The sequence below is a fragment of the Cyprinus carpio genome, chromosome A2 (assembly GCF_018340385.1).
Source record: "Cyprinus carpio isolate SPL01 chromosome A2, ASM1834038v1, whole genome shotgun sequence".
Lineage (NCBI taxonomy): Eukaryota > Metazoa > Chordata > Actinopteri > Cypriniformes > Cyprinidae > Cyprinus > Cyprinus carpio.
In genome coordinates, this window is record NC_056573.1 from 1,083,277 (window position 1) to 1,191,460 (window position 108,184).

At 37.0% G+C, this 108,184-nt stretch overlaps 2 pseudogenes; one reads left to right on the forward strand and one right to left on the reverse strand.

Moving 5' to 3' along the window:
- Window positions 1-5,576: 5,576 nt before the first annotated feature.
- LOC122135221 lies at window positions 5,577-9,080 on the reverse strand (annotated as a pseudogene).
- Window positions 9,081-12,425: 3,345 nt separating this feature from the next.
- On the forward strand, window positions 12,426-72,292 carry LOC122135225 (annotated as a pseudogene).
- The last annotated feature ends 35,892 nt before the right edge of the window (window positions 72,293-108,184 follow it).

A 108,184-nucleotide genomic window follows, 5' to 3' on the forward strand; every position in this document is an offset into this window, starting at 1 on the left:
TTTCAGTCAACTCACGAAGTCTCAGCGAAACAATAACTCCACAACATCTCGGCAACATCTTCTTGCTTGGTTTTAAATTCTGACAGCTTCCTGCTGTACGTCATGAATGCATTCCTTACATTTTTGCAATAAATGTTCGTTTTGAGAAATAATCGGATGGTTTTTGGTTGTAAAAACACACAAGAGTGTCAATGGCAGTTATTATCACACGTTACGGACGACCAGTAGTCCTAACATATACAGAGTCCAGTTCATCTTACGCTGATTGTAGCGAGTATTTAAAAGAACAAGATGATGTACAGGACGAAGCCGTATTGAGCATAAAGAAATCCTCTCGAAGTGCTTTGAAATATGAAAGCACACACGCGCACAACACATAAATTGGTAAAACAATTGCGATTCCATATCCATAACTCTTGATGCATATGTAAGTCTGAAACTTGTGGCCAAGAACATCTTTATCTCACAATCCACATTCTCCTGCGGTGGGATACTGTCTTCGAGCATGAACGAATTTTCACAAAGGGCTTAAAAAAATATTCATGCATATCGAAAACATTTATAAACCACTGCTCCAAATCCAAACGAGATCGCGTCAGCAGCTATCATCAAAAAAAAAAAAAAAAACACCCTTTAACAGGCCACTTTGTGATTATGCATGAATAGTCAGGAAATATAGGTCTGTTTTTAAAGACACCAAAATTTATTTGCACATTATACGACATGCTCTGAAATGGCAATTATGGTTTAAGTCTCCTCTGTGAACCGCTGTTACTCCAGATCTCCAGACGTCGAGGCCATACAGAAAGGACGTATGCTATATGCCAATCACCACCACCAACCACTTCCAAGATGTCCTCAGTGGTCACGACACTGACCTGATCGTCCGGCAACTTGCACCCACTCATCTGCCCGAAAAGAGAGAAAAAATTCAACCTCGCTAGAAAGATAAAACACTCCATAGCATGGGTGTACAAAAAACAAGTTGAAGTGGTTTGAAAATGTGGGACAAGCTGAAAACATTCCAGAAAATGTTTACCACGGGTTTTTTAGCTTTGTCCACTGTGATTGGATCAACAACCACAGATCTTAATCCCACGATGTAAACAGAGCTAAAAGGTGTGAGAGGCCACGGCCAGCTGAGCGCAGAATGCAAAAGTACTAATTATTATAATGCAGTATTTCAAAAAATAACTTACTGTAAATTCTAGTAATTTAAGATTTACTGATATTTAAAAAAATCCTAGATAACTCAATGCATTTACAGTTACCAAGGCAAACAACTAATGCATTTTACAAATTATAACATTCAAAGCTTGCTGTTATTTAAAGCGATGGTTCCCTTAGTTGCCGGTCCCCTTTGACTTCCCATAGTATGAGGGAAAAACACCCTATGCAAGTCAATGGGGACCATTCAACTGAAGATGTAACTATATTTGATGCATGAGGCCCATATGAAACAATAGACACATACTGACAATACTTTGACTTCTTCCCGTTTAAAACCCAGCTACATAGTGTCCAATGGAACGGGATCGCTTCATGAGCTTCAGAACCAGCTGGCAGGTCGTGTACCACTGTTGTTGGAGCCCCAAGTCTGTAGAGAAGAAAGAGTTTATGAGTTCATAAATCCCCCTGCAGGGCAAACTTTCAGAACCACGACTGAAATGGAAAAGAGCTTTGCAGCAGCGAGAACTTACCTTCAGAGAACAAAAGGCTCGTATTTTGTTTCCTTTGGAGCCCCAACCCTTCAATTCTCCGTTACATGAGAAATAAAATGATTTACAGGCGGTGTTTCCCTAACAGCGTGAAGCATTCAGTTTGACACACAGGGCACTCACTTTCGCTGCTGCTGCCATCCTCCGTTCTGTCTTTCAACCACCACCTTGAACGTTTGACCTCACAGAAACCATCTTCCCTCATGCAGTTCAGCAAGTGCCAGCTCATACCCTTCCAGCCTAAGAGAAATTTGAACAGTCCTAAAACGCAGCAAAATTAATAAACAAATCAATACAAAATCACACGTTATATGCTTACTCACTCCAGAGCGAATAGACCTACCCTTGAGGCCTTGGCGTTCCCGACCTTGTTCTTTGTAAAAGAACCGGCCATCTGAACCGTGAGGTACGCCGGGAGGCGGCTGATTTTGGACTGTAAATGCAGTAACATAACAAGTGACTGTTCATTTCATTGTTTCATGAAAGAGAAAACACCTTGAACAAAGAGCATTTTCTGCAAAGACGCTACAACAAAAGTCAGAAGATAAAGCATACCGATTTGATATAGAGGGGCATTTCTTTCACGGAGGGGGAAACTTTGTAATTCATCCTGTAGCCTCTAGATACATAGTAAAAGCTACGATGAACAGGGCTGTGAGCACTGTGGTACTGTCCTCGACCGATGTATTGGAACGAATCCACTCACCATCGGAGTCCAGGCGTATATTTGACTTCCTGATTGATGAAGCAGCGCAGCTGAGCTGGCTATCCGTGCCTTTAGTTGGATCCCATCCTCTGCTTCAGTGCATTCAACTGCACACAGGGCAAGGTGTAAGCCTTAAATATGACACCGTTCATATGGAACTGGAGAAAAAATCCGTATCAGCTGCATGAATATGCAAACCTCTCACACACCGCAAGTGTTCCAATCCAAATGCAGTGAGAAAAGTAAACAAAACAGTCAGATGCACTGTCAAAACGTAACACGTCCTATCCTGTGACAACGAATTTAATGCAAACCGGCATCTCACTTTCTCGGAATGCAAAATAGTCACTTTACAAGCCACTTATTTAACAGGTACCAGCTTTAAAGTTATCAAGACAGCACCAGAAGTACTATCAGAGAGAGCACATACTGGAAGAATTTGCACAACAAAGGATACGCGTTTCAAATTCAACACCAAATACTGCTCGAATGAAATTCCTTCTTTTTGTGAGGCAGTCGAGCTCCAAGTATCACGGTCAGTCTGTTAATCAATGAAACACAAAGACAAAATTAACAATCATTTGTACCCCTAAAAAAAAAAACAAACATTTCTAGTTTCCAAATAAATATGATAAAGTCCTTCAATACTTAATGAATAGTCTATGAAACGAATATTATAATATGAATATCTTGCCTCCAGCGGGGTTTTCTTCTTTCTGTTCTTGCGTTTCTAATTCTGCTGCGGCCCCGCTAATCTGAAACCCAGCACCGTTGCATCCGGGTGACCAGAACTGATAAAATAACACATTTTTATAATTTTCCTTTGCTATGATGTAAAAGGAAGACATCATCTTTGGTGAACGAAAAGGACCAAACTCGATTAATGCTGGAGCTTCCTCTATATTTGACAATCCTAGTTTTGTCTTATAGATGATTGTAATGATAAATCACTGCGAAGATTAAAAAATCCCTGTGCTGTGAATGAAGTGTCTTACTGGAAAACCATGTTGTGAGATAGTACCAGCACTTCCAAGGAACCTCCGTGCACATCCAGTTTCAGTTATAGGCCTATTAAATCCTATGTCAATTTATTTTAGACTTGATTAGATATTGATAAGATGCTTCATAATCCAGACTGATTGCATTAAAACACTTCGCTTTTGTTAAGTAAATAAATACAATGCATTTAATGGAAATTCACACATTATTTTTGAAAGTTGCTGACTTGTGGTTTGTCGGGTTTCTTGCTTTCTGCCATTTTTTTGTGTTTTGTTTTGTTTTGCCGGAGTTAGGAAGATGGATTCAATGGCAGAACCACCGGCAAAAACTCGTCCCCGGCAGATGAATTGACTGATTATTTTAAAATATATATAAATAAAACATTTTTGAGACCGTCTGACTTGTGTTGGTCTTGTTTCCTTTCCTTTCATTCCTTAATTTGCTAATCTGTATGATACTGCGGTATAGAATACTGAATTGATAGTTTATGTCATTTAAATATATATTATTCTTAAAAAATTTAGATGAGTACAGCTCTCCATTACCAGGTTTGTAATGTATTATTGAATTATGTATATATCATCAATACGGTCTTACTACCAATAAATAAACTACTTGAGAGGAAAGTCATGAATCATGAATAGTTTCTTGTTACCTTCACTCGACCCCTGAGCTTTATAGAGACTTTAAAGTACCAAGAACTTACACCTTTTTAATATCCCTTTATGTTCAAGGAACCATTTCTCACTTTTAACTAGTTGCTTAGGTACATGCATATTACGGCATATGGCTGTTTATTTGGTACTTATAAAGCACATTTGTAATAAAAGTCCACTGGAGGCGGGTATTGTTAGAACCCATTTGCAGTTTTGGTTGCTTAACAAAAACGGCAGTTATACTACTCTTTAGTACATATTTAGGCTACAAACCCTTTAAATGAATAGTTAATTCAGTTCAAAGTCAAGTTGAGCTTAATTTGTTCATCCACAAATTGTGGACAACAGTGGACGAAATGTCTGCCTCAAAGTACCACACAGTGCTACAAAAATAAGACATACACCAATGAAGTAAAATAGTATAAACCTATAACAACTAACCTACTGACAGTTTTGCTTTAATGCTTAAAGAAATGTTTAAAAACAAACAACTCAAACTATACTATCAAATCACCATAAACACTGTACGGCAGGCAAGGCAAGGCAAGTTTATTATATAGCACATTGCGTACCATGGTAATTCAAAGTGCTTTACATAAAAGAAAGTCAATAATCATGAAGAAAAATAATTACAAACCAAAAAAACCAAGCAATTTTAAAACTTTGAAATGATTTAAAAATTGACATTTAAAATGAATTGTAAAACAGTTAAAAATAGAAAAGATTTTTTACATAAAATACAGTGAAAAGTAAATACAGTGCAATCAGTTCGTGAATCGCACAGTGCTCATGCAATAAATGCACAGCTAACGATGAGTTTTGAGTCTAGATTGAAATGTGCTAAGGTATTTAGCACATCTGATCTCGTCTGGAGCTGAATTTCCCCACTGCCGACGGCATAGTTACTAAATGGGCGCTCCCCTGGTTTTTGTGTGAACCCGGTATTTTCTAACTGACTCGATCCTAAGATCTATTGGTCATTTAGGGTTATATTCAGTGGAACATATCTGCTATATTTTGGTCCTTAGATCATTGAGGGATTATAAACGGTAAGTACTGTTAAAATGCAATCCTAAAATGTACTGGAAGCCAGTGTAAGGACCGGAGGACTGGTGGATAGCGCAGATTTTCTGGTTCTGGTCATAATCCTGGCAGCAGTGTTCGGGATGAGCTGGCAGCTGTCTAATGGTCTTCGTGGGAAGGCCGGTGAGAGACCATTACACAGTCCACCCTGCTGTGATAAATGAATGAACAAGTTTCTCCAAGTCTTTGACTGGAAACAAACATCTAAGTCTGGAAATGTTTTTTAGATGATAGTTTTGCTGATTTAGTTCCTGCTTTGAACGTGACTAACGAAACTAGGTCGTCCTCCAGAATCCACAAATTCCTGACTTGATTTTTAGTTGTTTGAATCCCTAGAGTCAGGTATGCATTCACCCTAAGAAAACTGCATCTTTGTGTTCCAATGCAATGACCAAACAAGATAACTATTTTTGATCATGGGGCCCCATGAACAGAGACACATTGACAATAATTGACCTTCTTTCCTTTTAACCCAGGGACATAGTGTCCAGATGAACTGGATAGCCCCTGATGTATCAGAACGCTTGCAGGTGTAGTAACCACTGTTGTTGGAGCCCAAGTCTGTAGAGAAGAAGAGTTATGAGTTCATAAATCCACCTGCAGGGCAAACTTTCAGAACCACGATGAAATGGAAAAGAGCTTTGCAGCGAGAACTTACCTTCAGAGAAACAGAAAGGCTCGTTATTTTGTTTCCTTTGGAGCCCAACCTTCAGATTCCCCTGTTAAATGAGAAATAAATGATTTTACAGGCGGTTTTCTAAAAGCGTGAAGCGTTCAGGATGACATCACAGGGCACTCACTTTCGGCTGCTGCTGCATCTCCAGTTTCTTGTCTTCAACCACCTTGAACTTTGACCTCACAGAAACCATCTTCTCCTGCAGTTCAGCAGTGCACAGCTCATACACGTCCAGCATAAGAGGAAATTTGACATCCTAAACGCAGCAAAAATAAAATAACAAATCTATACAACAAATCTCTCTTTATATTCTGACTCACTCCAGAGCGAATGACCTACCTTGAGGACTTTGGCATTCACAGACTCTTTTTCTTTGTAAAAGAACCGGACCATCTGAACCGTGAGGTACGCCGGGAGGCGGCTGATTTTGGACTTAAATGCAGTAACATAACAAGTGACTGTTCATTTCATTGTTGCACGAAAGAGAAAACACTTGAACAAAAGAGCATTTCTCCAAAGACGCCACAAAAGTCAGAAGATAAAGCATACCGATTTGATATAGAGGGCATTTCTTTTCAAGGATGGGGAGAACTTTGTAATGTCCTCCTGTAGCCTCTAGATACAATGAGGAAAAGATAAAGATGAACAGGGGCTGTGAGCACTGATGGTACTTCTGACTGTATGTATGGGACGTCCCACTCACCAATCGGAGTCCAGTGGCGAGATATTTGACTTCTGATTGATGAAGCCGCTAAGCTGCAGCTGGCTCTCCGTGCCTTTAGTTGGATCCTCATCCTCTGATTCAGTGCACTTCATACTGCACACATGCAGGTTAAGGACCTTAAAATATTACACACGTTCATATGGAACTGGAGAAAACTCCGGTTCAGCTGCATGAAGTATTGCAAACCTCTCACAGACCGCAGTGTATCCAATCCAAACAATGCAGTGAGAAAAGTAAACAAATAGTCAGATGCACTGTAGAACTTAACACGTCATATCCTGTAACAACTATAATTTAATGCACCGCATCTCACTTTCTGGAAGTGCAAAATATCACTTTAAATCACTTTAACAGGTAACAGCTTATAAAGTATCAAGACAGCACACAGAAGTACTATCAAGAGAGCACATACTGGAATAAATTTGCACAACAAAGGATACCAAGTCAAATTCAACACCAAAATACTGATCGATGAAATTTTTTGAGGCAGCTGCCCAGTATCACTGTCAGTCTGTTAATCAATCAAAACACACAGAACAAATTACAATCATTTCAAATCAATTATAAAAAACATTTTCTAGTTTCCAAATAAATATGATAAAGTCATTCAATACTGTTAATGAAATAGTTATGAAACAGAATATTATAATATGAATTAGCCTGCCTCCAGCCGGTTTCCCTTGGTTCTTGATTTTTCGTTCTAATTTCTGCTGAAGCACCCAGACATAATCTGAACCCAGCACTCGTTGGCATCCTGGGTGAACCAGAAAATGATAAAAATAACACATTTTATAATTTTCCTCTTTAACGGAAGATATTCAGATTAAATTCCCCTTACAGTTCAAATAAAGTGTGACCTGCTGGAGGTACTGGCCCTGGTCTCCTTTCTCGGCTAACTGTGGAAGGCCAAGTGCAGGAACTGCAGCAGGATGATGGGAGGAACATATACCGACTGAGGTCTCCATCCATGGACTCTGCATAAATCACGAGATAGCTAAGGGAAGAATTGACTTGATCAAATATAGCAAAATGTGATTCAATATGACTATCCAGCCTAAGGACACACGGATCCTCATCAATACGAAGCCAGAGAGTCAAGTATTTAGTAACCTCAAGACACAGTGAAAGTCTGTCACCTGCTGTGATACTGGGAAGCGCATTGGCTCCAGAAGACCGCAAGGCACCAGAGTACCTATATAATCACAAAACACATTAATGCATTATAAAAAACCTTGACTCTAATATGAAGGACATGCCTAAACTGTGTACCCCCTCCTGAGCGCTCTTTGAGCTTCCAGGCACCGAAAGGAGACACTGCAACTGCTAAGGCTTCATGTAACACGCAGCTGCTCCAGGTTTATCAAGCCGCATCGCAACTCCATCCTAAACGCAGATGCCAGTGCAGGAGCCGTCTTGTTTCTGTGATTCCTAGTAGATTTAATGTGATCCAAATTGTGTTGGTTATTGAAGCGCCCACCGCAGATGCAAGCTGCTCCTCCGGCCATGTCCTCCACAAACATAGCTCAGCATGCCAGGCTCCCTCAGGTAAGAGCCGATCGCAGAGCCCATCATCAGAAGAAGAGTCATCCCCCCTGCAGCCATCAAAACACAGCCTTCATCACTTTAGAGAGGCAACCGCAGTAACAGCGCATTTGCAACCCACCGATGCGTGATGGTGTGGGCTGAACCATCAGAAAGAAAATGTACTGGATTACTGAAAATTAGTGTTCAGAAACAGATTAGAGCCAGTTAGCAGTGGATTAAAAGTACATTTCAATGCTGCGCTTGTTGTTTTTTTTTTTCTATAATTAATAAATGTTTTTTTTTTAAAAAAAGAGTCTATTTGTTGACTTTATTATATAGTCCGGGGTTTTCTTTGTTTCAATGCATACACTTAAGTATATATGAAGATCTTGTTTAAATGCATATATTCTGTGCCTAATTACTCTTTTTGAGTGAAGCATCTCGACTTCCAGTGCAAGCTTTTGCTTTCTTTCTTTTTATACCAAACCTGAATTGTAGTAATAAGAGTTTTAATATTAGGCGTCCCTAGATATAATTACGAAGTTTGGAGCCATGTGTTTCAAGTTGAATGGCGTATAATAAGACCAGGAACAAGTATTTATTTTATGGTGTACCATCGGATAACTTTACGTTTTGGATCATATCCTTAAATGTTTACCTATCAACAGCTGAATTCTGATTACAGAGAATAAAAACTTAATTTTCAGAACTTTTAGATTTTTTATAGTACATACTTACATTTTTCAGCGATGTTGCCCTACTCGTCATCCTTGAGGAACAAAAGTAGAGATTAAGTCAAATAGAGGACTGGAAAATGCTACTGCTCTTAATTACAGCTCACAGGGAATTTGCCTTCAAGCGTTCCTCCCTTCACCATGACTCCCTTTCTGTCTCTCTCACTAGAACGCCTGTGAACTGGTGAAGCTGGGCTTTGAACACCATGGGAGGCTCCTCTGTATTCAGCTCCACGCGTCAAACTTCCTCCTTTCCCCATTTCATTCACTTCAAGATTGTAAAAACAAATGAGAAAATGTGAGAAAGGTCCGTAAAAAGGAAACATCGCGTGCGCAGGTGAGACTCAGGGACAGCTTTAAAAGTGCCATCCGGAAAGTGAAAACTCAATAGCTTTCACTCCCGCAAAATAAAACAAAAAATAATTTTTTGTTCTGTTTGGATGACACAAATATTAATAGTCCAACGAAAATGGAAATGCACATCCATACTTCAACACCTGTGCATCATTATATGTCATGTGGGACTGTATTTAAGTGTCGACAAAGCTTGCAAGCCAGAAAGAAAAGAAACGGGAAAAAAAACTAACTTTTATGCTGTTATTCACATTAAACTAACAATAAGTTGATTATGTGTCATTTCTCCCAATTTTTGCCTGTTCTTTACAAATACGCAGCTTTAACATTCTGCAAAACATCTCATTTTGTGTTCTAAGGATGAATGAAAACTAGGGTGAGTAAATAATGACAAAATTGACATTTTGGGTTGAACTGATCCTCTGGTTTACAAAAATGACACAAATGAATACATCTTCAACAGGTTTTTCACTGGAAACACATTAAAATGATCGAGTGCATGTGACATGTAGTTCCCCAGACACAAGTTCTACAGTCAATTCTGCATTAATGAGGGCGTGAAGTCTGTATACAGTACACTATTCAATAAAACTGAAAAGTGCTGTAAGTTTAAAAGGCATTTTAATCAAGCGTCAGCCGCCTGAAGCCATAACATGCTGCATCACTCTTATAACGCTTTTATAATAAACATGCATAGAAAATAAACACTTCTCCTAAATAAAGAGCACACTAGAGAAGGCTTTGCTATTGGATTCTGCTTTCTTGTTTAGCTTTGTCCTTTTTTTTAAACCAGAACTATCTCTTGAGGCCTGAAGCTCATGTTTAAATGCTAACGGCGTCTGCCTCTTTTCAACGCACTCCTCCTCGTTTAAAAAACACGATGATTATATGTGAAATCCATCGTGTACACAGACCTGTAAATACTGGCATCTTGCGGGGCTCTTGACTTGTCCTTTATCTCAGGCTCAGACTCCAAAGGCCGGTGTTTAAGTCGTGGGTGCGCGAAGTTTTAAGTGTCCTCTTAACTTTCAATTCAACCCGCAGCCCACAATGACGCTGCAAACTGCATGATGACGCGATCGATGAGCCTCCGCGCTCGGCCTATGTAGACCTCACGCGAAATTACTATGGCGAAGTTTGGGGTTATACATATTAATAATAGAGGTCTCGAAGGACGTATGCTTTGTGCCCGGTGAAAGGCGTTATTCACGAATATTAATTACATAATGTTGACACTGCTGGTACCTTCCATTGGCACAGGCTTGATAAAGATATTGAAAACCAAGCCATTTAACCCTTTAAAACTGTCACCCCCCATTTTTTAAAAATAGGCATTAAAGTGCACTATCCAAACTGAAATTGTTGTATTTATGAACACTTTGGAATATAGACCTAAGGTTGGTCTCTTTTTAAAAAAGGAAAAATTAGCAGATTTTGGCAAAGGTGGATTTTATTTATTTATTTTTTTTCAAGAACTTAAAGTATCAAAAAGTTATAGAGTTTAAATGTACTGTAAATAAAATGCACTAGATTTTCTTTTATTTTATTTATTATAAATATTTTACATACAAGGTTTTACTCTAAAATTGGTATAAATGATTACAGCCTTGTGTCTAAATAATATGTTCCCAAATTTGAAGTTGATATGAAAAAAATGAGGTTCCTGTGAGAGTATTTTATTTAGGGCCTTCATACCACAAACAGCCAACTGGAGCCATCAAAAACTCCTCTGAATTGTTGTTTAATGAATTTTTCTCTAAGATTTCTCTGTCAATTTTACTGCTATCTCAAATTAACCACCAAAATTTCTACGTGTTATTTAGCTTTGTTTTGAAATAAACATAACAATCTAATCGCCTGTACTGGCCATACGGTGATTTCGGTCCGAGATAGACGGATAAAGAATCCTCACGTTTTTTTGGTAGTAGTTAACCAATACCGGTGTGCTGTAATTAGCCCGTTTGTTTTTTTCTTGTCTGAGATAAAGGTTTTGGACCCCAGAAAAGTCTGACGCTGGTTGGCTGGTTTGCTGCTCTTCAGACCTGGTCCGCGCTGGTTTTAGTGAGGTTTTCACCACTTCTTTAGCTAAAAACCACTAACTAGTTGGCCCGGCTGGGAGACTATAAAACCAGCGAGCGAGCTTCAACCAGCCTGACCACCTTGGTCAGGTTTTAGTTTATTTTTCAGTACCAGATGTTCACTTAGTTTTAAGACCAGAAACTGTTTATTTTGAATTTGATAGATTAAATGCGTTCAATTTGAATTGAACCCCTTATCGGTGTCTTCAAGTCCAACATGACTGAAGGAAATATTATCACATAACACACTCAAATGTGGGACACAGTTTTGGGTTATCCCTGACACTGGTTAAAATTAATATCAATACGCACTGTTTTATAGCATTTGTTAACTCTTGGTTAATAACATTTTAAACATTTAAAGGGGGTTAATAATGCTACAATGTATAATGCTGCATGTATTTGCCTACTGAATTATTCCATTTCTCATTGGCCCAAGCAATATGAAAATCTACACTCTATTTCTATTTCTGTTTTATCTACTTGTTTTCTTTTTCACTCTATATTCCATTTCTATTCTTACTACTGGTTTTATTCTTATTTCTGTAAAAAAATACCCTCTAACATAGCATTCTCTATTCTTTTTCTATTCTATTTACTTGTTTTATTTTTATTTATTACAAAAAATGACCTTCTAACACTAGCGTTTTTATTCTTTTTCTATTCTTTTTGACCTTTCTTAGAAAACTTGCTGTTTACTTGCTTTAGACTAACCGAGAATTGTCAGCACTCACATATTTTGATTTTTGATTGCTTCTATTGTCCCTCATTTGTAAGTATTTTGGATTTTAAGCGTCTGGCCAAATGACTCAATGTAAATTTATGTAATAATATCTCTACTGTCTGTAAACTGCTGGCTTTAAAGACACATTCAGTAGTGTCCGCCATTGAGAGAGAGAGAGAGAGAGAGAGCCGCGCGCGCGGCGAGAGAGAGAGAAGAGAGCGCGCGCTTCTGCGCATGCGCTTGTGGAGAAGTTTGAAGTTGACTCTGGGGTGTTTCAACAGGAAGGCGACATGTTTTGGTCAGGCAGTGGAGAAAATCGGGCACCCAGTATTTTTTTTTTTTTAATTTTAATTTTTTTTGTGTGTGAATAGTAGCATCGTTCAGGCTTGATTCGTCTGCACACCCGCAGCATCGTGGATTACATACTTGCTGGAAAAGTGAAAGCCGGCATGCGGACTAAGAGAGATTTATCGCGCGAGGATTTGTAAGGATCGTTTTAACCAGGATCGTGTTTTAACTCATCGAAATTTGCACGGCGAAGTTTGTTTTGCGCCACTTCTCGCTGTGCAGCTGTCAGACTCGTCTGGCCTGGCCAGCTTTTATAAACAGAGGCCTGGAGAAAGTTAATTTTCATGTGGCCGCATGCTAACTCTGCAGAATTGTTTTTATCACTTCTTTGCGCGTGATTGCGATCAGTTTGTGTGTTTTAGAAGAGCCCATTCCCTTCATATCTCCCGAAGCTAGAGTTAGCTTAGCGCGGTGTAATCTGTAACGTTACTTTCTGTGTTTGCCAAGTTGTCATGAACTGATCCGACACCTCGTCCTGCTGTCGTTTTGTTTCGAAAATGTGGCTTTTTGTCATCTCTCGGTGTTGTAGACGATTCAACGAGAGCGATATTAAGGCAGTAAGACACAAAACGGTGCTTTGCTCGAACTAGTGCTCGTTGTTTAGTGAGGGCAGAGGAAGTTAGCGAGTTATTTGCTAATCTGAGCCAGTAACTCGCACACGTCTGAATCAAATCAGTTAGGGTGAACAGGTCTGCTGGAGAAAGTTTGACAGCTCGATTCGAGAAGATCGATGCCATGCTGAAGGACCCCAGATCAGAGATCAACACGGACTGTCTGCTGGTGAGTGCGTGTGGTTTATTGTGCAGATATTATTGTGTTTTGTAAACTGCATCCTCTAAGGTCCGCACAAACTACTATAAACTAATTTAAACATGAGTTGCATGCGGTACAGTGCAGTTACAGTAGTGCAGTATGTTCTGTGGATCGTATATATCAGTGATGCTGCATGAGTTTGGCCATGCGATGCATGCCAGCTTCTAATCACTTTGTGAGTGTTGCAGGATTTAAACTTCTTACTGATTTCTAGGAATTTGCTTGAAATGGTGACCTTTTTTTTTTTTTTTAGTGATAGCATTTTTGCCATGAATTTATTAATTGCAATTAAAAAAAAATGTTTTAAATTGTGCAGTACATGCATTACAGCTTTATAAATGTCTTGAACAGGTCTTGATAGTTCGTTGCAGGGTTGACCTACAACTATTTGGTAACCAGCAGGGTCTTTAACCACTAGGCCACATCACCCATGCTCAGATTTTTCAATAAACTTGCTTTTAATTTGCATTTGTACTCTGTGTGTGTGTGTGTGTGTGTGTGTGTGTGTGAAATGTGCAATTTCTGAAATTGATTTGATGAATTATTTTAGCGTTTTCATACATTTGAGCATTGTTTAATCAAGAATTTGAGCTCGTTGGAGTTCTGAGTGAATTGTTGTGTGCACACAGATTGTGTGCATTGATTTTTTTATTTATAATTTTTTGAGCAGTTATAGTGTTAAATCTCACTTTTGCGTTAACATAGTCTCACTGAGATCTTTAGTTATTAATAGTGGCACCATGACACTTCCTGTAAAGTCTTTTTATATAGTCTTCAGTCTCACAGGCTTTGACAGCATCTGTAGTAGTAAGTACAGGTCACGGGATTTCACAGTAATGGCGCTGAATTAGAGTGTATTCTGTGTATGCTATAGATATTTATAGGCCTAATTGGCTATGCCATTCTACCCCTTATGGTTGTGGGTATGTAACATTAAACGATGTTCTGGTCCTGGTTTTGAATCTTCATACAGCGTTCCGATACATGCCTTTATTATCTTTATTTACATGTCCCTTTATGATTCTATGAATTTTGCAACACTTTGGTGACTTGCGGTACATATCAGTTCATGCTACAGGAAGGCCTATTAGTTTGTTGCGTATCCAATAGCTCGTGTTGAATCTTTCTCGAGGAGAGGAGTGGTTGTCATAGTGATTTAGGGAGGTGGTCATACTGATCTCTCAGGGACAAAGGGCACACAAAAGCTGTCACTGGCGGTGGTATACTTTCAAACGATGCTAGGCTAGTGTGTTTACCATGTATGGGACCAGGGATGTTACACTGTTGGGTGCATAAAAAGGTTACTAAGGTACTACCCCAGCTGACAGCTTTTTGACCCCTTTTCTGAGAATTTATATGTCATACCATTGAAGGTGATTATAAGTCACATAGATACACCAGTAACCTATACTATGCACTATAATTTGAAAGCATACCAAATAGGACGGTTATTACACATAAGGGCTGGAAATACACTTCACGACTTTTGCTCTGAGGTTCAGAACTGCCTGAATTGACACTCTGGAAGAAGACGATGATTAGGTGCCAAAAGCATAGCGCAGTCTCACTCTGGCGACTAATGATGTCTCACATTAGCCATTTGCTAGTAATTCTTTGGGTAATTTTGGTTTGGACAGATTATTTCACTCGACTGCATCACTATTTCACAGCAATTAGGCTATTTTTACATTTTTCTCAATTGTTGCCCTGTAAACCAAGGCGCCGCTCCTGACTCTTTACCTGAGAGCAGACTTTTGCACACCCCCGACGAAAGAAGGAGAGGAGAGCGGCGAGTCCCTGATCTGATTACTACGTTGCGGTTCTTTTTAAAAAGGTGTTTTAAAATGAAAACGATCCTCATCTACACTGGCGTTTTCACTGCCTTTTTCAGAAACGGTCTTCGTCCACACACTACACAAGCGAAATGTCGCAGGTCACATGACCATTCATGCAGGTACAACAATGAGCATGATGTTATTGTTTACACAGTCATCAAGAGCAAATGTGGGCAGCCACGCCATTGTTTTCAAAAGTCTCAGTTTTGGTCCGTTTACACTGAAACGCAAACCCTGGATTTTCAAACTAAAGCCCCCGTTCACACCGCCAGCGAATTTTTCGATGCTTGTCGCTTGTGGCTGGCAATCCACTAAGGTCACTACTGGGTGTTCCCACTACTGGTTGCCTAGTTCCCCCGTAACACTCCACTACAGCAGAGATGAATCACGTGCTCCTCCACCTGACCATTCACTCCCATTGGTTGTCGCTCATGAAATTCGCTGCTTATTTGCATAAAGTTGAAGAATTCTGAACTTTTTTTCGCTTGACTCACATCGCTTGCACGCCCACATTCCTTCGCCAATGGTCACTTTCACTCGTGTCGCCGGAATTCGCTGGAATCGCCAGCTCTCCATTGTAAATGAATGGGATTATGTCGTTTTGTTGCTGTGTGTCACTGGTGGTGTGAACAGGGCTTAAAGGGATACTCCACCCCAAAATGAAAATTTTGTCATGAATCACTTACCCCATGTCGTTCCAAACCCGTAAAAGGCTTCGTTCGGTCTTCGGGGACACAATTTAAGATATTTTGGATGAAAACCGGAGGCTTGTGACTGTCCCATAGACTGCCAAATAAATAACAGTGTCACGGTCCAGAAAAATATGAAAATCATCTTCAGAATACTCCATCTGCCATCAGACGTACATCTCTGGTTATATGAAGCGACGGGAACACTTTTTTGTAAGTAAAGAAACAAAAATAATGACTTTATTCAATAATTCCTTTGTCAACGGTCTCCTCTGGTGTCTCTCCATATCACATAAGTCATTATTTATTGTTTTCTTTGCTTACAAAACAGTATTTTTGTTGCTTCATATCATTACGGATAATTCACTGGGGCAGCTGGAGTTTCTGACGATGTTTTCATACTTTCTGGCCCGTGACACTGTTATTTATTTGGCTCTATTGACCGTCCAAGCCTCCTTTTTCTCCAAAAATCTTAAATGTGTGCGAAGAGAACAACGGCTGTTTATGGGTGTGGAACCAGGGGGGTAAGTGAATTATGACAAAACATTTTCATTTTGGGATGGAATATCCCTTTAAGACTGGGTATGCAGCGTTTTCGAAAGTATCCGTTTTGATTTACAAAAAAAATCATCACATCTTTCTGAGTTTTATTTCAGGAGCATCATGCAGTACTGTACTACAAAATGATAATTTTTAAAACCCTGCACTTCACTGCATATAAAACCAGTGGTAAAAACCAGTTCATATAAAAAAAAACAATTGAAATTAAGTGTTACATTAAGCTGTTCCTACTCATCAAGCTAGTGCCATAAGAAAACAGTAAATAAAATAATACCACATATTACCACAATTTGCATACCACAAAAGTTTGCATACTGATTTAGACATGTCTAGCTTTGCATGTCCTGTGAATTATGATGCACCAAAATAAAAATAAAGATTAATTAATAGGTTAATTAAAATGTTAATTCTGCAATTGAAGCCCTGATTGACGGATTACATGAGATCTACATTGTATTGTATTGCATACAAGTTGTACTGTATCTTTCAGCATACCTTTCTGATGTCCAGTCATGTTTATTTCTGTGCTATAACTCCAGTAGTAAATAGGAAGAGGTGGATACGGCGGTCTGTCATGACACATTAAAGAGCGTCAAAACCACATTTTATTGTTTGAGAAAAGGTAGCGATAAAAAAACAGGATCACTTGAAATAAATAAAAAAATAAATGTACTAGACGTCTACTGAGTTTTCCAAATGTTGCTTCCTCCATGGATGTCATTTACTGAATTTTAAAAAACATTTACTTTCCACTTGGATTGTCAGTTGTTTTTTTTTTTTTTTTTTTTTTTTTTTTTAAATATGTTGTAGAATGTCTCAATCTTAAAACATTGATAAATAATTTCAAAGGCACACCATACCCTTTCATACACAAACAACTAGAAAGAAAATCTTTTTGGAGCATGAGATCTTCAATCTTCACATGACTCTTTTATGTGCAACATCATGAGATTGTTTGTGCATGAGAGAGACAATGTGTGGAATAACTTGCATGTAGAATACCACACCTAATCTTGAGCAAATATCTGCACCTCTGGCAACTATGTGATCAGGATATTATAAAAACTATTTAATTTAATTTGTTTAGCCACATGGAATCATTCGGCAAGCATTCTGAGAAACCTGTCGTTTACACTTATTTTGTAAAAAAAATAATGTTTGATTCTTCAGATGAATCTGACAGATGGACTTACTGAAAAAAGTAGGCGATGAATGTCATGCTACACACAGGCAGAGTTTTTTGAGGGAAATGAATGCACGCCCATGCAAAATATGGCAGGCAGCTATATGCTGTTGTGATGTGAAGTTGCTTACATATACTGTGTATGTTTTGCTCCATAAGGTTTAATCGCATCTATTTGTTCGGGCAAAAGGCAAATCATTTTCTGTGCCTATTTTTCTGCGTTATTTTTGTACAAGCCAATTGTTCTGGTATGGGCTAATACATAGAGCCCTTCGCACCTTCAGAGTGATTTGGTATATTTGGGTGCATTGCTTATATTTTTAAAACTGATTTGTACAAGCATCATAAAATTGCACACACGGCGTTTTTTTTTATGTAAACATTTTTTAATAACAGAATTAGTGTTTATACTTCAGTGTCCTATGAACTAAACATTAAGTTGTTGGCGGAATAAAAACCTTTTTCATGACTGTTTTTTAGACACTTAAAGAATGACTGGTACAATAAAAATCTAATACAAAGCCCATATAGTTGCATATATTTAGCAAAATGCCCCTTCCTAACTATCAAGTTTTATGGCCATTTTAGAAGAACAGAATCACGGAATTCGTCATAAAAATGGTATTTGGTATATAACGCCAAATTTTGGATGAATTCATCAGAAAATAAGTCAATAAACTTTAATCAGAACGTAATCTGGACGACTGCTTGTGAATATTAAGCTTCAAAAACACTATTTAAATAAGAATCCTGCATGTTCGGCCTGTGTCTGTGTGAATGAATGGCTCAGATATGCGGTTACGTTTACGGTTTCGTTTCGCCTCTGCTGCCTTAATATATGAATACATTAGGGCTGGACGATATGGCCAAAATTTATATCACGATATATTTCTTAATTTCGGTCGATACGATATAATTCCGAGATCGATATGAACACTATAAAAGCATCGTAAAAACTGCCAAGAACGCCCACAACAGATGTCTGTGTATATAAATTTATGAAAAATGAAATTTGCCAAGTCTGACACCTCATTTAAAACCATTTAATATTTTGGAAAAAAAAAAACATTATTTTTTGTATTTAGCCTTCATACAAACAATAAATGTGAAATCACTGTCAAAAAATCATTTCAGACTCACCTAATTAAAATTAATATCTTTAACTTCAAACTATAGGGCTAATATATACTATCAGTCAAAAGTTTTTGAACAGTAAGATTTTTAATGTTTTTTAAAGAAGTCTCTTTTGCTCACCAAGCCTCCATTTATTTGAATCCAAAATACAGCAAGAAAAGTAACATTTTGAAATATTTTTACTATTTAAAATAACTGTTTTATATTTGGAAAATATTTTAAAATCTAATTGTATTCCTGTGATTTCAAAGCTATATTTTTAGCATCATTACTCTGATTACATGAGCCTCTTCAGAAATCATTCTTTATATTCTGATTTGCTGCTCAAAAAAATAATTTGTTGAAATCAGCTGAGTAGAATATTTTTTTCAGGTTTTCTTGATGAATAGAAAGTTCAGAAGAAGAACATTTATTTGAAATAGAACTATTTGTAACTTTATAAATGTCTTTACATCACTTTGATCAATTTAAAGCACTCTGCTAAATAAAAATTTCTATAATTTCTGTCCAAAGAAGAAAGAAATCATAGCTACTTCAAAAGGCTTTCACTGATGGATAGTGTAATCACACATCAAATGTACAAACATGTAATGTTACAAAAGCTTTAATGTTTCAGATAACTTGCTGATCTTTGATCTTCTAATTCCTCAAAAATACCGGAAAAAACAGTACTCTCTTAATTCTTGATAATCATCAAATCAGCAGTAATAGAATGATGTCTGAGCATTAAATGTCAAGACTGAAGACTGGGTAAGGTTCTTGAAAACCAGCTTTGGACCCTAGGAACTATAACACTAACCATTTTAAAATAAAAAGTTATTTTAAATTGGAAAAATATTATCAAAATTACACTGTTGTTTGCAGTACCTGGGATATAGATTGTCAACCACATGTGCTTTAGTCAGTTATAAAGAGTCTGAAAGAGTGCCTCTTGAGTTGCTTGCAGGAAAAAATAAGACATGGTGCTGGCGCCGGGCTTCATTGACAAAACTGAGTGTCCTGCCAGCAGGAGGCGCTGGGAGAGTGGTAGACCCAGCGCGTTCTCCAGTAACGGCGATTAATTAACGCAGCTCTCCGCCTATGAAACGCCTCTTTCTCAGATAAAATTACAATGCCATCGAAACTTTTCTGAAAACAGTCGGTTCCCTTCAGAGGATACATTCATCTATAACACGCCGAGAACGTGATTTTCTTGATTTTGAACGTACAGTGCTTCATATTTATTCAACGAAGTCAAACAGCCACATATAAATCAAGGTATGGGGAAAACATGGTTATATTCGCAATATCGGAAATGGGTGTAAAAAAAACCATATCAAACCGTGTTATGGACATTTGTTTTGATTTATCGCTAGGTCATGATTTGATATTGAATTATTGGTCCAGCCCTAGACTTCACTATGACCATATTTCCTACAGAACTCCACTAACGTCCTGAGCACTTTTGTTTCTTTTTTGAGAAAAATCTACTCGTCATATACAGGTGCATCTCAATCAATTAGAATGTTTGTGGTAAAAGTTTAGATTTATTTCAGTAATTTGCAACTCAAAGTGTGAAACTTCGTGCATTAACTAAATTCAGTGCACCACAGACTGAAGTAGTTTAAGTCTTTGGTTCTTTTAACTGTGGTGATTTTGGCTCAACATTTAACAAAAACCCATCAATTCACAACAAATTAGAATATGGTGACAATCAGCCAATCAGCTTATCAACTCAAAACACCTGCAAAGGTTTCCTGATGCCTTCAGAATGGTCAGTTTTGGTTCACTAGGCTACACAATCATGGGGCTGATCTGACAGTCATTGTCCAAGAAGAAAATTCATTGCAAGAAGAAGCTGGCTGTTTCCCAGAGTGCTGTATCAAAACATGTTAACAAGGGAGGGAAGGAAAAAGGTTGTGAAGCCACAAAACCGGAGAGAACCGCAGTCATGAGGATTGCCAAAGATTCAGAATTCTGGCTGTTCACAGGAGTGCTGTACAAAGCATGTGAAATGAATTTGGCTGTTATATCGGCCCCAAAATTTCGGCCGAAAATGTGCCCAAAAGTGCATTTGGCTACAGTGTTCGGCCGGAAAGAGGGTCAATGTCCTCTTTGCAGATTTAAACAAGTCTTCGAGTATGGGGAAGGGTGGAAGAAGCTCAAGCCCAAGTCTTGAGTACAGTATTAAGTTTCCACAGACTGTGAGATTTGGCGGTGCAGTGTCATTCTGCTGGTGTTGGTCATTGTGTTTTTCATTGTGTTTGGTCAAATACGGTTTTATTCGGCCGAAATATGAGAAAAAATACGGCGACCGTGATGACGGCAAACAGAAACCGCGACCTGCACGTGTACCTGCATAGCGCAGACAGCGAGCTCTCCGCGACATTCACTTCTAAAAACAGTGGGTCTTAATAGAGAACATTGTCTCTCTTCTTGCCCCCTTTGAACTCCTCTGATGCATCTGTAGCGGACGTTATTCCTTTAAATGCAGCACTAAAGCGTCTCCCAAGCAAAGAGGTTGAGACAGACCACGGAGTGAAAACAAAGAAACGTACACTCTTTAAGTCTGTCAGCACACGTTTCAATAAGATCTATTCGGATCCTCTGCACTTCGTCGTGACTGTACTTTATCCGCCTTTTAAAGACCATTACTTGGATGCGGAAATAAAGCAGCGTGCACGAGAAATGATCCAGGCTGCGATGGATGCGGAGAACCCGCGTGGAGACGGAGCAGCGCACGGAGCGCACGGAGAAGGAGATCAGAGCGCAGAAAAAAAAGACTTGTCTCTCTGCACCCTCGTTGTCTGTTATGTTCAGTGAAATCCTGCAAGAAAGTGCCTCAAATAATAATAATACGTAGGCTATTATGTTCTTAGGCTACTATATATGTGAATATCAGATTGTAGCCATATTTCTGCTATATATATATATTTTTTTTTTTAATTTGATATAAATGTTTATTTATGCCCTGGCCCTATTTAAATACACTCTCTCAAATCTTTCTCAAATGTCAGGCAGATGACAAGCTCAACCGCTCAACAGGTAGACAGTTATCTGTCTGAAGCCCTCATCCCCAGAAGTGATAACCCTCTTGCCTACTGGAGAAGTAATGCACTTTCTTGTAGTAGTCCTACAGATGAAAATTTCAAATGCACTTGACCTAAATGCACTTTGTTTTTATGAGAGAACATTTAATTTTAAAAACCTTTCTGCAGGCCAGTAGGCCTGTACATTATTTTTCAATGTACACATGAGTGGGGTCAAGTTAAACATTTTTAGTTTGAATTTTATTTTATACTGTGCATTGTTACAATGTGCTAAATAAATATTTGCATAATTTGTAATTAATTTATTCTTTGAAACTTTAATATTAATTTATGCAATTGCAATGCCTTGATTTTAGTAAAGTTAGTACACAGTCATAGCCATAAATGCAATGGTAATAATAATTGGCATAATTTCTTTCGGTTTTTCGGTTTTCGGCCTTGGTTTCCTCTTTTTTGGTTTTCGGTTTCGGCCAAGAATTTTCATTTCGGTGCATCCCTAACTTCATGCTTCCTTCTGCTGACCAGCTTTTTGAAGATGCTGATTTCATTTTCCAGCAGGATTTGGCACCTGCCCACACTGCCAAAAACACCAAAATAATCAAGAGACCAAAAAATGCAGATGAGCTGAAGGCCACTGTCAAAGAAAAAAACTGGGCTTCCATACCACCTCAGCAGTGCCACAAACTGATCACCTCCATGCCACGCCGAATTGAGGCAGTAATTAAAGCAAAAGGAACCCCTAACAAATATTGAGTACATGTTCAGTAAAATGAACATACTTTCCACAAGACCAACAATTCACTAAAATGTTTTTTTTTTTTTTTTTTTATTGGTCTTATGAAGTATTCTAATTTGTTGAGTGAATTGGTAGGTTTTTGTTAAATGTGAGCCAAAATCATCACAATTAAAATAACCAAAGACTTAAACTACTTCAGCCTGTGTGCATTGAATTTATTTACTTTATTTGAGTTGAATTACTGAAATAAATGAACTTTTTCCACAACATTCTAATTTATTGAGAAGCACCTGTATACAAACTGGAAACTTAGAAACTTCAAAAAATGGTCAAAATAGAAACTTAAAGGTCTTCACAGCAACTCGTCAAAATAAAAGTTCGGTTTAACTTGAAGAAACTGTGACAGAAATTAATTAATGTAATGATAGCACTACTAGTACAAACATTATTTTTAAAAGAATATTTACCAGAAAAAACATTGAGTGGCTTTCCTGAGGTAAATGTAACATTGCTTGACATCTTGTTAAGCTGTTTCATTGATGTCTTTCAACACTGATTGAGACATTTCAGTAAGTTTCTTTCAGCACACTTTCTGATGTAACTAGAAGTAAAGATGAAGAGATCCGTTCACGTGCCACTTGAAGTGATGTGGCTACTGCTATCTGTCACGACGCATTAAAGAGGGTAAAAACACATCTATTGTTTGTATTTCATGATAAAGTTGACATAATTTGGAAGCTCAAAGCTTATTGCTATTATTGGCTCTCAATAATGCTTAATGAAGTTTAAGCATCAACAGAAAACGGCATATACGACAAGACTGATCTTAAGATTTAAGAATTAAGATTAAAAATGAGAAATTTATATTGTTTAATCCAGCACTGGCTTCCACACATCTGACATGTTTACCTGTTGTAGCTTATCAACACTGTGTGAACGTAAGACAAAGACGCAGTCAAAACGAGCCATCGCTAATCATATGTCAGGGATTCCGGCCCTCCAGAACAGTTTCGGCCAAAATTGAAAATCGCTTCCTAAATTTTGGTGCATCAATAAAAATACACAATAAAAAAAAAATCTTTATTAAAGGGATGGATAAAAATACTATGGAATTCAATGGCTACCAGCAACTGTTTGGGTTACCAGCATTCTTCAAAATATCTTCTGTTGTGTTACAGGTTTGGAACAGCTTAAGGCTGAGTAAATGATGACAGAATTTTCATTTTGAGTGAACTATGCCTTTAATTATAAATTATGGATAGTATTCCAAACACAAACTCCTAAACAGTGAATAAATGTTAATGCAGTATCTATGGCTTTATAAAAAGATCTCTTTTTACATGCCTTTCAGTTACACACAGCATTTGTAGAGGCCTGAGCATTGTGTTTGCTTTCACAAAGAACAAATAGAAAGAGTAGTGGTTCTTTTTTGTTTTATTAATCTGAAGCTTTCACCTCTGGCCTGCTCTTACCCATCTTTTCCTCACCTGTCCCCGTATCCGCCTCTTATACTTTCCTGTTACAGCGATAGTTCCAGATATGGACATGTCTAGTAAAGCTGCAGTGTTCAGGGGGTCTAGAACTGCATGCTCCTGGGGACAACTGGCCCATCAAAACCCACTTTGTGCTTGGGAAGCTCATGACAGTTTCTTGTGGTGCGCTGGGGCTGATTCTTCCCCTGACTGGCCTTCTCTGTCATGGGGCTGCTCTGAGCGACCGGCAATCAGTGTTTCCAGCTTAAGTTATATTTTCCTCTGACTTTACATTCCTGGAGGAATGTGTCAGAAATGATATTTTCAACACAACATTTCTCACCGCAAAACTGACCTAATTCTGATTTTGTGGCACTGAACCTACTTTTGAAAATGTAATTTCAGATGTTGGTGAATTTAAACCTATTTCAAAGAATTGGACCTATGTGAGTCATTCTGTAATTTAGGGTACATTTCACGTCTGGAAAGAAGTGTAAAATCAAAATGCTTTCACAGTAAAACAACTGTTGGTTTCAGTTTCAATCATTAAACGTCATTTTGATATTCTAAAGAAAAATATGTTTTTCATGGCGAGTTTGTTAACTGTGTTACAGATAAACTATATGGGTTTAACATAATTGACAATTTCACCATTTTGACTCATCATTTCAATGGCAGGCCAACCAAATGTTATTTTCTCAATCAGCTTAACCTCAAACTTTAAAATTAAAAAAATATTGCAAACCATTACAATGTACCTAGATGAGAAATTAATATATTCATTGGACAGTTAACAGAATTTTGTGGACATGAGTTTTCTTATTTGAATGAAGAATACATTTAAAACTCAATGTTTTTCAAATGTATTTAGTTTGTAGAAGTACATATAATACAGATAATCTTGACTAGCATTTATTTGAACTCGATTAAAAAATCGCAAAAACTGTAATTTAAAGGACATGAAGGCAATTTTAAACAAACTGAAAAACGGTGCAAAAAAATGTGTTTGAGATTTATAGAATGTATTCGCATAATGCATAACGCACTGTTCCTATTGATATCAACAGATGAGTAGTGTAAGCTCTAGATGCCACACTCACCATCGCTTGGCTGAGAGTAATCTGTTGTTTTTTCCCCTCACACACGCAAAGTGAGAAACGAGACCACATAGAACTGACGCTTTACAAAATTACTAAATTAGTGTGGAATTATTCATTCAAAAGTTGTTAGAATAACATTAAAGAAATAGTTGAGATTTGTCATCATTTACTCAGCCTCATGTCATTTCAACCCACAAGACTACAGTTCTAATGAAACCTCTAGGTCCAGGTAACCAAAATGTAAAAGGTCCAAAAAGGTCATAAAGGCATTGTTAAATGAATTCCCATGAATTGAATGTCCCCACTGACTTTCATTTTAACAAAAATATAAAAATCAAATGATAAAAGCAACTAAAGGTGAAGTTCACCTTCAGTTAATGGTCCCCACTGACTTGCATTTTTTCCATACTATAGAAATCAATGGGGACCAGCAACTAAAGGTGAACTATCCCTTTAATTTAGGCTTCATTTGCATCTATACACTGATCAACATGCATACATATTACGCATCGCATATGGTAAACACAGAAGCCTATGTGTGTGCGTTGTGTGAATTCATATGGATTTATTTAAAAATCTAATGCATAAATCCAGTTCATTGTTTCCGCCACACCCTAATAGGAGCGTCCATCTGGAGGCTAATCAAGGTTTTCCTTTGCTGCCTGTCTGTTAGTTTTACCAGGTTTGTACTGAGTACTAGCATATTAAGATAATGATATTAAAAGAACAAATTCATTAAATACTTAATTGATGATGCATACTATACACAGGAGAACAAATGTGCCTGAAATATGAACGCAGTGCTGCGCTCACTTGCGTGTTAAGAATTTTCCCATAGAAAACACAAAAGAAGATATTTTGAAGAATTCTGGAAACCAAACGACAGACAGGTAGCCATTGACTTCCATAGTTTTTATTCCATACTGTGGAAGTCAATGGCCCACCTTCAGTTTGTTCACATATCTTTGTTTTTCTCCTTTTGAGAGGCGATCTATATTCTTGGCTTGAAACAGATTTGTGGCTGCAGTTTTTTATGGTTGTTTTGACCCGTGCCAGTAACGTGACCTGAAGACTGTGAATATATATTAACAGGCGTCCTGACACGTGTTTAGGTTGAGGTTGAATACTAATGATCACTGGAGACGAGCTCTCAGGCCTCTGAACACGGGAGTGTTGTTTTGCTCTTCAGAAGCTGGTGCTGATCAGTGAATGAAGTCCTTTGCTCACCCCTCCCTCCTGCGGCAGCCCTACCCACCTCTTATTAAAATGTCCTGCTAATCAAAAAACCTCTTGTTTTGGACCCACAGGGGGCCCCCGAGTGTATGTGTGTAACAGAGCAGTGCTTTATGGCCCATGCATATTCTTGTGGTTTGAGGTACAGATTTGCAGTTTGAAAAAAAAAATAAGTTAGTGAATTAAGAATAGCAGGACTTGATCCCAGACTTGAGCAAAGTTGAATCATTGTTTTTTGCAGTAGCCTTGCAATCCCACATGAAACTGAAAATCAAGGCAATACTTTTTGTATTTATTATTATTTTATGAAAATATCCAAGAAATGTTTAGTGTGTTAAAAAAAAAGGTACAATGACTGCATCACTACTGACGTGGACCAGAACAGGGACTGTGAATAAAACACACCCGTTTTTTTTTTTGTTGATGTTGTTTTTGTAAGGAGCACTTGTGTGCGTGAGTGATATCATAAGGTCATGTAATGTTTGCAAACATTTTGAAATACTCTGTATTTGACTTAATACAATGACGTTTCTCTTTGAGCATAATGAATGATGAGCATCTGCATCATTTAAGGGGCAGTACAAAACTACCTATTTGTGTATTGTACTACATCCCTAGTAGGGATGCACTGATAGGATTTTTTGGGGCAGATACCGATTTTAACAACCCTTATTGGCCGATACCGATATTTGTCACTTCCTCTCTTATTTGGAATTTTTGCATCAAAATAGATAGTATTTTGATCATGTTTTAAATCAGCAAAGTTCAAAAACACCTGCATTAAATTATACTATTACATCACATTATACTAATAAAACATCAGTAAAGTTTTAGTCATCATTCAGATGAGGTCCGCTACACTTATGAAAGTTACAAAAGTTATTTAGTCAAGAACAGTGTGCGATCCTATGTTAATCATGTCTTTAGTTTTTTGTTATTTGATTAGCATTAAAGTGCAGACAGCAGCTCTTGGATTATGCAACAAACATCATACAGCTCAGTGCCTTCACGCAGTTAATTAATAAAACACCGATTTATTGTATCGGCCTTTTTCTTTTATAGCCGATATGCCGATGGTTGTAAATTGGGGAAAAAAATTGGCCGACGAAAATATCGGCGGCCGATTACATTGGTGCATGTAAATGATGACAGAATTAAAGACACCAGTCGTAACAAAATGGACTATGTTTATGCAACCTCCTGTAACAGAGAAGGTTGGTTATAATCAGGTTGTAATACTAATCTAAAACCGTTTGTATATCGAAATGGATTGAAATGACAATGGGTGGCACTTCCTTTACACCTCTCACTAGCAGATTTGTTTCCTCGCCCTGAGGTTGTGTTAACTGAACAAAGACTTCCGGGCTTTCTCATGCTTTATGTCACGTAATTACTAGAGAAACTCCCTTCTGTGGTTTTGTTGGTTCTTGCTCAAGTAGTAGGTGATAAGGAGGTGAGTGAGGCTGTTTCTTAATTTCAAGAATTGGATTAGAATTGATCTTTCTGTGAATGTTGATGATGTTGAATGAGTAGACAGGGATGCAAGATTGCATAAGAATGCATGTTTGTTCTCAGCTGTGATGCTGTCTCCAGCTCGTGTGCAGCGAAGCACAGCTAATGCATGGAATCTATCTGAGATGATGAAGTGGTTTAGGTGTGATTTTGATGGCAGGTAGGTGAAGCGAAATAGTTTCTTTCTATTCTTAAGAGAAGATTGTTTCAAAATCTTTTATCATCCACTTTCAGACAGTTTCTTGTGAGTGCTTCTTGTCATTACGAAACTGCCAGTTTCTCTTCCATGGCATTTAGCTTCCTGTGTGAACATCCCATAATGCAACAGTATCTCACATAATACAGTCGTAAACAGCACTTCACAATGTAATTTGAATGTGTACAAGGTTATGGCCAAAAAAGAATATTCACGTAAATTTTTTTTCAAATCATTCGATATTGATAATTTTAATGGAAAATTTCAAATCTCTATTTCTTTCCAGTTTAAAGGCAGATTTTTTCACCTAAGTGAAAGTTGTAGAAACTAGACTGTTAATTGTGGTTTTAAACTACTCTTTTATGGTCAGAACATGACAAGCACATCACATTTTTGAATTGCTTTTTTGCAATCATGTGATTCTGATGACGTGCAAAATTCAGATGCTGATATCTTGGATAGCAGGGGGGCCTTTTTTATATATATATTTAAGAAATTTGAAATAATTTCATACTGGATTAAAAAATAAATGTGTAAAATAAATATACTTATACTTTAGATCACAAAGTATTTATTTAACAAAAATATAATTAAAAAGGAAGTAAACACTGAAACCAACAGGGCACTCAGTATTCTGGGAAGTTTGTGTGCATTGGGAATCATATTCATATCATATTTTTATTTTTCAAATAAAGCCAGGGTAATACTCATTTTGCATACAGCACACAGAGAAAATGACATGAATGTGACAGTGGGCAAATGCATAAAGCGCAGCATAATTTGAAATCACAAGTTTAAAGTTTAAAGCATTCAATTCACACGGACCGACCGTCACGCAGAGAACACACGATCATGTTGGATAAAAATGCACACTTCACAAGATCTCACAGCTGGATTCGACTAAGTTTGCAAGGTTTGTGAAATTAAAAGTTCACTAGCCATTGAAAGATTTGTTTAAATGATATAAATGCGTATTTTATGCATAATTGGCTTAATGCTGATGGCAAACGAGAAAGCATTATAATGTTTGCCATTTCTAATATAAAAGCAATAGTTATAATACTTTTTGTATACATTAATTCCTTTGTTTAACCGTACTATCTGATTATTAGACAGACTTTTATCCGTATTAGACAGAACTGTTAACAACGACAGCGAACAAGAGGGAGAATGTGAGCACTGTGTGTTCAGGCGCTGCTGCTCTCAGCGCTGTCAAAATAAAAGTCCAACCTCGAACACATGGGCCAAGCAGAAAAACTCAGCCTATGCCGATATTTGAAAAATGCCAAATATCGGCCGATATATCAGACTTTTTTTTTACATTTTAACATCTCAGTCATACTGTAATGTGATGTCTGATCTTTTCTTGAGTTTATCAGCATTTTAATCCATCTTGTCGATGACCTGGGAACTAAGGTTCACTTAAAGTGGGAACTAAATGTATTTTCCAACTTGAAATATACAGTCACAGAGAATTGTTCATTACACAGAATCTGTACCAATATCGTGGGCCATAAGCATCGCTTGGCCACTGAGTGTAGCTTGGGCTCCTCCTCATTGCATCCTGTAAATGTTGTCATACACTTAAAAATAAAGGTGCTTCACGATGACATAGAACAAGAACCTTTTTTGTCTAAATGGTTTCATAAAGAACCTTTAACATCTGAAGAACCTTTACGTTTCACAAAAGGTTCTTTGTGGCAAAAGAAGGTTCTTCAGATTATAAAAAAAGTTTGAGAAAGAGACGGTTCTTTATAGTGTTCGACCGATATATCGCAAAGGGCAATATATCGGCCGATATTTGCCATTTTTCAAATATCGGCATTGGCCGATAAGTTTTTCTGCTTGGTCGATGTGTTCGAGGTGGGACTTTTATTTTGACGACGCAAAGATCAAACAAACTAAAAAAACAATGCTCACACTCTCCCTCTTGTTTACTGTCGTTGTTAACAGTTCTGTCTAATACAGATAGAAGTCTGTCAAATAATTATAAATAAACATAAAACAAAACAAAAAAAACACTGGGTTTCATAATTGGTATGAGAGTTTTATTTATTAGTGGGGGGGGGGGGGGGGCTGAGGGGGTATTTTTTAAGACTTAAAAAAGAGAGAGAAATTAATTTTATTCATCATGCACGAAGTGAAGACATTTAAAACAATTAAAATAAAATAAATTCAATAAAAAAATTAACAAATATAACAAACATCTTTGATAAACACAAATAAATGCTGTTCATTAAACTTTATATTTATTAAAAAAATCCTGAAAAATAAAGTGCATCATCATTTCCACACAAAATATGAAGCAGCAAAATTGTTTTCAACATTGATAATAATCAGAAATGTAATAAATTGTAATAGTTTCTAAAAGATCATGTGACACTGAAAACTGGAGTAATAATGAAAAAACTTCTGCTGTGCATCACAGGAATAACATTACATTTTATAATATATTAAAATTGAAAAAGAAAATGTATTTGTAATATTTCACAACATTTCTTTTTTCTTTTTTTTTTTTTTTACTTTATTTTGATCAAATACATTCAGCCGTGATGAGCAGAAGATAGTTATTTCAGAAACATTAATAATTGTAATGTTTCCAAACTTTTGGCAGGTAATAATAATAACAATTCTATATACTTTACTATAATATATTATAGTACTTTATTATAATATATTTTTAAATTGTTGTCATGATTATTAAATGCTGCTTTTTTATTTTATTTTTTTATAGGACAATATGTGTTATTCCAATATAAGATATGTCTTTTAATGTGCACAAATATATATTTTTAATAATGAGTGCTGGGGCGTTACTTGTGGGCGTGGCTTGGGCCGTGGTCAGATTTTCCTTCTTTTTTGTCTGTAGCTGATCACATGCCTGCTAAATTCCCTTTATCTTTTGAGATATAAGAGGTCACTGTATTATAAAAACATCCTGTAAGAAAATTCAGTTCCAGAAGCCAGTGTCCCTTTTTTTTCTCCATGTATTTTAACGATAACCTACAAGCTTTTAGTATCTGCCGCTTTTAATTTATCATTTGCATGGAACTTGGAATTCTTGCCTTACAAATTAAAGTTTGTAATGTAATAATTAATAAAATCAAATCACAGTTTGAATAGGTTTATTTTTCTTGTTCCAAAACAACACACTACAAAGTTTCGTATCGGTTTGAGGCAGGTAATATTCAGTCATTTATTAGATGCTTTTATGCAAGGGACTTACAAATGAAGAGCATCACACGCATTTTTATCATCGAGGAGCTGAGAAATATTTATAGTACTTCTAGTTAAGGGTAAGCTAGCACAGTGGTTCTGCAGACAAAGTATCGCTCACAAACCACATAATCACCAGATCTCTTTAGACGCAAGCAAGCACATACATCAACACAGCCATACACCTCATTCAATGATCAAATTAATATCAGTAATAACCCAGTACTTCAGATAAATAATGCTTCCAACACACATACACAATAATAACATTTTGAAATTTCCTAATCCAAAATGCATTATTGTGCAAACCATTTTTCTTAAAAAATAAATAAATTAATTAATTAAAAAGTGGCCCAATCACAGCTATATTTTTTGGAGAGGTGTGCCCTGTAGCTACATCGAGGTGTAAATTGCCCTTTAATGTCTAGATTCTGTGATCTCTCGTGGTTTCCTCACCTGAAGCTAATGCTGAATCTTTAATATTTGCTTCATGTTTTTGTCACTGATTGAACAGAGAGTTCATTGATGGAGATCCAACATCTGTTTCTCACAGACAGGCCCCTTTGAGAGGTCATTTAGGATTCTTGAGGTGTTAACAGAACCATACTGATATTTCTTACCTTATTTTACCTTATTTTTTACCTATAGTCACCAAACCCTTGCCATGGCCAACATGTGAGGAGATATGAAAAATTAATTCACATTTTAGCATCTTCAATGTCTTTTCATGATGTTCACCAAGTTTGGTGACTAAGAGGAGGAGGTTTTTGTTTTGTTTTTAAATACTCCTCCCTAGGAAGTTCAGCACATGCACTTTTTAACATCTTAAATGGCTGACTTCCTGTTGACTGGATGGGAGCTTGTTTTTGGATTTTTCTGTTTTTTGTGTTTTCTGGATTTTCTGCATATATGTGCAAGTCAGGTCACCTTTATTTATAAAGCGCTTTTGTACAAAAACATATTGTTTTAAGCAGCTTCTCAATGATAAAAAGGAAAATAACAGAATCAGTGATGCAAACTTCAAATTAACTTTCTGCATAGAAAGCTTGCATAATGTAAGTAAATAAAGAGTAATTTGCATGTAAAATAGACCTTCCTGAAAACTCTCATCTGGATTCACGAATACAACGTAAACCTCAGATCTGATAATGAATCACAGTCATTCATAAATAGGGTGTGCATGTTCATTTACAATGAACATAATCCCAGTCCTTTAATTATAAACTACATGAATTATGTTTACAAGAATGTCATGGGATCTTTGGACTTCCTTTCCTAGGGTTGTCTGCAGTATATTGCATAAATGCAAAAGAGACTAATTGGCCATATGCCTAAAAAAATTATTTGATGAAAGTGTTGAAATGAAATATTACTTGTGCTTATAATAGGCTAATACTAATCCATAATCAAAAAGAAAGCGGCCTTTACGGCTCTTGATTTTGTTTATATATGACTTTTTTTTTTTTTTTTACATTTAACTCATTGATTTTGTTATTTTTATTGAAATTCCTAAACGCAATCTCGGTGGAGTGAAACCATCTAATCTTTTAATGAACTGCAGAAGCACATAAGAAGCACAGACTGCAAGCCAGATGAGTTTAACCTCAATATCTTAAAGATTACCAAGCTATATGGGCAAGTTAGCTTTTGAAATATTATGATATTACATATTGTGTTATCAAAATGTAGTGTCATCAGTTTTACAAACCATGTAGCTACACGTGGTTGAGAGCAGGTGTACATTTTTTGTGTACCAACTAACATTTTGAACACATTTTGAAAATGTATGAGACAGCTTTGGGTTTGAGACTTTGGGGATCTTATCTATTCACGAACAGCTTGTAACACTCCATAGAGAAAAACTTTAAATTGCATCATATGACCCCTTTAAATAAGATCAATATGAACAATAATAAGGCTTCTACAATATATAATTTCAGGTGTTCAAGGGAGTGCTGCAGACTCTGTGCTTGGGCCATGAATTTTAATAAACGCCACAAAAGTATATAAACAATACTTTAATAACACTTCATGGGAAGCCTGCTGGGAACTACAGATCCACTGGTCAGTTAACTCAACAAAAATGATTCATGTATTCCCAACATAAAATGATTAGGCTACCTTTTTATTTATTTATTTATTTTTTTTTTTTTTACTAAATTATTTTACCAATTAAAGTTGATTGAAAATAATGCAGTTAGGTTGAGAGAAATCATAAAGATATGTTGCATTAGTTAATTTTAACAAAATAAATTGAACAAGCTGCACAAGCTGTCTTTGAGCTTGATTCATTGCTCTCTCTCTCTCTCTCTCTCTCTCTCTCCCTCTCTCTCTCTCTGTAAGCTGTGTGTGACGGAAGTGCACTCTCACATGTGTCTAAACATAAACTAATGGGAACAGGTTAAATAAACACTGGCTGTGTAAATGGCGTCACACAGTGTCTGCGCTACAGGTGAGCTGCAGAGCATTAGTTTGTGTGTAGAGAGAGTGAAGCTGTGTTCACTGTCAGGAGAGCCCACTCACACTAAAAACACTTCACTTCAGAATACAACAGATGCTCAGAGATCAAAAGGGAAAACTAAGAAGGCCTTCATCTCCTAATACAGCACCTGTCAGATTTTTTATATCTCTGATATACTGGAATTGTATCTCTGACTGCATGTATATACACTTTTTTTCTTTCTCGTTTTTATGCATTTTGTTTGTCTATAAGTAGGACACATTTGGACATCGATTCTGATTTTGCTGAAAGGTGAGCGTTGAAACTCTTTAATGCACTAGTAGTTCCAGTGAGTTAAATCGCAGATTCACACATTTACAGAGAGTCCCACACACACAGAGAACATCATCCAGGAACACAGGAACAAATAAATAAATAATGTGCATGGATAAATCCTTTAATAACACCCCAATATCCCATAAAAAAAAGAATTGCCAAATTTGATTTCATGGTGGCTTTAATTGTGCTTCTTTGGCAAATCTGATGCTGTGCCATGGTCCGGATTAAACTATGAGATGAAAAATTAAAAATTTTTTCATGCTCTGAGAGAATCAGATATATGTTTGTGAGGAAATATCATCATCATCATGTAAATGACGACGCATGAGAACAGGTCCTAGTCTGTGTTTTTATTAGAGCTCCATCAGATGAGCCATGTTACATTTTCTGTTGCTGTTTATTTTATTTATTTTTTGGTAGTGGAAGAATGGTATTTAAAGGGAAAGTCCACCTAGAAATTGAAATTATATCATTAACTCATCCAAATGTAATTGCAAAGCTATATGACTGAGTATCTTCTGTGGAAAATCAAAGAATATATCATTTTGAATAATGTTGGTAACAAAACGGTTTTGGTACCCATTGCTGTCCAGTGTATTTCTTGTCCATACACTGGAAGTCAGTGGGAACCGGAACTGTTTGGTTACCATCATTCTTCAGAATATCTTCTTTTGTGTTCTGCAGAACAAAGAATTGCAGTACAGGTTTGGAACCTGAAGGTGAGTTAATTATGACAGACTTGTAATTTTTGGGTGAACTGTCCCTTTAAAGGATTAGTTCACTTCCAGAATACAGACTTCCTGATCATTTACTAACCCCCATGTCATCAAAGATCTTTCTGTCTTCAGTCAAAAAGAAATTAAGGTTTTTGAGGAAAACATTCCAGGATTTTTCTCCATATAATGGACTTCAGTGGGGATCAGTGGGTTGATATGCCAACTCAACGGGTTGAAGGTCTAAATTGGGGTTTCAATGCAGCTTCAAAGGGCTCCACACGACTCCAGCCGAGGAATAAGAGTCTTATCAAACTCTACACTGAATAATGAATCTTTTATTCACCTTCTGTCTACATTTTTTGGTTATAAAGCAGGATGCATGAAAGTGCGACTCAATCAGTGAGCTCATGCTGAACAAAACCATTTTGAGCAGATTCTTGTGCTCAGTGCTATATTGTAAGCGATGGGAGTAAATATAAATAAATATGCTGCTGAAATCAGCACTTTCCAAGATGTTATCTTGATTACACATGGGACGGCCACATTTAATTGGGTACTGAATTGAGTCAGTTGTATTACCGGTATACTGTAATAACAATTTCAGTATTTTGGTAATTTTGACAACACTAGTTAAATCTGTAATTGCTTGAGGTTATCTAGAGGACATGTGTTAAAAAAAAGAATGTTTTCACTCTCTGTTTTATGGCCTTGGGCTGTTTTTAGAAACTGTTCACGCTTTTTCTTCTGATATTCTTATTAAAGACTGTTTTCTGTTCCTTTTTTTCAGACTTGAAGCAATGTTTAAATCACTGCTCAAGGGTTGTTAATTAGAAATAAGGCCCTCTTCACTTTCTGACTGTGCTCTTGGCTGTTTTTTCCTCCAGTTTCTCGGGAGCTTGTTTGGCCCACATTCTTTAAAATAGCTCTCTGACGTGTACAGTCCTGCTGCGGAATGCGACTGTGGCAGGATGTTATGCAAACCATACATTACTGAATGGGGACGTTTGTTATTATCTCAGAGTTCGTACAGAGTTTGGAAAGTTGGGAAAATGGGATGATTGCTTTTAGCAGTTACAATTTCAAGGCTTAAAATGTGCTTGCATTTTAAATATTGTCCTTGAAAAGGGTTGATTTATTATTATTATTATTATTATTATTATTACACCTAGTGAAAAGAAAAATAATCACATTGTGATACATTACCGATCCAAAAAATCTATAGGCACATCCAGTTTCATCAACAGCTTAATGAAGCGTTGAATTGTTCATGTCACCATTTTAACGACAGCTGCAAATAAAAGGAGATTATAAGTAGTGGTCGACCGATATATCGCCAAGGCCGATATATCGGCCGATATTTGGCATTTTTTAAATATCTCGGCGATTTAGAATAAGTTTTTCCTGCTTGGCCGGTGTGTTCGAGGCGGGACTTTTATTTTGACGCCGCTGAGAATGGCAGCGCCTGAGTGCACAGAGCTTACATTCATCCTTTTGTTCACTGTTGTTGTTAAACAGTTAAATAAAAGTCTGTCTAAATCAGATAGAACGTTAAACAAAAGGAAATTATGTATACAAAAAGCAGTTTTAAGGATTGCTTTTACATTCCAACATTATATACTTTCTCGATTGCGGTGTTTAAGCAAATACGCATTTATATATAATTTTTTTTTTTTTTCCACTTTATTTATGATTTTTGACAGCTTACAACAAAGCACTAGCACAATGAAATTTCTCTATGCTGGGTTGCCTTTTTTTTCAAAAACCACCCCTAACAACATAGAAGACAACGTAATTAGACATTTAAGGTTAGAAAAACTAAGCAGTTTAAATACCATTAAACCAAACCAGCAAAAGACCAAAAAAAATAATATATAATGAGTTTAACAAATAAGATCAGATTTTCAGCAGTTTAAGCCATCACATTTAAGACGTGGCGTGATTTTCCATGACATGGTATAGTGCACATTTTAAAAGTTTCCATATATTTTAAGAATGGCTGCTCATACTTTATTAAATTTAGACAATGAACCAGTTTTAGAGTACATATCATCTTCTCCATGTTAAAAAACCTCATAATGTCAGCGATCCATTGGTCATGTGTTTTTAGGGGGATGTTCTTGTTTCCACCTTAAGAGTATGAGACGCCGTGCAAGCAAAGACGGCAAAAGCAACTATAGCGTTTGAATAGTGTTTTAGTTAAAGAAATGCTAGAGGGTACCACCCCAAAAAGTGCAGTCAAAACAGAGGGAGTAAAATTAACTCTATACACCTCAGAAAAAGTATTGAATATAGATGTCCAACATTTATATAATTTAAACAAATATTTTAATGACTAATGAACATTTAATATCACAAACCTTGCAAACTTAGTCGAATCCAGCTGTGAGATCTTGTGAAGTGTGCATGTGTATCCCGCATGATCGCTGTGTTCTCTGTGTGGACGGTCGGTCCCGTGTGAATGAATGCTTTAATATTTTAAATTCGTGATTTCAAATTATGCTGCGCTTTATGCATTTGCCCACTGTCATATTCATGTCATTTTCTCTGTGTGTTTTAGATAGATAGATAGATGCTTTATTTGTCATTTCTATATGTTGCATAGAAACGAAATTATTTCACACGTCCACAGCTTGCAGTTCAGTGCATTATAAAAACAGAGATATTCTAGTAAAAAAGTAGACTGCTTGCACTGTGTGCTGTATGTAAAATGAGTGTTACCTTGGCTTTATTTGAAAAAATGTGATTCCTATGCACACAAACTTCCCAGAATACTGAGTGCCCTGTTGGTTACAGTGTTTACTTTTTTTAATTAAATTTTTATTTGAAATATTTATTTATTTGCGCAAAAATACTTTGTCATCTAAAGTAAAAGTATGTTTATTTTACACATTTATTTTTTAATCCATTGTCAAATGATTTCAGATTTTTAAATATTAATAAAAATTAAAAAAAAAAATATTGGCTTTATATCGGCTATCGGCCCGCCTGCTTTCCAAGATATCGGCATCGACTGTCAAAAAACCAATATCGGTCAACCACTAATTATAAGCTATAGCTGTCGAGGAGGAACAACACAGAATCTACGGCTTAGAATGCAAAAAAAAGAGATTAATCAAGGATTAACAGGATAATTGAAATAAAACCAAAAATCGCATATGGTTTAGTGTTATCATCAAATCAAAAAGGCTGCGATTTATTTAAAAAAACATGTGCTTTTTGTGAAGCACTGCCCTGTTCATACACGTTATCAGGTGTTTGCTGCCCACAGTAAATGCTGCTCCACACAAACTTGTCATTACCTCACCCTCAAGTTGTTACAGACATGTATGACTCCTGTAGCTCAAGTTGTGGTTAGAGCATTGCGTTACAAAAGCGCAAGGTTGGGGTTTGATTCCCCGGGAACACATGATAGGTAAAAATTGATCAGCCTGAAAAGCACTGTAAGTCGCTTTGATAAAAGCGTTGCTAATGCATAAATTGTAATTTAATTTTAATTTCAATGTATGACTTACTTCCAGCGTTGACCATGAAAAGATGATGTTGGTTTGAAGATTGTTGGTAACCAAACCGTTGATGGTAGATCTTGACTTTACGCATTGCATGGGGGAAAATACTAGGAAGTCAGTTTCTTCCTAAGCAACATTCTTCAAAATATTGTGTTTTGTGTTCAGCAGAAGAAAGAAACTCAAGCAGGTTTGGAACAACTTGAGGATGAGTTTCATTTTTCAGAATTATACATTTTTGGTGAACCATCCTTTAAGGCCTTCCTGCAGTTTGAAATTAATTCGGCAAAAAATAATGTAATTTAAAATACAGCTTATTATTATTATTATTACAGTATCTATTTTCCTCATTTGTTTTTATTTAATTGTTCTTTTAGATTTTTAATAGTAATAATTTATTATTTATTCTCTTTTTGTTTTTTTATTTAGCCATATTAATATAAAATCACAAAATGTCGGGCACATTGTTTAGCTCTACAACAAACCTGGAATTTTTTTTCTTCCATCCATTTGCAATTTTTATCAGAAAAGCTCTACATTGAGTCCTACAGTCTGAGAAACTGAATGAATAAATGTGGGGTTGGTGGGGTGGTGGGTCGTCTTTTGCAATTTCTCAAACATGTTGGGGGGGGCGACACATGCGGTTGGTCCTATAAGTTTTATGAAAACTGTTACAAAATTTATCTTTAAAATACAGTATTCTGAAAAGGGGGCGAAATTCGGCTTTGCATCAGTAAATAAGTGGCTTTTTAAAGTGTATTAAAATAGAATAACAGTTATTTTAAATTGTAAACCTAGTAGCTTCTCCAGTGTCACTGTTTTTTACTGTATTTCTAATCAGATAAATGCAGCCTTGGTGACCATAAAATTAAAATAAAAAACAGTTTCATAATTATTCTAGACTTTTGACTGCTTGTGTATATAACACGCCCATCAAGTTGTTCAAGGTTAAGAAAATGCAGACCGGTGTAACCAGGTTAGCAGTGGCATAAGTGACATCAACCAGGCGTAATCTTCAGCTAATCTACTGTAATCCTGGATGTCTAAATCAAGCGTGCCGTGTGGTCAGTCAAGCCCTCAGCCTCACAATTCAGACCAGCCTTCCTCAGGCTTCAGGTTCCTCCGTTAAAGGGGAAGCGACATGCCTTTTTATAGTTTTAATTATATTCCTTCAGGTTCACTTATAATGTTTGTGAAGTCAATAATGATTCATTTGTTTTTTTACGAAGTGAGTGACATACTCATCATTGTCAGCATTTGAAAAACAGTGATGCGTTGCACATTTCAGTTCCCGTCTCCGTTCTTTTTAATAAATTTGCATTCGCAATCGATTACAAATCTGTTTTTTGCTTTGTAGGTTTAGAGTGGAGATGGATGCAAAAAAAAAAAAAAAAAAAAAATAATGATTCAATGCATTTTAGCATGAGGCCTGCAACATAAAATGATCCTATACACGTTGTTGTGTTTTTACACGATCGGTTTAGCGAATAATTGTGGGCAAAATGTTGCTTTTTTCAAACAATAGCAATTTTTTGTTGGTGCATAGGTGTACTGACTTGCAAGTAGATTTTTAGCTTTAATATTTTTTAGTGTCTGCTTTGAACATGAAAAATTTATAGACTAGTTTTTAACATGCTTACAATATAGAGCATATTGCATGCATGTTAAAAACTAGTCTTGAAATTTTTCATGTTAACAGACTGAAAGCAGCAACACTGGATTTTAACACATTAGGACATGGCAAATTCATTAATTTCAGTGCGGTTCGTTGCAGTAAAATTGAACACTTCTTGCTGATTATGCAGAACTATTTGTTTCCTAGTTTGCAAAAGTGATGACTAATGAATATATGTAGCACAACTACTGGTCAGAGCAAACAAAATACACATTTCATTGAAGTAATATTTGTGTTTTTTCTTGTTTCCAGCGACAGTCTGGATGCTCTGGTTTATGACCTTGATTTTCCAGCCTGAGGAAAAAAAACAAAAGCATCGATAACTTCTTAAATAGATGTAAGTATTTTGTCTGGAATTCATTCAGAATTACATGATGAAGAGTTTCAAGCTGCTTTGCTGTGAAGGGGGACTGGTTTTGGGTCAGTACTTTCAGTCAGATAACATTTTGTCAGTCCAAGTATTCACTCACACAAAAGGGCTTTTGGCACTGCAAGGTGGAGATGCACGTCATATTCTTTCTCTCTCTCTCAGCGGAGGCCGTATCATTGTATAATTGTGTGATTTTCACTTAGTAGTAAACTTTGGATTGCTACAGACATGAACAACATTGCCAGTTGTGCTATTACTATTAGAAGAGACCTGTCAGATGATAAAACATGCAAAATATACCATAGTATTAAACTAAAGTAGGGACCATTCTAGATCCTGAGGTTTTTTTGACATTTCCAGGTTTCCATACAAGGGTCAACTTCTATAGAGATAAATAGGAGACCATAAGAAATAGCATTTTTATTTTTTATTTAAAAAGCATCAAAAAATGCTTTGGAACTAGGGCTGAGCAATTTATATAACAGTCATATTTTTCATAAATAAATGGTATAAAAGTGTATACTGTATATAGTCAAGTAATTTGCAATTAATAGTCACTAGAACAAAAAAACACTTTACAAGCAATAAACATATTGCTTTCAGTATCTGAAAGTTTTCCAGAAAGTAAAGCAAGCAAGCTTCTTTCACATGCATAGATTTGTTTTGATATATCAGATGCTTGTCTCCTCTGTTTACAAGCCATAACCCACTGTTTACAGTAATTCTGCAAATGCATATAATAGCACACGTGCAGTCATGCACATCCGTGCACACATGCAAGTGTGCAACTATTTGCTGTAATATTTGCAAACTTAAAATGAATCATTAAAAAAGAATAGTGATGCATCTGAGAATCAAATCTTTTTTTGTTTGATTATTAAAATTAATGTTCCTCTGATTGCTATTTCAGAGCAAATACTTAAATATCAAGTTATTTATCAGCAAAAGGCTAAAGAAATATTGAGATGACTGACATGCGTCTAGGCACTAGTGTAGTTCCCCGTGACATGAAATGCAACCGTTTTCTTCCCCCTGAAAAGTTTTTCTAACTGTCCAGCATGACAAAAATCACAAATCATTTCTCTAATGTTTCTGCAAATGCTGTGGGATTTCTTCTGCCCCTTCTCATAACTTAGATTCACTTCAGTTGCTGGCTTCTCTTTACTGAATGAATATGATCCAAATTCGTATTGTTTCTCTGCTGTGTTTTTAAATCTGTTGAACTTAGATGCCACTCCGCCTCATCCATTCATAGTTCAAGTAAGAAAAGAATCCCTGTTGCTCAGCGAAGAACAAATCTGGCTGAATGTTATCTGTTCCCTCGGGAAGCAGAGCTGGATGTTAGATAAAGCCTCCAGGGCCCCTCAGCGGCACACCCATTCACCTAAACAGGTGCCCCGTCCGGCAGCGAGGTTTTCTAAGGCTATGTTAACACAGGCAGTTTTTGAGATTGACACTTGCATTTAGTTACAGGTGTGTGTCTCAAAGTGGCAAATCTTCAACCTTCAACCATATTCTGCTGCCCAGTGGATTCTTAACAGTATGCAGATGTTTGTCTGATATTGGTGGCATGTGTTTTTATTTCTAGATAAGGACACAATCAGCAAAATTCGGGAGCTTCGTATGAAAGCAGTGGACTATGAAGTGGTAAAGGTCATAGGACGAGGTGCATTTGGAGAAGTACAGCTGGTAAGTGCATTGAGTATTGTTCTCATTTGTGCTGCTGTTACTTCCACTTTTAGAATATATACCATCACCTAGATTTTTTTGTTTTTAGTGTGGTGACCAATTCTCACTATTAACTAACTATTAACTCTGATTTCTGCCTCAATAATAAACTCCTAATTTGCTGCTTATTAATAGTTAGTAAGGTAGTTGTTAAGTTTAGGTATGAGGTAGTGAATATGGTCATGCAGAAAAAGACATTCAAAATAATAAATAAAAAAGAAAAAAACTCACAAAACAAATTAAAATATAACATTTAAAATAAAAAAAGCCAACTTAACTAAAATCAAAACTGCAAAACTCAATTGTTTCTCGTTAGTCTAAAAACATCTTTTATTGAATCCAAGCTCAGGAAACGACTCGTTTTGGTTTGTGCTACTTTATGATGTAATAGTGTGGCTAAGCCCCGCCTCTGCAGGAGATCAACGCCTGCTTCTACATCACTGCCTCTTTTGCCCCGCCCACTGATATGCACTTGTAGTAGGGCTGGGCGATATATCGAATCTTACCGATAATATCAGAATAATTAGAAGAAACAATTTAAAATTTGAAAATATCGGGAATATAGAATATTTCAAATTCAAGCATACTTTCCCAAAATAACTATTTGTGCAAAATATGCTTTGAATTGTGATCCTAACACCATATCTAGACCGGATGTGAGCGCAGAGGAAACAGAGCGGGACATTAGTTTACTGTCAGAGATTTGTTGTGTCAGTCCGTGTAGACAGAATCACAGATTATAGCGGGTTCTGTTGTCTCTAGTCACGTTGCGTCGCTCACGTCCGGTGTAAGCACTGTTTGTTTGTTTGCTTTGCTTTACTACGGATTCATTTTTAAACAAGACAGTATGATGCAGGCTTTTCAGAGAGACTGAAAGTAAACTATGATGCAGTGCTAAGTCTGACTAAAACAGAGCGTTCTGCAGGAAGGTTGAAAACAGGATAGAAAATAGCCTATTACTTCTAAATTATGTGTTTTTGACGTAAAATCACACTAACTTTATAAGTGAACCTCAGAGAACTTTATAAAATATTAATAATAAAAAAAATCATGCAGTTCATGACTTTAAGATGTGCTTTGTAAGTACTAATAAACAGCCAGTATGCTAGTAATATGCATGCTAATACGCAATTAGTTAAAAGTGAGGATAGATCTCCAAACTAAAGTTTTATATTTTTACCTTTACTTGTAACCTCCTTGCAACATTTTACCATTACAATCCGCCAACAACAAGCGGCAACCTCCCGCTCTCTCTCGTGAAACCAACACGGAAGTGACTAAAACTGCAGTTCATCAGCTGGCCTCGTTTACACTGAAGGTCTTGATGCCCAATTCAGATTTGTGCCTATATCCGATTTTTTGGCTGCTTCTTTTCATGTGTAAAAAATTCTCCATTAAAAAAGACCTTCAAAATGATTTATGATTTTTTGCTGGAATCAGACAAAAAAATGACAGTCACCCAAGTGAAGTCCTCCGTCTTTTCTTATTATTAATTACTATATTTAAATAATCACAATACAGCTTTTTTTTTTTTATTTTATCTTTGCTATTATAAATAAGAACAGACAAAAAAAATCAAACAAAAAAACAGTACAAGTAGCTTAGAAAGAAACAAAAAATGCATCACCTTTATCATTTTATATCTAAACTAAAGCATTCATGTGCAAAAAAAAACAATCAAATGTAAAAATAACTTGTGTGTTCATTACAAATAAATCGATTATTAAAACTACAAAAGCAGATACAGATGTCCTATACTGTAATGCACAGATCTAATATAATGTTACACATCAGATGTTTTCCCCCAACAGTTCCATAAGCGTTCACTTAAGACAGAGCAGATGATGTTTGCGTGAATTCTGAAATACTGTAATTCTGTATATGTGTGTAGGCTATTTTTCGGTATCGTGCACCGTCAAAAGCGCCGTTATACGCACGCACTTTGGATGACAGTCAGCGCGAGAAGCGAGCGGAGAAAAAAAGTTAACCTTTTTTTTTTTTTTTTTTTTTTTTTTTTTTTTTTTTTTTACCTGAAGCTCAAAATAGCCCGTGAGAGAATTTACACTAATTTTGCCAGCAAGGGTCACATATGACGTCGTTAAACCGTGCAGAAGTACCAAATTGTCGCAGTTTTAATGACGTACAGAATGCAGTGCCTCAGAAAATCTGATCTGTCTGTTTACATGACAGTTGCATTGGCACGTATCTGATTTATATCTGATTTATTTCCACATATAAATGAGGCCTGAAACCGATCTCGAAATATCCGAATGCATGCGCTTTTTTCCTGTTTACACTGTCATAGAACAGATCCGATCTGTGTCACATACGAGCAAAAAAACGGAATTGGGTCACATTTAACTGGCAGTGTAAACGAGGCCATAGACTCCCCAAGTTTAAATTGCCCAAATTTACAGCAGAAAAAGCATGTTTACAGACTGGTACAAAAAGTAGTTTTGGTCTATATAGCTAATTTTTGCCCTTCATGACAACTGTGACGGGGTGTGAATTTTTTATTTTTTTATAACCATCACCCGTTTAAATTATATTAAGCCTTAAAGTTCTGCATAATTAAGGGCGTGGCCATTTGAGTGACAGGTGGATTGCCGCTGATGTAAACCACCATCGAGCTAGGGTGGGCGTGGTTTCAGCAACCAGCTCCCGCCTCTCTTTGCCCAATGACGCGCTGCCAAGATGGCTGGCTCCGCCCACTTTAAGCTTCAAAAACGGTCTTTGGAAACCTATGGGTGACATGACGGACACTACGTCCATGTTTTTATACAGTCTGTGGTCAACAAAAGCTCGCAACGCATCTTAAAAACATGGCACTCGTGTGTAAGAGGCTGCAAAAGATGCAAAGATGTGACACATCCGTCTAGCACGTTTACATAGAAAAACAATGGAAGATAAGCACATTGGAATGCAAAAACACGTTCTATGTCTAACTGTACTTACCTGATTTTAAATATAACATAGTATATTAGTGCTAGATGGTATATCAGTTGATCCGGCATACTGGTTTCAATTTATGCATTGTTTAAATATAACCATGATAAAACTACGTGACCCTGTTCACCACGTATAGAGTGTATTGAGAAGGAACGCTATTCCCAAGACATTCTTATTAACTGTGTATCATTACGTGTCTCAGATTTTTAGGACTCTAGCTTTAATATTTGTCCACTATTTATCATCAAATCTGTTACAGTGACAGCTATTTGCTCATTTCTATTAGGAGTGCAAAATCAGTTTATATTTCGAATAGAGCAACGAGACGCATGCATATTCAATCGTGTATGCTCAGGGTTTATTTGTGATCACAGGGCTTCACTAGACATTTAAAGCATTTAGTCCAAAAGTGTGCAGATTTGGAGATATAATGCTGCTTTCACATACAGTATGTTCACTTTATATTTCTTTTAGATTGAATCATCATTTCTATTCAGTTTCTGCTAAACAATGCCCTTGCCTTTCTTAGTGTGAATAGAGTAGTGGTTATATGAGTGTTATATTCTGTACTGTTTACTTTATTTGAATGTCATAGTCCAGTGAAGGTAAAGTAAATAACAAGCCCTGTTCGTGTTCAATCTCTCTCTGTTCGGTAGGTGAGGCACAAAGACACACGCAAAGTCTACGCCATGAAGCTGCTCAGCAAGTTTGAGATGATCAAGAGGTCGGACTCTGCTTTCTTCTGGGAAGAGAGGGATATTATGGCCTTTGCCAACAGTAACTGGGTAGTAACAGGTATGAATCATCTCCCTCCTAGAGCTTTAAAGCTACAAACACCAAACTCGGGTCAGACCTTCAGACTGTTCTGACTCAAGGATGGAATGCACTACACAGTTCTGAGTTGAACAGTTTCATAGAATAGTGTATGATGGTCACAAACTATGATTTTTTTTTAGCTTCAGACTTGGATTGCATCCAGTCAAGTTCAATGTTTTGAGACGATTTGTTATATGTCTCCTAGCAACGAGTTGCATGCTTCTGTGTGAGTTTGCTGTGATCTGAACAACTGTGCGATATTGACAATTTTTTTTTTCTTTTTTTTTTTTTGTCGATAACAATAATATTTTGCTGAGTGTGTGTTTGAGCTGGTACCTTGGCTGGTTTAGGCCTGGCAAAAACAGATTAATTCAGGAAATGACTGTCTTTACGAAAAGATCATTGAAAAACTGACTCAAATGATTTGTTCAAAAACAGAAAAATTCACATTCATTCATTCTTTATGATTGGATCATTCAATCATTGACTCGAAAGATTCAAAAACGGTTTAATTCAGTGAACAAAACACTTCAGTTTGGCACGAATGTTCACTTCTGGTTTTGTTTTGGATCTATTTTTTTCTAAAACCAGATACTGTTGTTACTAATATGTAGTTCACTCAATATTAACTCCTTGTTGTTTGTTGAAATGTTGGATAAAAAAGTAATATCACATTCGTGAACATGCTCATATGGTCATATTTGGGAAAACAGCATTCTTGCTTGTGCAAGACCAAAGTTGTGCAAGTTGCTCTTAATAAACTTTTATCTTGTTATGATTATTAATTATTATCAGCTGTGTGATTTGTCTTGAGTGGCTGTGAATGTCTAGTTGTCTTCAATATAAAACCACATTTAAAAACTAAAAACATCCTTTTGCTTTTGTGGCCATTTATCATGTCTTTAGTTTATGTATTTTTTTAAATATGTTTTCTTGAAACATTTTGCTGTATTCTTGAGTATGATGTAATTTTTTTTTTTTTTTTTTTTTTTTTTTTTTTTTGTCGTCCAGCTGTTTTATGCATTCCAGGACGACCGCTACCTCTACATGGTGATGGAGTATATGCCAGGTGGAGACCTGGTTAACCTGATGAGCAACTATGATGTGCCTGAGAAGTGGGCTCGTTTCTACACTGCTGAGGTTGTGCTGGCACTGGACTGCATCCACTCCATGGGCTTCATTCACAGGTCTCATTCATACATTAAACAACTCTTTCATCGTTTCTACTGATGTGTGAAATTTTGAAAATAACCTGTGTGTTTATGTGTGTGTGTGTGTTTTTGCTTAACATTTGTCTCAGGGATGTAAAGCCTGACAACATGTTGCTAGACAAGGCAGGCCACTTGAAGCTGGCAGACTTTGGGACCTGCATGAAAATGAACAAGGTACTAAAACTACACATTTTCATAAAAGTCACTGGATGACTTGTTGGTCTCGAGTAAGTCCTGTAAATGTACAGGTATGAAGCATAATGTAACGTGGAGGTCTCAAGATTCTTTTTTAGAAGCATAAAAGCGTATTTGAACTTGACTCGTTGTATTAAATTACAGTTCTGACTATGAATTATGGAAAGAAGCTAAACCTGACACCTGGCACAAAAATGCATACAATTATACTCATTCAATAATAGAAACCAAACATGTACAAATTTAACTTAATTATGGGAATAATACTCATGGTAAGTGATTTGAAACCTTTCTAAAAATCTCTTGAGATTTGATAGTCCGATTAATCATCTGATTGTGGTTATTTGATTTCATCACAATTATTTGAGATAACTATAATAATTGTGCAATTTGCATCACATTTTGTCATTCAAATAAGGGAAATGTAAGCATGTAAAGAAGTGCAACACATTCACGTTGGTGTGTACTTTCCAGTGTGCAAATATTTGACGACGTAACAATAATCGTCATTCTTCAATCTTCTTCAAAAATCTACGTCATCTAGAGCTATTCAGTCTCACTAATCAACAAGGAAACATTCACAAGCAAAGTGCAAATAAATGTAATTTATTAGAATACAAAAAAGTACACTGAGTTTTTAAATATTTTGCATCAGACTGTTTTTAATAATTATGTAATTATTTATAGTACTACTTCCAACTGTATAAACTATAAATAGATTATTGTGCTGATACCAGTTAAAACTATATATTGAATAATATGTGTTAAATAATGTTCTTAGTCTTTCCTTCCTGTGATATGGCAGCCTAGACAAAAACTACAAAAATTTACTTTCAGTTAAATGCCAGAGACGGTTTATATTAATATACCAATAATAACTAGGAAAAAAAGCGTTATGCTTAACACAGGACTTTTAATTATAAACAAGTCTAAAAACACTGGGACGATGATCTGATCTGTAATAGAAAACTGAATTGCTCATGACGTCATAAAAGTGAAGCCACCGCGCCGCCATATTGGTTGTTATTCCCATACACTCTGTTGAAATAATAGCATGGGGAAAAAAATAAAAATAGTTGTTGTTATCATTGTTTTTTGACCAATGTTAGCTTGTATTCTAATAAATATGCTACCCAAAGATACATTTTCCAATTTTGATACCACAGCAAAAACTAACTAGACTAACAAATAGAAAGTTTAAACATTATTAAAGACAAGTGAACAATAAGAACAAATGAACAAACTACAAGCAATAGCATAATTAAATATATAGAACAATAGAAAGATACAAACGAAATAATGCTTTTTATGTTTGTGGGTGTTCAGGTATTGAATATTCATGTGTAAAATAACATGCACTAATCTTGCTTTTTCATAGCCATTTGAAATAAGAGCCAACCACTGCATTTTAATCATGAATCGATCCAAAAAAGAAGCTACACACTTGTAACACGTGCAAAGTTTGATTTAAAGGGATATTTCGCTCTAAAATGAAAATAAGCCCATGATTCACTCACCCTCAACACGCCATCCTAGGTGTATATGACTTTCTTCTTTCAGATGCATCCAATCGGAGTTACATAAAAAATATTGTGGCTCTTCCAAGCTTTATAATAGCAGTAAATGGGTGTTGTTTTTTCAATAGTCCAAAAAGAAGTCCAATAAAGTGCATCCATCCATAATAAAAAGTGTCCCACATGGTTCCAGGGGTTGAATAAAGGCCTCCTGAAGCAGATTAATGCATTTTTGTAAGAAAAATATCTATATTTAGAACTTTATAAACAGTAATCTCTAGCTTCCGGTAACTGTCGTAAGCGCCCTTCACAAAAAGAACACCTCTCTGGCGGATGACGTAGGACGTCTGCGTTTTGTAGACTTTTGTATACTTTTTTTTTTGCACGTGTGCTCTTAAATACATTTTACAGTTCACTATTTTTTGTTTTGCAAATATGAGAAACACTTGCACCGTTAAAGCCAACAAACTGGCACATTTAGTGTTCTTTCAGTTCTGCTTTAGACTCTATTCTTTTGTTTTTCCCGCTCTCAGGATGGAATGGTACGTTGTGACACAGCAGTAGGAACTCCTGACTATATTTCTCCCCGAGGTACTGAAGTCGCAGGGAGGGAGACGGTTACTATGGCCGAGAGTGTGACTGGTGGTCTGTGGGGGTCTTCCTGTATGAGATGCTCGTCGGTGAGTTTCAACATCAGTGCAACCAGAGTGCTTTCTGTTCCTGCTTACAAACAGTCAGACGGTTGCCAGTAAATCACCACACTTTTTCGCTATGTGATTATTAAAGAAACATGCATTTCTCCTCATTCATGCAGTGAAAAATTCATCAGACTGAATTAAACTGGTAACTTGAGTGATCCATTAAAATAACCTGCTAATAAGCCATCAATCACAGTGCACAGTGTGTGTGCAAGAACAACACATTAGAAAATCGTGTTGTCTTGGCATTGTTTTGTGGTGAGCACTGCACAGTCTTTTTATCCTCACATTTCAAACCCCCAGAGTGCTCTTGTTTATTAAAAGCTACACTTCAGAGCATGGGATCCTACAACCAGTGTGCATTTTGGCTCCAGTTTAAATTCTCAGAAACTAAACTGCAACTAGAACTGCATAAAGGCAAAGACATGAATGGGAGCTTTCCCAACAGATGTGCGATCACAAAGCTAGGAACAGAGGAGGCCTTCAGAAGAATAAGGGTCTGTGTTGTTTAATGTATCCTCAGGTGACACGCCGTTTTATGCTGACTCTCTGGTGGGCACCTACAGCAAGATCATGAATCACAAGAATGCCTTGACCTTCCCCGATGACAGCGACATCTCAAAGGATGCAAAAAGCCTCATCTGTGCTTTCCTCACCGACAGGTTTGCATACAAAAAAAATACATTAAACTTCAGAAGATTAATATATCAGCCACTGAAAAACTTCGTAGAATGACCGGTTTATAGTTTTTGACAGCTGACGCAATCATCTATACTACTGTTGCCTCACACTAGAGGTTAGGGAATTAAACAAACAAACTTGTGTAGCCTGCCCTTTACATTTGTGCTGCAGACATGAACAATACCCCGGATCTTCCTAACAATTAGGCTTATTGTGAGCACTTCTAAGTGATTCTTAATACTTACAGTACCTCTCGGTTTGTTTCAGTTTCATTGCCTTGTGGAAATGACACCTTCATTTAATTACTAATTTCTGCATTTTCACTAAACTTAAAGAAGGAATATTAATAGCTACAAAGCCTTGATTTGGATTAGGTCAAGCATAAAGATTACAATTAAGATCAGTGCTTTCATATCCTTCCTGAAAACGTTAGATGATAATTTGATAAGGTGTTGATAAATGGCACCTCTCTGTTAACTATTCTTTTTCAGGAGCTTATGAGTATAAAACTCACCCTGGATCTGTTTGCAGAAGTACATTGTTTTCATCACTGTTCTGTTGCATATCAAGAAGTGAACAAAAGCTTGTTTACTCAAAATACATTATGCTAATCTCATCTCCTCTCACTAGGGAGGTGCGGTTAGGACGCAATGGAGTCGACGAAATCAAGCGACATAGTTTTTTCAAGATGACAGTGGGCATGGGAGAGAACATCAGAGAGAGTGAGCTGAGTTTCTGAACCTCAAATGTGGCAGCTTAATTATGAAATCAAATTTTTAATTCATGTCTTTTGTTTTTGAAAACATCTGTATACTAGTATACTGGTAAAATATGCAATTATCAAAGCCTTTCATGAGGCCCTTAAAAAGGTATTTTAAAAAACTGTTTTTGTCCATACAAAACAACACCAGACCCCTCTGACTTTATATTCAGTTTGATGTGCTGTCAAAAGTCTTTGAAGAGCTTTACAGTACCGTGTTAGTTTGGCGAATTTCATTACTGTTGTGAAATAATAAATTAAGTTGCAAACATGCTCTTTGAATTACTCATACTTTTTGAATCGTCATTTACAAATGTATAAATACAAAGTGATTTGCTGTAATTTTGCAGTCTGTCCATCTATTTCTGAGCAGAGGCACCAATATACCAACAAGAACTAAAATCGTACCTGCCTTGAAATTTTTGTGCTTGTGGCATTATTTGTTCATTCTCATTAAAATGCATTACTGTATTGTTGCATGTAGCGGCTGCTCCAGTGGTGCCGGAGCTAAGCAGTGACGTAGACACAAGCAACTTTGACGACATTGAGGAGGATCGAGGGGAGGAGGAGACATTCCCCATTCCTAAAGCATTTGTAGGCAATCAGCTTCCGTTTGTGGGCTTTACCTACTACCAGTGAGTATTGAGATTTAGAACAGGCAGTCGGTTCTAAGAGCCCAATGTTTGTGTTAAATTAATCAATTATTGACTCTCTGCCAGGTTTCATCGGGAAGCAGCTATAAAGACAAGTGACAACCACAGCTCGACAAAGGAAGATAAGAGTCATGTAAGCTCCAAAAAAGACTTTAAAATAGATTTTCATAGCGTCATTATAGTGAGTATCTTTCTTAAACTGCAAGGATGACCGATTGTGTTTCTCTGATCTCTCAGTTGGAGAATCTTAAGAAGAGAATTTATCAGCTAGAAGAACAACTTCACAGTGAGATGCAGCTGAGAGATGAGATGGAGCAGAAGTGCAGGTGTTTATCTGTCTGTTTGCACATCTACCCAAACACCTTATCTATCCATCCATCTGTCCTTCAAACCAGTCAAGCACATCAACCATTCAGATCTAACACAAACACCTCATCCATTCATCCAGAATGAGTCAAACACCTCATCCATCCATCAGTCCTTTACCAAACACCCTACCAAAACCAATCAAACAATTCATCCATACATCCGTCCATCCATCATCTTACACCCTATCCAAACCAAACACCTCATCCTTCCATCCATCAAGTCCATTACCAAAAACTGTATCCGAAACCAATCAAACACCTCAACCATCCATCCAAAACCAATCAAACACCTCATCCGTTCACCCAAAACCAGTCAAACACCTCATCCGTCCATCCAAAACCAATCAAACACCTCATCCATCCATCCATAATCAACCAAACACCTCATCCATCCATCCAAAACCAATCAAACACCTCATCCGTCCATCCAAAACCAATCACCTCACCCTCAGCCATACATCCAAAAACAATCAAACACCTCATCCATCCAGCCATCCATCCATCCATCCAAAACCAATCAAAACACATCAACCATCCATCCAAAACCAATCCATCCAAAACCAAACACCTCAACCATTCATTCAAAAAACCAATAAAACTCCTAATTCATCCATCCAAAACCAATCAAACACCTCAACCATCCATCCAAAACCAATCAAACACCTCATCCATCCATCCAAAACCAAACCACCTCATCCATCCATCCATCCATCCAAAACCAATCAAACACCTCATCCGTTCATCCAAAACCAATCAAACACCTCATCCATCCATCCAAAACCAATCAAACACCTCATCCATCCATCCATCCATCCAAAACCAATCAAACACCTCATCCGTTCATCCAAAACCAATCAAACACCTCATCCATCATCCATCCAAAACCAATCAAACACCTCAACCATCCATCCAAAACCAATAAAACACCTCAACCATCCATCCAAAACCAATCAAACACCTCAACCATCCATCCATCCAAAACCAATCAAACACCTCAACCATCCATCCAAAACCAAACACCTCATCCATCCATCCATCCATCCAAAACCAAACACCTCAACCGTTCACCCAAAACCAGTCAAACACCTCATCCATCCATCCAAAACAATCAAACACCTCAACCATCCATCCAAAACCAATCCATCCAAAACCAAACACCTCAACCATTCATCCAAAACCAATAAAACTCCTCATCCATCCATCCAAAACCAATCAAACACCTCATCCGTCCATCCAAAACCAATCAAACACCTCAAACATCCATCCAAAACCAAACACCTCAACCATTCATCCAAAACCAATAAAACTCCTCATTCATCCATCCAAAACCAATAAAACTCCTAATTCATCCATCCAAAACCAATCAAACACCTCAACCATCCATCCAAAACCAAAAACCTCATCCGTCCATCCCATCCAAAACCAATCAAACACCTCATCCATCCATCCATCCAAAACCAATCAGACTCCTCACCCGTCCATCCAAAACCAATCAGACTCCTCACCCGTCCATCCAAAACCAATCAGACTCCTCATCCGTCATCCAAAACCAATCAGACTCCTCATCCATCCATCCAAACCAATCAGACTCCTCACCCGTCCATCCATCCAAAACCAATCAGACTCCTCACCCGTCCATCCAAAACCAATCAGACTCCTCACCCGTCCATCCAAAAGCAATCAGACTCCTCATCCAAAGCCAATCAAACTCCTCATCCATCCATCCTAAAGCAATTCCACTCCTCATTAGATTAGATTAGATAAGATTCAACTTTATTGTCATTGCACATGTAATGTACAAGGCAACAAAAAATGCAGTTAGCAATCCATCCAGAACCAATCAAACACCTCATCCATCCATCCAAACCCTTCACCCCACCCAGCCACAATACAACAGTCTATCAAAAATCCATCCATCATCCATCTCAAATCAAACTCTTCATTCAGCCATCCATATGTACTGTAGATCCATCCATCTTCAATAATCCATCCACCTTTTCTCATTTAAGCTCCTCATCCCTATTCGGTTGTTAAGTGATGACGTAAGAAGCGCTGTTTCCGGGTCCAAGCCTGGCTTCACTGGAGAAATACGACCTCAGCAGCCGTTTATGAGCACTGTTTATTCATATTAATCACTTAAGCTAAACGCTTTCAAACTTACAGTGTCATGTACACTACAGTCTCCATGCTCACAGCATCCCAAACACAAATAATTTTTATATTTATTTATTTATATATATATTTTCATTATCTGGCTATCTGGGACTTCGGTATGGAGTTAAAAAGGTTAGGATTATAACTTTCTTGGTATTATTATATCACATTGTGAGTTTATATTAGCACCTTTTGTTGTTTTCTCGTCGTGGTATCTGATTTTAAAGCTGTTTGGACACGGAAAGCGGTTTTGGTTAGACATGTGACGTCAGACTTAAAAAACCAAAATCCAAAACCTAAAGTCAATTTTTCTCACTATAAAATCAGGCCTTTGAAATCTGTTATTTGATTAATTTCCCCCTCAGGGCATCCAATACAAAGCTAGACAAGATAATGAAAGAGTTAGACGAGGAGGTGAGTGAAATCATTTCATCTCTAAAGCATGAATGTAAATAATTACTGAGAGTATGTATTTTGTATACAAGACTTTAATAGATACAGTAATTAAAGTTAAATATCTGTTAAAATTTGAGTTGTTTTTAGTATGTTGATTCTCGATTTCTTGATATTCTGTTTTCCTGACGTGATTCAGAGTAACCTAAGGAAGAGTATGGAGACCAACATGTCTTTACTGGAGAAAGACAAGATCATGATCCAGCACCGAACAACAGAACATCAGAGAAAGGCGGAACAGGAGGCTGAAAAACGAAGAAATCTGGAGAATGAGGGTGAGGATTCAGTGTCTCATTCCAGTATACAGTACAGACCAAAAGTTTGGAAAAACATTACTATTTTTAATGTTTTTGAAAGAAGTTTCTTCTGCTCATCAACCCTGCATTTATTTGATCAAAAAAAACAGAAAAAAACAGTAATATTGTGAAATATTATTACAACTTAAAATAATAGTTTTCTATTTGAATATACTTTAAAAAAAATAATTTATTCCTGTGATGCAAAGCTGAATTTTCAGCATCATTACTCCAGCCTTCAGGTGTCACATGTAACATCCAGTCTATCACATGATCATTTAGAAATCATTCTAATATTCTGATTTATTATGAGTGTTGGAAACAGTTCTGCTGTCTAATATATTTGATGAACTAAAAGGTTAAAAAGAACTGCATTTATTCAAAATAAAAACACATTCTAATAATATATTCTCTATAAATATTTTCTTTACTATCACGTTTTTATCAATTTAACACATCCTTGCTGAATAAAAGTATTGATTTTATTTAAAAAAAAAAAGGAAAAAAAAATTACTGACCCCAAATTACTGACCAGTAGTGTATATTGTTATTACAAAATATTTATATTTTAAAAACATAGATTCTTTTTTTTTTTTTTTTACTTTTTATTCATCAAAGTATCCTAAAAAAGTATCACATGTTCTGAAAAATATTAAGCAGCAGAACTGTTTCCAACTTTGATAAATGAATCATCATATTAGAATGATTTTCTAAAGGATCATGTGATAATGATCCTAAAAATTCAGCTTTGCATCACAGAAATAAAATGATAATTTAAAAGTATAATAAATTTAAAAACAATTATTTTAAATTGTAATAATATATCACAATATTACATTTTTTTCTGTATTTTCGATCAAATAAATGCAGGCTTGATGAGCAGAAGAAACTTCTTTCAAAAACATTAAAAATAGCAATGTTTCCAAACTTTTGGTCTGTACTGTATATTTTAAAAAAAAGGAGGCAATGAAACTTTGCTCAGAGTCACCGTCAGAACAGACATATTACAGACAATATTATCGATCTGACAATACTGACACTCTCAGATGAGAACACAGTGAGATCCGAGGAAACCAGTACCAGCAAAGAGCAGCCAGACCAGTATGTCCAATTTATGTCTGTCTGTAAATCAGCTAATGGAAACATGAATATCATTAAGCCAAGTGCTGTGTCGGTCATTATAATACACATTTTAAAGCTCTGATCACATGTTATAAGGAAAGAGTGAAGCATCCCCCATATTAAATCTTTTTATTTCCTAAAAAAAAAAACAACTTCAAAAAAGTGTTTTCCTTTTTTCTAAGTGTCATACTTTGAAGGAGCAGCTGGAAGACTCGAGGAAAATGAGTCAAAAACAATGAAAAGCCCAGCTGCAGAACCAAGTAAGTTTATCAAGAACACTTCAGGAATGTGAAAATATTTTAGGAATTAGACAAGGAGGTGATGTATAGCCGTTCTTGGATTTCCTTAAACTCAAATACTGTGGCTGCTGTGGGAAATATTGTGCCACATGACAATTAAGAAACCCCATCTCGCACAACCTTGTCCTCACAGCTGAGGGAAGCCAACGGATCTTCCTGCGGGCCGAGTCTGACACGTTGGTGCGTTTGAGGAAAGAGCCACACAGATCCCAACCTGGGCGTACAGTCCATGAGCCAGAGCTGGAGAGCGTGTGAATCGCGAGCTGCAGGAAAAGGGGATGCCGTGCCGCGGAGAACGTTCAAACACCAGCTGGAAAAGAGCTGCTCCAGCTGCAGACCATACTAGACACGAGACAGAGACGGACCTGCAGCCAGGGCTCAGAGGAGATCAGAGAGAACTGCAAGGTAAAGAGAGGGCTTTCCCTGATCTGACCTGATTTGAGCAGAGAAGCTTCCATGTGGCCGGACATAAAGCCTGATCGTGAAAAGAATTGCAGTGATGGTTGTCCTGGAAATTTTGTGCATCTCCACTGATGGTCTTTCCAAATGCCATTCTCCTCTGTTTGCTCAGTTGGCTGGACGGCCTGCTGCTCTAGGAAGAGCCTTATTTAAGAGACTTAGTGAAGGCCATTGTGCTCTCAGGACTCTCTTTTTCCTTTAGTAAGCCTTCCTCAGATCTGAAACCTTAGATCGATACAGTCCGTTTTCTGAGCCATGCATGCTTGATTTGGCTCGTTTTTTACTCCTATGCGTTTTTAGCGTTAGACCTTACATAAACAGGTTATGTGCATTTTCCAAAGTCATGTCCAATCATTAAAATTTACCACAGATCTACTCCCAACAAAGTGTAGAAACATCTCAAAAATGATCCAGAGAGTAGGGATGTACCTGAGCTCAATTTCAAATACCGTAGCAAAGGCTCTGAATACTTGTCAAGCTTTGTATCCTTAAAAATGCAAATCGGCAAAGTATGTCAAAAATCAGTTTTTTGCTTTGTTTGTTTTGGGGAATGGAAGTGAGATTGAGGTTAAACAAAGTTAAGGGGCTGTTCAAAGTTGTAAAAAAAAAAGAAAAAAAGAAAAAAGAAAAATATATATTTTGACCCCTAGACCGCAAAACCAGTCTTAAGTGTCAATTTTTTGTAATTGAGATTTATAGACATCATCTGAAAGCTGAATAAAATAAGCTTTCCCCACTGATGTATGGTTTGTTAGGAGGACAGTATTTGGTCGAGATACAACTATTTTGAAAATCTGGAAGCTGAGGGTGCAAAAAAATCAAATCATATTCTGAAAAAATCACCTTTAAAGTTGGGTCCAATATGAAATTCTTAACAATGCATATTACTAAATCAAAATTAAGTTTTTGATATAATTTATGGTAGGAAAGGTACAAAATAAAATCTTCATTGAACATTGATTTTTACGTTAATATCCTAATGATTTTTGGCATAAAATAAAAATTTATAATTTGACCCATACACTGTTTTTTTGGCTATTGCGCTATATATAGGATATATATATATATATATATATATATTATATATATAGATATACCATATCTATTATATATATTCGTTTTTTGTTCATTTAAATTTTTTGTTGTTTTTCAATATATTGCTTTAGTTCGCCAGGAAATAACTAAATTTTTTAAATTTCCAAACATTCCCTTTGCAAATAGTGTGATAATCCAGTGTATGTGTAATTGTCTGTTGTTTGTCTCTTTTCTAAAGCTCGTATCACTGTGTGCAGGAGGACAACAAACTTTGCAGCACAGTCCGTGTCTAAAGCAGAGCTGAACAGGAAACAAATGCAGGACAGATGTAATGTTCTGGAGAACGGTACTATTTGTATTGTTATATTTAAAAAATGTGCATACATTTTTGTATAGTGTACATAATTGCACGTCGATTGTGTACCAGTAGGAAGTTAAGCTTAGTCCAGTTTTACAAGACATAAATTACATTTATGCCAATTTAGGTAGATACGGTACAAGGTCGCTGGTAACCTGGTAAAGGTAGCCCGTAGTTTACTTTGTTTTTTGTTTCATTTCCGATGTTTTCTCACAGTGTAAGAAAGTTAATGCAATGTTAAAAAAAACACACATACAGTTTTGTGCATTCCGAGCATTTCAGGAAACTGAACTATTAAATTTACAGCAATGGCATCACTTGAATGGAAATCTGGGCAGCACGGTAGCATGTAAACATTTCCTCACTGTGGCAAAGGTATGATCTATAATTCCTAAATATAAAACAGTGAAACTGGGATAGTGTTTTACATTAGTGAGGTACAATTCGTATATCGTCACTTCCAACCTGAGTTATTATTCCAAGCTAGTCTCCTGTTATGAGGCACCTGTGTTTTATAAAGTGATGTGTTTGATGTGTAACCAGTGTTTCGATGGCTCCTGCGTTTTAGGAGAAGAAACGTCTGGAAATCGTGACCTGAACGACGAAGCTTGAAGACTCTGCAGCAGCGGCTGGATCAGGAGTTGAACAGAGCATCGCATCACTAAGGCTCAGCTCACAGACAAATATGAGTCTTATCGAAGAGATCCAAGTCAGCTGCCTATGCACAGTAAGTTCTGCGTGCGAATACGTGCCGCGACCATCGTTACTCTGCGTGCCCCGACACACACAACCAGCGTCTCGTTTCACTGCGAGCCAAGACACCACCTCTAAGTTTTCACACTAATGCATATTGGAACAATCATAATTTATTTTAATAGCACCATTGTGATGCTATTTAAATAAGTTTCAGAGCAAGTACGCCCTGTGGTGTAATCAGACGGTAAAATTCTTGTGAGCTGATATCGTATTAAAGATAGTTTCAACCAATATGAACACTGGCTTAAAATGTGCTCACTCTACCATCCAAGATTAGATGAGTTGTTTTCTTCTTCTTCTGTTTCTTTCTTCATCAGCTTTGGAGAAATGTACACTGCACAGTGTCTCAGGCAATGGATCTCTGCAGTGAAGGGTGCCGTCAGAAAAGAGTCCAAACAGCTGATAAAAACATCACAATAATCCACACCACGCCGTCCATCACTTGTGAATGTGGATAAGGCGCACGTTTATAAGAAACAAATCCATTATTAAGGCATTGTAAATTTAATCCATCACTTCTGGGCTTCCATAATAATGCTTCCTCCTCCGTGAAAAGAATCTTTTCTTTTCTGAATCGGGAAATATGGCACAAAATCAAGTGCTGTTTGACAAAATATAGTATTATAGCAGGGATTTTCTCAAATTAGATAGAGGCGACGGGAAACTAATGGGAAAGGGGGAAACTAAAAGTACTTAAAATTTAATTCTCCAGCAAGACTCTCAGCGACCATCCAAATAAACGTCCTTGCTTCTGCCACTTTATAGTGACTTTCATCCGCAATTTTCAGTTCCATTCAAATGTATTTTTAGTGGCTTCCTGGATCCAGGTGATTGATTCTTCAAGCACACCAGAAATTAGAAAAGTGCATAATGTGGTTAAGAAGAAGTTTGCTACACCCCAAACACACATTACCACTACGGCGCAATCTCATAACAGGAAGTCCAGGCTACAAAGAAAAGGAGAGCGTGTCCAAATGAGCCACACCTCTCTATTGAAAAGAAGTGAAGTACATTAACATTCCAATTCTCTATTTGTACCAAAATAATTAAAGAACAATTACCTGTGACAAAAATGACATCACACTCTTTTAGGAACGTTGGCCTGGAGAGCAAAACTACACTTCCCTCCACTGACCGCTTCAACTAATGCAGAGTCAGTGTTATTTAAAGACCAAATTCAGTATAAACCTTATTGATGATGCATTCTATATACAAGTGAACAGATTAATCGAAATATGAACGGAACAATACAAGTGCATGTTTCCCCATAGAAAGCCATTATATAGAAAATGCTAAATATGGTTAATGCATTGAATGCATTCATATTCTGGACTTGTCTGCTTGCCTATATATCAAAAATATATCATAAATGTCTTAATTTGTGTTTGAAGATGAACGAAGGTCTTATGGCTTTGGGAACGACATGATGAGTCATTACTGGAGCAGGCGGAATTGTTCATTTTTGGGTGAAGTATCATTTAATACGTTGTTAATTGTTTTCCGAACATGAAGCAGTGTTAGAATGTCCTCGGGGTTTTTAGTGATTGAAGGAAACTGAAGTTCTGTATTGCGCTTCTATGGAGTTTTTCACCTCTAAATCTCTGTGACAGTTGCATGACTTAAAACTATGATTAACCTTGACCAAACTGTGACATTATATAATTATAACACTGCGACAAAATATTTAATTAAATTATTACCTGTGCCAAAACACAAAGAGCAACAAAATGGCTCCAATACCTTAATTTAGGCAAACGTAAGTTCTCGGTTAAGATGATATGGTGTTCATTCTTTCTCTGAAAATAAGTCTTTCTGGAAAAATAACAAATACGTCTCCTCTTGTCCAGCGTGTGGAGTCAGAAGTTGTCGGCTGAGAACACTCTGCGGATGCGCAGCGGAGAGCAGTGTGGTGTTATGTGGAGAAGCAGTGCTACCATCTTTTAGTTCGAGACCTCAAGCAGTCTGTACAAAGAAGATGGAGCAGCTGAAATGAAGGCAGAAGCGAGAGAGGCTGGAGGAGGAGTGGAGGGTTAAACTCACACACCTCAGATAGAGCCGGAAAACTTGCCTCGACAAGAGTTAACAGACTGCTGAAGGGGTTTTTACAAGCATACAAGGTTCAATATCTTTCTTCTGTGTTGTCTCCAACTCCCAGGTGAAGGAGCTGGGGCGGGTGCAGTTGGAGCAGGAGCCCGGAAGCTGCAAAGGGCTCCAGAACGAGCTGAAGAATGGACTATGGAGGCCGAAAGGGCGAAGTGATCAGAGAGCAGCTCAAACAGGAAATCAACGCTGCCCTCGGTGAACAAGTGCCAGCCTGCTGAGTTCCAGCTGGCACAGCTCAACAAGTACGCGCTTTCTCTGTCCTGCCCTCAGAAGGGTCATGAATATACTCTGTGAATAGTAGTACGAATTTCTTCCATTATTTTATTTTTTAATACCAATACAAATTGTCTAGTTTCTAAACAGGTTGCATTTAATCATCCCTTAACTTTTTTTCTATATTGAAGGCTGTCAAGGGATTCAAATTACATAATGTGCCGAATTAATTAATTTAATTAAATGCAAATCAACACCAATTTGGTTTAGATTTTTTGTCTTTATTTTGAAAAGCTTGTTGATTTTTGCTGAACACCAGAATCTCTAACTGGAAAGCACCCAAAGACCCCCGGGGTTACCAGTAAAACTAGTTTTGTCACAAAGTTATGTACCGATATGAACTTTTACTCATTGTGACATCATTAGCAGTCACGTCATTTATTACAAGCCGTTTTTCTTGTTTTCAGACACTCTATAAAACTCAGGTGAAGGAGCTAAAGGAGGAGATAGAGGAGAAGAATCGACAAACTCAAGAGGCTCTCAGAAAAGTCCAAGACCTGTACTCCGAGAAGTAAAAAGTCCTTTTCATCATCCAGTAGCATTTGCAAAGGGGCTGCTTTAAAAAAAAATGAATAAAGAAACTGTAGAGAATCTTGTAGCATTTATATTGAATGTCATCTTGTGAACCGCGCCTTTTTTTTTTGTAGGAGTCGCTTTCCTCTCGCTCAGCTGGACCTGACCCGCGACGGCTAATGAGTCGGAGCAGCTGATGCCACAAGGCTGCAGGAGGAGCAGTACTTTGAACTCTCTCAGGAGCACAAGAAAAGCTGCTTCACGGTACAAACAGGAGATCTCAGAGAAGGACTCGACCATCGCACAGGTCTGTGCCTCACCTGAGCCCTTATTAGTGAAGGACAGGCATCCTTCTCTGAATCAGACATGCCTTTTATTTATTACGCCTGGCCTTTAAATATTAGGGGTTATTACTTTTCCATTTTTTGTTCAAATCTTATAACTTCTTCACAACGATAAATGATGCCATAAAAACGCATAAAATTTAATCGATTACAAAAATTTTTTTTTTTTTAAATTTTTGGCAAATAAAATTACTTTTACTGTAGAGGTAAAATTTAAACATGGAATAAAAGTAGCATGATTACTCCTTAAAAAGCAGTTTTTAATAATAATTTCATTGAGCAGTAGTAAAGCCATCGTGGCTCGCCTGGGTGTTCAAGTTAAGCGAGCTTTTTGTTTTGACCTTGTAGACTTAACGGTAGTAGAATATTATATGACGATAGTTATTCTGAAATGAAGCGGTCAGAATGCTCACGAAGTGTTTCTCAGAGCAGAAGTTCTGGAGATGTTGTTCATGTATTTATGTCCTCATTTAAAAAGAGACCAGACTGAAAACATCAAGAGTACAACTGTAGGTGAAACTGTGCGTCTGCGCCATTCATTGACGCAGAGACACGCAGAACATGCAGCATTCATATTTTTGTAGTTTAATATTCACAGACACTAGTCCATATTGACCTACTTTCATTCTACTAATTAAAAATGTAACAAATTCCATGACATTCCACGTTATACAGAAAATGTTGTTTGTATGACTGGATTTCCGTCTGTGTTTTCCACGGAAATCATACGGCCCTAACAATGTATATTAGTCTATTTGTGTTTCATCACATTTTCAGTATCAGATCTTTATGTACTGTGCAAGCCATCTGTTGTTTTATTTCTGGTCGTTATTTGTAACTCTGTGGTTATATCAGTGGCTAATTAGATTATAATGCGTTTTCACTTAGCTTGAAGAATCCAATAAAACCCTTACCAAAGATGTGGAGATCCTCAGCAAGGAGAAGACAGAACTGAACGAGAGACTCCGAGCTCAAGAAGAAGGTAATATTATTGCCAGTTGGTTAACCTGCACTTTATCTCCATGCATTATCATAACTTTTCTAATGTCTTCCTGTAAGTTTACTGGCTGTAACAGGAAGGAGGAGCTGGCAAACCACCGTAAAAGGCCCATTACGAGAATGCCCTGAATATAGAAAAGAACTCTGAAAGGCCCGATATAACCAGGTTTGGTTTTGCTTGTCCTTAAAAGTGAAAAGCTAATGTGAACCTGAGTGTTTTGTCTTAATGAAAGAAAATAAGATATGAGAAATATAGGCATGCTTCTGAGAGTGCAGGCCTACGCGGACTAATGTGAGCCACACACTGAGGGCTTGTTTTGGGGGTCAGGTTGTCCATTTTGCTGATTTGCTTAAACTTTTCTATTTCTGATTTCATGTTAATTTTATTTAAAGTTTTGTGATTTTGTTTTGTATTTTAGTGTTTGTCACTTAGCAGTTAGGTTTTAGTTATTTTAGTACATGTTAAGCTCAAAGAAAAAAGAAATGTTGCCAAGAATTAAAGGCAGAAATATGAGTAATCAATGTTACTGAAGTGGGATTTATACACTAAATGAAAGCTGGGTCAAATAAGCTTTTCGTTGGTGTATGGTTTTATTAGGACAATGTTTGGCTGAAGAGATACAGCTATACAAAAGAAAAATCCTGGAATCTGAGGAGTGCAAAAAAATCTAAATATTAAGAAAAATCATCTTCAAAGTTGTCAAAATGAAGTTCTTAGCAATGCATATTACTAATCAAGAAAATCAGTTTTGATATATTTTTCAGTAGGAAATTTACACAAAATATCTTCTTGGAAGCATGATCTTTACTTAATATCCTAATGATTTTTTTGGCGTAAAGAAAGATGGGTAATTTGGGCTCATACAGTATTTATTTTGAAATGGCAGCCACGATACTGCAGAGACTTTAAGACTGCTTTTTTGCGCATAAGGGGTCCAATGCCTTTGAGTTCTTTTTCTTTGTGGTAGCATTTGTTTTCATATCATGTAATGGAAATGTTTTTTATGGTTTTAGTTAATTATAATAACCCTGTGACAAGCTCAGTTAACAAAGGGGTGATATTGAAGCTTGAATTTCAAAACTATTTTTTTTTTCAAATCTAGTTTTACATACTACTATATATGCTATTTTGTATTTTCATGCTTAATAGAACATCTAGTTTGTAACAGCAAAGTCAATTACAAGTCTTGTCTCTTGAGGTATCTTATGTGGCTGAAACCTATGAGGGCCAAAACATTATCATTTGGTGTTTAAATCAGGTCAAAATCTTGTGCTCTCTAAGCAAAGGCAATTGTAGTCAATCTGCATCTTAGCAGCCTCGACATGTGACTGCAGGCGGTGAATAATAAACTGGCTGAGATCGCCGAACGGGAAGGACATGAAGTTGGACTCCAGAAGAAGAAGGCAGCTCCACTGACCTGCGCCAAGAAAGAAGAAGGGGAGAACATAAGCTGCAGCTGGAGCTCCAAGCGCAGGAGAAGGAGAAGTTCAACCACATGGCCATCAAGTACCAGAAGGAGATGAACAGAGATGCAAGCGAGCAAGTCTATGTTTATTAGCCTTTTCCCCACAGTCACAAAGGGTTACTCGCTTGGTTTTTCAGTTTTTATCTGACTGATGCAATGGGATTGATTATCAAAGTCAGTTTCAACAAAGACTGGTCTGCTGCGGTGAAGGCTTGTCACCGTGAAAACTTGTGATCGAGTTGCATGACTAGACGCAGCCTCAGAATAATGTCGATATTCATGAGCCATGCATTTGCATGTTGTGTTCAGATCTGTTTGGGAGTTTCTTTTCACTATTACCAGTTAGTTTAAATCTCATTGGATTAAAATTTACTGACTTTGCTCACATGATAAAACAACTTCCCCCAAAAAAAGCAGGGCGGTTTACGTACTTTTTGGGTAAAACCTGCGCCTTACGGGTGTTCTGGTCAGGTGGCTACAAAAATGAACTTTTAAAGAGTGATGCAAAAATAATGCTTTTTCACTCATAAATTGAGATGCATACACTCAGATCTGTGAGGCTTATAGATAAGTCAGTTCCAAAATGAATACTAAACCTGTGCTATTTAAAAAGAAAATAACAATACTACAACATAGTGAAGCATTATACAAGCAATTTTAAAAAAGTCCTGGTCATTTTTTGACTTAGGACACGCCAGATTAGGTAAAAGAGTTTCAGCACAGAAGACAGGTGTTAATCACTTTGTGGTTAATATTTATTTACCTGCCGTTTGCAGCAGGTGGCAGAGGAGTGCATTATGCTTGTGAGTTTGGGGAATACGGCCCCTGGGCAGTAAGGGAGAGTGACATTAGAGCAGCAGGAAAGCCGAGCGACATGCAGCTCCAGCGTGGACAGCTCCAAGCGTGCCAAAACACTGCAGCCAGGCGGGGTGGACAGTGGCATGGGCTGGAAGCGGACTGCAGCTGTAATAGGCTGAGCATTTCTGTCCTATAGATCTAAATTTAGGTAAGGGGCAGAAAGGTTCAAGCCAGTTGGTAAGTCTGGTTTTTCAGTCTGAATAAACATTGGTTAGCGTTTTTGTCGATAGGAAGGACCTCTCAATAGAGGCTAATTCTAGGCTTTTAGTTACAGTAAGAGTAGGCATGTGCTGGGAACAGATTTACAAAAACATTTCTGCTGCAAAATCCATTATACAGGAGCAAAGGCAAGTACAGAAAATAAATGGATTTAATGTTTTGGCAGTTTACCACCACAATTCATAGTTTATTAGCAAGAAAGTATTACCTTCATTTTGAATACCTTTTCCATCCCGAACCACTCAATGAGAATTTGGTTCCAGTTTTCCAAATAATGTAGCAAATGGTATGGCCATGCTCTCATTAAGCAGTGTGAAGTAGAGATAAAAAAATATGAGCTTTTGGTGAGAGAGGATTCTTTTGGAATGCACATTTTTGTCATGTATATATTTAGTGTTGTCAAGAAAGCAGGTGTCATGATTAATAAAATACAAAATAAACAAAATAAAAGTTTTTAGTTTACATAATATATGTATGTGTATTGTGTGTACATTTAATTATGTTTGCCATATGAACACACATACAGTATACTATACTTAGAAAATATTTATTATATATTTATATTCTTAGATTTTTATAATTATATGCATAAATATATTTTAATATATAAAACATATTCTTAAATATATACATGCATGTGTTTGTATTTATATATCCCCACTAATATACGGTGTACCTTTATATATTAAACAAAATAATAATATGTAAAAAATGCAAATACTTTTATTTTGGATGCGATTAATCTTTGACAGCACTAATTTAAAACAAAAATTATGTTTGTATTCTGTTTATATTAGTTAGCCATTTCATTAAAAAAAATAAAATAAAAAAAATTATTGCATAAATTATTTGTGCTAATGTATGTCAGTTTGTTAGGTTGTTGTATTTTAGGTGTATATGACTTTATTCCTTCAAACCAACCCAATCATATATCAATTCATACATATTCACTAATAAAGGGATAGTTTGCCTTCAAGCCATCCTAGGTGTATATGACTTTTTTCTTTTAGACGAATCCAATCAGAGTTCCAGGCTTTTTATTCGTAGTGAATGGGTGTTCTTTTTGAAGTCCAATAAGAGTCCAACTAAGTGCATCCATCCACTTAATAAAAAAAGAGGTGTCTCTGGCGGCTCTCCTTTTGCCCCTGTAAAAAAAAAAGCGTTGGTTCTCGCAAGACTAGCATATTCTCACTGGTGTGGGACACTTTTTATGATGGATGGATGCACTTTGTGTCTTCTTTTGGACTATTGAAAAACATCACCCACAATTACTGGCATTATAAAGCTTGGAAGAGCCACAATATTCTTAACTCAAATCGAATATAAATCATCCAAAAGAAAAAAGTCAAATACACATACACCTTTATCATGAAGATAGCAGGTGAATCATGGGGGATTTTTCATTTAGGGCTGAACTATCCCTTAAACTATGAATTTTCCCTCAGTAAACTCCAATTTGCTGCTTATTGATAGTAAGTGATTTAGTTGTTGTAGTAGTTATGTTAGGATCTAAAATATGCTTATCCCAGAATAGGCATTAAATGTGCTTTATTAGTACACACAAACAGCCAGTTGTAGTAATATGCTGCTATAAGCAGCTAGTTAATAGTGAACAGTGTTCCCTAATCAAAAGTTTTACCAGATTTCTTTTATCAGCAAATAAGTTGCATTATCCTTTTATGCTGTGATGATAGGATGTTTCTGTTGCCAGGTGGTAAACGTGCTTTGGACTGCCGTTATCTGTGTTTAAAGTCCTCTCTCCTCTCTTGTTCACCCTCATATGTAGTCGGTGGTTGCTCTCCTTGTCTTTGGTATCTTCTTTTCTTTGCCCTCTGTGAGTAACTTTAAGACGGGCTCCTGTTATGCCTGAATTGTGGCATTTTGTTGCTTCACTTTCCCTTTTTGATTTTAATGAACGCATCTTGTGTTGGTGACGCCTCCGAAAGCTACTCAGAGTGTTTATAATGATAGGGAGCAATGCTGATTGATTTTAAATTGAGATTTAATACTAAAACATGAAATTAGTGGAAGATATTTTGCTAATTCAAATCTTTTTTTTACTAACCCCTACTCTGAGCCCCTTTTCAGAGGCTTTTTAGTGGGGTTTTGGGGTGTGTGTGTGTGTGTGGTGTGTGTGTGTGTGGGTTGTGGTGGGGGTGTGGTGTGTGTGTGTGTGGTTTAACTCTTTGTTTCCCGTTGGCCGGTTAGAAGATGTGATGAACCTAGTGTTGACTTCAAATTACGAATTAGGAATAGGAACATTCATTATAGCATTATTCGCCAGTTTAAATTTGATTATCAAAGTAATTATTAGTTGCAGCCTATTATCACTGTAGTGATTAGAGGATCAGTAATAACTGTAATAAAGTTGAAGTTTATTAATTGATCACCGTGTTTCCGTCTGGGGTGCGTGGAGACATGACCGGTCTGGGAGGGTTCCTGGCTTTTGGAAAGGTTGAAAAACCCAATTTAGCAGACACTTTTAACCAAAATGGGAAAAATACAAAAATTTAAAATTTTTTATAATTGAATCAGAGTTGTTGACATTGAAAATAAAAAATTCCCAAATGAAGGACTTTATATCTACACATCCGTACGGAGTGCTCTGGTCAGACGTCCAAACACAGAGAATAATTCACCATGGAGAGATTTTAGTTTTTTTAATGTTTTTTTTTTTTTTTTTGAAGTTTAAACAAAACCTTGGTAAAAATAAACTGATAATACGTGGAGATTTCCTCAACAACTAAATGCACACTGAAAAATTAGTTTTGAAGCAGCAATGTTTATTTGGTAGCCCCTTTACAATAAGGTTCCATTAGTTCCCTGTATTCACTAAAAGAGCAATACATTTATTACAGTATTTATTAATCTTTGTTAATGTTAGTTAATGAAAACACAGTCATTCACTGTTTGTCATATTATTCACAGAAAAAAACATTATAAAAACCCTTGAGGTGAACCTATGGGATTAGTCTTCGGTTTTGTCTCACTGTTGCAGCACTCTATTTTGGCTCTGGTGTATGTTGATTGTATGTACGGTTTGTTTATCTGTTGCACCAGCAGCATGTTCACTACAGAATGAATAACATTAGTAGTCACAGTTAGTCACACAGATCATGCATGATTCTTTAAACATTTCTTTTGTCACCTACCTGTATTTTTCCCCCCAAGTATGCTTTCAAACCAGAAACATTTAATTAAATTGCCACTGCAGTTTGGTTTAAGGGCAGAATTACAGGCTTGTCTTGTCACTTTTATTACAGAAAGCATGAGCCCGGGTTTTAATACTGCTGATATGCGATACGCATTCATAGTTTATTATGCCAGTTTCAATCTGCAATAATCGTTCATTGAAATATAATAAATTGCTTCACCCCCTGAAAAGACTTACGGCTGTTTGTTCAGGGTTTAAACAAGTAATTAATAATTGCTGTTGTGATGATTTGAGCGATTGGGGGAGCATCCCATTTTCATACCTTCTTGATTGATAAAATAAAGCCTGACTTTCTTCTTTGTTTCACTTGGCAACATCGGGAAGTTGAAATGAAAAATGCGAATGCTTTTGGATACGGTATTTACAGCTACAACCCGTGAGATGTGAGTGCCGGTTGTTTAAAGCGTACCCTGGTAGGCAGGTAGTAAAGCTTTTTTTGATTTTTATGGATTGTCGTCACGAACGCTTGGTTTGTTTTTCCAGATAGAACTGCATGTATTTTTTTTTCTCATTGTTTGTTCAAAGATTGGCATGGACTTATCTTAGCAGAGATTTTATTTGTCTCAGAATCAGGCTTGAAGGGGGCGCGCGCGATACGAATAGAGCAAATATTAAAAGATAGGCTGGAAAAAGCAGGTACAGATGCATGAAGAATTGTTATTAAACTGTTATGGTGCATTTGGACATGTGTGACCCTTACTTTTCAAAATGTTGTTGTTTTCCTTCAGTATGTTGTGGTGAGCAGTAAAAAATCCTCTTTTACAATGATATGAGCAAGACAAGGAGCAGTCCAACCCTTCTATGGTACTCTTAGACATTGTAGGAAGTAAGTATTCTGATGAATGACTATCCATGGATCAAACTATACATGTTATTTGATTTATTTCATTTATAAATTGTATAGAAGTGCAATGATTTTCCTTTTTGCAACTTTAAAAGCGTAATTTTTTTTTCAAAACAACAAACTTTTTCCATATACGTCCGTCACGCAAGCAATGGCGTTTATCGAGCGGGAGGCAGATGAAATCTCCCAAGAATATTCCAGGTCAGTTATTTAGATTGATTGATTGATTTTCCACAGCGATTCTATCTAGTGAAGTTTTTTTTGTATGGAATGCAGTTTGCAAGAATACACATAGTTAAGTTGTGCTGCATCATGATTGAAAAACTGCTGTAGGAAAGCTGAGCTATGCTCAGAAGAGTGCTCTGTAGTTCAGATATATGGATGTCTGGCTTTTGAAATCATTGAGAAGACAGTGTTAAGGGTGGGTGATATGACTAATGATATGAGTACATTCCATATCACAGCAATACCGGTTTGTTGTGCATCAGCTACTGGGACAATATCGAGTGAACCTAACTTGAAGAGAATGTCTCTTTTTTTTTCTTAGTGGTCAGATTTCCAGCAATTAGCATTAAACTAAGAACACTCAAATGCCATTGAGCAGTGATTTACAGTAGCCTTTTTCCAACAGGGCTTCACTGTGTTCAGAGAAAAGGTGTTTCCCCATAGATTCAGTTGCTGATGATGCAATGTCTCTTTCCCTCATAGGAACCGAGGTTACAGTTTACATCTACATTTTATGCAGAAATGAATTTCTCATGTTTCATGTACAAGGCCCAAAGTGTGTGTGTTGATGCAATTAGCATAATTCTGTATAAAAACAGCAAAAAGAACACACAAAATCCTTAAAACTGGTCAAAAAACAGTGTTTGGATAGTAACCTAGTAACATGTAATCTGGATTCGTAATCAGGTTCTAAAATTTAAGTTCTTGTAATTAGATTGTAATATTGTAAAATACTCCGAATCAGACTAGTTACTTTTTTATCAAATCAAATCAAAGTTTATTTATAGAGTACTTTTTTAAAACAACTATTGTTTTCCAAAGCTGTACAAGCATAATCAAAGTAAAAACAATTTTACATAACAAGCTTAAAACCTAAGTGCTCTCGATGGGATCGTGTGGCTGTATTAAATCAGAAAGGTAACTTGGTGCCAGACCCGTTTAATGACTTGTAAACTAAAAAACCTTAAAATCAATTCTAAAATAAATAGGAAGCCAATGGCGAGAGAAGCCAATATTGTGTAATTTGTTTGTGATTTTGTGTCCGTTAACAGGCGAGGCAGAAGCATTTTTTGTACCATGTGTAAGCGTTTGAGTTTAATATCTACGTGAGAGCCATTACAATAGTCAAGGCAGGTTGAGATAAAATCATGAATGACCCTTTCAAAATCATTAAAAGACAAAAAAACACTTGACTTTTGATTTTATTGCCTCAACTGGAAAAAAAAACAAGGTTTAATTACAGAATTAATTTGTTTATCAATTTAAAAATCACCGTCCATTATAACACCCAGGTTTTTAACATGTGGCTTCACATATGATTTTGTAACACTCAAATCTAAATCAAGGGGGTTACAGGTATTCCCAGGTCTAAAATATCATGACTTCTGTTTTCTTCATTGACCTTTAAAATGTGAAGCCATCCAGGCCCTAATCTCCTCAAGACAGTCCAACAATGGTGCTATAGAGTTTGCATCTTCAAAGGAAGGTAAAAAGTTGTGTATGTGTCTGCATACACGGAAACGAGAGACTCCGTATTTCCTAAAAATGGACCCCTAATGAAGTACATATAATGAAAATAAGATAGGACCAAGAATGGAGCCCTGAGGACACCACTACGAGAGAGATGCAAGAGGATGACATAAAATCCCCAAGACAGACCAAAAAACTTCCATCAGATAAATAAGATCTAAACCACTCTAACGCAGTTCCCCCAACTGCAACCCAATGCTCCAACTGAGAAACCAGGATGTTATGGTCTAAAGTGTCAGAAATGCAGCTGTAAGATCCAAGCCGGAGGACGCATAGTCACCTGAAAGTCTAAAGTAACAGTCATTAGTGATTAGTGGATTCATTTATTTATTGATTCCATCAATATGCACATGATCACATGCATGCGGGTAAATGGTATCTAATTCAAATATTTTTCTTAAGTGTTTTTATATTGATTGTACGTTTACTATTTTAATTTTACACTTATTGAATTAATACATTTTTTTAGTTTTTTCATTTAGCTCACAACCCTACTATAATTTTTTAATGCAGTTCATGCTGTTTAAACCATAATTGGAATTTTACTTTTTTCTTTCTTTCTGTTATTTTTATATCAATAGGGTACAAGATTGTCCTATTTAAAGCAATGTGACTAACCAGTTAGGTCACACGTAAGCAAAAAGTAGTTTGAGTCTATTGCCCTAATGGGGTAATGCTATGGATTAGCGTTACTACCTAATTTTGTTGTCCATGTTATTTTGAATCAGTAACGGACTATAATTTGTAATATATCTAACATATTGTGCGTTATGTATGTAATATTAAAGATCCTGACCCTTTTAAAAACCGTTTCCTGCAGATTTACAAATTGAAATCTGTTTTTGTTCTTTAGATCCTGTATGCTAATGAAGGTGATCGTGCAGGAAGGAGGCTGGACATTGAGAGCGTTCCTCAGGGTACTAAGACCAACCTGTTTGCCCCAACAAGTGCCATGAGTTTCATATCCCCACACCCCTCTATCTCATTTGCCCCTCTAACTGCGAAGGCTTGCTCCAAACCACTCGGTGGCACGTCTTCAAGCCTCCTCCGGCCTGGAGTGCCGGCCGATCGCCCCGGGTCAGTGACAGAAAATAAAAGAGGGGAATTTAAGTTGAAGTCCTAAAGAAAAAAAAAAAAAAAAAAAAAAAAAAAAAAAAAAAAAAAAAAAAAAAAAAAAAAAAAAAAAAAAAAACAAGGACCATCTGACATGAGAAGATGTTATCGCCCATGAGCCTAAATGCAAAGGTGAGCCAACCAGCAGGAAAATATCTCTAAGAATATTATAAAATGGTGGATATTTTACATTTAGAACTTGGACTGGAATGTACGTACAATGAAATTTTTTTATTGTCATAAAGAGTGCTAAAACTTATTGCAATTTTCTCTACAAGTTTTGTGCTGAAATCATTTGTAATAAGTGGCAACATTTAATTAAATCACTTTAGTAAGCAATAGTTGTCCACCTCCGAGTTTCCTCTGTTTTCAAAATTTTTGGCTCATTTCGAGTCGGAGTGACAGGTCAGATCATCTAAAAGTGAAGATCGTGGCGTTTTTCAGCAAACTGTTTCAGGACGATGTCAGTTCGATCCCACAAAAACCATTTGGTTATAAAACACAAAGAATGTTTTGGCTAAGCGGGACATCGCTTACTCCTCTGCATCAGGCCAAGTCGACTCCTGGATTCCTTTTCATGACTTTCAAAAAATCTACAAGCTAAAGCCTGTATGTGTGAGAAATGGCTACTGCGAGAGCATATCACAGATAACGCTCTAGCGTGATCATTTTGTTCTGTGGCCTCTCGCACTCAGTAATTATGAATGTGACGTCAGCTATATACATTCTGCTACCTGTCCTTGTCCCAAGATGAGGCAGAAGAAATGGCTCGTCATTCTCTTGGCCACCTTAAGATTCCCAATGTAAAAATCATTGCCGCTCCCGTCTGGCGCCCTTCTCACAACCTTCGCAAGAGCTCTCCTCGCACCATGTCCCACATAAAGGATCGCTTCCCTGTATCCGAAACGGTCGATCTTGCATCCGGCAAGAACCACGCACAAAACATTCCTTGGTCTTGAACCAAGGTAATCTACAGCCATACATGACTCAAGCTGCTAGCCTCGATCACCTTCATGCATTCAGATCAGAGTGGGTGGTTAATAGTGCTTGATTTTTCATAGAACCTATCTCGTCTCAGTGTGTTGCACAGATATAGTATCTTTCGTAGATACAAAATATTGGCAATTTTTCGATTTGTTAGGGATGAAATGGCGGATGACCAGTGGCATGTTTGTAATGATATTTCGAACCTCTAGTCAGGCTCACAGATCTATTACATCGCATAATATGAGATACTGGATGCCATACATCTGTGGCCTCTATGTCCGCGAGGGCCGCACTAAAGTGTGGTCCTCGTTTAGCTGGACTTGCAACTTGTTTTGCTGTTGTCTCATAGCATTGCGGCAGTCCTTTCTCTAAGCTGCCAGTACAACAACATCCAGTACTTGTCTGACTGCATTCACGCAGCCATCTCCAGACCAGTTAGATTTTCTAATGGTGTAGTTGACTACCGTCGCTTGTTTTTTACGTTTTTGTTTAAACGTTTGGTTGAAGTGTGTCTTTGGAAGGGTGGTAGCTTTTCTGTTTACTATAGAGAAAGGCAGATCATTCTTTCCTTTACAAACGAACCCAGTTCTGGGCAGACTCTAAAGGTTAATTTCCTTCAACTGGAACGAGGATGCTCTCTAGTGGCTTGGCTTTAAACCTTTCAAATCTCCCTTTCTTTTTAAATTCTGTTAGAAACACACCTTCTGAAAGGCGTCCCCCTGATTAATTGAAGTGTCCATTCAAAATTCAAACGGCTCCAAAGTCACTGCATTATATGTACTCGTTTATAGCAATCATAATAACCGATTTAAAATGGGCCAGTATGTGACTAAACAAAGCAAAGGCAAACAAAAAAAAGAACCCAAACAAACCCAAAAACCCGCCGGGGGAGTTGGAAGTTTCTGTCATGAGTGTATTCTATCTGAGCAGATGCACGTTAACGAGACACAGGACAGTATCATGTGTCATATTGGCAGCAAATAGCAGTTTAGCATTACGACTAGCAAGAATGATTACAATACTCCTTACAGATTCATGTCAATTTCTTAATTCGGGGCAACAACAAATGGTGATTCTTTAATCGAACGCATGCTCGTTTTTGGAGCACTTATAAAATGAGCGATGCATATGACCAGTTAACTTACTTATACTTCAACCATCTAGCTAAAAGTGCATGGCTTGCATGCTAACTTAACCTTACATATTACTCTCTATCTGGATATGTTATTTTGCCTCCCGTCTGTCTCAACGTAGGTAACCTTCTACAGTTATTTGCACACAGTAGAAGGTCATAATAGGTGCTCGCGTCGCCAACATAATAGCCTGATCTCCGTGCGCAGTCGATTTAGCCTTCTTCATCATCTTACTTCTCCTAACTAGCGGAAATCTTTCCGAGTGCGTTTCTAGTTAATTAGACACGGAACGAAACAGATGTGGTTTGCAGCATCCAGTTATGCCAAGCTGTCTAGTAATAGATCTATGAACCTTAATTCTTGTAGAGTGAACCTGCAAAACGATGTGACTTTTTGCATTAGGATACATGCCACTACGAGTCAGTCAATCCGTGATTGTAATATTTAAGTCCTTGAGCTTGCGTGAGTAATACAGTGTTGTTTTTTTACCTGCCGACTCTTATCTTGTGATGGTGACCAAACATGAATCTTGCAGGAAATCGGAAAAGTCTGCAAAATTAATAACCATGAGCTATAGTTTTGGCATTTTTTTTTGCTGTCTGGGCGCATATTAACAGTAGTTCTGTTGTTATTATTACATATCTCCCATTATCTTGTCCTTGTCCAACGACGCTAGTATTCTTCTATGGGTCTGCCCGATTCTTTACTATAAATCCAATTTGTCTGAATTAGTTAATCTCTGAAATTTGTCAATGCGTAGTATAAATTACGATTAATCGACAATTTACGAATTGAATGAATTTTATACACAATCGTTTTGTGCTCATTCTGCTAATGCCGCATTTATCATAATATGACATTAAACAATCTTAACACGCTCTTTAGTTCTCATTTCGTAGTATTATTAAGCGTCACTGTTATACTACCCACTAATATTAAATATAATGTATAAACCTATACATATACATGTAAATAGAACAAAAAACCTCGCCCCCAAGGCAGCTTTAATTTTAGTTATTGGCAGAATTAACATAGAGTGGTACCTTAAAATCGATTATATGTTTCGGCCTCTTCTGGACACTATTACATACTCTCGTGGTCGTTCCGTATCATCTGGTAATCGTCGATTAGAAATTTGGATTAATTCGTGCAGACCCTAAGTACAGCTGATTCTTGTAGCTAGTTGAGGCAGTTACTTCATTTGAATAACACGCATGATTGAATTAATTGTAAAAAGTGGCATAGAATATTCATAGAAGTATAAATATTTTAGTACTAGATCATTTTATCTGGTCTTCTGGTAAACATTCACTCTTAATTTATTTGTAAGTATTGTGCATTAGAACTGGCGTTAGTAGACTTGTATAGAAGTGTTCATAACTCAGGCAGTTTATAATATGCTCAGGTGGATATTCCTGTGTAAGATTCACATTTATTTATTACACTTCCAAGCTGCATTTTGTGGTAACCCGAAAATATCCTGATTTCTAGTGTAAAGTGTCATATGCATACAATATCTAATAAAGTTCGCTAGCTATGTGCTTCACTTCCTTCTTATGTACAATATGCATTTTAATGCGTTACTGGACTCTCCTATTTTTTTCATCGGATTATTTGTTTTCTTTCCTGCCCAGTTCTTACGTGATGAGCTGGTAGCCATTAGCTTTCCCTTGTATTTATCACTATCCTACATTACACATAACTTGATATGGGTGACCCTTGTATCATATTCAATGAATATAATGTTTAGCTAGTTGGCGGTGCATGGACCTCATCCTTAGTGACACAGTGCGAGTCTTCTTGGAGGGGCACGTATACCCCCTATAGTTAATCTAGTGTCGTGCTGCACCGCCTCGCGCAGGTGTCCACCCTGACTACCGGCCTATGATGGTTGAACTAGTATTGCAGAGTCGCAAATCCAAAATATTGGAGAGGGTTTTTTTTTTTTCACCAGGGCCCCTCCTCCTCAGAACTTGACGCTGCACAGTTGCCAAAATGATTTGGGCACGAAACCAGGAGACGAGCGCCCGTTGACAATGGAACCGACAATATATATACAGCGTGTGTTTCCGCCAACTCTGACAATTGGTGTGCCGAAATACTTCTGGTGGGCAGGCGTGGCCGGGTTCTACACGAACCAAAACAACCAACACCGATATTCCTTGGCAAGAACGCACATGTTCCAAAGGCGAATACTCTTCTGACTCTAAGCACTTTGTTTTTCTCAGATTATGCTTTAGTTAAAAACATCAGACGTTTTCGCTGTTGTCCATAACTATTCTGAATCATGGCCTATCCATGGTCAAAGCCACAGATAGTAGGTTAGTTTATTCTTGTTAGGTGCGATATCTAATCTTCGCATACAGCACCTTAAATCTTACCTTACAAAATACTAGGGACTGTTTTCTTTTGCCCTTCTTCCTCATCCAGCTAACTCAATATGCTTGTAGCTACCGGACCGGGATGACAATTATGGATATGTACTTCCTCACTCCTAACACACCCCTCTACGAAAAGAACAATCTTTGACACAATGCCCTGGGAATGTAACCTCGTTTAAGTTGCATTTCACCAATTGAATAAAATCTATAAACGAAACAGACAGTAAGTGGGTGCTTCGGAGTTCACCCAATCAAAAGGCAATCATGACACTTTCCACATTTTTGGCATCATTCCTTGGGTTCTCCCGACCCTAACCCTGGGATTCGCTCTCAGCACTCCTGCATGTCTCAGCCATGGTAAAAGCTATCTTGCAGCACTTGGGAAGGGACTAGTATGTGGGCGCCGTTTCCTCATTTGGACCTCTGAAGCCTGTGGGATGGGGACTAAAGCTTGACATCAAATTGGTCAAGGGAGATATTTGGGGAATTAATCTATTGGGACCATTTTTTTTAGAGGTTTGCAAACTGTTTCTACTTAAATCCACTGCGCTGCCGTCCTTACCTATGTACTCTGGTTTGCCTTATTCAATCCCTCAAAGAAGTCTAAATGGAAATGAATTGGGTTTGGGGGCAAAGGGTTTGGCACTGATGAGTTTTGGAAGGGTTTTTTTTTTTTTTAAGCCGTGGCGAATAATTAACAGTCTAGTGCATAATATATCATAAAATGGTCTTTATCATTCATCATCATTTGTATTTGGATGGCTCCAAGCCTAGGGATATATCAATCATCATAATTGCATCATGAGACATGAAATTGCATGTTTCTTCGTGTCTCCTGTATGCTCGCTGTTCATTGGGTAGCATTGTTCTGTTTAATATCCTTTTGTTTATCATTTTTTTGTTTGTTTAATGTGTTGCCGTACCGTTGGAACTCATAGATAAAATGTTTCAAAAAGGAACACACGTTAAGTTAACGAAATGTACTGCACTGTTTTGAATTTAATTTATTTGTAGAGAGCTAAACGGCGTTACCGTCTCCACCTAGATTGCCTTTTGGATAACAATTTTACTGCCACTTATCTGTTTCTTACCAACAAGTCTTTTTACTAATTGTGATACTTTGTCAAACCAACATCTCTACTAACGGTGTGACTTTCATTTTCGTTTTTCTCCCGAAACCTAAATGGTCAATAGTAACAACCAGAGCCCGGACCATCTATGGCATGTCTTAAATGTTGATCAACCAAAAGTTCAGAAGTTCTGCATGGAAAGCGCCAATATATAACAGAACCATCACAATCCCCAGCCTTTTAAATGATTTTCATTCAGTGTACGTATATTCAGATGAAATCGAGATAGTAAGATACCTCCTAGGTAATCCGACATGCATGTTCAGTAAAATAAGCACTGGAGAAATACGATCCGTTTAATGCGTGGCTGTATTGCTTGATCGGTGGAAGTGGAGGCCGCACTGATGGATATGTGTCAATAAAACATATCTTTACATCTATCACCTAAGACTGTCGCTCTGTTTGTGTTTTTACCCGCTATAAAAATAAGGAGATACATTTCACTTATTAATATTAGAGATATAAGAGTAACAGATTTTTTACTCCTTTGTAAGCTGGCAGGAAGCTAGAATGCAAATTCAGCTAGCACTTGTGAAGCCTTTGAATGTGAAGTGTTTTAATACATTAATTATGCTTTGCAATGCACCTTATAATGCACTGTTGTGATATCATGAATGGGTATAGAATAGGCCTGAAGCATTAAACAGTTTGTTGTACCAACTGAAGACATTGCAAAATATACAGTACAGGTCAAAAGTTTGGAAACATTACTTTTTTTAACGTTTTTGAAATAAGTTTCTTCTGCTCAACAAGGTAATATTGTGGATATATTATTACACTTTAAAATAATTGTTTTTTCAATTTATTATACTTTTAAATTATCATTTATTTCTGTGATGCAAAGTTGAATTTTTAGGATCATTATCACATGATCCTTTAGAAATCATTCTAATATGTTGATTCATTATCAAAGTTGGAAACAGTTCTGCTGCTTAATATTTTTTCAGAACATGTGATACTTTTTAGGATACTTTGATGAATAAAAAAGTAAAAAAAAAAAAAAAAAAAAAGCTATGTTTTTTAAAATATAAATATTTTGTAATAACAATATACACTACTGGTCAGTAATTTGGGGTCAGTAATTTTTTTCTTTCTTTTTTTTAAATAAAAATCGAAATCAATGCTTTTTATTCAATTCATCAAATATATTGAACAGCAGAACTGTTTCCAACACTCATAATAAAATCAGAGACTCGTAGAATGATTTCTAAATGATCATGTGATAGACTGGATGTTACATGAGCACTGAAGGCTGGAGTAATGATGCTGAAAATTCAGCTTTGCATCATAGGAATAAATTTTTTTTTTTAGGTATATTCAAATAGAAAACTATTATTTTTAGTTGTAGTACGCCTTCTAATATTACAGTTTTTCTGTATTTTTGATCAAATAAATGCAGCCTTGGTGAGCAGAAGAGACTTCTTTCAAAAACATTAAAAAAAAGTAATGTTTCCAAACTTTTGACCTGTACTGTATATATATATATATATATATATATATAGTAGGGATGAGCGAATGTTAAGTGCAGCTCTTTACTGCACTAGTGCATCAGCAATTTCCTTTTAAAGTGTAATGTTCTTCCCCATCACTATATGCTAATATAAATCAGGTGTAAGGGTATCATAAATGTGGTGATTCAGGACTGTTGAATCAACATTTATCTCATTTGAGCTCAATAATGGCAATGCTCTTCTGTAAAGCTGCTTCAAATCATTCCATAACTGATGAATTTAGCAACACTGTTGACTTCCCGTTTATTTCTGCTTTGGGAAATATCGTATTATCATATAAAGCCGGTTGTGTGTGAAAACGGTGAAATTGAGCTGGGCCAAAAACGTCAGACTGGTCTGTGGTAAATAAATTGTTAATACCACAGTAGTTTTAAGGCTATAACACATTACTTAAAAGCAACAAATCTGATTAAAATAATTGTTTATGTGAGTTTTGTTTATTGTTCCTGTGCTTTTAGTTGCTGTTCCACGCTCCTTCTCAGTAGGTGGCGGAAATGCACCCACGTTTGTTCGCCAACCGCGATAAGATCGAAGAAGCCCGAATGCGGCTCACACGTGACTGCCTTGAGGCGCAGCAGACTCGGGTTGCCAGGTTTTCACAATAAAACCTTCCCAATTGCTGCTCAAAACTAACCCAATCGCGTTTATATGGGGGGTAAAATTAAAATACACGTGTTTTGGCGGTGTTCTCTCATAAAACTCGAATCACAGGGGATAAATATCACGTTATTGCGGTCGCTTCAACCCGCGGCAACGGTGTGTTAAAGTAGCCCGGACCTGGCAACAGTGCGAACCCGCAACTTGTGATTGGTCTGAGAAAAAGTAACGTGTGTCACGTGGGCGCGCTGACCTGGCAGCAACAGTTTATAACTGAGCATTGACACTGACCAGCTGTAATTGACATTAAACTGACATTACGCGATTAAGAGTTAAACCTGGAGAATTCATGTTAGAAACATTAAAACATCCTAATTAGGAAAAAATAACAAACCCCCAGTTTCACGGTATTGCGTTGTGTGACACCAGAGCCCGCTGAGTAACATGGCAGCAAAGCCGGGAACGAGCCCCCCCTCAAAAAGGCGGATAAAGAGAAGAGGAAACCGCGCAGGCTGTGCTTGGCAGAAGCTTCAACCGGGGTTCTTCCCCTCACTAAAAAAAACCAGCCCGGGGGTGAAGTGCCCCAAAACACCTCTGGACACAAAGAGAAAGCGCCATGTTTTTCCGGACACAGTGCTGCGGCTCCTTTTTGCCCACGTTTTTTTTTTTTTTTTTTTAATTTCTTTTAAATTTTTTTTTACAGAAAACGTGTTTATAAGGCTTTTGAAAATAGGGCTTAAATTACTTTAATTTTAAATCCTTAAATCTTTTAAAAGAAAAGGATTTTAACCAGGTCATTGTTTATTGTGAAAACCCCCAAATATACATTTTTTAAAAAGGATTTTCCAAAAGTAGGGGTTTTTAACAAAATCCATATAGGTGTTAAAAAAGGGACTTTAAATAAATTTCCCATAATTACGATCTTTTTTTTTTTTTTTTTTTTTTTTAAAAATTTATCATTCAAATTTTGGGTTTTTTGGGAAGTGCTCTGTTAGAAAATTAAAAAAAAAAAAAAAAAAAAATACTTTCCCCAAAATTTTTTACAACCCTGCCCGATTAAATAAAGAATAAAATAGAATAGAAAAAAGGCTCGGCGTTTTCATCTTTATTATCCCCCGTATTAAAAATTTTTATGGGTTTCCCTTTTGTTGCCGATAAAATAATTTTAAAAGCATTTAAAGAAGTTTTTGTCAAGCCCTTGGGTTTTTAAATTTTAAAATAAATTTTTTTTACACCCGACAAATATTGGATACTTCATGTTAATAACGTAGCCCGGCCCTGAAAAAATATCGGTCGACTAAAAAGTTTTGGTTTTATTTTGACCCCTTTATCCACGCAAAAACTACTAGATAAAAAATACAGAGTTGACTAATGAAGAATTAAAAAGTAATAAGAAAGAAAAACAAAACAAAGCCAAAAAAACAATCACAAAGAAATAACATGGTTTAGTTTTCAGGTAAACCTAACAGTAGTATTAAGGAAAAAATTAATAATCAGATTAAAAAACACAACATAGTTCTCATGGTATAAATTAAATATAGATATGCTTTTTAAAAGCTATCAGTCAAAGAGCAGTAGGAGATTTTCTCTGTCTTTTGCTATTTTAGTAACATTAATGACAGACAAGCCCTTTTGATCGATTTATACAAGCTTACTGGCCAGGATGGAGTGTTTTAGTAATTTGTTTGTATTGGTGTCACATGTAACATCAGTCTATCACATGATCATTTAGAAATCATTCTAATATTCTGATTTATTATGAGTGTTGGGAAACAGTTCTGCTGTCTAATATATTGATGAATAAAAGGTTAAAAGAACTGCATTTATTCAGAAAAAAAAAAAAAATTCTAATAATATATATTCTAATAATATATTTTCTTTACTATCACTTTTTTATCAATTTAACATCCTTGCTGAATAAAAGTATTGATTTTATTTAAAAAAAAAAGAAAAAAAAATTACTGACCCCAAATTACTGACCAGTAGTGTATATTGTTATTACAAAATATTTATATTTTTAAAACATAGCTTCTTTTTTATTTTTTTTTTTTTTTTTACTTTTATTCATCAAAAGTATCCTAAAAAAGTATCACATGTTCTGAAAAAATATTAAGCAGCAGAACTGTTTCCAACTTTGATAATGAATCATCATATTAGAATGATTTCTAAGGATCATGTGATAATGATCACAAAAAATTCAACTTTGCATCACATGGCCAAATTTAAAAACAATAATTATTTTAAATTGTAATAATATATCACAATATTACATAACACCATATTTTGATCAAATAAATGCAGGCTTGAGCAGAAGCTTCTTTCAAAAACATTAAAAAATGGTAATATAATATGTTATATATATATATATATATATATATATATATATATATATATATATATATATATATATATATATATATATATATATATATATATATATATAATATAATATATATATATATATATATATATATATATATATATATATATATATATATATATATATAATATATAGAATCCCATAGCTATAATTTATATAGTGCAGAGCCTTTTGCTCTGAAAGACAATGAGCCAGTATGGATAAACGTCTCATTGATGACAATGATCTTCAAAGTCTCCTCCGGTCACAAGACTTCGATGTGAAAGGCGATGACATCATAGTAGCTATGGGCTGAAAAGCCGAGAGCAAGCATTCTTCAATTTACAGAGAGCACCAGAGCCTTGAAGAAACTTCGCTTATAATGTGGTGAGATGTTTAGAGGTGCTTCGGTTTGCTTTGCTTTCAGTCTGCCAGTTTCATAAACCAGTCTCACACTGATGATGCAAAAACATCATCAAAAGTCTCTTCTGCTCAACAAGGCTGCATTTATTTAATCAAAAATACAGTAAAAAACTCTAATACTGTAAATTAAGTTTACTATTTTAAAACAACTCTCTTTTATAATATTTGTGCTGTGGTCCAAATCTGTATTTTCAGGATCATTTCTCCAAGTCTTGTCACTACGATCCATCAGAAATCATTTTAATAATGCTTTGATTAAGCTGCTCGAGAGAAGCATTTCTGATTATTATCAATGTTGAGAAAGCAGTTATCTTGCTTCATATTTTTGTATAAACCACAGAGTTAGTTGATAGACACAATCATTTAAGAAGTAAAAAAAAAGAACAACTGAACAGTTTAAACGGTTTTACAGTCACTTTATAAAAAAGTAATGCATCTTTGCTAAATAAAAGTATTAATGTCTAAAAAATCTGAAATGAACATCCCTATAAATGATGCTACATGAGGACTTTTGGTCTTGTAAAACTCATTCTCAGCGGTGATTAGTAACGATCAATGAAGCTTATTAATAATCCTAATGTTTTGTATTGTGCAGTCATGAGTGGATCAACAGATAAGACCATAATGTTTAGATACTTCCCCGTCTGCTCGTGAATAAAGCAGGCCAAAAAATCGCGCATTTAGTGATTTATAATGTGTTTTCTTTCCGCACAGAATATTTTCCATGGTAGGAAGTGATGAGTTTGAAGTCGGTTTGATCTTCTGGATTGTCATATTCAGCATCTGTTCTCCATAGGTGAGTGTTCATTAGATTTACCGGTTTGTTTGAAATACATAAACACACTGCTTGATCAAGCCTAATGTTGTTTATTGTAGGTTGCTGAGCTTTTCACGAATAACTTTGACTACCCAGACAAAAAAATGACTTTGTCCATTGAGGCTTCTAGTGAATGAAAGAGGTATGAGGCCATGAAGTCATGTGACTTGCTCATTTATGAATTACCATTTATGTTATCTGACACAGGGTTTTTCACTAGATCCGCAAGAAGCCAGATCCGCATGCATGTCACTAGAGATTCAGGAATATGGGGCTCGTTAATGTCGAACCTCCTCATATCTGACACCGTCCTCTTCAGACCCGCGATCCGCTGGATCCTATCCATACACCCGAGGCCAACTTTGCAGATTAGGAAGGCCAGAGCTGTACTCACTCTAGAAGCATAATGTGTACGAGAGCCGGGGGGTCAGTCTAGATTACGGCAGCCAGATGGAGGAGAGCGTGCTTATTGGCCGAAATACAGTGATCCGAACAAGCTGCTGCACATATCTAACACTGTGATCGGGTGCAAACTGTAATATCGCCGGTACAGTATATGATTACAGTATATGATTACAGTAACTGATTTAGGTGATAAACAATATCATATTGGTGCAATAAAAAAAAATACACGCACAAACGGAACGGAAGATCTTTATGACAAACCGCCAAAATAAAGAGTTCAGTTTAACGCTGGCGGCAAGAAATAGAAATATTGCCAAAAATAAAATAATGTATTTTTTAAAAAGTAACAAGCCAATATCACTTACAACTAAGACATTTTCTTCCATGTTTTTACTAATTTTATGTAGTTATTTTATTTGACATAAAAAAACAAATACAACATATACAGTATTCTATTGCATAAAATGCATTTTTCATTTGATTAGATTTTAAAGATTAATTATATTGTTAAAAGGTCTATTAATTGATTAGATCACGATTTGTGATTTGTTTTGAAACATAAAACACAGAATCAGGCAGGGTAAAAAATGCAAAATACAGAGATGAAGGGAAAATAAATGTCATGGATTTCATGGGGCCCTAAATTAAAGGTTGTTCTGGAGTTTAATTATGAACAAAAAAGTTCGTTTATTTCTTTCTCAAAGGTCCTATCAAAACATGTGGAAAGCAATTTCTTTCCCCATTTAGGGGTGAAATGAGCTGGCATGATAAATATTGATGTGTATGATAGAAAAAAAAACAACTATTGTGATGTGTTTTTAGCCATAACGCCCAGCCCTTCTCTCCTGTTTATTTTTGTGCTGTTTTGCAATTGTAGACACCACAATCATGTTTTCTAAAACTCAAGCTCTCAGTTATCATTCTTTACTAAATGTTGGCATTTTTAAAAAATACTATGTGTAAAGCGATGTGGAAAATCTATTTGTTTTGGCATCCTGCTAACTGCTGTGTTTCTGCCTTAGGAGACAATGTGACTCTATGGATAGAGCTTACATATGGAACCCAGAGTCCACATAGCCGACAATGTGAAGGTCCAAGCAGTCAGTGATCTGTGATAATGTGGAGGTGAAACAGGGGTTGCGTGACCAGTGAGCAGTGGCTGTTATGCATACTACAGTCGCCGACACCACAACACAGCCTCAATTTGAAGACAACCCGTTTTTTATTTTGCTGTCTGAATTAGAGTTGCATGATTCATTTTTAAATGATCTCGGAGTCAAACTACCCACCTGATTTTATTCCTAAGCGCTTCCAGATAAAATATTGATCAATTACATCATTATGCCAGTAAGGTGGGGACAAGTGACTGTTAAAAAATGTATTTGAGATCTTTCTTTCAAGGAGATTTGTTCAAAAACAGATTAGATCCAGTAATGAAGCAAGTGAAGTCTTTATTGAGGTGATTCATTCCAGTTGTTGCCATTTTAAGAGATTTGATTTCAAAATCACCCAGTTCATCCAGTAAGGAACAAGTGAAGTGTTTATGGGTGAAATTAAGTGAATCATTTTATTCAAAGAGATTTCAGTAAGCGGCTGATTCATCAGTAATAAACAAGTGAAGTGTTTATGAGTGGAGTCCATTGAATCATTCATTCAAAGAGATTCATTATAAAGCGGCTGATTCATCCAGTAATAATGAAGCAAGTGAAGTGTTTGAGTGAGTCATTGAATCATTTATTCAAAATTCATTAAAAAACACTGATTCATCAGTAATGACGAGTGGTGTTTGAGTGAGTCATTGAATCATTTATTCAAGAGATTCATTGGCTGATTTAATAGTAATAAACAAGTGAAGTTTTGAGATCATTGGTCATTTCAATCAAGAGGTTCTTCTAAAAACGTTAATTCAGTAAGGAAGTGGGTGAAGTGTTTATGAGTGAGTCATTGAATCATTTATTCAAGAGATTCATTAAAAAACGCTGATTCATCCAGTAATGAAGCAAGTGAAGTCTATATGAGTGAGTCATTGAATCATTTATTCAAGAGATTAATTTAAAAACGCTGATTCCTCCAGTTTTGAAGCAAGTGAAGTTTTTGAGTCCTTGAATCATGTATTCAAGAGAAATTCATTCGCTGATTCATCAGTTTTGAAGCAAGTGAAGTTTTGAGTCATTGAATCATTCAATCAAGAGATTCTTTAAAAGCGCTAGTTCATTTAGTAGGGGCGAAGTGAAGTCTTTATGAGTGAGTCATTGAATCATTTATTCAAGAGATTCATTAAAAAACGCTGATTCATACAGTAATGAGGCAAGTGAAGTTTGAGTCATTGAATCATTCAATCAAGAGATTCTTTTAACAATGTTAATTCATTCAGTAAGGAACAAGTGAAGTCTTTATGAGTGAGTCATTGAATCATTCATTCGAGATTCATTTAAGCGTGATTCATCCAGTTTGGAAATAAGTGAAGTTTTTTGAGTCATTGAATCATTCAATCAGAGATTCTTTTTAAATGCTAGTTCATTTAGTAAGGAACAAGTGAAGTGAGTCATTGAATCATTCATTTAAGAGATTCATTCAAAAACACTGATTCATTCATTCATTCAGTAAGGAACAAGTGAAGTCTTTACGAGTGAATCATTGAATCCTTTTTTGAAACTGATTTTTTTTATTTTTACAACTAACGCTTTTGTCAGAATCCCCTTAGTAAATTATTATTTTGTTTAGTTGACTTAATCAGAATTCAGACTTCTTATTTCAAAACGGATTCTCAATTTCCAGATTCTCAAGTATAGCTCTCAACTAAACTGCTGCATTAGAAATAACATTTTTTAAATATATATTTAAGACCTGGAAAAGTTAAGTGACATGAAATGGTGATTTGAATTTTAAATTGCTTATGATCAGAATAGAGGCATAATGAGATACTAGCTTATTTTTCTTTGTTTTCTTAACTCTCAAATGTTGAAAATGCAGGTTGTGGTGGGTCCAGATATTACTCCGGAAGGCACAATAGTTCTACATGCACCATCCAGATGAAGAGTACGCTGAAGATGAGGATGAATTTCCTGAGCCGGATGACAATGATGTTGGGCTACAGTAAGCAAAACCAAACAGAAAGGTTCTTGCTCCTCTTATTTTTCTTACATATGGACTTAATATAGTACAAAGTTCTATACGAGTTCTGCTATAAACTGTGACTCGTGCCGTTCACACCTGACATCATAATTTGTGGCTCATTAGATGTTGAACATCTGGATGGGATTATATTTGGTAACATTATTTAAATGTGTTCTTGTCATGTTTACATGTGTTTTATTATAGTAATAACAGTAAAATGGGCAATAAGGACATATTTTCTGGCAGAAAAAAAGAATGACAAGGAACTTTATTGCCATTGAAAACATTCAACATTTTGGATGCTGTTCACAATGGCAAAGTGTAATTTTTTGCTCTTTTTTTGTTTTGTCAGTGTTTAACCCAGCCCAGAGGTTGGTTCAGAGGAGGTACAGGATACAGATGGAAGTCCCACACTTGATGACACGAGGCGAAATGAGGCTCGCTGAATGCATTTTGGGTGAGATGTTCTGCCATAAATATTATATTCCAGTTAGACTCATTTTGATCTAGTGAACTCGGCTTTTTACTGCATCGCACATTCAGTTTCGATTTGAATATGCATGCATCAAGAAAAGAGAAATTCGAATCCACTCTACCTCCACGTACGGATGAGCATTCCGATTCTGGCTGAAGTCAAAGTTTATGCCGTAAAATTAATATATTATTTTGAAAACTTGGTTGTTTTGATGTGGTTTTGTTAAAAGTATCTGTAGTGTTGGCGCATGATTTTTAGTTCAAGATTTAATTACATTTTCTTCATTCCAGTGGTGTTAATTATAAGTTTATATGTTCTTAGAAAATTCCTTATAAAGATAAGTTGAAATAAATTCTCATGAATACTGAAAAAATCTTGCATAAGTGGTTTCTGCTGTAACTTTGAAATTCCACAAAGTTCACGTAATTTGTGTAAAAATTTAGTAACAACAGTAGCATATTTGACTTAGAAATTTTTGCACATTTAGAAGCTACTGATCAGATACAATTGGTTTAAGCCGGAAATATGACTTTATTATGAGGGTTGGCGAACCGAGAACCGTTCTTATTCAGAACCCCTTCTGTTGTTTGAAAAGAACCGGAACCGTGGACAATTTCTAAGTTTCGTTTTTCCAAAAACGGTTCCTGGTGCAACACTTGACCAAGGCGCTGTTGAGCAGCCTTTGCTTGGTGTTCTGACGATTCAGCTGTTCCCGTAAAGGATATCCACAAACCAATTAACGAAGCGTCCACCTAGCCCTGCCTCTATTAAATTACTGAGCACATGTTTTGTAGCACGAAGACAAACCGAACCGGCGTCGTGTCTGTTAAACTGCTGAATATTATGTGTTCCTACGACTGTACTGCACTCGTCGCGCCTTTGATAACTGTGACTATGGTTTTGGTCCCTGACTGTACATGTACCGGCAAGCGTAGCGGCCAACTGCGCCACAAAATTACGGTATTATTTGTCCCATATTGTCATTAATACACATACATACTGACTTTAACTTTGGACACATAAATAAATGAGCTGCTATTGTTGATGTAAGTATTGCAGAGGTTAGATTATTTTAGTGTACAGGTCCTTTCAATAGTACAGTGATAAACAAAAAGTGTAGAAAATATTGATTTTCATGCATTTTAAATTGTTTTAAAAATGTGGGAAAAACACTCACTGCATCACATCATCTCCTGACTGCATTATTATTTGAAAATAGGGGCTTTATCGGAGTGTGTGTATACATGTTTTACTAAGTATAACAGTTTATATATTTCATTAATTTAGGAAAAATGAACAAGTGTCTTAGCCCTCAAAGAGAGGGACTATTTTGGCCAACCTTATTCCTGCTTTGAAGAAGCAAAAATGTTATCCTCTACCGGTGATATGTGTAAAAAAACATCAACTTTTGAGAAGCGACACCATGATTGATGGACCCCAGCATTACTGGAACTATTACATTACCTTCAAGCATTACTTACTACATTCCATGCGGGTAAAATAGTAAAAAAAAAAAAAACATAATAATAGTTTTATTTAAATGGAATAGGAACCGAAACAAAGTTTGTATGCTGTAATATCTATATGTTGAATACGACAAATTAAGTTGACAGTAAGTAATAACCAGTATTAAGCATTGAAGTATTTGAGATATCTGTGCATTCTTTTCCTTACACCACTATTTTTTTAATAGTTGTTTTGTGATTTTAATGAAACCGAGGTCGTAACGAGAACCGTTAGGCGGAACGGGCGGAAAATGTCTACCGATTCCCAACCCTAGTTATGATTGTTTTATAATCTCATGTTTCAAAACTAACCCAGGAATGCGAAAGGTGTATACAGGCTTTTTTTTTTAATATGCAATAAAGGATTAAATACAACAGGCAGTAATGTTTGATATCATGTTTCCATGCCTAGCATTTGAGTGCTGAGCCCAGAGAGTGACAGTGAAAATGAGGGTCAGTGAGGGGTCACATGACCTGGGAAGCCACCCGGCATCACCTGAACTGGATGATGTCAAGTTCTAATATGTTGCATCCATACATCTGATATAAATATTTAGCAGGGCTCAATTTACCCTTTCTAATATTACTTAGATCTGCCCAGGCTTTATTCTAACTTTTCTGACATTTCCCCTCAGTGTTTCAGAATGAGTTCAACGATGCTTGCGTTACAGAGAGGGCTGGATGAGAACATAAGTTGTGACAATCTGGTTCTTGAGAGATCAACTCCTCAAGTAATTGAAAATGACATGCATGGTTCCAGTTCTGTCTTAACAACTCTCCCGTGAGAGTTTGGCATGGTGATATAACATGGCAGTGTTATCATGTGTTTGATATTGCCGAGAATAAATTCTGCTACAGCTGTTGTTGAGCAAGTACAGAGAGACTTACAACTGCCAAAACATCCACAGACAGGCTGCTATGAGCATGAAAGAAGCGGCAGAAGCTGCACATATAACAACATGAAATAACCTCCATGTATAACATACATGAACATTACCCATAGCACGATCTATACAGGTGGAGCTGGGGACGGTGGAGGGGTTCTTGAAGCGCGCTGTATCATGCGGACATTACTATTGTGCTATCTGCATCATTCGGTCTGATTTGATCCTGAATAACTGAGAATGAGATTGTGAGAGTTTGAGGGAACGTCGTTCACGGTACATCGGAGGCTTCGTTCTATCCCCACAAACAAAATGCTTATGGCTTCACAAGTCATACTTCTCAGATACGCCTACAACTATTCTCTGAAGGAGAGTTTATGCGATTTCGCTATGGGCTGACTATTGGCTAGACACTTGAGTGTTTCCGCTTGCCTCCAGCAGCAGGGGCTTCAGATACAGCACAGGCCGTCAGCTTTTCCGAGTGCAACACCTGCTGCCTTGCCTGGTAGTATGACTGTGGCCGTCCATACCTGTGAGATTAAAGAAAAAAAAACTCCTAAAAAACATTCGGGATTAATAGCTTTTAGGAAGCAATGTTTATTTTATTAAATCTCGTAACTCAGAAAACAATGTTTTGAGTAAACCTCTTAAAGGGATAGTTCACCAAAAATTATAAATTCCCTGTCATCATTCACTTAACCTTGTGAGTGTTGTTTCAAACCTTTATGAATTTCTTTCTTCTGCTGAGCGTAAAATAATATATTTTGAAGAATGTTGGTAACCAAACTGACCAAACGGTTGCTGGTCCCCATTGACTACTATAGGTTTTTTCCCTATTATGAAAGTCAATGGGTACCAGCAACAATAACTACGTTGGATTTTCGTTACTCTGGTCATTTTTTGGTGGTGTTTTTACCTTAAGCCTGTTAACCAATCTCATTACCTGGCCTTTCAGAAAACCGTAATCCGTGGATATGTGAAAGTCGGATGCTTCCACACCTGAACATTGTTTTCAAGCGCGTTTTAATTGTTTCCAGACTCTGACACCCCTTATCGATTCTGCTATTTTGAAGCTGCTTTTGACACAGCCCTGAACTAAAGGTGACTTGACTATTTGCCTACAGCTGAAGATACCTTTGAACAGTCCCTGTATTTCTCCTCACAGTTGTTGAAGAAGTGGGCGCCAGTCCTTTAAGAACTATGTGAAGAGACCTCAAGACCAGCTGGACTGTCCTTGCTTCCATGGAGGAGGTTTTTCCTTGAATGTGAAAACTCATTGGGCAGCTTTTGGTCAAAGTGAGCCGTCGCTTTTTTCCTGCAGTGACACCAAAACACACGTTCTGTTGCTGATTGGTGCATGATGTCATGTCCACTTCAGGTGCTGATGCAGTAATGTACCAGCTGGAGAATCTTGGAGGGAGGAAGGCATCATGCACTGTGGTTTCAATCAGGGCTCCACCCACAGACCAAGAGCCAACAGCTCCGCTGCTAGAAATCAAACAGCGCAGACGCAGGTTTTCAAATGAGTCTTCCGTCTACCATCGAAGCCTAGTGTAGCTGAGCATTTTACATCTCCATGGATTGCTTTTAATGTCGTGAACATGCTTCGTCCTAATTTGCAAGCTGTCGTTTAAGGGTCTGGCATTGAGTGTGTTGAATGAAAGCAGTGTGAATCAGTCAAAATCACACCAAAGAGTTTTCCCTTCCCGGAACAAATTTTTCTCTAGAAATTACTGGAGTGTGTGTTAAAGAGGACTATTTTAATTGGAGTTCTTATGATCCTGTCCTGTCCGCAGCTCTTGAAGTTCATTAACTGCTAATAGGAGGCTGAGGATTCTTCAGAAGGAGATGAAATGACTCACCATACATGCGTGTGTACTAGCACACGTTGGACGTCATTGATAACGTTAACCACAAACCAGAAAAACACGAATGTTTGATTCCTCATGTTTGAGGGTCCTGACAAATGCAACGTATAAAAGTGTGGAAATAGATATTCTGTTTTTTTCTTTCTTTGATTTCTTATGGTTGTCTGCTCACTGAAACAAGCATTGTGTTCAAAACCAAAAATGAAAATTTTTACTTAAAGGGACAATATGTAATAATATTGACAGCAAGCGGTAGTTGAGAGAAAGCGGTTACTCTGCAGTCCAAAATTCAAACTATTGGACTGAGCTGATTCTGCAGATGCAACGCTCCAGCGCGTTGTTGCCAGATTGAGGGCTAGATGCAACAGAAAGTAAGTGCCATTTACAATGGCGGATGGCGACGAGCGGATACAACTGCTCGACTAATTGAGTGGATTGTATCCATGCTTTAATATTTTCTCCAGTCACAGAGCTTCTTGAGATGGCTGACGACACACTTGATTTCTATTGGTGGTTTGTTTGCTGGCTTCCATGGCTGCAGTATGCTGTGTTTCTGCCAACTGGCAACCTGGTAGGAGCTGCACGATTATGACAGAAAACATTATTATCCATAATACGATTATCACAATTTACACTGATGTTTACACCAGTAAAAGAACATTAGATGAAAAGTTGAAAACACACACACAAAAAAACTTTTAGTGGTTTTCTATGGTATTCGCTTGAATCTCTTCTGATACATTGGATTGGTTGATAACTATAATGATTGTATATCGATGGGTATTAATGGCATATATTAAAAAGTAAGCTTAAAACAATAGAAAAAGCCCTTAAGATTGCCATTAGAAAGAAACACAGAAGATTATACATGGACTTCGAGATTGCCACTTTGTGCTATTACGTAGTGTAATATCGTTAGAAACTCCATTAATTGGTACAGCTTGCCACCAGATTGTTGATGAAATACTGTTTAAGGTTGGTACGGAATGGGCTGGATCATTGAGGATAAAAACAAGTAGAGACATTCCAACATGCTTTGCATATGCAAAAATGGAGATGACTGGCCCCAATTATTTATTGACTCATTTTTTCTTCTTTGAGAAACAAGCATGTAAACTCAGCACGCTCCCCTAAATATGTGCAAGCAAATATTTTTTATGCTCTTTCAAAAAAAAGTACACCCAGCACCTTCAATTTACCATTATGTTCCTAATATGAATTTCTCCTCACGGCTACAAAAAAATGATGTACAAAAAAGACAATTAACATTGGACCCGATTGGCTTTAATTTTATAGATAAGGAAAATAGAATTTTTCAAAATAGCATACAGACCTTTGGTAATAGAAATTTATATAGGATGCCCAGACATCACCGTCTGAAATATCTACTCTTTGGCGAAACTTGATGACAAAGTCAGTACAGAATTACAATGATTGAAGTCAATACGAACACCCAAGGGTTATGGGTAAAACTTTTAGTATAAGTGATTCGTTCAGGCAGAAGGGAGCTGAAAGAGATTAATTTAGTTCATGGCAAAACAGATCGCAGATAAAGATTGAGTCGCTTAGTGTACGAAACTTGAAAAATATTTTTGATTGGCACGACCTTGATTTTGAATGATAGTATAAAGGTTCATAATCTCACCTTAAAGGGATAGTTCATGCAAGCATGAAAGTTTGATGTTTATCTGCTTACCCCTGGGGCATCCAAGATGTAGGTGACTTAGTTTCTTCAGTAGAACACAAACCAAGATCTGTAACACAAACCGTTGCAGTCTGTCAGTCATATAATGGAAGTGGATGGGAATCACGGCTTTGAGAGTCATAAAAACATACACAAACAAATCCACATAAAAAAAACCCTGCGGCTCGTGATGATACATTGATGTGTAAAGACAAAACGATCGGTCTGTGCAAGAAACTGAACAGTGCTATCATTTTTTTACACCTCTGATTACCGCAATGTCGAACTGTTAGAACTTCCTGAGTGTGTTCTCAGCAGCGGGGGGTGGAGGGTCATTTTGCGCCCGGGCTTTCGGCCCCGGTCCGATTATAAGTGCATTGCCACCACCTCTCTCCGAATGGACCTTTGCCCTTATCACAATTTTAAATTTAGGGTGCCAGTGGTCCACTTGAAAAAATAGGTGGCGGCAATCTTTAAAGGAGTGAGTTTGTCAACATTTTCAGAAAAAAACGATGGGTTTACAGGTGACAAAATTTGGGCTTTTTTCCCTTTTTGACTCATCATTTAAGGAGCCTTTTCGGCCAAACAAATGCAATTTTTCTTGAAGGTTCCCCTGAAATTGTAATATTTATTTGAATTAAGTCATTAAAATTTGCAACATAAAATAACCCAACATAGTAGGGGGCAATTAAAGTGGTCATTGTGCAATTTCAAGTTTTCCTTTCTCTTTGGGTTTTAAAAGCTTTTGGAAAGATAAAGTCTCAAACCCAAAGGTATTCTTTAAAAAAAGTTAAGAGTAAAAACCCCCCCCCAAAAATGGCTCATTTAACACCCCCACATTTCGTCTTTGTGGGAAGATTTTAACAACCAAATTTTCCCAAAAGAAAGAAGGCGTAACGTTTCCCCGTTGTTGTTGCTGCCCCCATGTCGTGGAGCGCTGTGTTTTTGTTGTGGCGAAACCTCTTTGTTTGTTCTTGGGGCCCTAGAAATCAGTGGAAATTTTATTTCCAACTTTTCCCCAGAACAATTCACCCAAATATTCAGATGTGTGGACATTTTATAAATGACTGTTTTGATCCTGGAGAAGACACAATGCGGCCTGCCGACTCACAGCCTGTAAATGTTTACATTTTTAAAAATTTTTCCCACTGATGATTCAAACACAAGTTTTGAGCGCGAGTAGGCTTGTTGTTTGTCGTTTTCCGATCACAAATGCAGACATGGTTTTATGTTTACAATGCAATGCAACACAATGAAAAAACAGTATAAGTCATTATAACCCGCAATTATGTCCCCCACTGGATGCAACAAATGCCTTTTTGTAATGGGTTTTGTGTTTTTGTCTTTGGCAGGTGTTCAAACCGGGCAGCATCACGTATGGTGAGGGGCGTAACATTTACATCCCGCGGGCATTAGAATCCAAAAACTTGATAGTGGCCAATCAGAGCCCCCGCTTTTGGCGATATTTGTAAAAAAAAAAAAAAAATGTTCCGAAAGGGGGGCATAGAGGGGGAAACAATGTACAGTATATAAAAAATAATGTGTTTTGAACCTTAAACCACATTAACACATTCATTACACCAAATACACAACATAATGTTATTTTTTAGCGCATTTTTGCCCCAATATACTCTTTACAAAAATCACTGGTAAAAAATTAGAAAAAAAAGAAGGGGAAAATTTACCAATGTGTTCCAAATACCCCCCACAAAGAAATAAATTACATGATGCGGTCACTGGTTTTGTCAAACCATTTTTAGTTTTTAGGGGGTGTTTTGGTTTGTAACTTGACAGTTTTTAAAAAATTTTTTTTTAAAAATTGTAGAAATAAATTTAAATTTTGATAAACTTGCTTTAACATTTTGTATTCATTATTTTTGAATTCAAGACTAATCGGTTAATAAACGACATTGCAAAACTCATTTAAAACTTTTTTCAGACTCAGATTTTCCAAAATCTCAGTAGATTTTCAGACCATAATTCACAATGGGTCTACAGTTTTTTTTACCCCAAAAACTGGTTGATTGATGTAGAAGCCATTCAAGGGCGTTTTTGTTTTTAAAAAATATTATTATATGGTAATGCAATTTTAAAAAAGTTTAAAACTATAGGTCTAAACCCACACCCTGACCAGCTAGTTCAGTTAAGCACAATTAGTTTGTTGCCATTGCATTCCCACATCATGTTTTGAACAGATATAATTGTGTATACAACAAAATTTCTAAACCACAATGTATCGTGTTGAAAAGGGTCGCGAAACTTAGTTAGGGGTAGGTTAAAAGCAAAATAATATATATATATGGAAAATTTAATTAGAAGGAAGCAAATTATTTTCGTTAAATAATTTTGATTGGCAAATTTAATTCTTTTTTCTTCAGGAGGCAAAAAGGACTACTGAAACCAGTTTGGAGAACATTTTTAATAAAAAACAAAACAAAGAAAACTTCTAATATTTTTAAACCAATATAGTTTTTTGATTAATGAATAAAGGGGTTTTGTACCCGGGCATGTTTTTATGTACATTTTTGTAAATTTTTATTTTTTATTTGGTCAAAAAAAAAAATTACTCCATCAAAGCCCGCCCCCCCGAATTTCATTGGTCAACTCGACACCAAAGTTCAGATTTCATCGATTCTTAGATCCCGACAGATGTTCCATTTTCATTTAATGTTATTTGTAAAGCAAATTCATTAAGTATTTAATACATAAAACTGATGGTTGGGAAAGCGCTTTTTGTGCTCTGCTGGAAGACCCTCGTCCATTGAAATGGACATCACTTATTTTTTTTTAAAAAACCAATAAAATGTAATGTTTATGGGCCCAAAATATAAGTAATGCTGGTCACTGATTGGTCCCTGATCCATCCAATCAAAATGAGATATGACTCCTAAATGAATCTGACTGAGCTACAGGCACCAAAAAAGATATCACGGGAGTCTGAAGATGTCTGTTAAAGATCACTTCATCTGAAATCATCTGCTGTGTCAAAATCTGATAAAACTTTCCCCCTAAGATGTCAGTTTTACATAATTCTAAATCATAAACATCTTAAAGACATCTTCTAAAGTCTTTTTGGGACATTTGAAAGGAAGCGTCCATACAGATGTAAATGTTTTCAGAACGTCAAATAGACGTCTCCGTGACGTATGCGTGCTGTCAGGGAGACGTGACTAACCAGCTAGACAGGAAGAAGGGGATCTTTTTATTCTTTATTAATGGAAGTCAGTGGCTACCAGCAACTGTTTGGTTACCATCATTTGTGTTCAACAGAAGAGACTCGTACAGGTTTAGAACAACTTCAGGGTTGAGGAAATGAGTTTTTGGGTGAACCATCCTTTATTTGTCTCAGCAAGATGATGCAGAAGTGTGTTCCAGGGGCATTTTTTTTTTTTTTTTTTGGTCCCCTACACCATTCCTCTCTTCTACATGTGTAAACCCTTCCAAGGGATCATTAGGGCACAGGGATCAGACCTTCAGATGGGAACACAGCGCTGCTCTTGCTCCATTTAACTGACATACCTCACTGATAAAATGGTGCACTTTTACTGTTTAAAACAATTGACTGGTCAGAAAATTAAGCAAGAATTGCACACAACTAGCCATCGTAAGCTGTGAGAGTAAACTTACAGGAAGAAGAGTCAGTGCTGTTCCACTCAATATTAATGGCTTCAAACAATGTTGAAAAATGTCCACCAGTAATTTGGAGTTTATTGTGAGACCAAATATTCACTATAGAGTTTAAATCTGGACTCGGACCTGGCCAAAACATGAGCCGGATGGGCTTGTTCTCCAGCCACTCGTTGCAGCATGGCCAGGTGCATTTTCTTATTAAAAAAAAAAAACATCTGATCGTTCCTCTTGAGATAACTTTTCAATACTGGGAAGCAAGCCACTGTGCAATATTCTCTTATACTCCAAAGCATTAATCCTCCATGCATTTATGCATTCATTAATGTATTTTCTTTGGTGCATCAGCATGCGTTGTGTGTTTTATGTACGGAACCACTCTGAATCAAACATTCCATATCCTGCAAAACTTCATTGTCTTTGATGGTTTTCTGAGACAGCAAGGCTTTTTAAGGGAGCGTTTGCTTAATTCTTGCTTATTTCCTTACGAAACTTGCGGTTAAGACCATTAAAAAACAATGTTGCCTTTTTTGCCCAGAGTACAGTGCCCTCCATAGTGAATTTGAACAGTAAAGACAAAATTGTTCTGTTTGCTGCGGGGTCAAAGAAATCTGTAAATATGATTAGATGAATATGGGGACAAAAACTACAGAATGTCACGTTTCCTTATTGGGTGATTAACACAAAGAGTTTTACCAGTAAGAAAATCAGCACTTTTTAGAGTTTTATCTCCCTATCTGATGTGAGCATAAAGTATTGGAACAGTTGCCTCACAGGTCTTCTAAGTGTTCAGCTGTGTCCTGTTGCATTAATCTTCAGATATAAAAGCAGGGAAAGTGTCTATCAGTCTATCCGCTTTTGCATTCCAATCTTGATTTGATGATGACACACAAAACCAGGATGAAGCGGGAAGCCGACTCTGAAAGAAAAACAAGCAATGTGGATGCTAAAGAAAAGAGAGTCAGTTAGAACTAAAGGAAAAAACAAAAAGGGCCCTGGAGAAATCCAGAGTTTTGGAAAATACCGCGACACAGAACCACGAGAACCCTGAGAAAAAAAACAGTAGATGATGACAAATCAAAGCTGTGAAATGAACCTAAAATACATGTCTAAAAACCCAACAATCTACAGAAAGCTGAGGTGATGCTCTGACAATCTACAGTCCGCAGGAGGATTTGGCACAGAATTACAGAAGTACACAGAAGATGCAAACCTCTGATCATCACCAAACATAGAAAGGCAAGATTCTTCACAAATGTGAGCCAGTAGAGTTTGGGAACTGGAGCTTATGGTCTGAGAGACAAGAATTAACTTTAATCTAAGGGATTGGAAAGCAAAACTGTGGTGGAGAACAAAGGGAACTGTAAAATGTGAATCCTAAGCATACGAACCTCCTCTGTAAAGCTTGGTGGAGGGGGGGTCCATGGCCTGGGCATGCATGGACTGTCTCTAGACAGACCACTTATTTTAATGATGAGTTAATGTAGGATGGCAGAGCAGAATGATTTGTGGAAGGGGACAAAATCATCTGTCTACCAATATTCAATAAAATGCCACCAACTCATTTAGAAAAGCGACTTCATATTAGATTCATGACAATTACCCAACACCTGCCAGTTCAGTCAAGGACTTTATCAGGGCAAAGAAATGTAAAGTCTTAGAATTGCCGCAAATCAGTCGCCAGCTTTCATCCAAATGAACATTAATTTTCACCACCTGAAGAGGGAGACTAAAGACACAGACTCTCTAATACAAACAACTCGGGTAGGTGGCAAAAAAAAAAAAAGGGGGGTGGAGGTCTATACAAGATGTCAGGACAGTTGGAGGGATGTCAATGCAATGCATACTAACTGCTCTAATTGCAATCAAAGTGAGCCACAGCTAAACACTAGCATTAGTTGGCCTTCCTTATGCCTTCACTCTCACTCCACCAATACTTATGCTCCCATTTAACTCCAACTACCTCACTCTACCATTACCTGTTCTTTTCACTCACTAAAAACGTAAGATCGGAGACAGACCTGATCAATAGGAAGGGGGCTAGGCCATCAGAGATACGTAGTTGGCGGCAGCTAGATTCGTCTTTGAGTGAGGCAATCATAGGATCCGGAGATCCCGCTTGCAGAGATCGTACACGCTGGATATAGTGTTCCCAATACTGATGCGGCGCACATTGAGTATAGACAAAATTAAAGAATCTCAGCGAATCGCATAACTGAGCAATCTGGCAGAAGCAGGGCTGCTGGCAAGTCAGCTAGTTAGTAGCACGGTCTACAACAGATGTGCTTAAAAAGCTGTAATCAACTGTCCAACTAGCTTAAATAGTACTCACTTATGCGAAAATGAGTGGATGCACATGTCTAAATGTGGCTGATTCCGTCGGGTCGTTTGATGGTATGTGTCGCATATGGTAAAATTCTTAAGTATTGTTTCGAAAGGTGCATGGGCGTAAGTGTGTCGGCGAGGTAGGATATCCAGAGATACAGCTTTATGCTATGCAGGATAGAGAGAATCTGTGGACATTTGACATGTCTATGTTTTTGTCTAATCATTCATGTGAAAATGACACTGTACATGCTTTATATTCATATCTGTTCCAATGTACTCTTGACTGCCACGGAGTGGTATCAGTCGCATCAACGACAGCCACACTTTTGATGGCGGGGGGGGGGGTAGCCTCGTTCCAACTTTTCTTTCACAGCACGTTGTCCCACCCTGAATTACACATTTTTTCCAGAAAGCTAAGCAGTAGTGCCATCTTAGTAATAATTAAAAATAAAAACACAGACAAAGATCACAGAAGGAATAAAAATAAACAAATGGTACTGATGCAAATAGACCACGTGCTTAGTAGCTTATTTCAAACGTCACCATAATCCAAGTGCAAGATATGTCAACAAACTCAGCTAAAGAAATCACAAATATCAATAAAACTTCATGTTAAGAACATGACTTACTGAAACTTACCATCTAAGCTCAGGAAAATAAACTTTGGATGATGAGTTTTAAAAAAGGTTCTCTCTACACACATACACAAAAAAAATCACCCGTTTACAGTTCTGAAGTGGTCAGTTTCTAAGAGATGAACTTACAAGGACCAGCCTGGATCTCCATTGAGCCCGGGGTGCCGACAAGATGAGGAAATAAACTCTGAGGAACAAAGACAACTATCGTTCTAATATCACAGGTCCAGCAGAGGCGACAGGAAACACAAAGCAAGATCAAGACGACGCATTTGCTTCTTGCTACCGTCAAGAAAATAAAAAACAAGTAACAGGAGGGTAGCTTGACTTTTAAAGCTAGTCTCCCAAAAAATTTAAAATGTCAATATACATTACTCATGTATATTTTTAATAGTAAAATCATCACTACAAGTCTCGTACTCTCACTTGTTGGAGAAAAAAATAAAATAAAATAAAAAATAAAATTCTGCTTTTGGTAGAGCCATTGAGGTGTACTGGATTACACGAGACACCCGTGTCCCGACTGAAGCAAAGCGTTCACGACACACTTGGGTCATGTCTTGAAATGCATACATTCAAGCAGCAATAAAAAATATTTATGGCAATGCATAATCTCTGGAAAAAGGGGAAAAATACTGTATGAACATCCCTGCTATCATGTCACTAAATACAAACCTCTACCCATGATTTGCTTCAATGTAACAAGAAGTCCTTTTGTGGTCCCGTGTGAAAACAAATTAGGACATGCTTATATCATAAAGCATGTAGATTAACATACAAAGTTATTAAAAAATAATCGATAACAGAAACAAAAAAAAAGACCTAAATCTGTATTACAGTGAGCTGCCGCTTGAGGAGGATAGCATCGCTGATATCAGGCATAAAGATTAAGAGAAACTTTGAAAAGTAAATGAAACAGTATAACATCCAATATATCAGACACAGTTTTCAAAAGTTTTGCAATTGAGAGTAGTATAGAAAAAAAAAATGAAGAAAAAAAAGGTTTTGTTGAAAGATGCTCATAAGAAGTGTGGCATTGTGAGTAATAAGCACTCTGGTCCGACTCTCATACATTACGTCCCGAGAAAAAAAAAGAAATAGCAGTGCATATAGGGTGCAAGCGTATTACGAGAAATCGTTGATAGTCGCCTAGACGGATGAGAGATGCTATTGTCTACAGTTCAGTCTGTATCCTGAGAGGAGCTGCGTAAACAACTTGAATTGCTCCCCCCCTGGCTACTAGCTGGACAATGAGATGCTGTCTTACGCAATTTTTCAGAATAATGATAAGCAAGTTGACGTCAATCACGATTGTCATTACTACCACAGACAAACTTTCTAGTCATAAATGCATTCAGTATAAATCTGAAATCATTACGTACGAAATAGGACATAAGATATGTATCAAAAAGGCTATAAAATGCCTCTAGATTTAGACATAAGTAAAAATTGATAGCTAAGCTAGCATGAGAAATACCATGCCTGCGCATATGGACTAATGCCAATACAATGTTCATTAGCTCGTAGGGCATGTATTATGGCAGACTCAGCCTTGACACAGGATAGGCATGGTAGAGCGGATGAGTATCGATTTGACTGTGGTTACTTGGCTATAAGGCCATGATGAGTTCAAGGGCGGCGAACCGTGGGGGGGGGGGGGGGGGGGGGGAAAGCCTAGCATAATGTATATTTAGCATGGAACTCGATTAAAGTCATCAGAGTGACCTAGCTATACTGGGTCTACTTTACAATCACATGTGAAGGCCAATGAATGATTAAGGCAAGATTAAAAACCCGGGGTTCCCCTCACTCACTAAACAACTCTCCCTATGCTCATGCAAATATTAATTTTTTCACGTTCGTTTTAACCTTTTCTTTTTCACTTTTTTTCCCCCGGTAGTGTAAACGTTTTTGATCCAAACCATGGGCTGGGAAAAAAAATGCATCACAGACAGAGGTGTGAACCTGGAGGGGGATGCCCAGTCTGTTCTTTTTCTCGGCTAATTTAAGCGGTTGGCATTTGATTGGATCTGATAGCATATTGCGGAGGTCGGGACCGGGGGAAAATCGCTAAAAGCTTTTTTAAAAATTTTCCCCCCCGCCAAATCGTAATTTTTTTACGATTTCAAAATTGAACAGCCCACTTTGGGGTGATAAATGAGGACAGACGTTTCATTTTTGGTGAAATTGTTTTTAAGGGTCTGGGCCCCCAACAGCAGCAGGTGATTATCTATTTCGTTTGATTTACAGAAGCCAAAAGGGGGGAGGCGCTGCCACTGTGATTTTTTTAAAATTTAGCACCATGTCATCTATCATGGTATTTTCATGGGCAAGGGAAAACAAGTAAAAAATGAAAAAGTAAATAAATAACTAACCCTACAAAAAAAATTTTAAAAAAAAAAACTTTTGGGGGGAAAGAAATTTTTTTGGGGCCTCAACTTTCCCCCACAGGTGTTTGCAAAGAGAAATTTTTGTAATCATTCAACGAAAACCAAAATTCAGAAGCCAAAAAAAAAGGGAAAGTTTCTGCTACTGAAAAAAAATTTCCCAAAATTTCACTATTTTTTCCCCAACTTTTTTTTTTTCCCAAAAAATTAAAACCCCCAATTGCATGTTTTAAAGTCAAAAATTGGGGAAAAACAGAACGGGGCGGGAAAAATTTTTTGGAAAGTGGTATCTCCCACAAATTCGATTCAAACATCAGAAGAACTTTGTTTGTATTCATCCCTTCCTTCCCCCCCCCGGGGGGTCCCCCCCCGCCGACGCCCCCGCCGCCCCTCCACCTCCCCCAGCCCCAAACCCCCCAAAAGGGCCTCCCCCAAAACCCCTCCCCCCCCAGCCCTGGCCGACCCAAGTCCCCGGTTTATCTCCAGCTGGGGGGTTGTGTAAATTGGCTTCCCCGGAAGGGTGTTTCCCCCCCCCTCATCAGCCTTAACAGGGAATGATACAAGATCAGCTCCGGGAAACCCAAACCCTCTGGACCATTTCCACATAATGCTTGTTTCTTAAGGGCCGGGGTTTTCCCTTTTAATGGGAAACAGGGACAAAATCCCCCCTTTGAAAAGGTCCCCCAAAACCCTGGATGAATAAATCACAAAATAGACTGTAAAAAGAACCCAGTCCAATATTGATTTGGGAAACCCAAAAAGGACTTCTGACAACCAGCCACAAAAAAAAAATCAATTAAACCCGAAAGAGCCCGGACAAAAATACACTATACTGAAAAATAATCCCCATTTTTTTTATGTAGACCCGTGCAGTTTTTTTGGCTTTTCCCGCAACAGAAAAATAAAATAAACAGTCACCATATCACTGTGTGTACATGGCCAAAGATCGGAAATCTTAAAATTTTAGTTCGGGTTTAACTAAAAAACCATAAATTTCCAAAGGACCAAAAGGGTGAGGGGAAAATTTAAATAAACCAAATCCAGCCAAAAACCCGGGGCAGATCCCTTGTGGAATAAATCAGGATCAACATTCCAGCTTCAATCACAGATCCAGTTTCCCCCAAAAAAACCCCCCCAAAAAAAAAAAAGGTTTAGTCTCAAACCAAAAAATGACAGTTTCCCAACAAGGCTTGAAAAATTTCCTTTTAATCACCCCCCTTTTTCCCCTCCCCCCTTTGATTTGTGCGAAAACGAACCCCCTTCTTCCACTGACCGGGGCCCCCTAAGGGGTTTTTGGGTTTTTTTAAACCCCCAATTTTGGGACCCGTTTTTTGTCTTGCATGGCCCCCAAACTCATCCAGTGTAATCTTTTAGGACCTTCCCCCTTCACCCCCCTCTCCCTTCTTTCTCCCTAACACAACACACACAACCCCGATGGCATGCTCTCTGCACAGAAGTAAAGAGAAAACGGGGCCTCCTGAAACAAAAATCTCTTTAAACCCCACTTTTTTTTGGGAGTCAGCAGGGGCGGATTTCTCCTTCGGGAAACCCGGCCCGGTGCTGCAGACTGTCAAGCTCACTGTAAAAAGACAGCATTTTTTTTTTAGAACCAGCCCCCAGTTTTTCAATTCAGGTGCATTCATGTCCAGAAAACTCGGGGGGAACTTGAAAATGTCGGTTTAAACTTAATTTAAACCCCCAAAAAATTAAAAACAAAATGTTTTGCCTTTCAAGAAACCACTAATTAGAATTAACAAGAATCCAAATTTTAGCCCAAATGCTATATTTCTGTATCACACATTCAGGGTTTCTGCGGGTTTTTATGAAGGAAATGTTTTTTTTTTTTAAAACCCACCTTTTTAAAGGGCCCAAATAAAAAAAAGTTTATTTGGGAAAAAGAAGGGAACACAATCCCAAAAAGTTTTTTCTCTAAAGGGTAAAGGGTTTAGGGAGCACACAAGTTTTCTTTAGCAACATTTTTTAAAGTTTAGAAACATAGTTTCCAACAGACCCATTATTTTTAATTCTTTTAAACAATTTTTTAAAAAAAAAGGTCCCCAAAGGGGGCTCAAAAAACTAAATTAATTCAAAGAGATTTTTCATTCCTCATTGACAAGATGCCCTTCCATTTTAAAAATAAACTTAATGTAAATTTTTATAGTAAACTAATTCCCCCATGTCTTCATTTTTCATCTGAAGTTTTTTAACTTTTAGCAATGCAAGGGAAAATTTTTTTCCCCCCACAATGAATTTTTAAAAACTAACAAGGCTCTTACCATCTTTCTGAGGCCCCTTTATTTTTGGAATGATGAATGAAACTTTCTAAGAAATGCAGGGAAAACCCGACATCGGGCAAAAAACCCATTGCCAACCCCCCAACAAGCCTTTAAAATTTCAATTTCCCCACTGCCTCTGGGTTTTTCCCCTTTACATTGCCCCAGTTTGGGAAGCCGCCCCACCACGCCTCTCCTTTCTGTCGATGAAACATGAAGGACATTCCCCCCGGGGAAAACCCGGCAACAACACACTTTAAACCATTTTTGGGATGGCTTTGGCCCTTTGACACCCGATTTTTCATTGCCGCTTTTGGGCTGTCAAGGGCACGGGCCCCCGGGGAAACAAAAATTCCCGGCCCCCTGCCCTCCACGCCCCCCTCTGGCCCCCCCCTCCCCCCCAGACCTCTAGAGGGCTTATCCCCCCCCGGCCCGAGGGCAACCGCACAGAGACATCTGGCACTCTGGGGGCCAAAAAAATCAAAAAAGGCTCAGCATTGATTTTTTAGGGGAAATTTAGTGGATTTTTACCGGGTGGTTTTTACAAATGATTTAAAAAATCACAATTTAGAAAAACACAGAAAAATGGCCTGAACAATGCTCGGGGAAACCCCCCGACATTATTTGTTTAAACAAAATTTGGTTTTTAAACAAATTTTTAAAAGAAACAACCTTCCAAAAAGACTTTTATTGTCTATTCACCCATGCAAAAGAATTGGGGCTAGGGCAGAAAAAAAAAAAACCCAGTCAGTTGGGGCATTGCTATAATATTAAAGGGAAAAAAAAAAATAAAAATTTAGTTTTATTTAAATATTATTATTTAAAAACCCAAATTTGTATACAAACATTTAAATTGCATTAAAGGCCTTTTTTTAAAAATTTAATAATGCATTTTTAAGTATGCAAAAATAATTGTTTCTACCCATATTTATTGTTTTAAAGACATTTAAACTGTCGGTTTTCACGACTGAATATTAATTTACATTCCTAAATTATTGCAAACAATTAATTAGCCCTCACTTAAGAATAAATAAATATATAAGGCCCTATTTGCAAAAAGACTTATTTTTTCTATTTTAAAAAAGCAAAAGGAAAAAATATCATAGGTTTGACCCGGAAACAATATTAAAATTTTTTTTTCTTGGGTTTATTGAAATTTTCGGGGTGAAAAAAAGGATCGAAAAATTTTTCCTTAAAAAATTTTTAATAAAAATTGAAAGGTTTCTTTTAAACATTTTTAGATGTTCATTCATGTTAACTTTGTGCAGATTTTTTTTGTTTAAAAAGGTTTGAAAACGGAGAAAACTTTGTTTCAGATCAAGTACAAAGCACTGGAGGATGGAAACCCCCAAAAAAATTAAAAGTAATAATTGATACGGTTAATCCCAAAAATTGGGTTAAAAATATATTTTTGGCGAAACGCCCGCCCAAAGCCTGGCCTTTTGGGTTTAATAAAAAACCAATTTCCCAGAGAACTCCCCCTCCTTTGGGTTTTTCTCAGCTGGGTTTTTCAAACGCCGTTCACGAGGAGGTCGCCTTTTGGGGCGCCTGTCGGGTCCCACCCCCTCCGACCTCCCCGGTGTTGGGGAAAAGACCGGACCCTGTGCCCGGCCTCCGGCCAACCCCCCCTCATCCCAAAACACACACACACCCACACACACCCCCTTAACGGAGCCAGCATTGAAAAAAACCAATTCCCCAAGCATTTAACAAAAAAAATATCCAAAAACAGTACAGAGGTCAATAAAACACACTAAACCCTATCAGCATAAAACACAGTCCACAGAAGCCCCACCCCCAAAATAGTCAAAAATTTTAACTAAGCATCCCGGTAATTGAGAGTTGATGGTTTTATGCATGAGCTTGGGGTTAAAGTTTGGAACAAAAATGCGGTTAGAGAATGGGTAACAGGGGAAAAGTTGTTTTAGTGTTAGGAAAAAAGGGCACCCCCGTTTAAATCAACTCTAGTGATGTTCCCGGAAAAAAACATTTCAGTTATGAGCTCAGATTTTAAAGGGGCCCGAACCCAAAACACAAATCATGCCTATAAGAAACGAAAAGACCCAAACAACGCTGGGCCCACATTTGAAATAAAGAGCGCTCATTTTCCCCGTTGCCGGACGGGAAAGTTATGAAATAAAAACGAAAGTGTTCTCATTCAAATCTAGAATCAAAAAAAACGCCAAGGGGTTTTTTCCATGTGCAAATCAGCACCCGCCGAGCTAACCCCGTGATATTTACATACAGCAAACAGATTTGCATGTGGTTTGAGCAGCTACGCAGTAATAAATAAAGCGAAATTCGTGATCGGAGAGGATACCCAAATTTTCAGAGGAATTAAACGAGTCAAAAAAAAAACGCTCACTAAAAAATGTGCATCATTAAATTTGTCAAAAGGGAGTAACGTTGCCGCAGCAGCAGGGCCCGGATTTTTGTTGTCCATGTTGAAACCCCTGCCGTGTTTATATGCAACCCATCAGCCCCGTTCAAAAACTGAGCTTCCCCCCCCCCACAGATCAGGCAACCAAAACGCGCGTTCAAGAACCCCGCGTTTGGGGCGTTTTGAGAGGCTCGCGCGGAAACAGTTTTTGCCGCGTTTATTTGGGCGGAGCGTATCTAGGCTCTTATTTTTTGAAACAGTCGATTTTAGGGGTAATTTCACATTTCCCCTTTTTTTTGGGGGGAAAAGGGGGGTTTTCTTTTGTCCTGCGCTGCAAATTTTTTCCCGTTTTTTCTGGGGGCCTTTTTTTCTTCGGTTTTTTGGGGGACTGAGCTGCCGTCTTCGAGGCGCCTGACGCGGCCGCTTCTTTCTTCTTGATTTCGGCCGCCTTTAATATCTCGAACGGGTCGGATTCGTCATCCAATAGCTGGTCGAACCGATTGGTAACAACGCAGCCGAAGCCTTCTTGCAGATGCCCCGGCATGATGGCGCCCCAACAACGGGATTCTCCTCCGATTCTTCGAGGCTTCGAGCGAACGGCTCACGGTGGATAACCGCAAGATGGCAAGGAAGACACTGCTTCTCTTCCGCGCCTCACATCCCGGACACTACAGCTGTCGCGCCATTGGGGGTTGTTTTAAACTGTGTGGTTGTAGTTTCCTCTAGTTCAATTCCACCCAAATCGGTGCCTTTTGCATGATTTAAAAACTAAACAATACTATGTACTCTGTTTCAACAATATTGACCTCAAATTAAAGTCAATATATATCTATTTTAAAAATATTTTTTTTAAATGCTGATTTAAGTAATTTGACCTGTTCCTCCCTATGATTTTTCTGTTTTTTTAGCAGGACTATTTAATTTGCAAGATGCATCACAAAAATCACATTTGTATATTGTTGGAGTACAGTCTCATTGGTGAGCAATGTTTTGGCA